General features: G+C 37.7%; 6 protein-coding genes across 7 annotated transcripts; 4 read left to right on the forward strand and 2 right to left on the reverse strand.

The window, feature by feature from the left end:
* The first annotated feature begins 4,275 nt into the window (after nucleotides 1–4,275).
* Nucleotides 4,276–7,030, forward strand: LOC128207193 (chaoptin-like). Its single transcript, XM_052909988.1, has one exon. The coding sequence runs from the start codon at nucleotides 4,323–4,325 to the stop codon at nucleotides 6,762–6,764; it is 2,442 nt and encodes an 813-aa protein (XP_052765948.1). The 5' UTR covers nucleotides 4,276–4,322; the 3' UTR covers nucleotides 6,765–7,030.
* A 5,699-nt stretch (nucleotides 7,031–12,729) lies between these two features.
* LOC128209481 (uncharacterized) lies at nucleotides 12,730–14,780 on the forward strand. Its single transcript, XM_052913528.1, has 2 exons — nucleotides 12,730–12,914; nucleotides 14,121–14,780. The coding sequence occupies exons 1-2, from the start codon at nucleotides 12,869–12,871 to the stop codon at nucleotides 14,318–14,320; spliced, it is 246 nt and encodes an 81-aa protein (XP_052769488.1). The 5' UTR covers nucleotides 12,730–12,868; the 3' UTR covers nucleotides 14,321–14,780.
* Nucleotides 14,781–25,503: 10,723 nt separating this feature from the next.
* LOC128208328 (uncharacterized) lies at nucleotides 25,504–29,132 on the forward strand. Its single transcript, XM_052911887.1, has 2 exons — nucleotides 25,504–25,549; nucleotides 28,603–29,132. Exons 1-2 carry the CDS (start codon nucleotides 25,504–25,506, stop codon nucleotides 29,130–29,132), a joined length of 576 nt encoding a protein of 191 aa, XP_052767847.1.
* A 15,376-nt stretch (nucleotides 29,133–44,508) lies between these two features.
* LOC128208252 (uncharacterized) lies at nucleotides 44,509–72,107 on the forward strand. 2 transcript variants are annotated; one of them, XM_052911737.1, is made up of 33 exons: nucleotides 44,509–44,695; nucleotides 45,091–45,207; nucleotides 45,619–45,751; nucleotides 47,902–48,028; nucleotides 49,070–49,198; nucleotides 50,504–50,642; nucleotides 51,073–51,180; nucleotides 52,461–53,864; nucleotides 54,049–54,141; nucleotides 54,617–56,104; nucleotides 56,300–56,401; nucleotides 56,514–57,849; nucleotides 58,582–58,655; nucleotides 58,844–58,945; nucleotides 59,186–60,355; nucleotides 60,491–60,629; nucleotides 61,636–61,802; nucleotides 62,489–62,817; nucleotides 62,997–63,215; nucleotides 63,355–63,662; nucleotides 64,057–64,177; nucleotides 64,369–64,560; nucleotides 64,703–65,402; nucleotides 65,585–65,802; nucleotides 66,128–66,295; nucleotides 66,594–66,864; nucleotides 67,049–67,209; nucleotides 67,379–67,479; nucleotides 67,870–68,016; nucleotides 68,226–68,395; nucleotides 68,596–68,786; nucleotides 68,977–69,187; nucleotides 69,368–72,107. In XM_052911737.1, the coding sequence occupies exons 1-33, from the start codon at nucleotides 44,620–44,622 to the stop codon at nucleotides 71,386–71,388; spliced, it is 12,432 nt and encodes a 4,143-aa protein (XP_052767697.1). In that variant the 5' UTR covers nucleotides 44,509–44,619; the 3' UTR covers nucleotides 71,389–72,107. The 2 variants fall into 2 exon arrangements, with proteins under 2 accessions (XP_052767697.1, XP_052767698.1); XM_052911738.1 differs by having other exon boundaries at nucleotides 55,487–56,104.
* A 316-nt stretch (nucleotides 72,108–72,423) lies between these two features.
* LOC128208329 (transcriptional regulator ATRX-like) lies at nucleotides 72,424–106,395 on the reverse strand. The gene is made up of 14 exons (XM_052911888.1): nucleotides 106,312–106,395; nucleotides 98,161–99,402; nucleotides 95,934–96,044; nucleotides 95,409–95,519; nucleotides 91,701–91,817; nucleotides 90,460–90,579; nucleotides 84,371–84,478; nucleotides 78,450–78,557; nucleotides 76,311–76,421; nucleotides 75,809–75,928; nucleotides 75,376–75,498; nucleotides 75,016–75,125; nucleotides 73,493–73,595; nucleotides 72,424–73,219 (listed from the first exon to the last, which is right to left on the reverse strand). Exons 1-14 carry the CDS (start codon nucleotides 106,393–106,395, stop codon nucleotides 72,929–72,931), a joined length of 2,859 nt encoding a protein of 952 aa, XP_052767848.1. The 3' UTR covers nucleotides 72,424–72,928.
* Nucleotides 106,089–114,459, reverse strand: LOC128209455 (calmodulin-like). The gene is made up of 6 exons (XM_052913483.1): nucleotides 114,235–114,459; nucleotides 114,008–114,035; nucleotides 113,551–113,694; nucleotides 113,013–113,158; nucleotides 111,582–111,678; nucleotides 106,089–106,721 (listed from the first exon to the last, which is right to left on the reverse strand). The coding sequence occupies exons 1-6, from the start codon at nucleotides 114,235–114,237 to the stop codon at nucleotides 106,690–106,692; spliced, it is 450 nt and encodes a 149-aa protein (XP_052769443.1). The 5' UTR covers nucleotides 114,238–114,459; the 3' UTR covers nucleotides 106,089–106,689.
* Nucleotides 114,460–144,179: the final 29,720 nt, after the last annotated feature.

Genomic DNA, 144,179 nt, shown 5'->3' on the forward strand with positions numbered 1-144,179 from the left:
CATAATCGATTTTTGAAAATGAAAGGCCAGTCGGGTCGCTGGAGAGACGCAAACGAAACTGCTGGTCGTATTCAAGCCATCCCAGGCCGGGATATTTTTTAGCCCCAAGCCGAATGTCCCTGTCGTACTTAAGTATCTCTTGGGTTCTATGTGGATGTGCGGCCAAAAAGATGGACGCATAACTAAAAAAAGCGTCCGTCCATGATGATATATCTTTAATTTTTGATCGAGATGATTTTGCTTTCATTAAAATTTCCCCGTTTGGACCAAGTGTTAGTTCTTGCTCGTTCGCAGTGTGCGTCTCTCCAAGCAGGGACGCAAACTCGACATAATACCCCGAGACGATCTTATCTCGTATAGACGGAGAGACAGAGTACCCTAACTGCGCGTGTATGCTAGGTAGCATAGCGGGCACATCGAAATCAAGACATAACTTGGGAGGGGTAATCATACCTTGCCCATGGTCTGGCTCAGCTATCGCATGCGTTTGAACGGCCGTTGGCGAAGCACTGGTTGTCGGCGGCTGACTCTGGCCGGAAGTTGCTGTAACGTGGTGGGGAGACTGCGTGGATACCTGGTCCCGGGGGGGGGGGGTCGTTGTTTCGGCAGCTTGATCCTCGTACTGGACTGGAACAACACGTGGGGGTCTGGTTGCGGGAGTTCAACCCTGGGAGCGTACGGTGGTGCAGGAGGATTCAGCCGGGCGCGCTTGGCGGACCGGATCTCCTCCACCATTCGAAACATTTCAGTAATCTCAACATGAAACACGAAATATAAACATTTAATATTCTTCAAATAAGTTAGCTTTGTTATAACTTAGAATTAGTATGGAGACGAGTCACTGCCAGTACGCGAAAATGACAGTAAGAAATTGGACGATAATTCGTAAAAATATTTAATTTCGGTGAATATAAACTAAACGTGCCACTATAAAACTAAATAATGTTTAACAGATGTTAGAGAACAACAACAACAAAAAAATAAATAAAAAATAAAAAAGTCATTAAATCAAAATAAATCAGAATTTAATATAAGAGCCACAGACTGACCTTTCTCTTACGATAGTCAGAGCAAAAGAGGCCTGAATAACCATGTGCTTTGTAGGGGGCGCGCACTGCGGCCAATCAGAACAGTGTACTAAGTTACGTCATGTAATTGCTGGCGATATGGTTGTAGAGCACTATTAATTAGATGTATTACCAAGATACCAATAACGAAAGCTATCCTTAAAGGGATAACTTGAAATATCTTTCCGAACAACTAATCCAGAACAACTAATCCAATATCTTCCCACATAACTAATCCAATATCTTCCGGAACAACATACCCAATACCCTCCCGAACTACTTATCCAGAACAACTAATCCAATATCTTCCCGAACAACTATCCCAATATCTTTCCGAACAACTTATAGAATATCTTCCTGAACAACAAATCTAATATCTTCCCGAACAACTAATCTAATATCTACTCGAACAACTAACCCAATATCTTCTCGAACAACTATTCCAATACCTTCCCGAACAACTAAGCCGATATATTCCCGCACGACTAATCCAATATCTTACGGAACAACTAAACCAATATCTTCCCGAACAGCTTATCTAATATCTTCCCGAACAACTAACCCGATATATTCCCGCACGACTTTAGAATCCAATATCTTACCGAACAACTAATCCAATATCTTCCCGAACAACTAACCCGATATATTACCGAACAACTAATCCAGTATGTACTCGGGCAACTAACCCAATATCTCCCCGAATACTTAATATCTTCCCGAACAACTAACCCAATACCTTCCTGAACAATTAATGTACTACCTTTCCGTACAACTAATCCAAAATCTTCCCGCACAACTAATCCAATATGTTCCCGTTCAACTAATCCAATATCTTCCCGAACAACATATCCAGAACAACTAACCCAACATCTTCCCGTTCAACTTATCCAATATCTGTCCGAACAACTAATCCGATATATTCCCGAAAAACTGATATGATATCTTCCCAAACAAAAAATTCAATATATTCCTGAACAACTTACCCAATATCTTCCCGCACAACGTACCCAACATCTTCCCGCACAACTCCCCGATTCTGAAGTTTATTTTGATGAACAAATCTTTAACACTGAAATTAAAACCAGTCGGAAGTGATGCAGCTAACAATTATGTAAAAACAAATGAAGATTGGACATGTTGAAGAATGGGTAAAATGTTATGAAGCAAATGATATTGATATGAATGAGACTCACAGTTAAAATATGACGGAACACTTCTGAACGGGCTTCCAGGAACATCTATAACGACACTACTGATTTTGGGCTACGTTTTCGCCCGTACCAATTACCCGCGTTTACTGTAAAGCCCGTGTTTAGCAAGTCCATTATTACAGATTTTCAAACATGGAATAGCTTGTGTTCAAATGAAACTTCAAATAAGAAAACAGTTTTCTTTTTCTCAAAAAGAAATTTACCAGCAATATTTAAACTGGACCAGGTTGCACCATATTTCTTCCAGCGGGGGATGTTGATGTTTTACCGCTCAACAAAATTTTTAATATTTCAACCCAAAAATAATGTCTTAATAGAGCAAAATGATCAGATTCAACGAAGATAGTAAGCAATCAAATATTTAGTTGTGATGATGGATTGTTTTTTAGATATTATTAAAGTAACAATTTTTTTTAAATTGGACGAAATATTGGTACAGTACACTATATTTTTCAATATATTTGAATACGGTTTTTCGGCAACCGAATTCCTTCTTAAGATAAGAATACATTATATATCTTATACTACTGATTTTTAGATCAGGAGCTTTTCACTCTGAATTTTTATTCGAAATATTTCAGTGTTTCTCGTGTCATTCAAGAACCTCTACCTCCTCCCCATTTCCGGGCGTAAATGGGACCCTAACCACTGCAGTTAATGGGCAATGAACACTTTATAAGCCTGCGTGTACATTACTTTTTAATTCCTGCCAAATAATTTAAAAAAGGTCCCCTGTAATCGACTCAGTATGCATTTTGAGATATTAACCTCCAAGTTTATATTGTATGGTCTAATTTTGAGCCATTGTTAACTTTTCGCAAAATTCATTGTTGCCCAATTTTATTCTACGCTTGATATATCAATGATATAAATAAAAGTGACCCCTTTGTGAGTATGCTGCTGAAAATACATACTTCAACAATGCAGTAGTTTACCAAGACCTCATGTAAGTGTCAAAATCCTAGCATACGACCCTTATAGATTGGTTTCGTAGATATTATATGCCAGCCAAATCAGATCAATTTCCAGCCATCATGATTTAGAGTCTACATGTTAGATTGTAGCGTTGTTAAAACTGAATAACATGTTAGTCAGCACAGGAGATAAACGTTCTCAGATTAAGTCGACTATTATAAGGCGATACAAGTAAAAGACATCACCTCTACGAAAAAAAATATTGCTTCAATTTAGACATTGTTATAAAAACAAAATGGAGATCTTTGTGAAATGAAGTTTATTATATCAATAAGGATTGTATATGTACTCTTTTCAATTGGCTGAGAGTATACATGAAATTAAATAAAAAAAAACTGAGGGTAAAATTGCATGAACACGACGTAGAGTTTCAAAATAGTTGAAGTGATATTATGCATGATTTTAACACATCAATGTTTCATTTACAAAACAAATTGTATTTACTTTTTCTTAAAATAAGTACAGCACGGAAGTCAAGTCAGCCCTTGTATTTTTGTAGCATACATAGCCAAATTAAGCGTTGTCGGTTAAGTGCATTTGGCATTTTCCTTTGATTTACGCTCTGAGGAGATAGACTTTATTGCGTTGCGATTTAAAAAAAAAATGAAATCGTTAGAAAACAGGAATTAAGTAATTCATTAAGGGACTCTCTTGACTCTAGACGACCAAGCCACTTCAGTTGAGAGGGCCTTTACCGCAAAATGTACCATCAAACACTGACGATACGGGACCACTTTAATTTTGCAATTGTTAGATAGAAATTGTTAATATTTTATTGAAATCAAATGCGAAGCTGGCACACCGAGTACATTTTATTCAAGTCATTTTCGAAACAGCAGACTTTGGGCTGACGATTTAAATAAATTATTGTGAGCATAATCAACAAAACTTATTTTTTTTTTCGCACACGATAGCAGTTTTACAGTAAAAGTTCTCCAATAAGTGAGCATTGAAGTACTGTCCCGAGTGTTTGATTCTTTTTATATTTTTTTCTGCTCCTGTTCCCATAACTATGTCCACGCTTTAAAAAAGCCTCCGTTTATATTAAGGCGGTTGGCTTCATAGTGAAATGATGGATATTGCTAGGATATTCACAGTGGTTGTTCTATTACTGACAGACGTTGCAATAGCAAACCTAGAGGCAGGCTGTATAGAAAACTCAACTCGTGAAAACTTTCTATCCATCCAGTGTTCACATGTTAGAAGTTTTCCCTCGTCTATCCCAAGAAATGCGAACGGGCTGTTTATTAACAACGCCGAGCTCACGAGCATTAACTCAACCTCATTGAAAGACCACCTTCTGCTGCTCGACCTGGCTGTTACCAATTCTGAACTCGCTTATATCGAGCCTGGAGCATTTGATCATATAATCATGCTCAAACGACTGAATCTGGGCGACAACAAGATAACCACGCTGCCAGCAGGATTGTTTTCGGCTCTCAAACATCTTCTCTACTTGAATCTGGGTGGAAACAAGTTATCAACCCTGAGTGGTGTGCTTCTCGGACTAACGTCTTTAGAAACATTGCGAATCGAAAACAACCTTATTCGAGCGCTACCGGCGCAGTATTTGCAGAATTTAGACGAGCTTAAGCATCTTAATATTAGAAACAATTCAATGGAATTTGGGGACTTCACAAACACAAGAAAACTAGAAACCTTGATACTGAACGACAACATGCTTGTATCGCTGGATAAATCGTTGGTAGGACTGTCTTCTTTGACTGAATTAGAGGTTGAAAACAACATGCTTTTCCTTTTCTCACAAGATGCCTATTCAACACTGACCTCTCTTAAACATTTGAAGCTAAGTTCAAACCATATTGCTACCTTGCTTCCGGGAACTTTTAGACACAATGCCAACCTGACATCGCTGCACCTTGCCCACAATCCCCTTACCACTGTTGACAACATTCTACCTCTAGACAGCACCCATTTTCGTGTGATGAACCTCTCCCACTGCAACCTGAGGTTCTTCCCGAGGTATCTTCCGGTCTCAACACAGTTAATTGAACTGTCACACAACAGGATCTCGACAATTAGACAATCTGATATGGCTGCTTATTCAAACAGTTTGAATGCATTGGTGCTGGAGGGAAACTTACTTGAAAGTGTGGAGTACGGGTCATTTTCCGGACTAAGCTCACTTAGCACTTTACTACTAGGCAACAACATCCTCGAAACCGTGCCTGGACCATTTCCGGTAGGAATAAAGTTGCTTCTGCTTGATCATAATAAAATCCAAATGTTTCCATCAGACGCTTTCAAGCCCGGTACTGACCTCAACAGCCTGTCGATTCGTGGAAACCATCTCAAATCCATTCATGCTTCAATGTTTCAAAATCTGAAAGGAATATCAGAGCTTCATGTGGAAAACAATGACATTCAAGTACTCAAAGACAACACATTCTTGTTAGTTGTTGAGCTGCAGTATCTGTCGCTTAACAGATTGAATTTATTATCAATATTTCCAGACTGTTTTCTTGGCTTGACCGATTTGGAAACATTAGAAATGTCCTTTGTGAAGATAAGCCATGATAAAATATATGGAAACTTTTTCAAGAATGTATTAAATGTTAAAAGCATTGCTCTTGAAGAAAGTCCGGATATAACTCATTACTTTTTGAAAAATGTTGGAATCATGGGAAAGCAGTTTAATAATCTTAAAACAGTGAATCTTAAGGAAAATTCGTTGACAAACCTAACAGATCTAACGGGTTTATTGCAAGCAGCACCGAATTTGGAATCCATCTCTTTAAATGGAAACGAATTCACTTGTGACATGCAAACATCATTAACGCTCTACAAACAAGGAAAGGAATCACTGGCTTTACAGGGACTGACCTGCCGACCGGGACGCCATCTGGGTGACATCACAATCAAGGATTTATTGAGTACCCCAGAAAACCCCTCCGCGGTGACGCAACTTCCTGACGATCTCACAACACCACAGTACGAATACTACAGCGAGTATTACCCCAACAATGAATACCAAGACACTTATGATGAAGATCATTACAGTTATTTTGATGTCGGTAAACATCATACCGAAGATGAGTTCTCCACAGAGCCATTCTCCACAGAGCCAACCACAACCGATGTAATATCAACACATACTATAACAGTGCCACAAACCGGCTTCACAAAGAAAACAAGTATGGATACACATCTAAATAAACCTCCTCGCAACAACACAAAGGTATCTTATGCTAAGTCTGTGGGAATCGCTATCGGAACATCTCTTGGCGTAATCTTAGTTATGTTGTTATTGGCGTTCGTATCTTTCAAGTATTGCAATAAAAGGAGAAAGATCCGTCAAGAGAAAGCACGACAAGACACAAATGGCCAGAGTTACGTTTTCATTGCCCCTAACACAAACACGTCAGCCGCAAAGGTCCACCGGAAGTTGAGCCGGGCGGAGCGGGGGTCGACGACATCGCGGGCAAGCGAGGATATCACCAACAAGACGGATAGTGGGATGAAAGTGTTCACGCTTGATGTAGACGCATAAGCATTTGACAGTGTGGGTTTATCTCTTCTTATTGAGCTAGTTTGTAATGCAGCATATATATTACGCTAGGTATTTCAATGTGAGCAAGCAAAACAAATGACGTCAATATTGATGAGCATTTTCACAAATAAATAATGTATCATGTAATATGTATTTCATTTTACATGTTTAGTCTTTTGCATCGATGAAAACCATTCATCTCGTTTGTATGATTTTCAGTAAAACCATTTGGTCTTATCATTTATGAAATAAAACTAAAAAAGATAGGTTTCACGCTTTTTATTCATTACATAGGTTTTGGATATCGTATCGATTCTAAAATGAGGTGCTGTTAAGGAATGAATTGCGGGGTTGATGTCATTATCGGGGTATGAACGCGATTGGGTTGGTCAATGTGTGTGGAGTCCGAAGGATTCCACGCGTACTTTGACCAACCCAATTGCGTTCATATCCTCGATAATGACATCAACCCCGCAATTCATACCTTATATTTACACCAATAGTTCTTTATTTCATTCAAGAATTGTTAAAAAAAATACTTCATTTCAGTTAAGAAAACCTTTTAGTAATCCGTTCTTACCCATTCTGTAAATAGAACGACCCGACAAACCGGAAACATTTTTTTCAAATGAAGTCACAATAACGCGGGAAAAGATCAACCACTTGAAATCACTTTAAAACGTTAATTTGAAACACTTCTGGTACCAATATATTAAAAAATATAATAAACTAACACTTTTAAAAATGTTGATCTAAATTTTTCGGGACCTGCAGACACAATACAACCAATAACAAGATCAATAGCTCTCATGTATATTGTTATGCAATGAATTACGATCCGAAAATATCCGAAGATGTTGCGTTCATCGATAAGTGACCATTTTAAAGAATGGAAAAGTTGTGTCCATAAAAGACCAGATTTGGCTTATCGACGTCTCATCTGCCTTCAATGGATATTCTAATATAAGTACTATTTCGAAATGTTGTATTTTTTTCCCCACAGATATCGTTTGGTGTAATAACCGTATACACCACTTACAGTTGTACGTACAAAAACGCGTTGGTTAAATCAGAATGGCATATTCAAATTCATAATTATTTGAATGTTAAACACGTCTGCAAAAATGAATGGACGCGGCAGTAATAGCAACCAAACTAAGAGTTTGGGGGTAAGGATTTACTTCATGATGTTTGAATAATATTAGAATTTCAATAATGTAATTCAATAAACCGTTGTAACCTTTTTTCCTACCCTTCTCTAGTTTTTACACTGTGTCTCCCGAACGTCACGCATTTTACAGTAAGCATCAATGAACTCAGTACTCTTCTATTCTCGTTATCCTGATTTCGGAACGTTTTTGCTATATTACACTCGTGTCACAAAATAACTCATATTACCTTTACTGTTGAATCAATATTAGGCCGCTTCAATGCTCTATTTTGACATTGTGGATTTTGGCGAATGTCTTCTCCTCTTGTTAACCTCAAAACTTCAGGAGCCTCGCTCGCACACACACATCCATCCCCCCACACACTCACTAGCGTTTAACAATAATGCTTGTTTTATTAATCATTGTGTTTCTTTAGCATTCACATGTATCATTTGTACTTGGATTCCAATTATTGTGATCCAAAGTTGTGATGTGCATATAATTCAGGCCAAGCGAACTCAACATTTCGATCATCATCTGACTAATCGCAGAGTCTCTATTTAGTCAAGTAGATCTAATTCGGACGGAACTAGTCGATTTTGACATTTTTGCATTTTGTGAAACTTGGCTAACGCATTCATCGATACGAGCGACCTACTCTTTCTGCTTTATCACTCTACCGAACTCAAAGATCGTCTCTTTGACAACCATGGCAGTGTTAACTTGTATGTTAAGGAAAATGTATCGTACATATATACGAGAAGGCAAGACCTCGAAGTCTTGGGTATCGAATGTATATGGATAAAACTAGCCCTAAAAAGCAACCTCAAAATGTTGGTTGGCCTATTTTATCGACCTCCAAACACAACTGCTCCCCAAGATCTTCGCATTTAGGAATCAATCGACATGGCTCTTAATACTGGTTTATCAAACGACGTACTGATTGGAGACTTTAAATCCCAAAAGTTGTATTGTGTCAATATTATGATCACACTCAAAGTATTGATGAGCCAACTAATTTTACAGAAAGATCATCGTCTATAAGTGACTTGGTATTGAAAAAAAGCACACTAGATGCTTACTTCTCAGTGAAGTTGGTGATCCCTTATTCGACCACCATGTCCGATTTCATTGCCCTATCTTACTGTTTTTTTTCAAATTTTGTAAACCTAGGTTTTTGTCTTATCCTCGCTTAGTATGGCACTTCGACCAAGTTGATTATGATAATCTCAGAATATATTTTGCAAATTTCAATTGGGATTGGTCACAAATGTTATTACTCTCGTAACACATCCTTGAAGATGCTAAAAGGTTCGTTCCAAACTAAACAGTAACTATTATACCTCAGGAACCAAGATGGATCACTTCAGATAAATAAATACGTATTCGTAAAAGAAAAGTGTTATACAGGGAAGCTAAACGACATAACCTACCATCTGTTTGGAATAAGTTCAAAGAATTAAGAAACAACACTAGAATTGCCAAAATAAGAGACGCTAAAGAGACACACATTGATACTATCTCTAAGTCACTTCTTGAAAAGAAAAAAAAGAAAAGGATTGGTGGTCTACTGTCAAACAATTTATGTGTCCGAACTCCGGTTTACGATCAATTCCTCCCCTACTTATCAATTCTGAAATGGTACATAACAATAAAGAAAATGCAAATGCACTTAACACTTTTTTCAAAAACCAAACATTTCTTGAGGAACCCAATACCCAACAAATCCACCAACATACAACAATTCCTTCATTCTCTCAAGGGCACAGTTTAACCACTCTGATATCGAATATGTTCTACATCGATATTATATATTACATCTAAGGGACCGAAACTCCTTCTACTTAAGGGACTGAGAGCCCTTCTACTTAAGGGACTGAGAGCCCTTGTACTCAACGGACTGAGAGCCCTTGTACTCAACGGACTGAGAGCCCTTTTACTCAACGGACTGAGAGTCCTTGTACTCAACGGACTGAGAGCCCTTGTACTCAACGGACTGAGAGTCCTTGTACTCAACGGACCGAGACTCCTTATACTTAACGGAATGAGAGTCCTTGTACTCAACGGACCGAGACTACTTGTACTTAACGGACTGAGAGCCCTTGTACTCAACGGACCGAGAGTCCTTGTACTCAACGGACTGAGAGCCCTTGTACTCAACGGACCGAGACTCCTTGTACTCAACGGACTGAGAGCCCTTGTACTCAACGGACCGAGAGTCCTTATACTCAACGGACTGAGAGTCCTTGTACTCAACGGACCGAGAGTCCTTATACTCAACGGACTGAGAGTCCTTGTACTCAACGGACTGAGAGTCCTTGTACTCAACGGACCGAGAGTCCTTATACTCAACGGACCGAAAGCCCTTGTACTCAACGGACTCAACGGACTGAGAGTCCTTATATTCAATGGACTGATAGTCCTTGTACTCAACAGACCGAGAGTCATTATATTCAACGGACTGATAGTCCTTGTACTCAACGGACCGAGGGTCCTTATACTCAACGGACTGAGAGCCATAATATTCAACGGACTGAGACCCCTTATACTCAACGGACTGAGAGTCCTTTTATTCAACGGACTGAGAGTCCTTGTACTCAACGGACTGAGAGCCCGTGTACTCAACGGACTGTAAGTATTCTTTTATTTCTTTTATTATTCACTTAATGTAAGTATTATTATGGTATTTCAATTGATGGTTTCCATTAAACATTTACTTTATAAAATATATCGCTTCAAAACAAAACAAAATAATCCTTTAAAGACATCATATTGAATGAACGTTTGTAGTGAATGAAACATACTAACTATTTAATGATTATGGAAATCGTCTTTCAATATATAATTATTCTTCCATAAAATGTATAGTAAAAGAAATAAAAAATAAAAAATTGCGTCAGATCGCGTGATTTATCTAGCATGTGGGTACCAGAGTTTTCCAGCAGGGCTTAATTCAACGGAAATGCATATCCGGTGCTAGAAAGTAATATTAGAGCCCCAGGCACGCTGCGTAGCGTGCCCTCGGGTCAGATTTTTCATTCTGGTCCGGAAGCACATGACATATATCATTTGTCCGTACAACGTCGAGGCCCCGACGTTAAGCCGAAGTTAAATTATGGTAAGCAACGATGTTGTCAAAGTCCAACGTTGTCTCGACGTCGTGTGTTTGCTAGGAACCTGCAGTCAAGGGTATTAAGCTCGGCTAAGTTGTTCATAGGTTATCTTTGTCAAAATTGCAAAAATAAATAAGTTTTATACAATTGTCTTCTGTCCTTAAATGATGATCTAGGCTTTGAACTAATGCGCATGAAACATTGTTTCTGCATTTTGTCTTGACTCGTTGAGCATTTGACCAACGTTTGAGGAAAATCTTTGAAAGGGTTTAGGAATTGTTTGGGGCAGACACACAATAATGTTGCCAAGAATGGTGACCATGTCCTTCAGTTGGCGAGGCTGAAAAATGAGATATGCGTGTTGCCCGGATGAGGTGAACATTTACCGAGAAGGGAACTAAAATCCGGTAATCATCTAAGAAACTATGAGTCACCACAAACGACAAACGGCACCGTCACTACACGTAACATAAAGAAAATGTCCATAAGTACATTGTGACCCTGTCGGTGAGCCATGGTTATGATGCTTGAACGCCACATATTGTCTTCATGTGGTTAACTCTTGTGGTTAGTTGTTTTATAAAGTTGTCCGTGCATCATGAAGGAATTGACCGGATATAAACTGCGACGGACAAACGGACGGAATCGAGCAATCCTATAGTCACTAAAGAAAAAGGATCGTATATGCATAGAGAACCATCATGATTTGCGTCAAACAGATATCAAGATGTTTAATGTTAAAGGATAACATGTTAATGAGCCCATGTGACCTTGACCTTTGACCAAGTAACCCCTTAAACTTTGTACTTCTACTATACTAATAAAGAATCAATGTCAAAATGTTATCAAGGTGTCAAGTGCTGAAGAATTCGATATTGTTTACTCCCTGTGACCTTCACTTTTGGTCCAATGACCAAAATTGTATCTGAGTCATTAACTAAATATGTTAGCATCCTGTATAACATAAGGGAAAAACGGACATAGCGAAAATATTATGACCCCTATTAATCCACGGAGGTTTATTTTCTATAATTTAAAAATGCTCTAAAGTGTACTTTCAATGGCCTAATATTGTCAGTATAACCACATCGCATGTCTGTTACCAAAAGTAGACTATTTTGATTATTTAAATTTTAAATCAATTGTTCAAAATGGGATTTTCAGTCCACTACAGTCGGTAACCTTGGTAATGTAAAGAGGTTAGGAAGTAAATATGATGGGATACATATTCATTTCCGCTCCACCTTATTCAATATTTCTATGAAAGATGGCGTCATTTTTTGTGAAGTTTCTTTTTCACAAGACTTTATTGGACATGCATCTCTTTACAAAAACTTAATTCTTGCAGAATGCAGAACCACATTGGAAATAAATCTGCCAGGTGTTTTTGGTGTTATTTCACCTTTCGTTTACATAATATTGGAGAGTTGAGGCTATTTTTTTTATCGTGTTTGAAGCATCTCCTTTTGCCAGGGTATTGACTTATGATAAAAAATATAAAGTACGTTAAATATCTGGACACATTTTACAGTGCGTCAATATATCAGCATGTTTTGCACATATTGGTACTGCACCTTCGGATCATTACTCAAGAAGCCGAACACGTTTGTGGAAAAGTTTCTGAATACAAATAGTTTGGCGTATAGATTAGGGTAATAACCGTCTATGCAATTGTATTGCGAAATATGACGCATCCGATAGGTGTGTATGCCTATATAATGTTTACCAAATATAATGTTTACCATTTAAGAAATTTAAAGCTAGATAACTATAAAGTACATTAAAATCATTGAAATAAAAGCGATAATTTCGACGTGGAAATTTCTCGGAATTTATAACAATGGGGAATAGCAGCAGCAGTACGAAAAAGAACAATGCCAATACAGGTAATATACATCTTGTATATACTCCTTAAAATAAGTTAAGAGCCACATATAGACACAAATATATCTCAATTCGTATATGAAGTTGTAACTGAGGATTAAGTTAAGTTATATCATAAAATGTTCTCCATAGCATTTGCAAACGATTTGAAATAATACAATAGTATTGAACATACTTAACAGCTGAGTGTTAAAAGGCCAATCAATAACATATGATATCAGGCATGTTGGTCGGGGTTAAAGTAAATTAGTGTATTGGAGAGCGACTCCCACACTACCCAAAACCTAGCAAAAGATATTTACATGAGAAAATGATTCACTTGGGTAGCTAAACGCCCATTTCACACACACCCGGGTTGCTGAATATACATGATTAAATGCTTACTGGGGGAAAAGGAGCCCAATCCCGTTTAATCATGAAGTTCTACCATATTTTAATTTAGAAATGAAATAAATTTAGTTTGGAAACTCTAAAACCAGTTGTCCTGCCATACAATAGCCATCTTTTGCGACAATCCTCCTACAAAACCAATTCTTATTCACGCATCGTATTTTTCTCAAGACTTAATTATTTTTCACTCCTCTATATGTGTTTTATTGCAACAGAGAAGAATGCGTCGTTCAGTTTCTACCAACAGTATGCATGCCTATAACGACACTACCGCCTTGTCATTCATTCGCTGTTAAAGCATTTAGAAACGATTCGCTTCCATGCGCTGCTAATTCATTTATTTTTTTGGTATTCATTATCTATCTCAATGTATCATTAAACTACATCTATACAGTGTTTATTTAAATAAATTTGATTGCCTTTGACACTATATAATATATACACACGACACAATGCGGTTGTTAAATAATAGACCTAAAAACCGAATAACCTTTACTATATTAGTATAACACCAATTCGTAAAATAGGACAATTTAACTACCAAACTACATACATTCACATATGCTTGAGGCATGTTAATGGCCGTTCTTGTTTTGTATTTTTTATTTCAACAAAAATTGCTAGCGCCTCGTGAAAGCCGATTCCGCAAAAGTCCACTCTTGTCGGATAGATCCTCCCGGATAAAAAAAACCCCTATTATATTGCTCATACCGTTGAACGTTCGTTGTTGTCATGGTTGCTTATAGAGATTCTAAAAAATATAAAAAAAACTCTTCAATTATGTAATCAGGATAAAAACTCTTGCAATTGATTTACAGGGCAAAAGAAGCGTTACGTTGGTGGAGCCCGGAAAGGAAGAGGGGTTGGGTACGGGACTGGCCATTATAGCGGAGGTCACGGCGGCGGTGGCGGCGGGGGTGATGGCGGTTGTGGCGGCGGCGGCGGTGGCTGTGGTAGTGGAGGCGGTGGTGGAGGATGTGGAGGTGGTGGTGGCGGCGGCGGATGTGGTGGATGCTAAACATCAAATTTCCAAGTTTAACTCGTTTTGCCTAGTTTTCTATTGTTCCCGACACTCTGCACCTAAAGCTCCTAACCTTATTCCAGTTTTTCGTCATTAAGAAAACTAATACAACGGCGAAAAGAGACAAAACAATGAAACAATCTGACAAGAAAATGTGGCTTATAAGCACGATTATATTGTCGTATGGAACAAAAGTGGTTAGCTCCTTGGTCAACGGTGTCACGTGTATACAAGAATCACGTTCTGCTTGTGTATGCCATTCTTTGCGCCCATCTCTCATTATAAATTGTTGAAATTTCGATCTGCGGTAGAAACTATATGCATTAAGTATTGATATGGTTTATTTATTTATGTTATTACACTTTCATACTAAATTGATGAATTAATTTGTTTTTTCAGTCCATATGTTTTGTTGTTAGCAATATGATACAAATGAAATGTAGCTTGAAATTCTAAATATTGTTTTTTATTTATATGTCCAAATATAACCATCGGGAAATACAATACATACATGTATTAACGTGTATAAAAGGGTCGCATACAAAACTCGCGTCGAGCGTGATTCAAAATCAGATTTTCGATCTCGTCAAAATCAAGCGAAAATATAAATATAAATAAAAGTATAGATTATTGATTTTCAAGGTACTGGAATATCTTTATGTAATGGACTATACACAAATTTGTTTGATTGTACTTATTCACCGAAACATGAAGCCTCACCCTCTTCAACAATGTCCTGTTCTCTCTGAATGAAATAATTCTTATTTTCGTTTCAATAGTGTTAGTTTGAAAATTGGTTTTTAAGGGGCTAAACTTACTATCTAAAAGTCAATAATGTCGCTTGGGCCGTTTTCGCACGATTCATTACGATTCCTGCAGTTTGCACATGAGCATATACATTGCAGGTTGCGTCAACGGATACAAATTATCATATACCATATCATATATAGAGTTCTTGTACTCAAGGGACTGAGAATCCATGTACTCAAGGGACTGATAGTTCATGGAGTCAAGGGACTGAGAGTCTTTATACTAAACGGACTGAGAGTCCTAATACTTAACGGACTGAGGATCCTAATACTCAACGACCTGAGACCTTATATTCAATGGACTGAGAGTCATTGTACTCAACGGACTGAGAGTCCTAATACTCAACGGACTGAGGATCCTAATACTAAACGACCTGAGACCTTATATTCAATGGACTGAGAGTCATTGTACTCAACGGACTGGGAGCCCTTATACTCAACGGACTGGGAGCCCTTATACTCAACGAACTTGGAGTCCTTATACTCAACGGACTGGGAGCCCTTATACTCAACGGACTGGGAGCCCTTATACTCAACGGACTCGGAGTCCTTATACTCAATGGACCGAGAGTCATTGTACTCAACGGACTGGGAGCCCTTATACTCAACGGACTGGGAGCCCTTATACTCAACGGACTGGGAGCCCTTATACTCAACGGACTGGGAGTCCTTATACTCAACGGAATTTGAGCCCTTATACTCAACGGACTGGGAGCCCTTATACTCAACGGACTGGGAGTCCTTATACTCATCGGACTGAGAGTCCTTATACTCAACGGAGTCCTTATACTCAACGGACTTGGAGTCCTTATACTCAACGGACTGGGAGCCCTTATACTCAACGGACTGGGAGCCCTTATACTCAACGGACTCGGAGTCATTATACTCAATTGACCGAGAGTCATTGTACTCAACGGACTGGGAGCCCTTATACTCAACGGACTGGGAGCCCTTATACTCAACGGACTGGGAGCCCTTATACTCAACGGACTGGGAGCCCTTATACTCAACGGACTGGGAGTCCTTAAACTCAACGGACTTTGAGCCCTTATACTCAACGGACTGGGAGCCCTTATACTCAACGGACTGGGAGTCCTTATACTCATCGGACTGAGAGTCCTTATACTCAACGGAGTCCTTATACTCAACGGACTTGGAGTCCTTATACTCAACGGACTGGGAGCCCTTATACTCAACGGACTGAGAGCCCTTAACCTCAACGGACTCGGAGTCCTTATACTCAACGGACTGGAAGTCCTTATACTCAACGGACTGGGAGTCCTTATACTCGACGGACTGGGAGTCCTTATACTCAACGGACTGGGAGCCCTTTTACTCAACGGTCTGGGAGCCCTTATTCTCAACGGACTGAGAGACCTTATACTCAACGGACTGGGAGCCCTTATACTCAACGGACTGTAAGCCCTTATACTCAACCAACGGACTAAGAGTCCTTGTACTCAACGGACTGAGAGTCCGTATACTCAACGGACTGAGAGTCCTTGTACTCAACGGACTGAGAGTCCTTATACTCAACGGACTGAGGGTCCTTGTAATCAACGGACTGAGTGTCCTTATAATCAACGGACTTAGGGTCCTTGTACTCAACGGACTGAGAGCCCGTGTACTCAACGGAATGAGGGTCCTTGTACTCATCGGACTGAAAATCTTTATATTCAACGGGCTGTGAGTCCTTGTATTCAACGGACTGAGAGCCCTTCTACTCAACGGTCTGAGAGCCCTTGTACTCAACGGACTTTGAGTCCTTGTACTCAACGGACTGAGAGCCCTTGTACTCAACGGTCTGAGAGCCCTTGTACTCAATGGACTGAGTGTCCTTGTACTCAACGGTCTGAGAGTCCTTGTACTCAACGGTCTGAGAGCCCTTGTACTCAACGGACTGAGAGCCCTTGTATTCAACGGACTGAGAGCCCTTGTACTCAACGGACTGAAAGCCCTTGTACTCAACGGACTGAGAGTCCTTGTACTCAACGGACTGAGAGTCCTTGTACTCAACGGTCTGAGAGCCCTTGTACTCAACGGACTGAGAGCCCTTGTACTCAACGGTCTGAGAGTCCTTGTACTCAACAGTCTGAGAGCCCTTGTACTCAACGGACTTTGAGTCCTTGTACTCAACGGACTGAGAGCCCTTGTACTCAACGGTCTGAGAGCCCTTGTACTCAACGGACTGAGTGTCCACGTACTCAACGGTCTGAGAGTCCTTGTACTCAACGGTGTGAGAGCCCTTGTACTCAACGGACTGAGAGCCCTTGTATTCAACGGACTGAGAGCCCTTGTACTCAACGGACTGAACGCCCTTGTACTCAACGGTCTGAGAGCCCTTGTACTCAACGGACTGAGAGTCCTTGTACTCAACGGTCTGAGAGCCCTTGTACTCAACGGACTGAGAGCCCTTGTATTCAACGGACTGAGAGCCGTTGTACTCAACGGACTGAAAGCCCTTGTACTCAACGAACTGAGAGTCCTTGTACTCAACGGTCTGAGAGCCCTTGTACTCAACGGTCTGAGAGCCCTTGTACTCAACGGACTGAGAGCCCTTGTACTCAACGAACTGAGAGCCCTTGTACTCAACGGTCTGAGAGCCCTTGTACTCAACGGACTGAGTGTCCTTGTACTCAACGGTCTGAGAGTCCTTGTACTCAACGGTCTGAGAGCCCTTGTACTCAACGGACTTTGAGTCCTTGTACTCAACGGACTGAGAGCCCTTGTACTCAACGGTCTGAGAGCCCTTGTACTCAACGGACTGAGTGTCCTTGTACTCAACGGTCTGAGAGTCCTTGTACTCAACGGTCTGAGAGCCCTTGTACTCAACGGACTGAGAGCCCTTGTATTCAACGGACGGAGAGCCCTTGTACTCAACGGACTGAAAGCCCTTGTACTCAACGGTCTGAGAGCCCTTGTACTCAACGGACTGAGAGTCCTTGTATTCAACGGTCTGAGAGCCCTTGTACTCAACGGACTGAGAGCCCTTGTATTCAACGGACTGAGAGCCCTTGTACTCAACGGACTGAAAGCCCTTGTACTCAACGAACTGAGAGTCCTTGTACTCAACGGTCTGAGAGCCCTTGTACTGAACGGTCTGAGAGCCCTTGTACTCATCAGACTGAGAGCCCTTGTACTCAACGAACTGAGAGTCCTTGTACTCAACGGACTGAGTGTCCTTGTACTCAACGGACTGAGAGCCCTTGTACTCAACGGACTGAGAGTCTTTGTACTCAACGGACTGAGAGTCCTTGTACTCAACGGACTGAGAGTCCTTGTACTCAACGTCCTTGTACTCAACGGACTGAGAGCCCTTATACTCAACGGACTGAGGGTCCTTGTACTCAATGGACTGAGAGTCCTTGTACTCAACGGACTGAGAGTCCTTGTACTCAACTGACTGAGAGTCCTTATTCTCAACGGACTGAGAGTCCTTCTACCCAACGGACTGATAGCCCAACTGACTGAGAGCCCTTATACTCAACGGACTGAGAGTCCTTGTACTCAACGGAATGAAATTCCTTATACTTAACGGACTGAGGGTCCTAATTTTTAACGTGCTGATACCTTATATTCAAGGGACTTAGAGTCCTTGTACTCAATGGACTGAGAGTCCTTATACTTAATGGACTGAGAGCCTTTATGCTCAAGGGACTGAAAGTCCTCTTACTCGAGGGACTGAAAGCTTTTACTAAAAGAACTGAGAGACCTTCTACTCAACGGACTGAAAGTCCTTATATTCATCCGACATAGAGCCCTTACACTCAAGGGACTGAGAGTCGTTATATTCAACGGACTGAGAGCCCTTTTAATCAACGGTATGAACGTCCTTATACTCAACGGACTGAGAGCACTTCTACCCAATGGACTGAAAGTTCTTATATTCAACGAACTGAGAGTCCTTATACTCAACTGACTAAGACTAAGAGCCCTTCTACTCAACGGCCTGAGATCCCTTATACTCAACGGACTGAGAGCCCTTATACACAACGGACTGAGAGTCCTTCTACTCAACGGACTGAGAGTCCTTATATTCAACGGACTGAGAGCCCTTCTACTCAACGGACTGAAAGTCCTTATACTTAACGGACTAAGAGCCGTTCTTCTCAACGACCTGAGAGTCCTTCTACTCAACGGACTGAGAGCCCTTATACTCAACGGACTGAGAGTCCTTCTACTCAACGGACTGAGAGTCCTTATATTCAACGGGCTGAGAGTCCTTATACTCAACGGACTGAGAGTCCTTATACTCAACGGACTGAGAGTCCTTATACTCAACGGACTGAGAGTCCTTATACTCAACGGACTGAGAGCCGTTCTTCTCAACGGCCTGAGAGCCCTTATATTCAACGGATTGAAAGTAACTGGTAAAATAAAAAAACAAAACATTGCGACGCACCGCGTGACTTATCTAGCATGGGGTTGCAAGAGTTTCCCAGCACGGCTGAATTCAACGGAAATGCATATCCGGTGCTAGAAAGAAATATCAGAGCCCCAGGCACGCTACGTAGCGTGCCCTCGGGTCAGATTTGTCAATCTGGTCCGGAAGCACATGACATATATTATTTGTCCGTACAACGTCGGGGCTCCGACGTTAAGCCGAAGTTAAATTATGGTAAGCAACGGTGTTGTCAAAGTCCAAGGTTGTCTCGACGTCGTGTGTCTGCTAGGAGCCTGCAGCCAAGGGTATTAAGCTCGGCTTAGTTGTTCATAGGTTATCTTTGTCAAAATTGCAAAAGAAAATAAGTTTATTGGATTACAGTTTTGATTGGGTAAACCAAATACTTAACCAGTTTTATACAATTGTCTTCTGTCCTTAAATGATGATCTAGGCTTTGAACTAATGCGCTTGAAACATTGTTTCTGCATTTTGTCTTGATTTGTTGAGCATTTGATCAAAGTTTGAGGAAAATCTTTCTAATGGTTTAGGAATTGTTTGGGGCAGACACACAATCATATTACAATGAATGGTGACCATGTCCTTCAGTCGGCGAGGCTGAAAAATGAGATATGCGTGTTGCCCGGATGAGGTGAACGTTTACCAAGAAGGGAACTAAAATCCGGTAATCATCTTAGAAATTAGTCAACACAAACGACGAACGGCACCATCACTACACGTAACATGAAGAAAATGTCCAAAAGTGCATTGTAACCCTGTCGGTGAGCCATGGTCATAGGTCTTGAACGCCACATATTGTCTCATGTGGTTAACTCTTGTGGTTAGTTGTTTTATAAATTGGTACGTACCTCATGAAGGAATTGACTGGATATGAACTGCGTCGGACAGAATGGCGGAATCGAGCAATCCTGTAGTCACTAAAGCAAAAATGATCGTATATACATAGAGAACCATCATGATTTGCGTCAAACAAATATCAAGATGTTTAATGTTAAATGATAACATGTTAATGATCCCACGTGACCTTGACATTTGACCATGACCAAGTAACCGCTTAGACATTGTAGTTTTTACTATACTAACAAATACAAAATTGCTGTAGGGGGCAGCAAAAAAAGCTCGCTCTAAATCGATTCATAGCAATGTACAGTTAGTGTTTTGTGAGGTGGTGAAATGGGCAGTTTCACTTCTGACACATGGAAATTTTAACCAAGACAGACATACATACATACAGACAGACATACATATATAGACAGACAGGCATACTTACAGGCACACACAGAGCCGCACGTACAGATGCACGTACAGACGCACATACATGCATACATACATACATACAGACAGACGCACAAACAGACGCACAGGCAGACATACTAAAATATATTTTATAATAGATTCAATATCTATATAACATAGCAATGCGTATTTAAATTTGGTCCGGTCCGGCCATTCTTTTTATACCAACACAAAATTAGGAAAATTCCGAACGATTTCCGTAACAGTTCGGAGATTTCCATTGGTCAGGATTTGGTCCGGTCCGGCCAGTCTTTTATACCCAACCATTCTTTGCGCATGCTCAAAAATTGAAAGGAATTATTGACCTCCGGGCCTTTGTTTATACGTCTCGAAATCGACAAATTACATTATTTCTTTACAAGGTGTTACCAATTAGCTAAAAGAAAAAACATTTTAACAAAAGATTAATCGAAATCACTCTAACAATAGTCAAAATAGTATCATTCTATAATTCTTAATTTTCCACAACACTTTTCTGTGCGTCCACTAACAATCGAAAGGCTTAAATCAATCATTTCCGTCTCCAGTACGATCTCATAAACCAATCGCTAAAAAAGGCTCGCTCTGTGGAGCGAGCCTAATGAAGCATCAGTGTCAAAACGTTATCAAAATATCAAGTGCTTAAGAATTTGATATTGTTTATCACACGAGACCTTGACTTTTGGTCCAATGACCCAAAATTTAACCTGGGTCATTTACTCAATATGTTTTAATATCCTGTATAATAGGAGGGCAAAAACGGACATAGTGAAATAAGTATGACCCCTGATCTATCTAAGTGGCATACACTTCTTTTCTGAACGTGTGAAGTAATCGTATGCACAATATTTCAACAGATAATTTCTATTTTTTGACATGTGACATATACCTTTTTTGCTTCTGCTTTTAGTGGGGTGGGGTTAGGGGGGGGGGGGGGGGGGTAGAGGTACACAACTGAATTTTCACATATGTGTGGCATATTCGCATGAATATGTCACACGTCATATGTGTAAAAGTTTCGGTTCAACAGCGCTTGAATTCATTAAGAACACGTCTGCAATATGACATCAACAATATATAGAGGAAGTTAATTATTACGTAGGCAAATAAGTGTTTTTAGTTTCTATATCACCGCCTTAATTTATTCCACGTTTTTTTTTTTTAAATTTGAAAATGCCCTATATTGTGCTTTCAGCTGCCTAATATTGTCAGTGTTTGTAACCACATCGCATGTCTGTTACCAAAAACAGTTTATTTTAATTATTAAAATTTTAAATCAATTGTTCAAAACGGAATTTTCAGTCCCCTTCTGTCGGTATCCTTGGTAATGTAAAGATTTCATGAAGCATATATGATGGAATACATATTTATTTTCGCTCCCCCTTCTTTATTTTTTTGAAAAATCGCGTCATTTTTTGTAAACTTTTTTTTACAATACTTTTTTCATTCGACATGCATCTCTATACAAAAACGACTTTTTGCAGAATACAGAACCTCATTGGAAATAAATCTCCCAGGTTTTTTTTGTGTTATATCATATTTCGTTTACATAACATTGGGTAGTTGGCGCTTTTTCTTTTATCATGTTGGAATGTTCTCCTTTGGCTAGAGTATTGACTTAAGATAAAATTTATAAAGTACCTTAGCTATCGGGAAATCTTTTAACAGTGCGTCAATATATCAGTATGTTTTGCACATATTGATACTGCAACTTCAGATCATTACTCAAAAGCCGGACACGTTTAGCGTATAGATTAGGGTAAAAACCCTCTATACAATTGTATATCACGCATCCGATAAGTGTGTACACGATGGACACCGTACACCGGATATAGTAGCCCTAGCGAGACGTAAACAACGCAATTTGGCAATATTTATATGTATAACAGGTAAAAGTTAACATGATATTTCAGCTAATTGTTATTTTGAAATGATAATAAATATTGATTGTCAGATGTTTTACCCAACCAATAAATATGCGATAAGGACAAAATTTGTTTTAAGCAGTACATTTCGTTTTAGAAACGTAACAGCTCGCCCAAAATATACACGTGTTCAATCTATCTCTGATTTTAAGTTGAACTGTACAATAACATAAACTTCTGAACTGTACGAATTATTCATATTCTCAAAAGTTAGTTTTATGCCAAATTTTGTCCGTGAACAGTCGCTCCTAATTAAGATACAGCCTTAATATGTTCACATTATATGGACGGGGTATAGTATGTTTGTGTACTGGTTATAGCCGTATACTAGAACATAGTGTACTGTGGATAGAAATATAATGATTGCGCCATATTCGTAGTAATTAATGTTTGTAAAAGCATTGAAATATTAAACGATAATCTAATTTTAGGAACTAAAGGCCTGTTAAAATTAAACGTCACTTAACGATTCATGAAATATATGTTTTCTTTAAATATCAAGTATTTTATGCCTAAAATGAAAGCAAATATGGATTACTTTGTTGTTTTTAGGCTGTTAACCGCCGACCTACACACTTTAGTACCGCAAATAGAAATCAGGCATCGGCAGATCTACTTTTGGACATGACAAGTTAAAAAATTATCCCGCCGGGGATAAAAAATTGGACGTATAGTGTTATGCGGTTTTAAATAGTGCAAACTTAAAGACCACTTTATCCAAATACGTTCATAAGATTGCAATGTATATGTTGATATGAAAGCACGCCAAATATTCTTATATAAATATTAGCGATGAACCGAGGGGAATAAGAAATTATAAATAAATACGCAGAAAATGGAAATGTGTTGACTAAAAGACGCTGCCTCTCTTAACGTATTTCAAAAAGAAAAAAAGTACTCATCCGATATCGGGTTACACTTAATTTACTTAACACTAACAAAACACTCGCGAAATGAAAGTAATGTTCATATATCCTAGTACATCATTTAGCTAATTGTAATTTTTATTTTAAATTACATCACTTTTTCTGAGGTAATGACAGGCACATATCGGTTGTAACCATACAGTTTGGGACAACTCCACATATTATTTAATTCTAATTTCATTTTCTGTGAACAGAATTGTAAAACACAAAATCACTCTTGTCGCAACTTTAGCCCTTCAATGCTTTCATGGCTTTCATTTTGGTTGTGTTGGGGTTTAACGCCCTGTCGACAGCTCTGGTCATTTAGAGGCATTGTCAGTTCATACAGGATCTACATAGACTCCATACCCAGTGCATTCCTCGGTTTCACTGCAATCGACTGACAGTTTTTCCACTTAAATCATAAGTATATTATAATGCATTGTCCATCTAATCGCCTGTTTGTCCGCTCTTTCGCTAGACTTTGTTTCATGTATAACACTAACTACTTTTGCTCGGATGCAAATCAAGTGCATTGCAGGTCATCAGATTAAAGGCCAAACCACAGTTTGGGAGTATATGTCAATTATTCACCTTTTTATCTTCTTCGAAACGTGTGATATATGCAAGTGTCACCTCATACATAGATTACTTTGTTTTCGTAATATTGATTAATAAACCAACTGTGCCAAAAGTTTGCTTTTCATTTATTTATTTCATTTAAAATTAGTTAGTGTTCTTTCTTACAGCAACGAAATCCAACATATCAGAGAATACACACTCTTGATAACCATGTGCCCTAGTAATTATAACAGGTATTATCGCATCTGTAGACGACGTAAAATCTTTATACAGCTTATTTTGAAAACATCGGCACAATGACGGTGCACATGGAACCTTAATCTCGTGCCTAGATAGTGGGGGAATCATATGCATTTGGCGTAGTTTAAAATCCTCTATTTTTAAATAATGTTTTTATAGGTGTATATTTGTCATGTATCATCCAATCAGGGCAAATGGTGGCGAGCATGGACAGTAAAGTGAAGCCGTACTTCTATTTTAGACGTAGAGTATATGCAGGGCTATCAATTCCACATTGTAAGCGTGATGATTGTGTCACAATACTTTTCTGCTTAATACTTTATGACGGAAAAAAGACACTGTAAATAAGGAAAAAAAATGAACTCACAACAATAGGAGAATATACTTTCTGTAACTTGTAATTTTTAAATAAGAACGCCAAATATCAACACATTAATTAGAATAGTTGTAGGGCGCAAGCCAATGCCACAACTATCCCCAGCACATATAAAGGCTATTCCATACAGTATCTGCGTAAACATATCTATACTCAGCACACTACCTCTACGAAATTAATGGAGAAATTCTAAGGTATATTCGACGTTCTTGAAATGCTTAAACAGAGAAGTTTGACTAACAAAAAACACACCCTCGATTCAGATGTTATTTGCCGTTTACAAGCCAAATTATTAAGATTATTTGTTAAAGCCCTGCCTTTGCCCGTGAGCAATCTACTTTACCACCAGTTTACTAACGTTTTAAAGTTGTATTGATGTCTGTAAACCTGGACATGTCTATATTCGATACTGATGCTTCATTGTGTCAAACTTCGTTCATTTATTACAAAAATAAGTCCAGCCCTTACCATCCTGGTGAAAACAGCCTAGTTTACGTCTCACTTGGGCTACTATATCCCGTGTACGATGATCAACTGTGATGTATGTTTATATAATGTTTAAAAAAAAAACTTAAGAAATTTAAAGCTGAAGTTCTATAGAGTACATTAAAACCATTCAAATAAAAGTGATTAGATCGACGTGGAAATTTCTCTGAATTTAAAACAATGGGGACTAGCAGCAGCAGAAAGAAGAAGCACAATGTCAATACAGGTAAGATACATCTTATGTGTATTCCTCAAAATAAGTTAAGTGCCACATACATAAACAAATTTACCTCACTTGGTATATTAAGTTGTTCCTCAGGTTTAAGTAAAGTTGTAACATAAAATGTTCGTCATAGCATTTGCAAACGATTTAAATGAAACACAATAATATTGAACCCACTTACCAACCGAATGTTGAGGCCAATCAATACCAAACAAAACCTAAGCACATGATATTTCCATGTGGAAATGATTCTCTCGGGTAGCAATACGCCAATTCCAAACACACACCGGATGCTGAATATACATGTTTAAATGTTTACTAGTAGGAAGGCACCCAATCCCCAACAAAAGCAATTACGTAGCCAGTGTGTGTAAAATACCACGTGTCCAAACATGTTGCAGGTTTAACAAGAATGCAAGATATATCCGCATTTGATCCCCCTGGACCTTTCAAATACTTAGTAACGCTTAATTAAGCTTGACTTGCCATATTTGGTCAAGCTTTTTTAGCCAACAACACACAATTAAAGCCAGTACAACTTTTCAAAAGGCGCAAAAGGCATGTTCTGTCTTTATATCGGTAACTAAGTCAAGTCATACCTCGGTCCCTACCTCACAGTTGTCTAAATAACCAGCACCATAATGTTAACGCTGTTAAAAATGCTCACTTAAATCATGAAAGACTACCATATTTCCATTTAGAAATGAAATGAATTCAGTTAGCAAACTCTAAAACCTGTTGCTTAGCCAAAGAATAGCCATCTTCTGCGATTCTTCTTCTTCTTCAAAACCAATTCTTAGTCACACATTGTCATTTTCTCATATCTTAAATATGTTTCAGTCCTCTATGTGTTTTGTTGTAACGGAGTAGAATGCATCGTTTAGTTTCTATTAGCATTATGCATGCCTACAACACTACCAGGGGCGTAGCTAGTCCTCTATTCACGGTGATTCATAATTGTGCTAGGGGGGTTCGGGGGCATGCCCCATCGAAAACCATGGTGCAATCTTTTGCATTCTGTGCTTTCTGAGGGGCTTTATTTAGTACTGGAAAATGGGCAGTTTTAGGAACATTTAGTCAACTATGTATACTGCAACTTTGGCTGATTTTTTTGTCAGTATCATGTGGATTCAGCCGCGCTCTCGCGTATAGGCAGCTACGCACCTGACTACCTCCTTGTTATTCATTAAATGTTAACGCTATGAGTATAAAACACACACACTATCAACTACCGCAAAAACACACATTTAGAACGAATGCTTTTAGTTTCAGTGGACATTTTGAAAATGACTTGTACCCTTCCATAGTATTTGAAATCATTGAATTTTGATAATTACATGTGTTCGCTCTCATACGCTGTTAATTTTGTTTTCCTGTAATCATTATCTTTTTAAATGTAACAATACACTCCATCTGTACATTGTTTTATTGACACGTATTTGATTGCCTAAGACACTATATAAGAAATGCACATTACAATTTGTGGTCTTTAGATTATAGACCAAAAAACCCCAATAACCTATACTATATTAAGATATTTTCAAACACCAATTAGTATAATATGACAAATTCAGTACTACAGTCCTCTTTTTTCGAAAACTATACACATATATACACATTTTCTTGAGGCATGTTCATGGTCATTCTTGTTTTGTATTTATTTAGTTTTTTATAAAAAATGCAAGCGCCTCGTGAAGTCCGCTTCCGCAAAAACTACTCGTGTCGAATACATCCTCCCGGATCAAAACCCAGAACTTACAATAACCCTATTATATTGCTCATAATGTTAAATGTCCGTGTTTCCTTGGTTGCTAAGCAATTCAAAAAAAAAAATGAAATGGCCGAAAATATATTATGGGTGTAGTTATTGCATTATACGCCAAACTCCTTCAAAGTATCGCTCCTTTTCATCATTGAAATCGTTTCAGCTGGTGTCATTCCCATTCCGACACAAAATTTAATGACGCTCCGTAATTTAACGTCTCCAGTTGACGTCATGACGCAGGTTTGGTTTCCTTGACTGTTCTAACAAACAAGCTGCTATTTTCAAATCGGATGTAGTAAACAACGATGAATTTTACGGAAATATCGCAATGACATTGACATTGAACATGCAAGATTTGCGCGGATTTTTGACGATTAGTGTATAAATTGCATTACTTAAGGTGAATGAATGATAACAAGTATACACATTTCGGCGTGCGCCGACTAGGGCCTGATGCGTTGCCAAGGATACCGTTATAGTTAGCCGATTATTATTTCACCTCATATTTTTATCTCTAAATAGATTGATCTTGTGGATAATACAGTTTCAGATTTATTGGAATAAAAATAAAAATGTTATGAACATTTTACACGAACTTCGCGATCACTCCTCGTATGTTTGTTATCTTAATTTCAACTAAAATTAATCACGAAATTACAATTTTTGAAAGGGTGTACTATTTTGGGATAAAAATCCCCGTTCAAATGATAACAAAACATATTTTGACCTTAAAGTAACTCGCGGTTTGTAAAATGCACTTTTTAATAACGAAAATAAAGTGTGGCAAATCATAAGGAGTGTTAAAACAAAAATACCGTAAGCTGGGTTCCTTCAGCATATGTTGATATTTGCTCAAATATCGTCGTTGAAGACCACAATTTTCATTAGCATAATAACGCGATTGACAATTAATTACGGCTGTGTTGTTGCGTGATTGGTTGATTGAAATTATCACGATGTTATCAATATATCCTTGACAGGTCAACATATTCACCAGTTTGGTTGACTTTACCGGCGTTGGTTCGAATCCCACTACAACCAAAATTCTTTTTTATGCTATAACTGTATTATTTTCTGCAATTTCGATATCATAGAGTAAAATAATGATAAAATAAGTGTTTTTATATGCATTACCGGGAAAACTAATTTTTGATCCAAAATCATGAGCGAGTCACTTTAATAGGTGTTATCCAAAATTCATAAAATTATCGTATCTTAAAAAAGTTGCATATACAGTTAACAACTTTTCATTTATTTAATCAGTATACTTACTCTTGCAATTGTTCAACAGGGCAAAAGAAGCGTTTCGTTGGTGGCAGTGGAGCCCTAAAAGGAAGAGGCGTTGGATACGGGACCGGCCATTATGGCGGAGGTTACCGCAGCGAAGACGGCGGAGGATACAGCGGCGGTGGCGGCGGAAGTAACAGCGGCGGTAGTGGCGGAGGTAACAGCGGCGGTGGCGGCGGTGGCGGCGATGGCGGCGATGGCGGCTGTGGCGGCGGCGGCGGAGGTAACAGCGGCGGTAGTGGTGGAATTAACAGCGGCAGTAGTGGCGGAGGTTACAGCAGCGGAAGTGGCGGAGGTTACAGCGGCGGTAGTGGCGGAGGTTACAGTGGCGGTAGTGGCGGAGGTTACAGCGGCGGTAGTGGCAAAGGTTACAGCGGCGGTTGCGGCGAAGGTTACAGCGGCGGTGGCAGCGGAGGTAACAGCGGCGGTGGAGGCGGGGGTGGTGGTTGTGTTATTGGTGGCGGTGGAGGTGGCTGTGGAGGTGGTGGTGGTGGAGGTTGTAGCGGTGGAGGCGGCGGGTGTGGAGGTTATTGATGCTCAACATCAATTTTTTTGCATAGTTTTCTATTGTTCCCGCAGTCTACACCTAAAGCTCCTAATCTCATTTCAGCTTTTCGTTATCAAGAAAATAAATACAACGGCCAAAAGAGACAAAACAATGAAACCATCTGACAAGAACAATGTGGCTTATAAGCACATTTATATTGTCGTATGGAACAAAAATGGTAAACTCCCTGATCACCAGTGTCACGTGTATACGAGAATCACGTTCTGCTTGTGTATGCCATTCTTTGCGTCCATGTATCATTGTAAATTGTTGGAGTTCCGATCTTTTTTTTCCAGATTTAACGCACGTTTTGATGTTTAATGTATCCTGTTAAAATATGCGGTAGAAACTATATGCATTTAGTATTGATATGATTTATTAATTTATGTTATAAGACCTTTGTTCTGAATTGACGAATAAATTTGTCTTTCTAGTCGAGATTTTTTGTTATTAACAATATGACATAACTTAAAGGTAGCTTGAATTCTAAATCTTAGTTTTTCTTTATATATCCACACACCCGCACGCACACACGCACGCACACGAACACGCACACACACACACACACACACACACACACACACACACACAATAACGCACGCACGCACGCACGCACGCACGCACGCACGCACACATACAATCAAGCGAAATAATAAATATAAATAAAATGCCGAACATTCGTATATTCTTTCGAAAATAAATTATTATTGACTTCCAAGGTACTGGAATATCCTTATGAAATGTACTGATTGAAATGTGGTTTCAAAGGGGCAAAACGTACTATCAAAAAGTCAATAATGTCTTTGGGGCGTTTTTCGCTTCCTGTCTTATGAGACATTGGACATTATCGTAGTAGCGTAACGTAGAATAATACAAGATTTCATGAACCGTGCAGGTTGCGTCAATGGATACACAAAATCATATACCTTGCAGGTAGCGTCAACGCATACAAGTAACCATATACCTTGCAGGTAGCGTTAGCGCATACAAGAAACCATTTACCTTACAGGCAGCGTCAACGTAGACAAGTAATGATATACCTTGTAGGTAGCGTCAGTGTATACAAGTAACAATATACCTTGTAGGTAGCGTCAGCGTATACAAGTAACAATATACCTTGTAAGTAGCGTCAGCGTATACAAGTAATCATATACCTTGTAGGTAGCGTCAACGTATACAAGTAATCATATACCTTGCAGGTAGCGTCAGCGTATACAAGTAACCATATACCTTGTAGGTAGCGTCAGCGTATACAAGTAATCATATACCTTGTAGGTAGCGTCAGCGTATACAAGTAACAATATACCTTGTAGGTAGCGTCAACGTATACAAGCAATCATATACCTTGTAGGTAGCGTCAACGTATACAAGTAACAATATACCTTGTAGGTAGCATCAGCGTGTACAAGTAACCATATACCTTGCAGGAAGCGTCAGCGTATACAAGTAACCATATACCTTGTAGGTAGCGTCAACGTATACAAGTAACAATATACCTTGCAGGTAGCGTCAGCGTATACAAGTAACCATATACCTTGTAGGTAGCGTCAGCGTATACAAGTAATCATATACCTTGCAGGTAGCGTCAGCGTATACAAGTAACAATATACCTTGTAGGTAGCGTCAACGTATACAAGCAATCATATACCTTGTAGGTAGCGTCAACGCATACAAGTAACAATATACCTTGTAGGTAGCGTCAGCGTATACAAGTAACAATATACCTTGTAGGTAGCGTCAACGTATACAAGTAATCATATACCTTGTAGGTAGCGTCAACGTATACAAGTAACAATATACCTTGTAGGTAGCGTCAGTATACAAGTAACAATATACCTTGTAGGTAGCGTCAACGTATACAAGTAATCATATACCTTGTAGGTAGCGTCAACGTATACAAGTAACAATATACCTTGTAGGTAGCGTCAACGTATGCAAGTAATCATATACCTTGTAGGTAGCGTCAACGTATACAAGTAATCATATACCTTGTAGGTAGCGTCAGTATACAAGTAACAATATACCTTGTAGGTAGCGTCAACGTATACAAGCAATCATATACCTTGTAGGTAGCGTCAACGTATACAAGTAACAATATACCTTGTAGGTAGCGTCAGCGTATACAAGTAACAATATACCTTGTAGGTAGCGTCAACGTATACAAGTAACAATATACCTTATACAAGTAATCATATACCTTGCAGGTAGCGTCAGCGTATACAAGTAACAATATACCTTGTAGGTAGCGTCAGCGTTTACAAGTAATCATATACCTTGTAGGTAGCGTCAGCGTATACAAGTAACCATATACCTTGCAGGTAGCGTCAGCGTATACAAGTAACCATATACCTTGCAGGTAGCGTCAGCGTATACAAGTAACCATATACCTTGCAGGTAGCGTCAGCGTATACAAGTAACCATATACCTTGCAGGTAGCGTCAGCGTATACAAGTAACCATATACCTTGCAGGTAGCGTCAGCGTATTTAAGCAACCATAAACCTTGCAGGTAGCGATAGCGTATACAAGTAACAATATACCTTGCAGGTAGCGTCAACGTATACAAGTAACCATATACCTTGCAGGTAGCGTCAACGAATACAAGTAACCATATACCTTGCAGGTAGCGTCAGCGTATACAAGTAACCATATACCTTGCAGGTAGCGTCAGCGTATACAAGTAACCATATACCTTGCAGGTAGCGTCAGCGTATACAAGTAACCATATAACTTGCAGGTAGCGTCAACGTATACAAGTAACCATATACCTTGCAGGTAGCGTCAACGTATACAAGTAACCATATACCTTGCAGGTAGCGTCAACGTATACAAGTAACCATATACCTTGCAGGTAGCGTCAGCTTATACAAGTAACCATATACCTTGCAGGTAGCGTCAGCGTATACAAGTAACCAATTACCTTGCAGGTAGCGTCAGCGTATACAAGTAACCATATACCTTGCAGGTAGCGTCAGCGTATACAAGTAACAATATACCTTGCAGGTTGAGTCAATGTATACAAGTAATCATATACTTTGCAGGTAACGTCAGTGTATACAAGTAACCATTTACCTTGCAGGTAGCTTCAGCGTATACAAGTAATCATATTCCTTGCAGATAGCGTCAGTGTATAAAAGTAACAATATACATTGTAGGTAGCGTCAACGTATACAAGTAAGCATATTCCTTGCAGGTAGCGTCAGCGTATACAAGTAACCATATACCTTGTAGGTAGCGTCAGCGTATACAAGTAACAATATTCCTTGTAGGTAGCGTCAACGTATACAAGTAATCATATCTTGCAGGTAGAGTCAATGTATACAAGTAATCATATACCTTGCAGGTAACGTCAGCGTATACAAGTAACAATATACCTTGCAGGTAACGTCAGCGTATACAAGTAACAATATTCCTTGCAGGTAGCGTCAACGTATACAAGTAATCATATTCCTTGTAGGTAGCGTCAACGCATTCAAGTATTCATATTCCTTGAAAGATTAAAAGTAAACGGTCGTTTTCTTTATTGTGCATTCTCCCTATGTCGTAATATATCCCACTATGGCTGTAATTTAACCGTGGAGAAATTGTCCGTATAAAACCATGCTACGATCAGAACGTAGTGCATTCGGCAATATTTGTACTTAATTGTAATAGAGAATCCGCCAGGAATTCAATGGAAGGCCAAGAACGCGTTAACGTAAGATGTAATCATCATATCGCTGTGGCTTCTACTTACTGCAGGTTGCATTAGGATTTCAAACTATTTATGGTCCTTCACGAACTAAAAGGACGCACGATCCGTCTCGATTCTTAATGTTTCAAGTTGAAGTTGTCTACGTATGTGGTTACGATTTACTACGCTAATCATTTTTTAAACCGAGGGCTATCGTCACTATGGCGAAATTTGCTACGAAATTTGTCCCCAACTTAAAAATCGTGGAGTAACGCAGTAAATATTCAGCATGTACGTTGCCCCAGGAAGGATCGGAATACATCATTGTCTTTATAAATCGGGAAGGGCAACGAATGCTTTTAACTGTTTGAAACTGTCGTGGCGCGAAAACGATGGATACTTCGATTTTCAAAACTCAATATTTGTATACAGAAATATTTCCTCCATAATATTATGAAGATCAACACAAGCAATGCTTTAGAAATAGTAACTAGTGATATAAAGAATATTACCAATTACAGGGCCAGGTGGCTGGTGTTATACTTTCATACATACTATGACATTGCACTAACTCTTAGAATATACTATTTATCTAATGCATAGCAAATTACATATTACATCAATGTCCAGTTCACGAACAGTCAACCGCTTTATATATGCTAGCAAGTTTTGTACGACTCAGCAGTCTAAGGGACAGTACTGCAGTTATGTAGATTTAAAAGTCTATGACATGTTAGACAATTAAAAGCACGCCGGTCTCAAAGAAATAAAACGCACATGGTCCAGTGGAGTAACGGAATCGGTAAAAAGTTAGAAAAATATTTCCGCATTTAATGCTGCCAAGCAAACATGCTATAAGGGAAAGCATGCAGATATCTTTTAGAAAATCGTCTGACGATACATATGTGGAAACCAATAGGAAATAGTTACAAGGAGATAAACATATCGTGGTACCGTCTGCGGGTATATCTCGGAGGACACATGCTTCTTCCACCTAATTAGATCCAAAATCAATATAACCGTGCTAGAAATTCTTATCTTGCCCACGGTCAAAGATAAAACAAGTACCCCTATGGAACTCCTTTTTAATGATCATCACATTGTAATTACCTCCCTTGTTGAAGACTGTCGTCTTTAGCATCATAAAAACCTTGTCTTGTGACAATATTTAGAATGTTAATTAATTTCTTGCTTCAAATGTCACCATAAAAAGGTTTCAAGCACCTTTCAAGATATAATGCTTCACTCTCCTCATAACTATTTAAAGACCGATTTGACTATTAACATAATCTGAATCACTGCGGGCATATCCATGACAACCACGAATTATCACATATCCATACGCATTTATTTTCACTACGCACAACAGAGTTCAAGCAAAAAAATACATTTTTACTTAATCTTATTTAACTGAGGTGGGAGAAAAAGCATTTACCATAGCCGCTCGTGTAAGAAGACTCGGGAAACCTCGTTTCCACAAAACACCCTACGCTCGGGTTGGGATGAACCTATCTTACACTCTCAGCCATGGAAGATACTTAAAATCTACAGCAATGGCGTATGTGACGTCTGCTGGTCGATCTCGGAGAACACGTGTTTCTACAGCAATGGCGTATGTGCTGTCTGTGGGTACATCTCGGAGAACACTTGTATCTACTCAAATGACGTATGTGACGCCTGCGAGTATGTCTCGGAGGACACTAGTATCAACAGAAATAGCATTTGCGACGTCTGCGGGTATATCTCGGAGGACATGTGTATCCCCAGCAATGGCGTTTGTATTGTCTGCAGGTACTGGCCGAAGAACACGTGTATCTATATATAGTCTGTATGTTAAGTCTGCGGGTAAATATCGGAGGACACGTGTTTAAATAGAAATGGCATATGTGCCATCTGCGGGTAGGTGTCGAAGAACACGTGTATCTACAGCAATGGCGTAAGTGCCGTCTGCGGATATATCTTGGAGGACACATGTATCCTCAGCAATTGCGTGTGTATCGTCTGCGGGTAAATCTCGGAGGACACGTGTATCTACAGCAATGGTATATGTGCCGTCTGCAGGTAGATGCGGGTTTCCGAGGAAACCATATTATCGCCAAGCGTTTAGACATCACTGGCGTTCATTACATCTCCTAGGACACGACATTATCATTAAGTGTGTGAATATCAGTGGCGTTCATAATATCTCCGAGGACACCATATAATCATCAAGCGTGTAGACAGCACTGACCTACATAACGTCTCCGAGGACACCATATAATCATCAAGCGTGTAGACAGCACTGGCCTTCATACCGTCTCCGAGGACACCATATAATCATCAAGCGTGTAGACAGCACTGGCCTACATAACGTCTCCGAGGACACCATATAATCATCAAGCGTGAAGACAGTACTGGCCTTTATAACGTCTCCGAGGACAACATATAATCATCAAGCGTGTAGACAGCACTGGCCTACATAACGTCTCCGAGGACACCATATAATCATCAAGCGTGTAGACAGCATTGGCCTACATAACATCTCCGAGGACACCATATAATCATCAAGCGTGTAGACAGCACTGGCCTACATAACGTCTCCGAGGACAACATATAATCATCAAGCGTGTAGACAGCACTGGCCTACATAACGTCTCCGAGGACACCATATAATCATCAAGCGTGTAGACAGCACTGGCCTTCATAACGTCTCTGAGGACACCATATAATCATCAAGCGTGTAGACAGCACTGGCCTACATAACGTCTCCGAGGACACCATATAATCATCAAGCGTGTAGACAGCACTGGCCTACATAACGTCTCCGAGGACACCATATAATCATCAAGCGTGTAGACAGCACTGGCCTACATAACGTCTCCGAGGACACCATATAATCATCAAGCGTGTAGACAGCACTGGCCTGGCCTTCATAACGTCTCCGAGGACACCATATAATCATCAAGCGTGTAGACAGCACTGGCCTACATAACGTCTCCGAGGACACCATATAATCATCAAGCGTGTAGACAGCACTGGCCTACATAACGTCTCCGAGGACAACATATAATCATCAAGCGTGAAGACAGCACTGGCCTACATAACGTCTCCGAGGACACCATATTATCATCAAGCGTGTAGACAGCACTGGCCTTCATAACGTCTCCGAGGACAACATATAATCATCAAGCGTGTAGACAGTACTGGCCTTTATAACGTCTTTGAGGACACCATATAATCATCAAGCGTGTAGACAGCACTGGCCTACATAACATCTCCGAGGACACCATATAATCATCAAGCGTGTAGACAGCACTGGCCTTTATAACGTCTCCGAGGACACCATATAATCATCAAGCGTGTAGACAGCACTGGCCTTTATAACGTCTCCGAGGACACCATATAATCATCAAGCGTGTAGACAGCACTGGCCTACATAACGTCTCCGAGGACACCATATAATCATCAAGCGTGTAGACAGCACTGGCCTTTATAACGTCTCCGAGGACACCATATAATCATCAAGCGTGTAGACAGCACTGGCCTACATAACGTCTCCGAGGACAACATATACTCATCAAGCGTGTAGACAGCACTGGCCTACATAAGGTCTCCGAGGACACCATATAATCATCAAGCGTGTAGACAGCACTGGCCTACATAACGTCTCCGAGGACAACATATAATCATCAAGCGTGTAGACAGCACTGGCCTACATAACGTCTCCGAGGACAACATATAATCATCAAGCGTGAAGACAGCACTGACCTTCATAACGTCTCTGAGGACACCTTTAATCATCAAGCGTGTAGACAGCACTGGCCTTCATAACGTTTCTGAGGACACCATATAATCATCAAGCGTGTAGACAGCACTGGCCTTCATAACGTCTCCGAGGACACCATATAATCATCAAGCGTGTAGACAGCACTGGCCTACATAACGTCTCCGAGGTCACCATATAATCATCAAGCGTGTAGACAGCACTGGCCTTCATAACGTCTCCGAGGACACCATATAATCATCAAGCGTGCAGACAGCACTGGCCTACATAACGTCTCCGAGGACACCATATAATCATCAAGCGTGTAGACAGCACTGGCCTTCATAACGTCTCCGAGGACAACATATAATCATCAAGCGTGAAGACAGCACTGGCCTTTATAACGTCTCCGAGGACAACATATAATCATCAAGCGTGTAGACAGCACTGGCCTACATAACGTCTCCGAGGACACCATATAATCATCAAGCGTGTAGACAGCACTGGCCTACATAACGTCTCCGAGGACACCATATAATCATCAAGCGTGTAGACAGCACTGGCCTTTATAACGTCTCCGAGGACACCATATAATCATCAAGCGTGAAGACAGCACTGGCCTACATAACGTCTCCGAGGCCACCATATAATCATCAAGCGTGTAGACAGCACTGGCCTTTATAACGTCTCCGAGGACACCATATAATCATCAAGCGTGTAGACAGCACTGGCCTTCATAACGTCTCCGAGGACACCATATAATCATCAAGCGTGTAGACAGTACTGGCCTTCATAACGTCTCCGAGGACAACATATAATCATCAAGCGTGTAGACAGCACTGGCCTTCATAACGTCTCCGAGGACAACATATAATCATCAAGCGTGTAGACAGTACTGGCCTTCATAACGTCTCCGAGGACAACATATAATCATCAAGCGTGTAGACAGCACTGGCCTTTATAACGTCTCCGAGGACACCATATAATCATCAAGCGTGTGGACAGTACTGGCCTTTATAACGTCTCCGAGGACACCATATAATCATCAAGCGTGTAGACAGAACTGGCCTTTATAATGTCTCCGAGGACACCATATAATCATCAAGCGTGTAGACAGTACTGGCCTTTATAACGTCTCCGAGGACAACATATAATCATCAAGCGTGTAGACAGCACTGGCCTACATAACGTCTCCGAGGACAACATATAATCATCAAGCGTGTAGACAGCACTGGCCTACATAACGTCTCCGAGGACACCATATAATCATCAAGCGTGTAGACAGCACTGGCCTACATAACGTCTCCGAGGACACCATATAATCATCAAGCGTGTAGACAGCACTGGCCTACATAACGTCTCCGAGGACACCATATAATCATCAAGCGTGTAGACAGCACTGGCCTACATAACGTCTCCGAGGACAACATATAATCATCAAGCGTGTAGACAGCACTGGCCTACATAACGTCTCCGAGGACAACATATAATCATCAAGCGTGTGGACAGCATTGGCCTACATAACGTCTCCGAGGACACCATATAATCATCAAGCGTGTAGACAGCACTGGCCTTCATAACGTCTCCGAGGACACCATATAATCATCAAGCGTGTAGACAGCACTGGCCTACATAACGTCTCCGAGGACAACATATAATCATCAAGCGTGTAGACAGCACTGGCCTACATAACGTCTCCGAGGACAACATATAATCATCAAGCGTGTAGACAGCACTGGCCTACATAACGTCTCCGAGGACACCATATAATCATCAAGCGTGTAGACAGCACTGGCCTACATAACGTCTCCGAGGACAACATATAATCATCAAGCGTGTAGACAGCACTGGCCTACATAACGTCTCCGAGGACACCATATAATCATCAAGCGTGTAGACAGCACTGGCCTTCATAACGTCTCCGAGGACACCATTTATTCATCAAGCGTGTAGACAGCACTGGCCTACATAACGTCTCCGAGGACACCATATAATCATCAAGCGTGTAGACAGTACTGGCCTTTATAACGTCTCCGAGGACACCATATAATCATCAAGCGTGTAGACAGCACTGGCCTACATAACGTCTCCGAGGACACCATATAATCATCAAGCGTGTAGACAGTACTGGCCTTTATAACGTCTCCGTGGACACCATATAATCATCAAGCGTGTAGACAGTACTGGCCTTTATAACGTCTCCGAGGACAACATATAATCATCAAGCGTGTAGACAGTACTGGCCTTTATAACGTCTCCGAGGACAACATATAATCATCAAGCGTGTAGACAGTACTGGCCTTTATAACGTCTCCGAGGACACCATATAATCATCAAGCGTGGAGACAGTACTGGCCTTTATAACGTCTCCGAGGACACCATATAATCATCAAGCGTGTAGACAGCACTGGCCTTCATAACGTCTCCGAGGACACCATATAATCATCAAGCGTGTAGACAGTACTGGCCTTTATAACGTCTCCGAGGACACCATATAATCATCAAGCGTGTAGACAGCACTGGCCTTCATAACGTCTCCGAGGACACCATATAATCATCAAGCGTGTAGACAGCACTGGCCTTTATAACGTCTCCGAGGACACCATATAATCATCAAGCGTGTAGACAGCACTGGCCTACATAACGTCTCCGAGGACACCATATAATCATCAATCGTGTAGACAGCATTGGCCTACATAACATCTCCGAGGACACCATTTATTCATCAAGTGTGTGGAGAACAGTGGCGTTTATCATATCTCCGAGGACACCATATAATCATCAAGCGTGTAGACAGCACTGACCTACATAACGTTTCCGAGGACACCATTTAATCATCACGTGTGTGGAGAACAGTTGCGTTTATAATATCTCCGAGGACACCATATAATCATCAAGCGTGTAGACAGCACTGACCTACATAACGTCTCCGAGGACACCATATAATCATCAAGCGTGTAGACAGCACTGGCCTTTATAACGTCTCCGAGGACAACATATAATCATCAAGCGTGTAGACAGCACTGGCCTACATAACGTCTCCGAGGACACCATTTATTCATCAAGCGTGTAGACAGCACTGGCCTACATAACGTCTCCGAGGACACCATATAATCATCAAGCGTGTAGACAGCACTGGCCTACATAACGTCTCCGAGGACACCATATAATCATCAAGCGTGTAGACAGCACTGGCCTTCATAACATCTCCGAGGACACCATTTATTCATCAAGTGTGTGGAGAACAGTGGCGTTTATCATATCTCCGAGGACACCATATAATCATCAAGCGTGTAGACAGCACTGACCTACATAACGTTTCCGAGGACACCATTTAATCATCACGTGTGTGGAGAACAGTTGCGTTTATAATATCTCCGAGGACACCATATAATCATCAAGCGTGTAGACAGCACTGGCCTACATAACGTCTCCGAGGACACCATATAATCATCAAGCGTGTAGACAGCACTGGCCTTCATAACATCTCTGAGGACACCTTTAATCATCAAGCGTGTAGACAACCTTGGCGTTTATAATATCTACGTGGACACCACCAAGCGAATGGAAATCGTTTGTGTTTATAGGCTCTCTGAGGACACTACATTTTCGTATATCTTGTGGACAGCACTTCTGTTTAGAGGATCTCTGAGAACACCACATTATCGCCAAACGTGTGGACAACACTTCTGTTTAGAGGATCTCTGAGAACACCACATTATCGTCAAGCGTGTGGACAGCATTTGTGTTTAGAGGATCTCTGAGAACACCATATTATCGTCAAGCGTGTGAACAGCACTTCAGTTTAGAAGATCTCTGAGAACAACACATTATCGTCAAGCGTGTGGACAGCACTTCTGTTTATAGGATCTCTGAGGACACCACATTATCGTCAAGCGTGTGGACAGCACTTCTGTTTAGAGAATCTCTGACAACACCACATTATCGTCAAGCGTGTGGACAGCATTTGTGTTTAGAGGATCTCTGACAACACCACATTATCGTCAAGCGTGTGGACAGCATTTGTGTTTAGAGGATCTCTGAGAACACCACATTATCGTCAAGCGTGTGGACAGCACTTGTGTTTACTGACAACACCACATTATCGTCAAGCGTGTGGACAGCATTTGTGTTTAGAGGATCTCTGACAACACCACATTATCGTCAAGCGTGTGGACAGCACTTCTGTTTAGAGGATCTCTGAGGACACCACATTATCGTCAAGCGTGTGGACAGCACTTCTGTTTTAGAGGATCTCTGACAACACCACATTATCGTCAAGCGAGTGGACAGCACTTCTGTTTATAGGATCTCTGAGGACACCACATTATCGTCAAGCGTGTGGACAGCACTTCTGTTTAGAGGATCTCTGAGAACACCACATTATCGTCAAGCGTGTCGACAGCACTTCTGTTTAGAGGATCTCTGAGGACACCACATTATCGTCAAGCGTGTGGACAGCATTTGTGTTTGTAAGGTCACCGAGGTACAACAGCATTATTGACCGTTAAAACAGATCTGCAAAATATAAGATATTCGAGGGAGCCTCTGCAACGTCTCCCAAATGTCCACTTTATTGTTTCAATGTTGTTGTTTTTGAACATGTATGTCGAAAAACTATGAATAACTGCATATAGTACTTCATATAAATTAAATGGCCAAGAAGTGCATTCAAACTAGTTATACATGCCATTTTTCAAATTATATATTTTCTATCCATTAGGTTGCGGGCGTGCGTGTGTTGTGCGTGTGCGTGCGTGTATGCGTGTGTGTATGTGTGTGTGTTTGAGTGCGTGCGTTCGTGCTCGCGCGCGTGGGGTAGTGTGTGCCTGTTAGCGTTCGTGCGTGCGTGCGTGGTTGTGTGTGTGTATATGTGTGTGTGTGTGTGTGCGTGCGTGCGTGCGTGCGTGCGTGCGTGCGTGAGTGTTTCACTAGTTAAAACTAGTTTGCTTCGTAGTCACCGAGCCCAACCAGTGGGTTTTCTCGCACGAACGCACACAGCAACACACGCAGGCATATTCTATTTTTATTAACTTTATACTTGCTATAAAAATATTGTTTTGATACAAGGCATCAGAAAGTACTTTAGCGCACAAGGAAATATCGCCCACTATTAATTTGGCTTAGCATTGAGCACTATATCTTAATATATATCTATAAACTAGTATCCTTGTGATTAGCATTCCATTAAAAGGGGATATTTCTTTGCAACCCTAGAATGCCTCTGGTCACAATTCAATTTGCGATATTCATAAACTATCCTTCATACTTTGTAACACTTCAATATCAAGGCATAATGCGTCCATGTTTCAGGATTGTTGTACATATTGGTACTGCACATTTGAGGTCAGATGTGAACGCTTTCATACACATTTATTGTATAAACATTTCATTTCGTAAACCTTGATCATTTATTCAGTAACAAACTCTCTCTGCTCATCGATATCGGTAATGACCCTACATTCTTCGTCGCGCCTTTTGAACATCAGTGAGAATATGTAAACCTTACCAGACCGTAAATTATGTGTATTTATATTTGAGTGCTTACAATATACGATTTTGTATTAAAGTGATTAAAAGCAACAGGACATATGATATATTATTATATTCAGTAATTAGCATTGGTTAAAATCATTTTGAGGGTTTAAAAAATGGGGAATAGCGGCAGCAGCAGCAAAAAGAAACCGGCCACTGGTAATACATACGCTGTACTGATATATCATTATATTTATTATCGAATGACATAGATATTAAGTGATATGTATATATCTAAAATTTATATTTAAACTACATCAAATGTAATTTAATATAATAAAATCATCCCGCCAAATTATCAAAACACTTCATCAAATGTATGGGATGTATAAAATAGTCAAGCTATTGGTGAGTCAATATGCGAACATAAACGCTGATTGTAATATTTTGATGTCATAAAATCTTTAGAAATGATACCAAAGCAAAATATATCTTATACAGATTAAGATTCTGTTGATTACATATCTTTAATGATGTGTTCAATATTTTTACTCTATGCTATTTTGTTTCAAGGGCAAAATAAGCGTTACGGTGGCGGCGGTGGCGGTCGGAAAGGTGGAGGGGGTGGTTACGGGGGCGGAGGTTACAGCGGTGATGACGGCGGAGGTGATAGTGGTTGTGGCTTTGAAGGCGGTGACAGTGGCGGCCATGGTGATGGTGGCTTTGGCGGAGGTGACAGTGGCGGCGGTGGTGGTGGTGGCGGAGGTGGAGGGGGAGGCGGTGGTGATGGGGGAGGTGGCGGTGGATGTGGGGGTGGAGGTGGTGACTGATATACTCTTGCTTGTACCATTTGTGACTTGCTGTACTCCTGAGGAGAGTCTACCTCCAGTTATTTATATATTGTTTTATTTGCTGTTGCTACTGGTTATTGGGAACTCTACAATGATCGATCATCGTTTGGACAAAAGTGAAAAAAGAAACACAGCAATAGAAATAATAAACAGCACATTTAAACGTGCTCAACCTAGCAAATGCATAATGTCGAGTTGAACAGGCTTCACCCTGCTCATCCGTGTCACATATGTGGAGCAAGTTTTGCTTCCATGTACCATGAGCCAAGCTTTAATCGAATATAAAGAACAACTACAACATTATAACCCTTTACAACAGTGTACGCATGCGCGCGCGCGCGCGCGCGTGTGTGTGTGTGTGTGTGTGTGTGCGGGTCGATTGCAACGTGCTTTAATTATTATAAATATATCACAGACATTATAATATAATATTTCTATGATGTTACACAGTTTAAATAAATTGTTGAAACCGTTTCATTGTTCCTGTTTACATTTTTGTCTTCACGACAATATTGTACAAACCCAATGTAGTTTGAATAATCAAAATGTTAGATATGTTATTGTTACTTATTCCCTTACCCTAGTTACATCGTCGGCAACCACGGTACTGTATGATAATAACCTGTTTGAGGAATTTCTAAGAGAGATAGGGCAGATTTGTGGTTGAGTCTGAGTCGTTTTACCTTAAGCCATATCTTAAGTAAATCCACTTATATGTCCACGATTTGGAATGAAGTTTCACCGGTTCTCATATCTAAGGCATGTTTTCATTGCCAAAACTTGCAAAATCGACAAGAAAGGCCAAACAATACACCTTTTGAAACTGAATTTTTATTCAGTTTTTCGGTACTATTTTTCGCAATGGTAATTAAAAACATATATCCTTTGCTTCATGTTTGGTATGCTTTATAGGAGTTGTGCAAATTTTACGACGGAGCATTTTATCAGATTTTAAAACGTTTCAATACTTGTTTTCATCACATTCACATTTCGAATTTATATTAAAGGGGGACTCGGTTCTGGTTTGACACCAAATATAATTTTCCCGGCAATGCATCGGGAAACATTTATTTTATAATTATTTTACTCTTTGATACCACATTGCAGACAAAAAAGTTTTAGTGGGGAGCGAACCCACGCCAGTACAGTCAAGAAAAAAATAAAATACCGATACTTTATCCACTCGGCCACATGGACTCATACGAATCTGACGTAAATTTAAACCTTTATATAAAACATTGCTTGAACTACTTGATAATGTCAATCAACTAATCACGCTTCAGCCTTTATTTGAATGGTGTTAGCAACGCATTTAAAAAAAAAATGGCTTCAAAGACAATATTTGAACATATATCAACATTTGTCGAAAGGTTCCAGCCGTCTTAGTTTTAACACTTCTTTTGATTTGCCAGACTTTATTACGGAGTAACAATAATCCGTAAAAAGTGCATTTTTCAAACTGCGAACGAGTCCATTTAATAATTGAAATGTTCACAATATTTCATTTAAGTTTCAATATCGACAAGGTCATCCGTCATGACTATATTTACTTTTAAACAAGATTAACCAGGCGTGCAAAACCAATTGAGCCAAATCTACAAAATTTAACCAAGTTAAATCGTGGTTTTCCAATTCATGAAACGGATAGGAGATCCGGTGTTAATTTGCGAGTTTAATAATACAATCATACTGTAATATAAACTATGTCTGCTTTAAAGATCTGCTGAAGTCTAAATGGCGAGAAATTCGTTATTAAATGTTTTCATCGTTTTGTGTTTACTCAAAGTTTTTCTCACGGATTCTCAAACAGGTAATATTCTATAATATTTGTTAGTTTATAAAGAGACTGTTAATATCGCCGTGCTTCAGTGGTCACTTTGAACATAACGCTTCGGTTTATAATGAGACCAATAATCAATATAATCATGCAGATAAGCTGTTTAAGAATAATTTGGCATAAGTGTATCCTTCTTATATTGTCTATAACCATGTCCGATGGAATTCTTAATGTAGCACATTGATTGTGTTCTAAAACATGCTTGAGACATCTACCGTCACGATTCTCATGGTAAAAGCTATGGTCCATTAATAAATATAAGACAAATAACGAGATTATATGAACTAATTTTTATATTAGTAACATTCTTCATAATTGTTAAAATACAAATACATAGGTCCTGCGCAACTGTTTATATCTGATTCCAGTGACGCCAGGTTCATGCAACGCCCCTCTGACGTCATCGTTACGTGATGACCAGTTTACGGCGTCCTCTCATTACTCCGACGGCAAACACAATGCTACCGCCGCCAGATTTAACAGCGGTAAGTCACATTCGACTTAAAAGTTAATTGCATGTAAGAAGTCATCTCGTCGCATAGCGAGTCAAAAAAATTGATGCATCTACAAATATTGTACAATGCATTTTTAAAGTCATGGTCAGTATGGTACTGTTTTTTCTTTATTTCTCTCCATGTGTTCTTGGCCTGTGGAAGCGTTTAGGAGTATCTCATTACAAAAAATCATTTATATTTGCATCAACAATGGACCGATGCTTCCATGATTATGTCGGATACTTAATTGCTTTTTATATTTATGGTTTATACACAAGCTGCAGAGATACTCTACTGTTGAGACGCGCTTTTTAAACTAATATTATTCAAAGCTATCTTCACCTGTGGCGTTTCTTTCCACTTCGTAAAAAGTACGGATGTAAACCATATGTTTCACTACAGTTGGTTGGATAGCGTCCAGTAGTGCGACCCAGCAACCCTACGAGTACTTGCAGGTGGACTTTGACGTCACAATGCAGCTGACGTCCCTGAACTTCACAGGCGCCAATAATGGATGGTACCCACGTGCTATCAGGCGAGTGTTTATTTTTTTAAATAAAAATGGAAACTATAATTAAAAAAAAAAGATAAAATATCTTTCAAACACTAAGCATCTATTTTGAATCACCGCGGAAAGGTTGTTACACTCTGTGTATGCCCTTCATAAATAGTACACACAGTGACATAGAATGGCACCGATCTAAACCAACATAATGATAAGCCATTGTTGACCTTTATCCTGAGTTGATGAGAGTAGTAGGAAATTGAGGGGAGCAGTTATCACTTGGTGATGTTTTACTCATATAGAATTGAGGGGAGCAGTTATCACTTTATGATGTTTTACTCCTAAACGAGATTTTGTCCTTGGAAAGGCCCTTGGGAGGGGGCTAGACTCGTATTGTATACTGTGATGGTCCTTTACGATATAAGTAAACGAATTGACAATAATGCGAGTGTGTATAAGTAAACGTGAATGAAAATTGTTGTAGAACGATATTGTTCTTTATAGTATAAGGGAAACAACTGCTACACTACACGAGGTGGAAATACGGAGAAGCGTTATTCTTCTTGATCACAGTCGATGGGTTGTGAGAGTACTTTAAATTAGTACTTGCTGTTGCTAATTCCAGATCGTTTGTTTATATTTAAAAGCGAGGATTATAAAGACCCTTTGTATAGCTAAATGCTGTTTCAATGTTTGATTTTAAGCTTGAACCTCGCAAGTATTTTTAATGTTACCACTAAGTAAGTTAATTTCATCTTGAAAACAAGGTACAGTAATGTACGGACTTTATCTAGGACATCGTAAAAATAATATGTTGTGAGAATAGCTATGCAGGTAAATACAGGTACATACCATAAACTAACACAGTATTAAAATTAAATCTAAGACAAATATCGTGAACGCTTTGAAAACCCTTTAAACGGTGTGTATTGTTCAATAGGACACAACGAAAAGTTATCGGATTATGGTGAGGGTTATTGGTCACATTTTTACAGTCTGTACATGCAGATTTGTATGAATTACTAATTACTCTCACCAGTAAACATCGGCTTAAGACGCCTTACATAGCACGATGATATGTATAATTGAGGTAAGTCGTTGTTATTTTGGTTTTAAAAGTCATTGCTAAAATGTTTGATGAAAATGCTAGCGCGTTAAAATAATGCGGCTAAAGTTGTAGTTTGTATCACGCATCAATACTGACATTGGGAAGCAACTTTTCTTTTATATATGTATGCTTTGTTTTAAATAGTTAGTTCTCTTTTGAACAGCTGGACCCATCGAGCTATTTTGTTGCAAGATAAGCTTCAGTTTTTATAGTAGGAGGAATTTGTAATAGTAACACATATTTTTGTAAGTACGCATTAGTCTGGAATTAGCAACAGCAAGTACTAATTTAAAGTACTCTCACAACCCATCGACTGTGATCAAGAAGAATAACGCTTCTCCGTATTTCCACCTCGTGTAGTGTAGCAGTTGTTTCCCTTATACTATAAAGAACAATATCGTTCTACAACAATTTTCATTCACGTTTACTTATACACACTCGCATTATTGTCAATTCGTTTACTTATATCGTAAAGGACCATCACAGTATACAATACGAGTCTAGCCCCCTCCCAAGGGCCTTTCCAAGGACAAAATCTCGTTTAGGAGTAAAACATCATAAAGTGATAACTGCTCCCCTCAATTTCCTACTACTGATGAGATGTGCATGAACCCAGGGCGAAGGTTTTAAAAAGAATATGGACACGGACTTGAGTTTTCATTAATCGACACAAAAGCTCTTGGGTTGGTACGCACTAACGTTTGAGTTTCATACTCATGCGCAGGAAACTGAATTCTTAAATGTTTAAAAATATCTACCATATAACGATTTTTGACAGCTCAAATGTGTCTGATTGTTGAGCAGATTATGTGTAACACATACATCAGCTTTTACATCTTTGCTCATAAGCACTTTTACAAAACAATTAAAATCAAGCTGTCCTGAGTCTGAATCTCGAGTTCAGAAAGAAGGTGAATACGTGCCCTGGATCTGTATGCGTTAGGAGCTCTATGTGGCGTTTTAAAACGTACCATGATAAGACGCTAGATTCTCATAAAATCTGTTTTGACAAAAGTAATGGAAACAAACTTCAAAGCAAGTACTTAATTCAAAGTAAACGTTCGTATAATAGGTTGTCGTACAGCGACGATGGAATATTCTGGCGACCTTACACAGGGCGGCTGTCCACGGACAGTCTCGGGCAGCTCCTACCTCGGACCGCGGCTGTCACATTCGTCAACCTTGACCCGCCCATACTGGTAATAACAGCTATTGTTTTTTACTCATTTATTTTTAACACAGAGTACAAATCAATACAAATACATTAGGACAGTGATGGCATTATGACAATTCTATGTGCCTTTTATTTCTTTTTGCACACTCGCAACTACCTCCCCTCGCCCTACCACACGCACGCATGCACACAAACACACACGCATCCACTTACACGTACACAATCTTCCAAAATTTCAAGGCTTAAAGGCCAAATACTGGACGTTATGATGAGTCATTCATCACTGAATAAACGTTATGTTAGAGCGCCGATTTTACTGTGAATATTATCTAAAGGTCGAGGTTTAAAACTTGCAATTTCTTCTCGAGGGATCTATATTTATCATCTAACTATTGTTATTATATTCAAACCATTGTTTTGTCGGTTATACTTTTTTTGCGCCATGTACGAAAATTTGTTATGGTTATGCCAACCCCCGTATAATTTTATCATAATCATGCCGAATAAAATGGTCAATTACGTGTAGGATCTTATAACTGAAAATATATAAAACGGTTCAATATCGTATTGCTTTATCTTATCAAAATCATTTTAAATAGCATAGTTCACAATTGTATGGTATTCTATAATTTAGTTTTACCTATTTACACATTATTACTCTACTTACAGCATGCATTTACACATCAATTCTAGCATAAAATGCTTTTCTTATGACACTAAGGAAAATTAACTAAAAATGTGAAATGATATTTAATATGTTATTATTTCTTTTCGATGCTTTGCATAGGCTATTTATTTTAATGTTAGAATTAATTAATAAGCACTTGAATATGCATGAATGCAAAATCATGTACTAAATAATAAAGTCATATCTTCGTGTCAAAAGTACCACGTACGATAACTGATAACAGTTACGAAATGTACAAGTGAATGGCAAGGTGATTTCAAAATTTAATCACTCCCAATTATCGTAGAAAAACAAATGACGCAAAAGTGACTAAGAAAAAGGGAAAGAAATCCCCTTGAGTTCAGTTGGTAACACCAACATCCTGCTTTATGATAACAGGCTCGGCGATTGGCTGTTAACGTGGTGGAGAGATCAGGCTACTCTTCGCTGCGCATGGAGTTGTTCGGTTGTCAGGCAACAAGTCAAGTCCCGTTCCGCGCCGGTACAGTCGTCAACCAGGATATCCAGGTAGCCCTGGGCGACTTATGATACACATACATAATATATAATTGCATGTTTACAAAGTTGGTTTCTCAATATCTGATACTGTATAAATTATCATAAACATACCAAAAAGTAATAGTGCGTAACCGTAATAGTTATATATATCATGTGTTTCCGTTCCGGGCCGAGGGTACGCACGTAAGCTGGTATTATATATATAGAGGCTTGCCGAGTTACCGGCCACGCAGCGTGCCCTGTGGATTGGTTCAATCATGTATGTTTACTGTAATCCTTTATTGGCATCACAAGTTTGAATATGTATGCAAGTGTGTCCTGAACAAATTCTGATCGCGTTTTCCTCTTAAAGGTTTTCTCAATCTCCAACATGCATTTTCTACTAACATTTTATTGTTTGTTCAGTGGCCGTATTCATAAAGCATGTTAAGTCATTACCTACCTTAAGTCGATTTCTTAAAATTTTCATAGTCAAATTAAAAGAAATGTATTAATGATTTTAATATTAAAGTATGTTTTCTCAATAAGGTTTGATAAAATAATGAATTATGAAATCTTTAAGCTTTTATTTCATTTGGCTATAGAGGTACTTAAATTAGGAAAGTGTCTTTAGTTATGAAATGAATTACGAAGTGTTATGAAACCCGCCCCAGACTCGTGCCTCAATCAATAAGATCGCCATACAGATTGAAATTGAATCGTTTAGGGAAGCTCTGACAGTCATATGCTGATTACAATCCCAAATGTCCATTTCGTCACTAATGGATCAAATAAGAAGTTATGTAAAAGTCGCACCAGCGACTCTGCCTAGTATAGAGACATTTTGCATTAAACACGTTCGCGTTTATTTTGGGCTTCTATACAAAAAAGTCGGCAACGGGCTGCACCCGAACTACCTACTTAATTGTTTAAAAGACCAAAAATAAACACTATCCATAATTTAGCAATTTTTTTTATATTCCAGGTTTTTAGGTTTTTTTAGCGCTTTTATGAAGATTGTTACCTTTTTTTTTTAAATCTTTGAATTTACTAAAGACCCAAGATCAAAAAAGTTTGGTCTCATAAACAAAATGGAAAATGTTCAAGGACAATATACAGAAATCCTTGATCCTGTAACAGGAGACTAAAGATTGATCGCGAAATTTGTATCCGGCTAAATGTTCAAGCAGAATGTTTATCAAACGCTTCGACTGAAAAATTGTATTCAATGTACTCCCTAGTTACTAAAATATGAACATAGAAATAATACAGCGTAAGTGGTACTTACAATTTTTCTTTCTATAGCTTTCAACATATATGTATTGACTATGCAAGGTTGACACGACATGGATTCCAAACCAGAACCCATTCATAATTGACCGACACCTGATCGTCCGACCAGGCGTCACTTTAACGCTCCAAGCTGGCGTCAACGTCGTCTTCAAATCTGCAGAGGTCGGCATTGACGTCTTCGGTAAGACGTACATAGTGACTTCAAAAGCATAAAAACTTCAGCGTTATTTGTTTGAGATAGTCTTATGAGACATACACTTAAATTATTAATCAAACAATAAATACCATTCATTATAACATAATAAGTAATAGGCTTTAAAATGGAACATACGCTATAATAATATGAACTGATGATATACCTTTTAGACGGCTTATGCATTTAGTGCAAGGATATTACCATTTTTAACAATTTTCTTAAAGAAACAACTTATACAGAAGATGTATTTTAATACAAATATTTTCATATATAAACTGTTTCTCTTTACTTCGCTTTCCTCAATATATAAACTGTTTCTCTTTACTTAGCTTTCCTCCATAAATAAACTTGTTGAGTTCTTACATTGCAACACATCTTTTCTTGCATTTCTGTTTAACACAAAAGCATCTTTCAGGTACGCTTGTTACAGAGGGGCTGACGGGTTTGCGAACGGTGTTTTCCTCTACCTTCCCCGTTATTGCGCGGCCTTCAATGTGGCCTGGGATGTCACAAGGAGCAGGGGGTACGTCTTCATTTGGATGCTAAAAAGATATAGATTGTTTGATAATATCGATAGCAGTAACATAAATATTCATTTGATTGTATATATAATTGCTCTTATGCTTTATTATGTCAATCACCAACATCTTTATCGTCATCATCCTCATCATCCTCGCGGTCGTCGTCGACTTCTCATCATCATCATCTTCATCATCATCATCATCATCATCATCATCATCATCATCATCATCATCATCATCATCGTCATCATCATCACCACCACCACCACCACCACCATCGTCGTCGTCGTCGTCATCATCATCATCATCATCATCATCATCATCATCATCGTCATCATCATCATCATTATCATCATCATCATCAGCAGCAGCAGCTGCAGCAGCAGCAACAACAACAGCATCATCATCATCATCATCATCATAATCATCATCCATATCATTATCATCATCATTTTCATAAGCAGTAGCAGCAGCAGCTGTAGCACTATTTGGATTGTTTGTTTTAACATTATGTAATGATTTTATCAACATTAAAATAATTTTATGGATCTCTTGAGTAACGTTATAAAAATATTGATGAAATATCTGAAAAATGCATACAAGACAATACACTGTATTCGAAATTACTCCTATTGAACATGAAGAAAAGTTTAGTCGAGCGTGAAGAAATACGCGTAAAATCGTGCCAACGAGAGTGATTAATATAATGTTGTAATAACTTGTTTCACAATCGTTGTAAAGTAAATATGTTTAAACTAAACTAAAGAAATACGAGTGCAGTGGCTACCTAACCTTTTTTTTTTCTTGATAATACCTATTTTTGATCAAATATATTGTTCAAACGTTATCTTCGAAGTTAAGGTCCCAATCATATAAATTTAATAGACTATAACAGTTTGCAACGTGGTTCATAACTTCCCAGGTCCCATTCTGTGCTGTAGAAGTCGGGTTTGTTCATAAAGGCCGTTGGAGTTGCAGATTATTCGTCGCATGTCTTTTTGTGTTCGAAGAAAACATGTCACTAAACTTCCATAGCGTTTGGTGACATTGTCGCCGTCGGCGGTGGTAGAGTAGCACTAAAACGTTCGCATTTTAACTTAGAACGACTTTAAGATAATGACATGGAACTTAAGTACACGTATTACAAATATGAAGTGTAACAATCACACATGTAGCGTTTTCTATCATAATGAATCCATTGGACCCCTCTACGGAGAATATGGACGAGAGTTGATAATTGTCGGTTTAATTTCGTGAGTAAGAATTTCTCTTTTTAATTTAGGAAATATAACTCTACGCTATTCGTTGGTCCGGCAGGCTGTACATGGTATAAGCGGCAACGGCAGCCACATCCGGCTGATGAATACTGAAGTGCATTCATGTACGGCTGGTATTAGACTGGCTGGTGGTGTCGGTGAATCACATGCACAACCGATTTTGTTCGACATCAGTGTCCACACTAACGAATACGGCATACAGCTACATGGCAACGTAGAAGCACCCACTGTCTACATTGAAAACTCGAACGTTGACCGCAATAGCCGCAGCGGAATAACAGTCTCAAACTGGGCTTCAGTGGACCCTTCGATGATAAGTACCAATTTTATAATGTCAAACTCCAGTGCTAACAATAACTCCGACTATGGCCTACAAGAAACACTAAAACTTCCAATCAATATAAGCGTTCATGAATCGTCCTTTATCGGGAACGACGATGGTGGTATTTACTTTTACCATTACTATCCATACACATACACAGACGCATATAAGGTAGTACTTAATGTGACTTCTTCCGTGTTTACCGACTCGGGGTTTGGCATATACTCCTACTGCTATCGATGCTACTTATATAAGTATGCCCTAAAGAACAACTCCTTCTCAAGGCTACAGCAGTCAGTCTACATGTATGCTGTTGACCTCGACGGGCAGCACAGAGAAACTGCGACCATAGCTAACAATGTCTTTACATTGAACACAAAAGACTTGCATATCGACAATTGGAAAGGCAACGTGTCGGTAACTCGTAACTCATTTGAAGGATCATACGAGACTGTAAGAATTCAAGATTCTTCCGGATTGGACACGTCCGCAGTTGCGGTGGTTAGTGGAAACACATTTAAACAACTGACATGGTCACGGTCAACATTCGGTATCTACATTCAAAATGTCCGAGGAAAATTGTTGAACAACACATTCCTTAACTGTTCTTCGAGCACCCTTGTAAATCTTGCAAACAGGTATGACCATGAAGTGAGGTTCAACAGGTTTATCAACACTTCCAGTGTGTCGTGTTTCCTGCACACAGACGAGAAATACAATCACAGCAAAATGCTTATTGCAGACCAGAATTACTGGGACACTGCAGATATAACGCGGGTGAAATCAAAAGTCTGTGACTTCTTTCTGAACTCGGAGAAATCGATCATTTCCATAAACTCAATTTATAACGGCGCAGATCTGACGACTCTTGTTCACACCCCAAATCTGGACAGTTTTATATACACTTGGGATTTAGGCATGAATGCCTTTGTTGTTGGCGGTGTGATATCTACTGTTGCTAGCATTCCAACGCTTACAGACATAGACGTGGTTGTAAATAGAAGTGTTATTGTTCTGCCTGGCGCTCAAATCACCATGACAGGAGTAGCAGTCAACTTCACAGACGACCGAGGAGTGATCGTAAGAGGTACTAGAAATACTTATTTAGTTTTGGATTTAATATAATTATTGAATAAAATTGAAAGGAATTGTATACTTTTGTGAATAAATTTCACCGAAAACCATTGCTATAATTTTGTTGTATGAAACACGTGTTGCATATTGCAACACCTGAACTAGGCCCTTCTAAAAGATGTTATTTGTAATTTTAGGCAACATGAAGATTGAATCCAGCTCAAATAGGATATCGATATTCAGGAGACATTTAAAGAACGATTGGAACGGGATCAAGCTCTTTGATACCGGTTAGAATATATTTTCCGTGAACAGTGGCCTTGTATTAGTAAAGTGGTTTATACAAATCATGAATACAGGCCTTAACAGCAGCAACAATTAATCGGTAGTAAACATTTCAATTGCAACCCGATGCACCAAATGCGCCGATTGTTCAGAACTTTTATGATGTGCTCACATATATGAATAAAACAAGTAGGGCTAAAACAGCTGTCTCAAATATTGTACAAACACTGCACATCACAAGTGTATCCATTATACTTCCAGTGAAGATATTAAAATTAACAACGTTAATTAATTAAACATCGTTGTATTAACTTTAAAAAAGTTCTGAATAATCGGCTACTGTCTGTTATGTTGGATTATGCTAACTATTTCAATTATTCATATGTAGAGGCTGCACCAGACTGCACTAAGTACATTTATTGTCATTGCCATGAGCGAATATTATATGCAAGTAACCGCAATTTAACAAATGTATTTCAGATTTCATTGCAATCAACACAGAATTCTCAGGCGCGGTCTCGGCCATATCTATTGAAGGAAATGTTAGCTTTATTTGTACCAATTGCTCTACTGGCGTAGCACAGATTACCAGATTCATCTATGCATATGAGCATTACGGCTATGCCAATGTGTCTCTTGTACAGTGCAACTTGTCTGCCAACAGTCAGATTGTTCAAATGTCCACTGGGGCATTTTCTTCCATTAAAATTTATGTAATTGATAGCATTCTGCAAAGTAGTCAGAATGTGGTAGATTTACAAGAAAGATCGTCGGATTCGAAAGCTCATGCTGTTGAAGTAGCTATACAGAAAAGCAATTTGTTCTCAAGCGGATATGATGTTATTAATATACGGGGATGTGCATATGTTTTAAACTTTACATTGAAACAGTCTGTCGTTTCATCTACCCGCTACAGGAATATAATATACTTAAATGTGCCCTCAATTGATCTTGAAGCAAGCGGAAATAATTTTGTTGATTTCTCCAATGCCATATACATCTATTTCTGTAAAGCACTTTCAGACAAGGACATTCCTTTAAATTCAACAATCAACAACTTGATAAATATTGAAGCAAATACATTCAACAGCACAAATCCGGGTAGCGACATTTACCTTTACAGCTATTACGGATATGAAAGAAACCATACCATTGAGATAAGAAAAAACGTTGTAAATCCAACAGTCCCTGTTCAGAGAAAATTCTTACAGACGTTTCTACAGTACCAGTACGCCCATACACTTTTGCTTTCATCAAACACAATCTCTAAGCTACTGGACACTGTTTTGGATATTAGCACCAGATTTATTGAAGTTAACATTACAAATAATACCTTTTCGAACAATTTAGTGTGCATTCTATATCGAGGAACACCATGGAGATATTTCAAAGGCCTTAACATTTTAAATAACAATTACATTAACAATTCTGCTGCTGATGGGATTGTTCAGATACAAGCGGAAAATTTTTGGGATTCCCGTGTTGAACTGTCTTACAATAATTTTGAAAACAACACGGAAACCGTGATAACTATACAGACAGTAAACATAAGCATGGCCTTTAATTTCTTCGAAAATCCGAATGCAAAATTTAACCTGAAAGCAAACGCTATTGCAAGTTACGCAGCAAAGAACGTTATTGTGAATGCATCCCTCAACTTTTGGGGAAGCGATGATCCAAAAGAAATAGAGAAGACACTATTTGATGCTGACTATGATGACACGTTGTTGGATGTAATATACCGACCATATCTGGGATCAAAAAATATATCGGATATCCAGAACAGAGAAATCAGTTTCATTTCTGGGAATCGAATAGGAGGACTGGTAGAGGGGAATGTGACATTAGTGTTAACCGGAAGTCCATACACTGTCGTTTCTAACATTGAAGTTGGCACTAATGATACATTGGAAATCGAGGCAGGAGTTGTCCTACGATTCAAATCTGATATCGGCATTATTGTATATGGTGAGAGCTGGTTATATTTGCCATTTGCTTGTAACGAGTAAAATGATACTTTTTGAATAAAAATAAACCAAAGTTAACAAAATATACACGAGTCGCACATCGTAAACAAAAACACAACACCGCCATAAACGTTAATATTTATCTATTATATAATTGTCGATACGTTAATAATAATTTTTGTTTTTCACATATAAGGCCAAATGGATGTTCTTGGTTCTCCGGAAGCTTTCATAGTCATGGACATGGATGCATTCGAATCACCATGGAGGGGAATTGACTTCTCGGCTTCTGAGAAAGGTATGTTTCATCCTTTTCTGCCTCAGATTTACGTGTATGATTGATTTATTATTGTTTTGTTATATTTTGTTTTGATAATGTTTTAATTTATGGCATTGCTTCGTACTTTCAGAGTCACGCGTACAATATTTAATAGTTAATAATACGAAGGAAGGAATAAAAACAACATCTTTCACTTTCCTGAAAAACGTGACGTCTTTGAACTCGGATTCTTCTGGAATTCAGATATCCTTAACGGATTCTTTGAGCTCAACATTATCAACAACAGCTTCGGAGTTGACGGCCGTTAATTGCTCTAGAGGAATTGTCATAGTAGGTCAACCTACAAACATGTCTTCACTCACAATAACCTCTTGTATGGTGTTAAATAATTCCTTATACGGCATTGAAGTAGAGACAAGCGGAAATGTTACTTTAAACAGTTGCATTATAAAAAACAACACAATGTCAGGATTAAAACTTAATATGCAGAAATACGGCAGACTGAGTCTCCACAAGTGTGACGTAAAGAACAATTCGAAACGAGCCATAGAGGGCACTGTTACTGGTGGCCTTAGTATTGATAAGTGTAACATTTCCGACCACATCATTGGATATTACAACTATTGGCGAAATTGGGTTACTGACAAGTTCATTGACATCCTTGTCAACTGTCAATTGGGTGAAAGTTTTGTTTTTATAACAAATTCTCTTTTCTTGAACAACATCGCCGACGGTATACAGTTGAAGACCAGTTATTATAATTATGCAAACGTGTTAGTGATTGTAAATGATAACACATTTTCAAAGGGAAATAAGACATTCCGGTATCAAAACGAAAACTACTATCGAAAACGAACTTGGAACACCATCAGGTTTATGAATAATGTTATCGAAGAAAATGTGATACCGTTAAGCAATAGCAATAATGACGTTTTGAACGAGTTCATCCTCGTTGACCAAGACGAACTCTTTATTGATAAAAACACGTTTGTAAGAAATCGTGGAAGATCAGCCTTTGCAATAAATACCGTTTATTTGGGTCATATTATTAATATGACCTTTACTGGCAATACGTTTTTTGACAATGATTTCACTTTTACAACGGTTGATGTTAGGTCACAGGCCATAGCAAACATCCACAGGAATGTTTTTGAACATTTCGGGCAACAGATCTGTACATTGCGAGCTCCGGCGTTTGATATAAACTACAAGATGAACGCCACACACAATTTCTGGGGAACTGACAACTTTACAAACATATCTGAATCTGTCTGCGGTTACGAGAAAGACATGGGATTGAGTTTTGTGTCTTACATTCCCTTCTACACCGATGGTCGACTGAAAACATTAAGCACGCCAGATAATTTCAACTCCGTGGTTAATGGTGGCGAAATAACGACAACGGTTACTTTATCTACAAGGGACCACCCCAAACCGATTCTTATTTCTCGTTCAATACTGATCAGGTAAAATATGTATACATTATAATTCATGTTGCGAAAGCTATCTTCCCTGTCCGCACAAGATACACCATCAATTGACCCAACAGAGCATACGTGTTTTAATTGTCTGGAAACTAGTTTTCTAAAATGTATATTCATATCAGTGACAAACTAATCACTATCATCGCAAAAGACAAGACGAATATCAGTGTATACTAGTTTATAGCAAAGAAGTACACATTATGTATACGATATTTCGTTTTTTAAAGAACCAGATGCATCAATGCAATATTATATTAAAATCACAAGATACCTAAATTGACTATTTCGTAGTATTTTCACAATCAATATCATTTGGTCTTATCATCAATTCCGCCAAAAAGCTCTAACGATAACGTCCGGTTGTTATGTTAACGCAAGGAATTGTGTCATTAATTTCAATCATTTTCGCACAACTGATTCAATGTGAGTACATAAGATCGGCAATTAAATGGCACAAATTGTCAGTCGGTGACCACATACTCCGTTTTGCAGCGATAGAAATATTGTTTTGTTTATCTGAAAGAAAATTACAAGCGAATATGATATGACGTCATAAGCGAGGACGTAGGTATAGAGTATTCGGTTCGAGCAAGCCGGTTAAAACATAGAACAATACGATATTATTAAACCGCCATAACGCCGGTTAAAATTTCTTTTACACATATTTTGTTTTGTTTCCTTGGCGCAATACTATTTTGTTCTTTTTTATTTCAGACCTATGGGATCATTGTTTATTGAGGAAGGTGTTACTTTACGGTTTGAAGAAAAGCGAGGAATATACGTTCAAGGTATGGCAAGTGTTTAATAAGTCTCGTTTAGTTTAAAAAGTGTTATTGGCGACACCAATGGAATGCATTTTCATTTTGCGCTGTATATGTTGTCGTTTAAGTATATATATTCATGTTTTATATAGATGGATATTTGCTTGTTTAAAACAGTGGTTTATCTGTTATAATATAAAACTCATTTGTTTTAGGTTCTTTGAAATGCTCAGGAACCACTTTACCCGTAAGACTGGAGAGCAGCAGTTATAGATATGCATGGGTTGGACTGTTCGTTAACTCAACGTCCATACTTGGTATGTGCAGCGCAATAGCTATTTCATGGTGGAATTTGATAACAAATGATATCATATTTACTTAACAAGCTATATGATGATATTATCAGACGACGCTGTAAATTCATTCTTTAATTTTGGTAAACAAGACAGAAATCGGCTAAGAAGACTTTACAAAGTATATAATTAGTATTTATATATTCAATATTAGCTTCATTATGATTGGATTGGATTTGATCTTTAAATTGTTTATTTTTATAGAGCAAGACAGAACCCGATTAATACACACTATAATAAAAGACACTCAAAATGGAATCGTTGCATACACACAAAATCTTGAATTTACAAAGGGAACTATTTCTAATTCTGCTACCAACTGCTTATTGCTGTATCCATCTATTACGCGCCTTACTATATATGACTTTGAGGGAGCAATACTTGAAAATTGCACACAGAAAGCAGTGTTTGTAAATGGAATTGGTAAAACGGCTTTGATGAATGTAAACATAAAGAATTCGAAGACAGGCATATATGTAGCTGGAGCGGAGGGTTCGATTGATGTAAGGTCTTCCAATATATCGCTGATACATGACGTCGGAGTTGAAATACAGTTTACATCAAGGTACGCTGCTGGGAATGTAACATTCGAAAACAACATGATATCTAAGGCATTTAGAGGACTAGTTATAAACGTTAAAAATGACAGAACGGTCAACACAATCACGGTATCACGAAACTCTATTGATGATGCCCACAAGGATGCTCTCTATATACGATTTCCAACATATCGTTCATATTATGTTTACGATGGCCAAAGATCAGTTGAAATAGCACTAAATACGTTTCACAATTCGTGTGGGATTTCGATCGAAACATGGAACAATGCTAACCTGACTTTCAACAACAACATTATTAGAGATGCTGTAAGTGTAGATAGCGAATGTCTTTTCAAAGGCCTTGCTCTTGGAGACGGACGGCACACTGGAACAAGAAGATTTGATATATCAACCAATGCTTTTGAAAATATAACCGCAAAATGTATTGTTTATCTCGAAGACGATGACAATGCGAATTTGAAAGGGGAATTTCTGTATAATCAGATAACTGAGACACATACAGCTGAAACCACAGTGTTAACCAGAGCTTACTTTATAAACATATCTCAGAATATATTTGATAATCCATTATCAGCATTCGATGTAAAGACCACGCTTGAGGGATCACGCATACTAAATGCTACAGAAAACTGGTGGGGTAGTTCTGACGCAGCAATAGCTTACAATCGCATATATGATCAACGTCGTGACCCAGGACTGGTTTTCTTTGATGTTGATCCAGTCGTTACTACACTCACGTTAGATTGCAGCAATGTGAATAACTGCTCCCAGAAAGGTGAATGTGTGCGTCACCAAACATGCAGATGTTCTTCAGGTGAGAATTTCAAATGGTTTTTGAATCCTTTTCTTAGAGTAAATAATGTATTTACAGTAATTTTCTAAAACGACCTCAAATGCACAATAAAGTATAAAATGCTGTTTATAAGAATTTGAAATCGTTACTTAACAGGCTGGACTGGTCCGTCTTGCACGGAATATGACTGCGTTGGTGTCAATAACTGCTATGGAAACGGTAAATGCGTTGGTCCAAACGTTTGCGAGTGTAATGAGGGATGGAGCGGATCACTTTGTATATTTGCATCATGCAAGTACGTGTAGTTGATTCTTGTTGTTTGTACTGTGTGCATGATTCGTGTGAGCTTAAGTAGCTGCATTTCTTTGGTATATGCTCATTGTATTTTGAAACTCATCTTCAATGCTCTGCTAAATATCGGGCGTCAATAAGCATTTCATTTGAATACGATACATACGACAATGTTTTGGCTAATGAGCACATATACACCCGAACAAAAACCCGACATGGCGTCGCTCGACGTGGGATTCTGGTCATGACGTGGATGACCAAAATTGACTTAAATTTTACGTAGAGGAGACATGGAAACCCTAATGTCAATGCGAAGTCGATTTACAACGTGGTTTCGACTTGGGATTCTCACCTGACGCTTGTCTAAATTAAATTTATATTCGACATACGTGGTTTCCATGTAATGGAATCACACTTAATACCTACCTTCCTAAGTTAACAATGCAAAATACATTTAGATTTCCATAACCTATATGAAACACTGTAACAATCGTGTCACCGTCGGCATCTTATTTTGGCGCATATTCGAACTAGGGATCAGGACAATGCTGAATATTTGAGCCAATCGGAAAAAATAGAGGTCCAATATCGGACTAAATATATTTATTACCCCACCCTCTTGATCTTAATTAATTGACTTGATTTTACGTTCATTTGATTGAAATGTCCATTTTTAATATCTCGAATATTATCATATAAAGTAATTGATGAAAACAAATATCAAAACTGTGTATAAGTTGCTTTTATAAAAACTCATGTAGATATTCAATAATTTAGAGTCCTTAAGTTTAGGCTTGTGTCCACGTCTGTGAATTTGACACAGCGCGTCAAAGTTTAATGTGGTTACAAATAAGAGAAGTGTGTTACAGTATTTTATGTTGCTAAAAAGAGATGAAATATATCTAAATATAACATTTAATATAACTAATATAGATTGTAATTCAATGTTTATTTACCTACTCGTGGTATACAATTCATGTACAGTTAACTATTACTGGAATTTGCTTCAGAAATGTACTCGACTGTAGCGGGAGAGGGTTTTGCACCCAACCAGATATCTGCTCATGCTCGCAGGCTTTCACTGGTGTCGACTGTGGTTCCTGTGTGCCGCTTCATTGGGGTCCCGACTGCAGACCTTGTCCGGCTTGTGTACATGGTTCATGCAATCTTAACTCAGGTACATTCAAGAAGTAATATATAAATATTGACTGCATTGAGGGTGACAGTACATATTGTCAACCTGAGGTAAATACTGTCGACCGAGGCATTATACCGAACAAAAACTGTAGTATTTTAAAGACTAAAAATACCATTTTCACTGACAGCTGCGAATCTTGCTGCCATTTTGGCAAGAATTGTCGGCTGGTAAACAAAGACTGGTGATACAGACTTTAAGCAAAATACTATCAGTAAATCCCGTATTCGTACCGTATTGCCAATTTCATATGTTCTATAGAAGTGAGGTCTTATAATTAATGCATTTTAAGGTTGCAATGCCAGTCTTATATTAATCATAATTTTTCACATACAAATCCAACATGGCGGCGTATTTGTAGTGTATTTTCAATTTCATGACGTCAGAGAGTGACAGTGCGGCAGAGGGTGATAGTGCGGGGTGATAGTCGAAAATATTGCCCTGGCGTTTTTACTATATGTTCTATAGAAGTGAGGTATAATAACAATAAATGTCTAAAGTAGATGTTTTTAATTTTATTATCACTGTCTTTTTTTAATTTGCTCATATTAATAGTGTATTTATACCATAGTACTGGGGTTAGGCTAAGCCCAACACTAACCAGTGCACTGGTATATATTGTGCGAAACAAAAAATAACACAAATAACACAATTGGTCTTTCCAATAGGACATTGCGACTGTGAGGACGACAACTGGAGCGGATACCTCTGTGACAGGTGCAGTGAAGCATTCTACGGTCCAGATTGCCTTCCTTTAATTAAAGTACTTGATATTGTGCCAAACCAAGGCCTTGACAAGGGCGGGAACTCGGTACATGTTTGGGGTCACAATTTTCCAGAAACAGCAAATCACATCTACTATTGTAAATTTGGAATTACTATTGCTAATGGAACATGGATTGCATGGAATCACGTTGTTTGCGTTTCTCCACAAAATACAGAGGGATCAGTAATGCTTGAGATTTCACCGAACGGATCTAAATATACACATGACAAGGTATGTTTATTTTTCTGCAAATATTTCTAAATGCACATTTGCATGTACGAAGCAAGTTTTTTTTTATCACAAATCCTTTAAAAGATAGAATTCGTTGTCCGAAATGGGTTTGTATCAAGAGAAAACTCTTCGTAGTCATACATTTGTATGTTACAGTTTATCGCACGCTTTTTTTTCAGTTAACATTTAACTACTACGCCACATGTCCACCGGGATCCTGCGGCCGTGACCTTGAACCTTCACATGGGCAGTGTTTGTTCGGTGGCTGCACATGCTTCCTGCCATGGGTTGGTGACACATGTTCGAAAGAACTGTTGTCGCCCACCATTTTTGACCAAGACCATCAACAAACAGTCGAGGAGAGCATGAAATACTTTTTGCAGCTCAATTTGATGAAGGTATAAAATTATAATGCATTCATTTATTTAACGAACTGTTGAGCAAACAGTGTACTCTAGAAATACCTCTTTATGAATATTTAACAAAGCAAGACAGGTCACATTCGACAGTTTTCTTATAATGTCTCTACCTCTTCAGGGCGACCCGCCAGTTCGATGGTCATTGTTAGAGGGACCACAGGGCATGACAATTGATGAACGAACCGGAATGATATCCTGGTTGACGCCCCTTGCACGCTCTCAGTCGTACCGAATTCGCGCACGGGCTACAAATACAATCGGAAGCGATACAAAATCATGGGAGTTAGCTGTTCCGTTCTCTTATACAGCAGAAGTTGAGACTTCCGAACCTTCAGGAACTCTTGCGAGTCCGCGACCAGTGCAGATACAGGGTCGAGTATTATTTTCAAGAGAGGACAACCACCGGATGGTACCAGTTGATTTAGAGTACGGGACTATTCATTTCAACATTTTACACTCCAATCCAAAATGCATTTTTCTATAACAAGATAAATTCATAAATGAATAAGTAATAATATAAATAGGTGCGATTGGTAGCAACGTTGCTTATATCAAAATTAGCAGATACAAAATTGATTAATAACGTGAAGCCGTTTCATCAAAACGTGGGAGCAACTTTGAGAGTGCAGTACCAATCAAGAAAATCTCAGAACGAATTTGTAATGAAACGGTCCCCATGTCCATCAACCATTTATACATAAGTCTTTCTTTCTTTTACTTACGCAATATTATGCGCCGAATGCTTATCATAGAAAGGCCGCGAACAAAATGTAATATTGTAACTTATGTCTCATAACTACAACCATTCTTCAATTTACAGAGTAACCGAGGTGCAGACGGGTCGAAAAGTTGTTATTCACGAATGGTCCAACCCGTTTTCCCCGCAATTCTTTTTAGCAACACACTTTCCACGAGCTGACGACGCTGGACAGTATGTTGCAGTAAGTGTGGTGTTATTTTCTATTAATTATATCGTTTATTGCTCATCCATACCTGTACAATGAATCCGTTTGAAATTTCGGTTTTTAAAAATATGGTGTTCTTATCACTACATGGGCGAGCCCAGTATCAAAAGTCTAAATTTAGTCTTGCACAAGTGTATACATGTCATCACATACCTATATATTCACAGGTAGCGCGTCATCCCGGCGCCAGCCGAAACCCCAACGCCAGTGTACACTGGTCTGTTTTGGGCATTAGATGTGAGCCGGCTTCTGTCATTGTTGATGAAAAAATTCTAAATGAAGACGGATCAGTAGTTGTTCAGAACGTTTCAAGACTTGTGAATATAGGAAACTATCCTATCACCAACATATCATCTATGGTAAGTAATTCTAGTCAGTGCCAACCAGCTGAGTCCATGTCCAATTAACCACTTTGTAATACGACTATATAATGGAGTGTCCGTTCAATTTTCGAAGTAATCCAATGCTTACATATTTGGATAGGTGTTATATTTTTTACAGGTTGACGGCATGCCAAATGCATTTGTGCGTCGATATACTAACTCTTCCTCAAACCTGAATATTGAAACTCTTCAACCTGGCGAGAGACTATCGTTCGATCTAGTTGTCAAAGATGCTCGTCCGCTTTATGGAACGATATTTGTTAAATTCAGCACGCCGGAGCGAACAAGTACAAGACTACGATTGTCTATTCGTCTGACTATTCTTAAACCATTACTCACATTTTTGCCAAATTCTTTAAATGAAAACATCGTACAAGGTACCCAAAAGATATTTGATGTTAGAATCACCAACGAAGGAGAGGTAACAGCATCTAATGTTGTTTTAAGTCTCCCAAACGATGCAAGGATATCGATTGTCTCTTTTGCAAATATAAATGCAACAACAGACGGTGTCGAAGGGGAATCGTTGACAATAAGTCCTGGGCATTCTGCACAACTCACTCTCTCTGTTATCATTGGAGGAAATGAAGCTCTTGGTGAAATGTCTGGTGTCATCTATCTGAACTCAGACCTGACTTCAACACCACTGCGGTATAGATTCTACATAACATCAATCCAGCAGTTTAACTTAACATTTACAGTAAAGGATGAATACACGTATTTCGCGGCAGATTCACCCTTGGTGAGTAACGGAAAGGTCACGCTTGTCAACCCACGCCGAGGTTATTTTGAAACTCGATACACCACAAATGAAACTGGTAGTTCTTTTATTTAATATTAAGAAAAATGTTTTTCCACAATATATGGAATTCTTATGCTCTTTTAGAAATGAAATGATAAATAAACGTTTTTGATTGTAAATTTTATATAAAGTGGATTTCAAATTCTATACAAAATAAGTTAGATTTAATAAGCCTTTTAAATAATCCAACTTGTACAGGTTTCGTCGTCTTTGAGAACATATACGAAGATGTGTACACCCTTCGGGCCGAAGCGGAGGGTCATGCCTACTACAGTGAAGTTATTCTTGCCAGCGCCGACCAAACCCAGTTAGACATCTTCCTTCAACGAATCGCCGTCAAATATACGTGGTCAGTTGAGCCCACCACCGTACAAGACGTATATATCATTCAACTGGAGTCTACGTTTGAAACTAACGTAATACCATTTGTTTCATTAATAAGACATGGACTAGAGTAATTTTGAATTTTTGCTTTCAAAACTTGGAAACCTTTCTTTCCTATGATGCCTCGAGTTAGTCACGAATAAATAACGCCAATGCCTCATTTATAGCATTCTGGACTCTATTTTAAAACTAAGGGATTGAGTAGACAGTATTTCCGGACTCTGTTGTATGCATTCGTTTGTGTAGTATGAAATCACGTTAATTGCAAACATTTAAGACGGCGCACTCGTGCCTTTTATAATGGTACCAATACTTTTAAAGGACGAGTTTTAATACATAAAGAAGTTATTTCCTCAGGTGCCGATGCCAGTAGTAACTATCGAACCAGCTAAAGTCAACACCATTCCGTACGAGCTGGAAGAACAGGAAATAATAAATTTCAACATTACAAACCACGGACTTATAAGAGCGGATAATGTGAGGTTTACTGTGCCACAGAACCACCCTTATCTGGACTTTGAACTGGTAAGATTCTTCTTTCTTTATTTCTCTTTACCCAAGTCAACTTAGCTACAAGGCGATTAAAATATTTTATTGCATGTGTAGTCCGACTTTGTGACATTAGGCCTCTATAAGCAGGATTTTCGTGAAATATTTGACTATATGTCTTGTCCCTGTAGTTTCCTCTATATTATTAGTATGGAACTAGACGCTCGCAAATCGAATTTGTCATTTTGTATATAAGAGGTCCAGTCAACCTTTGGTATTCGTAAAAAATGGTCTCATATAAAATTGCAAATACAAAATGCTCTTTTCAAAACAGACTGTTGACGATATAGGAAGTGTCGCGGCAAATACATCGATTATTGTTCCTGTACGAGCCACATTAAAGAAAAGAGTAAAGCGTAATTTTGTAGCGGACTTTGTGTGTGGACTGGCAGTATTGTATGACTATATCTGCGGTGGAACTCAGACCCGTGGTTTGGATGTGACGTTGACGAGGGAATACCCAGGACGCCCACCGCTGCCTTGTGGACTTGGAGGTGGAGGTGGAAGTGGAGGTGGCGGTGGCGGTGGCGGAGGTGGTGTGTCGTGTAAGCAAAGCCATAATGAGTGCTGAATGCAAATGTTCTTAAAGTGCTTTAGAAGCAAATTTCAGTATCAGTCGGTTGATTGCATGTCGCAAATATTTGCTTAATTTGTACATTGTTAATTTATTCACGCACAGTATTTTTTAACATGATTTCCGTTTGTTTAAACCTTTTTTTGTTATTTCAGACTCTGGAGGTAGTTCAGGAACAGGAAGCGGGTCCGCCGTTTCATACAACCCCACAACTCCCCTGTCATGTAACTGCGCGAAAACACTTATTAAAAGCTGTGCCCTGGCGTTCCATCCTATTGCTGGCTGTGCTCTGGCGATTTCCGATCTAGCTTCCGCCGTAAGTGCATTAATTACTTTCGATGCATTTCAACGATATGATTTTTTAATAAAAATAATGATGTAATCAGACACATTGCGTTATTACATTTGGTTGTGTTATAACTTCTGCTTCATGATAAAACTCGTTAGATGTTTTGTTCGCTTTTATATTAATTTACACTTTACAGGACAGCATCCTTGATGGTATTGTTCCTGCTTTCGACACGACAATGGCTTGCGTTTCCCCGTTCATCTGCCCACTGTGTGGTCCCATATATACCGCCGTAAGGTAGCGTAATATGTGTTTTCCTACTTAATAATAATTAAGGCATTGAACGGATGGGCATGTCTGTCTATTATCATTTCTTCATCGTAGCGCGATGTGTATTTTAGCGTTTGAATGAAGCTATTATGAAGAGGAAAAAGAAACTTGAGGTACCTTTTTGTTGGCTTAAAGTGCACGATTTTAGGTTGTAGAATAAAAGGTGAAAATGTCAAAATGCCTGTAACATGAGCTTGAACATGACGAGGTATAATAAAATTATAAATAAAAGGGTAAATGAAATGGTGTTTGGTGTATTGTAAGTCAAGACTGAAGTGAACCTCATTCCTTCCTATTTAAATTTTGCATCAGCAATCCATGTCATACCTTTATTGAAGCAAAACATTGGCATTACAGATGTCTCATTGATGTTGTCCGCGATTGTAACAGCGCAAGACGTCGCCGCGAAATAAGTTCTTCCATTGTGGACAACTTGATGGAAACGGCGAAACCAGTCGACAATTTTTTCAACATAATAGCTGAAGTTCTCGGAGACGATGCAATGTAATACATTTAATTTGAATTTTCACTTGATTGTATGCTTATTTATTCTTTATTTATAAATGAGTGTTAAGTAATTAAAAACAATGTTTGTAATGTACATTAATTTGTCAGTATGACTCTTGAATATGTTTTCTGCATAGCGGCACTGCTCACCGGACCCCTATTTTAGCTTAAACTATAATTACTTGTCAAAACATTTTCGTTTATAGGTATGATTTGAACACAACCTGGTACCAGACGTTCAAGCAGACTTTGTCAGACGACAGTGATCTGGGTATTGGTTTGTCCAGTCCTGAGTTTGCCTCAATCTTGAATAAAATCACAGAGGAAGCTTCGAAGGCCATTTTGACGCGGTTTTTACACCGTTGGAATAATACAGGTGCTTAGCATTATTTCCATCGCTTTCTTCCTACGATTAAGTCGTCCTTCTCCGTTTGTGAATGACACCTTATGATCTAGTCATCCTGTGCGTTGCATCTTATTCTGCCCAAATCCAGACATGAACATTTTTTATTAAACATATAGAGTAAATCTTAGACTAGTTACGGAGTTAACAGGCAATACATGATATTTCTGAAGCTGCTGCCTGGGTGAACGGAACGCTGTCGGAGTTGTCGGACACGAGCACCGTAATCAACCTATCTCGCCTGCAGCCCCACTTTGAACAGTACAGACTCGATTTGGGGGCGGCCAAAAGCAAGGGATTCAACTCCATATTCGATGACTTTGACTATGCATCCAATGCATACAGGACAGCTGAAAAACAAGAGGTTTCAAATACATTTCTCATTTAATTTAGTGATATCAGATAACATTGTCTTTCTGTTTTATTCTCAATACTTGAAATTTAATTTCAACGTTTAAGTAATTTGAATGTAAATTTATTTATTAGATTTTAACATGTTTTTGCGTCTTCAGTGGTCAGAGAAATATTGTTAACAATACACACTGCTTTTATAGAGTCAAACAAGCGGAGGGGAGAAGAACGATGGCGTATGTGCACGTGTACGAGTCCGGATCATTCAGGAGCTTGTCCTAACGAGAGACGCTTTCAACGCTCGTCTCGAAATTGAGAACGGGGAAAGTTCGGACTTGGAACGTATACACGTCGAGATTGAGATACGACAGACATACGGAACTGGAGAGCTGCTGATTGACAACTTTTCTATTGGTATTTTATCTTACATCTTTATAAATATAACTGTTTAATTGTGTGACTAACATATTTAGTACAATCTAACCTAGACGTCTACTTTTTCATTAATTATAAAGACTTACACTCATTACATTGTTCAATTTGTTCAAAATAATTGTCCTTAGAATAATAACACTTCTCCTATCGAAATTTTAGGCTCGCCGACGTTGGTCGGTATCACAGATGTGGACGGAACAGGCCGGCTGTCCAAAGACATGTCGGGGTCCGCGGAATGGCTCATCATCCCTTACTCTAGCGCCGCCCCTGAGGACGATATACAGTACGACATTGGGGGAAGACTCTCGTACAGCGTCGGCGGCTCGGATTTTTCTGTTCCGCTTCTCCCGGACACAATAACGGTGAAGCCGAATCCCAGTCTGATTGTTCACTATTTCCACGAGAAGTACGTAAGGGGCGATGACCCCCTTACTCCGGAGACTGAACCCATTGTACCATTTAGTCTAGCTGTGATGGTCATGAACAATGGCTTTGGCGTAGCAAGAGCGTTGAAAATAACGTCAGGTCAACCAGAGATAATAGAAAATGAGAAGGGATTGCTGATAACGTTTAAAATCATTGGAGCGCAGTTAGGTGACAAGTCAATTACATCATCGTTGACAGTTGACTTTGGTGACATTTCGTCGATGACAACTAAAACAGCCAGATGGCTACTTACAACCACCCTAATGGGAACGTTTTACAACTTTACTGCAACATTCGAAAACATCAACCCCCTCGGAGACCCGCAGTTGTCCCTGATGGACGAACTCGGGTATCATGAACTGATTCATTTGGTGCGGATTGAGAATGTTCATAAGGATGATGGCCTGGATGACTTTTTGGTCAATGACCTTGCAGATGAGGATGGTATACCTGACCGCCTATACAACAGTAATGACGGGGAAGATGTGGCTGAAGTGGAAAAGGCGAATGCTACTGACTACAGTGTTAAAGAGTTTGTACGGTCTGGGACAAAAATATACCGAAATTTAACATTTAGCGTTCAAGCAAATGCGTCGGTTTATTTTTATTTGAGATTTGAAAACACGTTCTCAGACAGCCCATTATTGTATGCAGAAATCAGTAAAGAAAAACGAGCGCTTTTAGTAGACAAAAATGTATGGCTCACATCACATATACTTGACATGGAATTGATTCATTTATTAGATATTGTAGAAATCAACACAACAGATGTGGTGTCTTCTAATTATACATTGACGTTCGGTCCCCGTAATATGTATGCACCACGTTTCAACAGTTCTGTTTATTCGACAACTATATCTAGACGACTCTCAAAGGGAACCGCAATTGTAACTATTCATGCTTATGATATTGACAAAGATGACTTTGATATGTATATTGACACATACAACGTCAGTAGTTTTGTGATTGAAAAAATAAGTCAGACAAGCTATGAACTAAAAATAGCAGATGAACTGGTTACAGGGTTTTATACTATCCCAGTAGTTGTGCGTGACCATGGCATACCCGCCTTGGTATCGGCGATGAATGCATCGATCGAGGTGAACGACGCTGATGTGACGGGAACTACACATGTGCGTTCTAGTACCACTACGTTATCCTCTGACCTCACGAAATCTACGTCATTCACCAGTAACACGCCTGAAATGACATCAAACGTTTTAAATCAGTCTTCAACGACGGCAGCACCAATGACAGTTTCTACAACCGCAAATTCAAACACAACAGGTTCGACGATTGAAACAACAGCTGTGCAATCTATGTCAACGGCAAATCATTCAGCTGTTGCAAACGTTACATCAGCGACAACTTCGTCGACGAATTCACAGATGACAGTTTCTTCTACCCCAAGTACACACACAACAGGTTCGACATTAAAAACATCAGCTGTACAATCTACATCAACGGACAATCATTCATCTTTCACAAACGTAACCTCAGCGATAACTTCGTCTAGTGTCACATCAACTGTTTCCGATTCCTCCAAAGGATCAATTTCACCAACAATAAAGATCATCACTTCACCCGTTACCAAGACAACCGAAGAAACGGACGTGGGAGAGTCGGAAGAACTTGCCACGTGGGTTATCCCCACAGCTATTGGTGGAGCTGTTTTTGTTGTAATTGTTCTATTCATAATCGTGTTTGCTTATACCCTTAGAAAGAAATCTGATCATGGAGACTACAGAATGTAAAAATAAAGGAAGAACATGTGAGCCCATAAGTCGAAATTTGTATTTACCATTTGTAAGGAAAGAACATACGTACTATTAACTTCATTTTTGTATCCATCCTTCGTCAAGGAAAGAACATGCGTACTATTAACTTCATCTTTGTATTCATCCTTCGTAAAGGAAAGAACATGCGTACTATTAACTTCATCTTTGTATTCATCCTTCGTCAAGGAAAGAACATGCGTACTATTAACTTCATCTTTGTATTCATCCTTCGTAAAGGAAAGAACATGCGTACTATTAACTTCATCTTTGTATTCATCCTTCGTCAAGGAAAGAACATGCGTACTATTAACTTCATCTTTGTATCCATCCTTCGTAAAGGAAAGAACATGCGTACTATTAACTTCATCTTTGTATTCATCCTTCGTAAAGGAAAGAACATGCGTACTATTAACTTCATCTTTGTATTCATCCTTCGTAAAGGAAAGAACATGCGTACGATTAACTTCATCTTTGTATTCATCCTACGTGCCATTAGGTCCACGTTTTGATTTCATTCTTGGACTCGTGAACACGAACGTGAGAGTTACCAGCTCCTTGTTTGTATTCGTCCCTCGTGAAAGTGTTTGTAAATAAATGCTGTGTTTATTACTTATGATACAGTTTTAAAAAACACAATGTGGAATTTATTTTTAAAGTATTAAACAGAAACATATTAAATAGTTGTTTTTCTTCACTCCAAGAATAAATAATCTAAATTACATGGTCAGTAGATAGTGACCCTCATTTGAAGAATGCTTTTCAAATGCTTTTTTATAAAGGTGCATATTCTCCTATATGCCAGTTTTACTCCTTAACTATGTGTACTGTACTCTACACATGCAAGTAAAAATAAAGATGTTTCGTATGTGTACGAACACATGGATGATTACACCGTCAGCTTATGAAAATAAGATTGATGTCAGATACTATGAAAATAAATATATAAATATTATTCGATAAAAAAATCTCCAACCAGAAGCATTTTATTATTCACATTTTTGAATAATTATTTCTTAATTGTATATTCAATTAATCTTGCAAGGTTTCCGATTAATGATACTAAATTATTCTTTTAAATGAGTTTATTCATTTGATACAGGTATTCTTGAATTTATGATGGACATACTACACTTTTCATGTCTTCAGTTTACGAAGTAAATGCAATGAAGTCAATTTTATATGATATGCTACAATCATATGGAACTTCCGTTGAAACGAAAATGGAAAATCCTTGAACACGAAATATATGAACGGATCCTTTCTGTGAAAATGTTTTCCTTCAAACCTTTCTTCTAACAAAATTAGTTCCAATATAGTATCAACCTCGTCACAGAAATGTTTAAGCACAGAATACTTTCCAACACAGTTTGACAGAAACTGCAACATTAATCTGCTAAAACAGAAGTCTTCTCTTTGTGACTCATCACAAAGTACATATCAAATTATAGCCTATCATTGTATATCACAGAAACACGAAATGTCCCTTTAGATCAAGTCTACACATTGTAGTTCAAGGTCAATAATATGTTCGCGTAGAGCGCTGGTTGGTGTTCCGGATGCCTGAGCGCTTGACGGACTTTGAGAAGTCGGTCCACATTTCTGCCACTTCCTGTCGGTTGCGAGAGAACATATCGCCCTCCTGGCTACCAGGGGTTATCACGTGGGTGGGAGTCATCTCCCATGTATCGAAAAACTGGCGGTCGATCTTTTCTGGCTTCGGCTTCTTCGGCGGCCTCCACCGCTTTACTTCCTTCTTCTCTGGCTCAGCCTCCTTCCATCGTGGCGTTAAATCGCCCTTCCGCTTTTCCTGTAAGAATGATATCAACGGTAATAATGTTACATTCAAATGATACAAATGAAGTGCCAGAATTAAATGAAAGGATGATAACAACCCTTCGACGGTTACATGCAACCATAATCTTCTATACGCGCTGAAGGCATTCACTTGTCGACATCTCGGTTAAGTTTTCGGGGCTTATAGTTCAAAATGCATCAGGTAAACTCCAGCAGAGTTATTGTCAATTTTAGCTTGATAAAGGAAAACTGATTAATTCAAGCAACAGGCATACTCAACAATGACCTTAGATTCTCTGAATTCATTGAAGTTTTCCTTGTCCATCACGGCGGCTCCCTGGACCGCACGCGCCCGCTCGAGTCTATCCTTGTAACCATGCGGCCGCTCACTGCTGATGGAGAGCATTACTTATAAACCATGATAAACAAATGGATATATATTTCTCCCACCTCAGATAAGTAGATCCAATATTTTAACCGTGCTAGAAATTCTTATCTTGCCCACGGGCGAAGATAATATGCCCGTATGGAACTGCTTTTGAATGGCCGCCACATTGTAATTACCTCCCTTGTTGAATACTGTCGTCTGTAGCATCATGGAAACCTTGTCGTGTGGCAATATTTAGAGCCCTAATGAATTATTTCTTGCTTCAAATGTCACCATAAAACAGTTTTCTCGCATCTTCATCACTCTCCTCAGAACTATTTTAAGACCGATTTGACTATTAACATAATCTAAATCTCTGCGCACATATCATTGACAACTACAAATTATCGCATGTCTATACGCAATTATTTTCACTAAAGAGTTCTAGCAAAAAATACATTTTGAATTAATTTTGTTTATCTGAGGTGGGAGAAAAAGCATCTACCATAGCCGCTTGCAAAACACTCTACGCTCGGGTCTGAATGAACCTATCTTACACTCTCGGCCACGGAAGATACTTATATTCTTAAATACATCTAAAAAGTCTCGAGCCTAATGAAAATATTAAATGGTTAAAGTGCTGCAGCCAATATTGAAAATTGTTAAAACACATATATAGACATATTAGAGACAAGACCAATGGATATCTAGGATAATACCAAGTAGATATCTAGGTTAATGCCCAGTGCATATCTAGGTTAATATCAAGTGAATATCTAGGTGAATGCCCAGTGAATGTCTAGGTTAATACCCAGTGCATATCTAGGTTAATGCCAAGTGCATATCTATGTAAATGCCCAGGTTGATATCTAGGTTATTGCCAATTGGATATCTAAGTTAATGTCCAATGCATATCTATGTTAATGCCATGTGGGTATCTAGGTTAATGCCCAGTGGATATCTATGATAATTCCTAGTGGATATCTAGGTTAATACCCAGTGCATATCTAGGTTTATGCCCAGTGGATATCTAGGTTAATGCCAGTGGATATCTTGGTTAATGCCCAGTGGATATCTTGGTTACTGCCCATTGGATATATAGGTTACTGTCCAGTGGATATCTAGGTGATTGTCCAGTGGATATCTAGGATAATGCCCAGTGGATATCTAGGTTAATGCCCAGTGGATATCTAGATTAATGCCTAGTGGATGTCTAGGTGAATGTCCAGTCGATATCTCGATTAATGCCCAATGGATATCTAGGTTAATGTCCAGTAGATATCTAGGTTAATGCCCTGTGGTTAGCTAGGTTAATGCCCAGTTGATATCTAGGTTAACGCCCAGTTTATATCTAGGTTAATGCAAATGGTTTTGCCATTAAGGTCTAAAATGAAGGTTACTCATAGAAACATTAAAATGTGTTTAATGCATTTAGTGCCTACGTTTTCTTGACGTTAATCACGACTATTGGACCCTTCTGTTTGAGCTCCACTAATGACGTGTCTCGTGGGGACAGCTGCTTGTTGTAGTAAGGGTCGAAAAAACGGCTTTGCTGTAATATAAAAGAATGTAGAATAAAAAATAAAGACTTGTATTTTTCTTATTGGAAATTCAAGCTAAAAGTTATGGTTAAATAACATATTCAGGAAACATTTTTTTATAATAAAACGAAACATTTTCTCCTAGTTATCATGTTAAACAACACAACGACGGATGCTTCAGCAATTTTGCGCATGTTGTTCTCCAACGCCTTTTAAAAGGTTCGCTGCCACAAGTGAAAGGTAAACTGCAAGGGTTTATACCACGTGTTGCAATGCTTTAGGCGGCCGGGCCTTGAAGTCTGTGTTCATGGCCTGGGCTTCCTGCTCGTCTCTGGGGATCGACGTACGCTTCTTCAGGTAGCGGGGGTCATTGACACGGGACTCCTGGAGATGATGTATCATTGATAAACAGGTATGTCCTGTATATTTAATATGGACAAAAGTCAATTTTGTTTTGAAATGAACAAGTGATTAACTTTATCACGCAAACTTTTTATACGATCGTTAATGCTCGCGTTTTTTGTAACAATTCAGACGTTTTAAAAAACAAAACCTCCGTTCAATGGTAAATCACGTTTTTCATGTTTGCAGTAAAGTTACATTGTGAAATCATGATCAAAGTAACACTGAGAAACATTCACAAACAGCAACATCGTGACATTCAAGTTAGGAGTGTTTTCGTAACGTTCCTTACCACGTGTGAGAGGTGGTTTGGGAGACGGGCCTTGAACTCGTGCTGCGCATCCTCATCCACGTCCTGTGACATGTCCGCCGTCTTTGGCGTGTAGTACGCCGGGTCAAGTATGCGGCTACTCTATGAAAGTTATAGAGGCGTTGATCAGTTTAAGAACATCCGGTAGTATTACACGTGTAAGGATTTCTCACTTTCGACTCCCCCCCCCCCCCTTCAAATTAAACCGATCGAAAATAAAATGTCGATTGCTTAAGAATAAATCACCTTAATGGATCAGAAGAAAACCTTAGCAGTAAAACATTTATTAAGCAAACAGTTGCGATTACTTGGACAAAGGCGGCCACACAATTTCACACACTATTCATGTTACAACAGTTACAGTCGGAAGTTTGTTAAACCCATATGAAGGTAATCATTAACCCCGACTCAAGACATTCAAAGAGCAACTACTGAAAACATTTTGACCGCTTTTAAAAACATTGAAAAAAGGTATGATACGTACAACATGCTCTAGGTTTTTGGGCGGTTTTGATCGGAAAGTCGGTAAGGGCGAGGTAGAATCCTCTTCCGGTGGTGGAGGCTTCTGTTTGCGAGGCTCCAGGATCCGGCTTTGCTACATCATATATTGATAATTGAATTATGAGCTATTACGCAACAATTCAAAGAACACGATATATTAACAGTTATAAAAACATATAGATTATGAATCTGCATAACAGCGTTAAAATGTAAACTACCCCGTCTCGGTCATTGCAGGGCAATAGTAACTAGTATCGAACATAAGTTGATGACTGTATAAACACTTATGAAATCAAATTTATACATCGCTTTGAAACCAAGAGAACAAGTGAATCGTTCATTTTAAACTAGTTTAATATTAACCACGTGTTTTAGTGTCTTGGGTGGCGGTAGCGACACCTAGTTTATTCCCTCTTAGGCCACTACTTTTATATAAATTGGTTTACAAAACCGGCGCGTCTAATTTTCCGAAAAGTACAAAAAAAATAAAAAATGAATTTTACTTTTTTTTTTCTTTTTTTTTTCCAGACCGTATTGATTTTGGTGCGAAACGAAAGAAAAACCAACAGATATGAGTACGAATGCAATAAATCTCGACTGGTTTGTTGTTCTGTAGCCGTATTCGCCAATTTATAGTGATAGCATGTGGGCCATACAACTGGTATAGCAGCGCCGTTGGCAATGGCGGAATTGACGATAGCAGTCAATCTTTGTATGAAATAATTAATTAAAATATGCAGTGTTGTTAAAATAACAATAGCAATAAACATTGCCAAATTTAACAGCCGACACAAACAATAACTGTCACGTGATTGTTGTTTTTCCCCGCCAATTTAGGTCATGAAAATATTGTTGTTTATAGATAAAAAATAAAAATGTCAGCGGCTGCCATCGAATTAGTAGACAAAAATATCTGTAAATTATGTGTGAGAAAAACATTTTATAACATTTTATGTTTAAATATCAAATAACAGTGCACTAAGTGTGAGTGGTGAAATTGAAAGTAAAATTTCTAAGTTGACACTGGTGACCTAGTTTCGCAAGTTCGGTCGGTGGTGTTTATAGATTTTAAATCATAGAATGGTTTGGAAATACTTGTCATTGAGTCAATGTTAAGCTTGTGTTTATTCTAAATTACATTTTTATTCATGAGTGGGTTAAAGGTAGAGTAAAAACAATGAAAGCGTTGAACACATGTGTCAATGACATTTACTAATGCCGGGAGTTGTGTGCAAAACATTTAGATAAAACAACACAGAAAACCATTTTGAATAAGTCCATTTCAATTTGTAATTAACTTGATATATCACTATAAATGAGTTGTGTTGTCGTAACCAATGAATACTCTTTAAAATGAAAAATAAACAAGCATGAAGTATAGATGCCCCGTGAATGCATGTATACACAAAATGGCGGAGTTGGGAGAAGATGAAAACATCCGATACATAATAATGGATTTCTCTGTCAGTTTACTATCATTGGTACATAAAGTTAAGTCACATGCTAGATTTAGTATTTTGCTATGTGATTTTTATATACTGATGTGGTAATTTGCTGCAAGATTTGAATTTGAAATGGATTTGGTGAACATCCCATGGTAAATATCCCAGTCCAAAAATATCCGGACTTAGTATGGATCGGGTAACACACAACTAGGACCCCGCATGGTAATGGTTATTAAAACTAAAATCTAGGTCTAGTTTGGTTTTAGTTTTTCAGGAATTGTTTTCACAATATTAAAGCTCAAATGTCTTCATAAAATGTTACTTCCTTATTTACAAAATTGGTAATTATTTCACTTTATTGACATTTTCCAATATTGAAATAACTGAAACAATGCTTAGAAAATGTAATGTATTGTTTTAATACAGTGCAATATTTGTGTATTTTAATGCGTAAAATTCGCCTTCTCATTTTTTTTCAATTTAATATTGGTCAGTTTTTAAGTGTTCTGCATTCACTTTTGCTTAAGCATACCCTTAAAGCTAAACAAATGTCTTGCTAAGTGATATTCAATGTATCTTTGATAAAAAGTGTAGTTTAAAAAAGGAGTGGCCTTATTTTCCTGCCTCGGTTGACCATTAGCAAAAATTGATATTACAAATTGTATTTAGAAACTCACAACATGCTCTAGTTTCTTTGGCGGGCGGGAGCGGAACTCGGTTTCTATCTTTTCTTCTTCCGGTTTAGGTTTCTCCTGGAAATACTTCGGGTCCATGATCCGGCTTTGCTGTAATGGGGAAAACTTGTCATGTACATCGTATTGGTATGTAGTTAAATTGGATTAACGTATCAGTAACCATGCATACAAACCCAAACATGTCAATCAATACTTATCGAATTAATACAACTAATCGCAATGCCAAGAAAGTTTTTTAATTAATCCCATAATGTTATTTTCCATTCTAAATAAGGCTATTTAGCCAGTCCAAGCGCCCCCAACGTTAACATTCAACCCACCAAAGCTAAACTTAACTGAGATCAAACCTTTAGCCCAAACGAGTTTTCCCCTTGACATAACTGAGATCAAACATTTAACCCACCCGAGTTTCCCCTTAACGTAACTAAGATCAGACATTTAACAAACCCAAGTTTTCCACCAACGTTACTGTGATCAAACATTTAACCCACCTTAGTTTCCCCAAAGCTTAACTGAGATCAAACATTTAACCCACCAAAGTTTCCCGTAAGCTTAACTGAGATCAAACATTTAATCCACCCAAGTTTCCCCTTAACGTAACTGAGATCAAACATTTAACCCACCTAAGTTTTCCCCAAACGTAACTGTGATCAAACATTTAACCCACCAAGTTTCCCCTAAGCTTAACTGAGATCAAACATTTAACCCACCAAGTTTCCCCTAAGCTTAACGGTGATCAAACATTTAACCCACCCAAGTTTCCCCTAAGCTTAACTGAGATCAAACATTTAACCCACCCAAGTTTCCCCTAAGCTTAACTGAGATCAAACATTTAACCCACCCAAGTTTCCCCTAAGCTTAACTGAGATCAAACATTTAACCCATCAAAGTTTCCCCTTAGCTGAACTGAGATCAAATATTTAACCCACTCAAGTTTTCCCCAAACGTAACTTTGATTAAACATTTAACCCAAACACGATTGTGAAGTTCCTCCTATATGAAGTACTTTTTGTTTCCAAGAATACCTATTATTCATCTTATTATAAATGGAACAACATCATGTTTATAAGGTAGAGGTATTTTTCAAGCATGAAAGTAAACTAACGTGTGAGCACGCGGGCTAGACAACAGCATCATGTTTATAAGGTAGAAGTATTTTTCAAGCATGAAAGTAAACTAACGTGTGAGCACGCGGGCTAGACAACAACATCATGTTTATAAGGTAGAGGTATTTTTCAAGCATGAAAGTAAACTAACGTGTGAGCTCGCGGGCTAGACAACAACATCATGTTTATAAGGTAGAGGTATTTTTCAAGCATGAAAGTAAACTAACGTGTGAGCACGCGGGCTAGACAACAACATCATGTTTATAAGGTAGAGGTATTTTTCAAGCATGAAAGTAAACTAACGTGTGAGCACGCGGGCTAGACAACAGCATCATGTTTATAAGGTAGAGGTATTTTTCAAGCATGAAAGTAAACTAACGTGTGAGCACGCGGGCTAGACAACAACATCATGTTTATAAGGTAGAGGTATTTTTCAAGCATGAAAGTAAACTAACGTGTGAGCTCGCGGGCTAGACAACAACATCATGTTTATAAGGTAGAGGTATTCTTCAAGCATGAAAGTAAACTAACGTGTGAGCAGGCGGGCTAGACAACAACATCATGTTTATAAGGTAGAGGTATTTTTCAAGCATGAAAGTAAACTAACGTGTGAGCACGCGGGCTAGACAACAACATCATGTTTATAAGGTAGAGGTATTTTTCAAGCATGAAAGTAAACTAACGTGTGAGCACGCGGGCTAGACAACAGCATCATGTTTATAAGGTAGAGGTATTCTTCAAGCATGAAAGTAAACTAACGTGTGAGCAGGCGGGCTAGACAACAGCATCATGTTTATAAGGTAGAGGTATTCTTCAAGCATGAAAGTAAACTAACATGTGAGCACGCGGGCTAGACAACAGCATCATGTTTATAAGGTAGAAGTATTTTTCAAGCATGAAAGTAAACTAACATGTGAGCACGCAGGCTAGACAACAACATCATGTTTATAAGGTAGAGGTATTTTTCAAGCATGAAAGTAAACTAACGTGTGAGCACGCGGGCTAGACAACAACATCATGTTTATAAGGTAGAGGTATTTTTCAAGGATGAAAGTAAACTAACGTGTGAGCACGCGGGCTAGACAACAGCATCATGTTTATAAGGTAGAGGTATTTTTCAAGCATGAAAGTAAACTAACGTGTGAGCACGCGGGCTAGACAACAACATCATGTTTATAAGGTAGAAGTATTTTTCAAGCATGAAAGTAAACTAACATGTGAGCACGCGGGCTAGACAACAACATCATGTTTATAAGGTAGAGGTATTTTTCAAGCATGAAAGTAAACTAACGTGTGAGCACGCGGGCTAGACAACAACATCATGTTTATAAGGTAGAAGTATTTTTCAAGCATGAAAGTAAACTAACGTGTGAGCACGCGGGCTAGACAACAGCATCATGTTTATAAGGTAGAGGTATTTTTCAAGGATGAAAGTAAACTAACGTGTGAGCACGCGGGCTAGACAACAGCATCATGTTTATAAGGTAGAGGTATTTTTCAAGCATGAAAGTAAACTAACGTGTGAGCACGCGGGCTAGACAACAACATCATGTTTATAAGGTAGAAGTATTTTTCAAGGATGAAAGTAAACTAACGTGTGAGCACGCGGGCTAGACAACAACATCATGTTTATAAGGTAGAGGTATTTTTCAAGCATGAAAGTAAACTAACGTGTGAGCTCGCGGGCTAGACAACAGCATCATGTTTATAAGGTAGAGGTATTTTTCAAGCATGAAAGTAAACTAACGTGTGAGCTCGCGGGCTAGACAACAGCATCATGTTTATAAGGTAGAAGTATTTTTCAAGCATGAAAGTAAACTAACGTGTGAGCACGCGGGCTAGACAACAACATCATGTTTATAAGGTAGAGGTATTCTTCAAGCATGAAAGTAAACTAACGTGTGAGCTCGCGGGCTAGACAACAACATCATGTTTATAAGGTAGAGGTATTTTTCAAGCATGAAAGTAAACTAACGTGTGAGCACGCGGGCTAGACAACAACATCATGTTTATAAGGTAGAGGTATTCTTCAAGCATGAAAGTAAACTAACATGTGAGCACGCGGGCTAGACAACAACATCATGTTTATAAGGTAGAGGTATTCTTCAAGCATGAAAGTAAACTAACATGTGAGCACGCGGGCTAGACAACAACATCATGTTTATAAGGTAGAGGTATTCTTCAAGCATGAAAGTAAACTAACGTGTGAGCACGCGGGCTAGACAACAACATCATGTTTATAAGGTAGAGGTATTTTTCAAGCATGAAAGTAAACTAACGTGTGAGCACGCGGGCTAGACAACAACATCATGTTTATAAGGTAGAGGTATTTTTCAAGCATGAAAGTAAACTAACGTGTGAGCACGCGGGCTAGACAACAACATCATGTTTATAAGGTAGAGGTATTCTTCAAGCATGAAAGTAAACTAACATGTGAGCACGCGGGCTAGACAACAGCATCATGTTTATAAGGTAGAGGTATTCTTCAAGCATGAAAGTAAACTAACATGTGAGCACGCGGGCTAGACAACAACATCATGTTTATAAGGTAGAGGTATTTTTCAAGCATGAAAGTAAACTAACGTGTGAGCACGCGGGCTAGACAACAGCATCATGTTTATAAGGTAGAAGTATTTTTCAAGCATGAAAGTAAACTAACGTGTGAGCACGCGGGCTAGACAACAACATCATGTTTATAAGGTAGAGGTATTTTTCAAGCATGAAAGTAAACTAACATGTGAGCACGCGGGCTAGACAACAGCATCATGTTTATAAGGTAGAGGTATTTTTCAAGCATGAAAGTAAACTAACGTGTGAGCTCGCGGGCTAGACAACAGCATCATGTTTATAAGGTAGAGGTATTTTTCAAGCATGAAAGTAAACTAACGTGTGAGCTCGCGGGCTAGACAACAACATCATGTTTATAAGGTAGAGGTATTTTTCAGGCATGGAAATAAACTAACGTGTGAGCACGCGGGCTAGACAACAACATCATGTTTATAAGGTAGAGGTATTCTTCAAGCATGAAAGTAAACTAACATGTGAGCACGCGGGCTAGACAACAGCATCATGTTTATAAGGTAGAGGTATTCTTCAAGCATGAAAGTAAACTAACATGTGAGCACGCGGGCTAGACAACAGCATCATGTTTATAAGGTAGAGGTATTCTTCAAGCATGAAAGTAAACTAACATGTGAGCACGCGGGCTAGACAACAACATCATGTTTATAAGGTAGAGGTATTTTTCAAGCATGAAAGTAAACTAACGTGTGAGCACGCGGGCTAGACAACAACATCATGTTTATAAGGTAGAAGTATTTTTCAAGCATGAAAGTAAACTAACGTGTGAGCTCGCGGGCTAGACAACAGCATCATGTTTATAAGGTAGAAGTATTTTTCAAGCATGAAAGTAAACTAACGTGTGAGCACGCGGGCTAGACAACAACATCATGTTTATAAGGTAGAGGTATTTTTCAAGCATGAAAGTAAACTAACATGTGAGCACGCGGGCTAGACAACAGCATCATGTTTATAAGGTAGAGGTATTTTTCAAGCATGAAAGTAAACTAACGTGTGAGCTCGCGGGCTAGACAACAGCATCATGTTTATAAGGTAGAGGTATTTTTCAAGCATGAAAGTAAACTAACGTGTGAGCACGCGGGCTAGACAACAGCATCATGTTTATAAGGTAGAGGTATTTTTCAAGCATGAAAGTAAACTAACGTGTGAGCACGCGGGCTAGACAACAGCATCATGTTTATAAGGTAGAGGTATTTTTCAAGCATGAAAGTAAACTAACGTGTGAGCTCGCGGGCTAGACAACAACATCATGTTTATAAGGTAGAGGTATTTTTCAAGCATGAAAGTAAACTAACGTGTGAGCACGCGGGCTAGACAACAACATCATGTTTATAAGGTAGAGGTATTTTTCAAGCATGAAAGTAAACTAACATGTGAGCACGCGGGCTAGACAACAGCATCATGTTTATAAGGTAGAAGTATTTTTCAAGGATGAAAGTAAACTAACGTGTGAGCACGCGGGCTAGACAACAACATCATGTTTATAAGGTAGAAGTATTTTTCAAGCATGAAAGTAAACTAACGTGTGAGCACGCGGGCTAGACAACAACATCATGTTTATAAGGTAGAGGTATTTTTCAAGGATGAAAGTAAACTAACGTGTGAGCACGCGGGCTAGACAACAGCATCATGTTTATAAGGTAGAGGTATTTTTCAAGGATGAAAGTAAACTAACGTGTGAGCACGCGGGCTAGACAACAGCATCATGTTTATAAGGTAGAGGTATTTTTCAAGGATGAAAGTAAACTAACGTGTGAGCACGCGGGCTAGACAACAGCATCATGTTTATAAGGTAGAGGTATTTTTCAAGCATGAAAGTAAACTAACGTGTGAGCACGCGGGCTAGACAACAACATCATGTTTATAAGGTAGAAGTATTTTTCAAGCATGAAAGTAAACTAACGTGTGAGCTCGCGGGCTAGACAACAACATCATGTTTATAAGGTAGAGGTATTTTTCAAGCATGAAAGTAAACTAACGTGTGAGCACGCGGGCTAGACAACAACATCATGTTTATAAGGTAGAGGTATTTTTCAGGGATGAAAGTAAACTAACGTGTGAGCTCGCGGGCTAGACAACAACATCATGTTTATAAGGTAGAGGTATTTTTCAAGGATGAAAGTAAACTAACGTGTGAGCTCGCGGGCTAGACAACAACATCGATCAATGTAGACTAGCGACAAATGGTTCTAAAAGAGAAAGCCATTTCCGACTTACCACATTTTCCAGTCGTTTCGGCGGCCTTGACCTGAATTCTGGTCGTACGACTTCCTCCTCCTCCTGTTGCCTCTCCTGGTAGTACCGGGCGTCGTAGATCTTCGGTTGCTACAGGACAGAGAACAAGCACAGATATGAAACAGATATTTCTACCTTCACAATACATATGTTTGATACAAGTTGGATTCGAATAAACAATGCTATTGAATAAAGCGTGCCTACTTTTTGACGTATCTAATGTATAATGTGATTCTGGATGCATGGTGGCCTCATATTATGTTGACATCATTCTTAACGAGTAAATTAAGAATATGTGAAAAGTATTCCGAACAAAATTTTACAAACACTATTTTCGGGCTTGAGAGGCTGCCAGCTCCGATCAGTTCAAATAAATCCGAAATTACAAATTGCAATTGCTTAATCTGTCACCTACATTGCATGTAGCAGTACCTTGACAAATACTAACATAAATTTAAATGGACCACCAGACATCAATATTTAAACATAATTGTTTAAATCATGATTAAGAATGCGTGCAAATTGCATGTGTGTCTTGTTCTAAAACATGATAACTAAAGAGTGCACAATGCGTGTCTGTCTTGTTCTAAAACATGATAACTAAAGAGTGCACAATGCGTGTCTCTCTTGTTCTAAAACATGATAACTAAAGAGTGCACAATGCGTGTCTGTCTTATTTTGAAGAGAGATAACTGAAGAGTGCACAATGCGTGTCTGTCTTATTCTGAAGAGTGATAACTAAAGCGTGCACAATGCGTGTCTGTCTTAATCTGAAGAGTGATAACTAAAGCGTTCACAATGCGTGTCTGTCTTATTCTGAAGAGTGATAACTAAAGCGTGCACAATGCATGTCTGTCTTATTCTGAAGAGTGATAACTAAAGCGTACACAATGCGTGTCAGTCTTATTCTGAAGAGAGATAACTTAAGCGTGCACAATGCGTGTCTGTCTTATTCTGAAGAGTGATAACTAAAGCGTTCACAATGCGTGTCTGTCTTATTCTGAAGAGTGATAACTAAAGCGTTCACAATGCGTCTCTGTCTTATTCTGAAGAATGATAACTAAAGAGTGCACAATGCGTGTCTGTCTTATTCTGAAGAGAGATAACTTAAGCGTGCACAATGCGTGTCTGTCTTATTCTGAAGAGTGATAATTTAAGCGTGCACAATGCGTGTCTTTCTTATTCTGAAGAGTGATAACAAAAGCGTACACAATACGTGTCTGTCTTATTCTGAAGAGTGATAACTTAAGCGTAAATAATGCGTGTCTGTCTTATTATGAAGAGAGATAACTAAAGCGTGCACAATGCGTGTCTGTCTTATTCTGAAGAGTGATAACTAAAGCGTGCACAATGCGTGTCTGTCTTATTCTGAAGAGTGAAAACTAAAGCGTGCACAATGCGAGTCTGTCTTATTCTGAAGAGTGATAACTAAAGCGTGCACAATGCGTGTCTGTCTTATTCTGAAGAGTGATAACTAAAGCGTAAACAATGCGTGTCTGTCTTATTCTGAAGAGAGATAACTAAAGCGTGCACAATGCGTGTCTGTCTTATTCTGAAGAGTGATAACTAAAGCGTGCACAATGCGTGTCTGTCTTATTCTGAAGAGAGATAACTTAAGCGTGCACAATGCGTGTCTTTCTTATTCTGAAGAGTGATAACTAAAGCGTAAACAATGCGTGTCTGTCTTATTCTGAAGAGAGATAACTAAAGCGTGCACTTTGCGTGTCTATCTTATTCTGAAGAGTGATAACAAAAGCGTGCAGAATGCGTGTCTGTCTTATTCTGAATAGAGATAACATAAGCGTACAGAATGCTTGTCTGTCTTATTCTGAAGAGTGATAACAAAAGCGTGCAGAATGCGTGTCTGTCTTATTCTGAAGAGAGATAACATAAGCGTACAGAATGCGTGTCTGTTTTATTCTGAAGAGAGATAACATAAGCGTACAGAATGCTTGTCTGTCTTATTCTGAAGAGAGATAACTAAAGCGTACAAAATGCATGTCTATCTTATTCTTAAGAGAGATAACATAAGCGTGCAGAATGCTTGTCTGTCTTATTCTGAAGAGTGATAACTAAAGCGTTCACAATGCGTGTCTGTCTTATTCTGAAGAGTGATAACTAAAGCGTGCACAATGCGTGTCTGTCTTATTCTGAAGAGAGATAACTAAAGTGTGCACAATGCGTGTCTGTCTTATTCTGAAGAGTGATAACTAAAGCGTGCACAATGCGTGTCTTTCTTATTCTGAAGAAAGATAACTAAAGCGTGCACAATGCGTGTCTGTCTTATTCTGAAGACTGATAACTAAATCGTACACAATGGGTGTCTGTCTTATTCTGAAGAGAGATAACTAAAGCGTGCACAATGCGTGTTAGTCTTATTCTGAAGAGTGATAACTAAAGCGTACACAATGCGTGTCTGTCTTATTCTGAAGAGAGATAACATAAGCGTGCAGAATGCTTGTCTGTCTTATTCTGAAGAGTGATAACTAAAGCGTTCACAATGCGTGTCTGTCTTATTCTGAAGAGTGATAACTAAAGCGTTCACAATGAGTGTCTTTCTTATTCTGAAGAGTGATAACTAAAGCGTTCACAATGCGAGTCTGTCTTGTTCTAAAACATGATAACTAAAGAGTGTACAATGCGTGTCTGTCTTGTTCTAAAACATAATAACTAAAGAGTGCACAGTGCGTGTCTGTCTTATTCTGAAGAGTAATAACTAAAGCGTAAACAATGCGTGTCTGTCTTATTCTGAGGAGTGATAATTAAAGCGTGCACAATGCGTGTCTGTCTTATTCTGAAGAGTGATAACTAAAGCGTAAACAATGCGTGTCTGTCTTATTCTGAAGAGAGATAACTTAAGCGTGTACAATGCGTGTCTTTCTTATTCTGAAGAGTGATAACTAAAGTGTTCACAATGCGTGTCTGTCTTATTCTGAAGAGTGATAACTAAAGCGTTCACAATGCGTGTCTGTCTTATTCTGAAGAATGATGACTAAAGAGTGCACAATGCGTGTCTGTCTTGTTCTAAAACTTGATAACTAAAGAGTGCACAATGCGTGTCTGTCTTGTTCTAAAACATGATAACTAAAGAGTGCACAATGCGTTTCTGTCTTATTCTGAAGAGTGATAACTAAAGCGTACACAATGCGTGTCTGTCTTATTCTGAAGAGAGATAACTGAAGAGTGCACAATGCGTGTCTGTCTTATTCTGAAGAGTGATAACTAAAGCGTTCACAATGCGTCTCTGTCTTGTTCTAATACTTGATAACTTAAGCGTGCACAATGCGTGTCTGTCTTATTCTGAAGAGAGATAACTTAAGCGTGCACAATGCGTGTCTGTCTTATTCTGAAGAGTGATAATTTAAGCGTGCACAATGCGTGTCTGTCTTATTCTGAAGAGTGATAACAAAAGCGTACACAATACGTGTCTGTCTTATTCGGAAGAGTGATAACTAAAGCGTGCACAATGCGTGTCTGTCTTATTCTGAAGAGAGATAACTAAAGCGTACACAATGCGTGTCTGTCTTATTCTGAAGTGTGATAACTAAAGCGTACACAATGCGTGTCTGTCTTATTCTGAAGAGTGATAACTAAAGCGTGCACAATGCGTGTCTGTCTTATTCTGAAGAGTGATAACTAAAGCGTTCACAATGCGTGTCTGTCTTATTCTGAAGAGTGATAACAAAAGCGTACACAATACGTGTCTGTCTTTTTCTGAAGAGTGATAACTAAAGCGTGCACAATGCGTGTTTGTCTTATTCTGAAGAGTGATAACTAAAGCGTGCACAATGCGTGTCTGTCTTATTCTGAAGTGTGCTAATGTCTTGTTCTAAAACATGATAACTAAAGCGTACACAATGCATGTTTGTCTTATTCTGAAGAGTGATAACTAAAGAGTGCACAATGCGTGTCTGTCTTTTTCTGAAGAGTGATAACTAAAGCGTGCAGAATGCGTGTCTGTCTTATTCTGACGAGTGATAACTAAAGAGTGCACAATGTGTGTCTGTCTTATTTTAAAAGAGTGATAACTAAAGCGTGCAGAATGCGTGTCTGTCTTATTCTGATGAGTGATAACTAAAGCGTGCAGAATGCGTGTCTGTCTTATTCTGAAGAGTGATAACTAAAGCATGCACAATACGTGTCTGTCTTATTCTTAAGAATGATAACTAAAGTGTGCACAATGCGTGTCTGTCTTATTCTAAAAGAGTGATAACTAAGGCGTGCACAATGCGTATCTGACTTATTCTGAGGAGTGATAACTAAAGCGTGCACAATTTCTAAAGAGTGATAAGTAAAGCGTGCAAAATACATGTCCGCCTTAATTTTAAGTATGAGTATTAAAGCGTACATTATGAATGTCTGTATGTGTTGCCGGGCCACCCAATGCCATCTGATGAGGCTTATAGTTTTGATAAATGATGGAATTAGTTGAGTTTAAGCCGAAGCAAACTCGTGGATCAGTTAGCTCGAGCTTCAGTGTCGTTTGTGCCATTATCGTGTGCCTCTAGATTTATATGATTTGTTTCTCTACTGGGCTTGTATTGATGTTAAGACATGTATACTTAAGTGTACAGTATGTGTGTCCGTCATATTTGAGCAAGAGTAATAAATCGCACTTTATGTATGTCTGTCTAATTCTAAGACATGATATATAAGGTGTATATTTTATTTATAAGGATTCAAGATAGAATGAAACTGACATTAAGATGTTTATACTGAAAACAAGAGGGGGTAAAACCGGTCAAAATATCTCATAATATCGGATCGCAATAAATGTTACAGCTAGTTTTTATAAGTATTTTACTACTCGTATTTTACGCGTAAATCATGACCACTAAGCATTGCATTTGGCAGAACTTTTACCAATATTTTTCAAAATAAACAACTCTTAATGCCTATTAAACACTATCGACGTTTGTGCCAACAATCCACTTCAAGTCTAGGAATTACGGCTTATCTAGATTGCTAACAATGCATTGTATAATTTTTAAAGCAAATCTTCATTATGATTATCGTAAACATAATTTAATACAATTGGCAATGTGTCCCAAGAGAACTTTTAATTTATACACACAATTTAGAAACCACCTTAAAACCTTAAATGGATGGACTTAAGTTATCATTTCCAGTATTGCAGCCATATTAGGATTTTGTCTGGATTGTTTTAGAATGTACTAGTATTTTCTATTTATTCCATGTATTGAACTTTTAGAACAAAAAAGATTCATATAGAGTTTCAGAGAATGTTCTTGAGGAGCATTCTTATTTAGGTTGTCCGGTTAGCGCACTCGCTTCTCATCTAGGCGAACCTGGTTCGATTCCCGGCCTAGGCGCATGTGAATTAGGTTTGTTCCGGACAGGTGGGTTTCCTCCGGGTACAACGGTTTCCCCCAAAACACAAGACTTCACTCTCGAGTAATATCGTGCCAATAATTTGATACATATAATGTCGTAATAACTTGTTTCACAACCGTTGTAAAAAAAGTTTAAACTGACATTCTAATTTGGTATATCAGCAGTACTGCCTAAACGCGAGTACGCGGCTGAATCCACATGATTCTGACAAAAAAAATCAGCCGCAGTCGCAGTATGCGCACTTGAGTACATGATCCTAAAATACCCGATTTTTCAGTACTAAATAAAGCACCTCAGAACGCCCAGAATGCACCTGATTGCACCATGGTTTTCAAAATTCTCCGAGGGGCATGCCATACACCAGCGCTAGAACTTTTCTGTTATTTTTTTATTTAATTAAATTATTGAGTGAGGACTACATTTCAACCTTTTTGTGGGCATAATGTTTTTTGGTTTATATAGGTTTCATAGAATATGCTTAATATTCCATGTGGATTAAACTCTGCGGATATTTACGAATACCAGGATCAGTGAAGATGGCATGCCTGTGGACGTTATTCTATTTGAAAGGTTTTTAACTTAAGCATTGGAAATGTAAGTAAATCAAATTTGTTGTTGCTTATGTTGGTCACTGGTTGCTTTTTCTCTATCGTGTTCGGTGGTCGTAACATCGGGCATATAGCATTGCGAGTCTTTTGCTTAAGGAAAGTACATACCACGTGCCCAAGATGCTGAGGGAGGCGAGCGTGGAAGGTGGCAGCGGCCCGATCCTCGGTGGAGGAGTCCGGAGCAGGTTCCTTCTTCTTCTGATATTCTGGGTTTAATATTCGACTTTGCTGGAAAAGAAAAAGATAGGTGTTCTTTTGAAGCATGAGATATCTGGTAATCACAAACAATTTCTATCTAACAAATGCAGTAATACCAAATCATTTAAATTATGTTCGAGTGGAAAACGGCTTTCATTGAAATAATGAAAAGAACTAAGCCGTCGACACTGTTATGAGAATCTTAATCCATGTTTCTTAATTATTTTAGTCAGTGAATTAACTATATTATATATTATAAGGTAATATTTGGAGTGCAGTGTAGACTGGACATACTTGACATTCAAAATATACAATGTAGGTTCAAACGACTTTCAGGACATTCTTATATTTCATGCTTTGAGTAACATTTACAACGTTTACAACAGTCGTAACATTCGAACCATTCGCGACATTAACAGCAATCGCGTCATTAGCAACATACGCGACATTCATAACATTTGCGACTTTCACTATATTAAAGCAACTGTGCACCAGATTATCAAATTGCAAGAAAAGAAGAAAATACCACATTGTTTACAATTAATTTAAGATTAGCAGTTATTTCGTAGTTTTTCATTAAAAAAGATTACTGGGTATGTCTACCTAGTAGAATTCATTCCTTATGAGTGATTGGCTAGTCGATGTTATCACGTGATATTACCAAGTTAGGTATATAGCTTAAATATACCACTCGTTCAAAGTAAGCCTTCGTAGCACAGTGGACAGCGTAGTACAACACTTGACTACACTTTTGGCGACACGGGTTCGAAACCGGTCTCCGACACAATTTTTTTTTACATTTTGTTACTTTTTTTACAATTATGATATCAAAGCGTAACACATTCTATTAAATAATTGTCCTGAGATTCGTTACAGAAAAAAAATTTGTTTGGTGCCAATCTGGTGTACAGTCCCTTTAACAGCACCTACGACTTCTGAACTATTTTTAGCATTTGCGACCTTTACAACATCCACTACATATAACAGTATTAGCAACATTCACATCATTTTCGATACTTAAAGCATTCGGGACATTCGGGACATTCGTGACATTCGCAACATTCAAATATATTAGGACATTCGCAACTTTCACGCTGTAGCGCGTCCTATTTAAGCCATCTTCACTCATCTCGTAATAAATATGTTCCTACCACATGTTCTAGTTCCTTGGGCGGTTTTGACCTGAACTGTGCAGCTTCTGGGTCCTCCGTCTCCAGGACATACTCCCCTCGGGGTTCGTAGTAGCTCGGGTCATTGAACTTGCTTTTCTGCAAGAAAGACACGTGGGCATTAACTGTAGTCAATATGGGCAGTTGTTTTCATGGAAATACAATGTTATCAAAAATATTATTCAAATCGAACATTTTGCGTTCATATAGACACAAACATAAAGGGACAGAATAGGTGATATAATATTGTTTATTTTTCTAAATCTTAATCCGCCAAACTTTCAGATTTTTTAAATGATTCAAGGTATCCAATGCACATATCAAGTTTCGATCTGTCGTCGTAACCTTGGCCGTAATGCGCCTTAAAGTTCCATGACCGTAATGCGCTCTATGGTTACTTGGCCGTAACGCGCACTATCGTACCTTGGCCGTAGTGCGCTCTAGTGTACCTTGACCGTAACGCACTCTATCGTACCTTTGCCGTAACGCGCTCTATCGTACATTGACCGTAATGTGCTCTATCGTACCTTGGCCGTAGTGCGCCCTATTGTACCTTGACCGTATCGCACTGTATCGTACCTTGATCGTAATGCACTCTATCGTACCTTTTCCGTAATGCGCTCTATCATACCTTGACCGTAATGCGCTCTATCGTACCTTGATCGTAATGCGCTCTATCGTACATTGACCGCAATGCGCTCTATCGTACCTTGACCGCAATGCGCTCTATCGTACCTTGACCGTAATACGATCTATCGTACCTTGGTCGTTTTGCGCACTACTGTTCTTTAACTGTAAGGCGCTCTATCGTACCTTGGCCGTAATGCGCTCTATCGAATCTTGACCGTTATGCGCTCAATTGCACCTTGACCGCAATGTGCTCAATTATACCTTGATCTAAATGCGCTCTATCGTACCTTGGTCGTTATGCGCTCTACCGTACCTTGACTGCAATGCGCTCTACCGTATCCTGACCGGAATGCGCCCTACCGTACCTTGACCGTAATGCACTCTATCGTACCTTGGCCGTAATGCACTGTATCGTACCTTGACCGTAATGCACTATATCGTACCTTGGCCGTAATGCACTCTATCGTACCTTGGCCATAATGCGCTCTATCGTACATTGGCAGTAAGCACTCTATCGTACCTTGTCAGTAATGCACTCTATCGTACCTTGGCCATAATGCACTCTATCGTACATTGGTCGTAATGCACTCTACCGTACCTTGATCATTATGCCCTCTACCGTACCTTTTCCATAATGCGCTCTATCATACCTTGACCGTAATGCGATCTATCGTAACTTGATCGTAATGCGCTCTATCGTACCTTTTCCGTAATGCGCTCTATCATACCTTTACCGTAATGCGCTCTAGCGTACCTTGATCGTAATGCACTCTATCGTACCTTGACCGCAATGCGCTCTATCGTACCTTGACCGCAATGCGCTCTATCGTACCTTGACCGCAATGCGCTCTAGCGTACCTTGACCGTAATGCGATCTATCGTACCTTGGCCGTAGTGCGCTCTAGTGTACCTTGACCGTAACGCACTGTATCGTACCTTGATCGTAATGCGCTCTATCGTATCTTCTCCGTAATGTGCTCTATCATACCTTGACCGTAATGCGCTCTGTCGTACCTTGATCGTAATGCGCTCTATCGTACCTTGACCGAAATGCGCTCTATCGTACCTTGACCGCAATGCGCTCTAGCGTTCCTTGACCGTAATGCGATCTATCGTACCTTGGCCGTAGTGCGCTCTAGTGTACCTTGACCGTAACGCACTGTATCGTACCTTGATCGTAATGCGCTCTATCGTACCTTTTCCGTAATGTGCTCTATCATACCTTGACCGTAATGCGCTCTATCGTACCTTGATCGTAATGCACTCTATCGTACCTTGACCGCAATGCGCTCTATCGTACCTTGACTGCAATGCGCTCTAGCGTACCTTGACCGTAATGTGATCTATCGTACCTTGGCCATAATGCGCTATATCGTACATTGGCCGTAATGCCCTGTACCGTACCTTTTCCATAATGCGCTCTATCGTACCTTTACCTTAATGTGCTCCAACGTACCTTGGCCGTAATGCGCTCTATCGTACCATAGCCGAAATGCGCTCTAACGAACCTTGGCCGTTATGAGCTGAATCTTACCTTGGCCGTAATCTTGTAATGCACATATACGAGATTAGCTCTATTGTGCCCTGGCCGTAGTATTAGTTTGTGATGCCAAATGATCACTCAATATAATTTTAGTATTATTTAAAGGCTACTTCTCATCGAATACTAAGTCTGATAATGTAAAATATTTGACCAAAACATCATAATTGCAATTATGTGTGTTTTTGTTTTTAGTTTAACTGAAAGTGAACGTGAAATGACCAAGTTTGCAGTCTTTCAAGGCCTTCTCAAACTTATTTATTCTTTTCAAGGGACCTTTCTTGTGGGGCCATCATAGTATTGGTCAACAGGCCTCCGAAATTCACATAATTGAACTGCTCATACCTCCAGAACAGAGTGATCGGCGTATCAAATATTTGTTTCAATTAACAACATGTACTTTGCACTGGCACCGGATTCTCATGAGAAGATATAGACAGTACAAACTGCATATTAATGAGAAAAAAATATATATTTCATTAATTATTCAATTTTTTTGCATCGTAATTTTTAGTTTGGAATTATACGATTTTGTTTTATATAAAGAAAAATAATGTGAGTTTGAAAATCCGATGCCAGAGGTACTTCGAGATAATAGCTCTGTTGCGGCCTAAGAGGATTTATAACCATACTTGATCAAATAGCAAATACAATATCAAGTGCTTTAAAGTACAGCCTAGCATCGAACTGTTTACATTTGCATGATCATTTGATAATGTTAAATAATCTTTCCTTTAATATTGTCTTTACCCCTCGGTACGTACTGATTAATTCAAATTTATTGACAATTAGTGTGCGTATTTCAAACAGTTTAAAATTTCAAACGGGATGGTAAATTTAAGTTTTTTAATAATTTTTTTCTTCAGTTGTATTCAGCAGATTTTCCTCTAAAAGGACATCATGTGTCCATCTTGTTCACGTATCTACATTTTGTCACATTTTGCGACTTCATACTATAGATTGGCAATTAGTCAATGTCAAAGTTAACATTTGTCATTAGATTTTGACAGTTCTTTTTATAGAAATGGGAATCGATACCTATTATGAAACCTCACCCATTATGATTAAGATTTGTTAAAATGACACAGATAAACGGTCGTGTGTCATTGACATATTACTACGATATAAACTTTAAAGCACGCCTCCACAGTCAGACGCTCATTTAAAATTGTAAGAAATAAGTTATCTCATTGTTAGTTAGCTAAAATTATATCAAGTGAAACAATGTAGCTATTTAAACAAGACACATGGTGGTCCATGCTTTATTAAGTAAACCACCTTCTAAATGGGCCAGCCACTGTTTATATCTATCACTTTACCTGTTTTAAATCAAAAACGGCTGACTGCTGATATACTGGAAATCATGAGAAATTTAAATTGTTGACCACATATAAAACGCACGGCAGTTTGACTTTCCTCCACAAAACAGTACTTACTCCTGGCCAGCCATTTCAGACACACAGCATTTATGACTTTTCAAATCTCTCATTCATATAATAATATCATTTCTCCCCACTTACAACGTGTCCCAAGTTTTTGGGAGGCCGAGACTTGAAGTCCCTGTAGTAAACAGTTTCCGGTCTAGTGGGCAAGCTTCTGCGATCCCGGTAGTTGGGGTCATACAGACGCTCCTGGAATAAAATCACCCGTCATGGTTTGGAGAAAAAATCGAGGTAAAAAATAAGCACGATTGTTAAACACATGTACCCGCATCGAAACAAGTATTTAAGATTGTGAACATGCAGATCGGTCAGGGTTTGCAACAGTGTTGTTAATCCTTTTGTTCGAACGAGTAATATTAGTAAATAAATAAGAGTTTTAATAAGTTAATGGCATTTAAATGTCAGAGATCGATGTTCAATTACTTCGTATGGACGTATTCAATATCTGACCAATGTAACGGACGTATTAATATGTTATATATATTTATTAAACTTTGTAATACAAATAATTAATTAAAAGGCATTAAAACTGAAGATACTTGATTTTACTGGATTTCCAGCATTTATTTATATATTAGATACTTCATAAGCATCAAGACTTACATAGACGGGTTTCCTGCCCGGGTAGCTCTGCCATGACGTCTGATCCTGCTGTTTCCGCTTCCGGTTATCGTCTATAGGCGGCAGCCGCCCCGACCCGTGCTGCCCTTCGTCCTGAAGTAAATAGAAATCAACGTCAGATGCTTCGAATTAATTATACTTGATATGTTGCTTAGTTAAAATGCAACTAATGAAATGCTTATCAACAGAAATATCGTTGTATATTGGTATTAAAACACTATGTGTGTATTTCCATTTCCATTTAACAAAGAACGGATATTTACCAACCAGAAAACGCTTTCACTGATTGAAGTTTAATTTGATTACATTCGCTTATCAGTTGGATCAATTTATATTAATTGAAAATAATCTTTGTTTGAAAGGCAAATATGTAGATATGTAGAGGCGGCTGCACGAACCCAGTCGGCAGAAAACCCCCGAACGTGATCGTCCTTCGCGTGGCCTCCCCTCGAAGTCATTACGTCGATACAAGCGTCCAAAATACAAGATCAACGTTTGCAAAAGGCATGCCTGTTATGAAATTAATAAGCGACAACAGAGAATGAATTCTCTGGGAACCTCACTGCCGCAGCCAGGAAACTCAAAAGCAAGCTTCAAAATCAATGTCCACCGGGTATTGATTGCATTAGAAGACCGGAGTCTTCAATAATAAGGAATTGTTGCCTTCCATTACAAATGTTGAAAGTATGAATATAAGTATCCCCGAACACCAATTATGTAGAATTATCCATTTAACAATTATTCAAAGTCGGAATTAAGAACATAATTAAAGGTATTCCGGTTATGTACACATCAGCTTACTTTAATTCTTTAAAACAATACTTTCACTTCATAAATTAGTCTTTACACTGACACTAAATTTGGCTAGAGAATAACTTGGCACCGGGGAAAATTGTATTTTCGTTCTAATCATATGACAAAACGAAACGATCCCAATAAGTTGACAATAGTATAGTTATGTCCGTCCAATTAACAACTGTTTTAAATTCCGAACTGTCTTATAATATTCCACCGTGGTATGTCTCTATCCACTCCAGTGAGCACCAGCCTATATCTACAGTAAGACAAGATTATTGTGAGCCCCAGTTCGCTCCATGACAGCCGAGCGTCAGGGCTCGACAAGTGGTCCTCAAACATTCACATCAAACTTGACACTTGCCCACCATCGCAACTTGTACTGAAATATCGTCGTTTATTTTCTTTGAGACGCTTTTTCAAGATAAAACACTGCAGGTTTTGAATGAATGTGCAAAATGCAGTACTTAGTTTGTAAACACAGATTGCGGGTAATAACTTCAGTTTATGGAACTTAAGTTTGCTTGAAGTGTTTTGAAGCCTCTCAACAACACAGGACCACATAAAATACATTTTGACAACCAGTGTCTTCGTCAAATTCAAGTGGTTGATCTTTACTGTTTATGTAGTAACATTGTTTAAATACTGGTTAACGAATAGGCGTACCATATAGTGGCACTGTGTACACTAATGAGCGAGCATATTTGTTCGGCCATAATTTGTATTTCTCGATTTATTGTAGATCCAATTTTCTTTATCCATAAATTTGCTTGTCAATAGAACAATATCTTAAGCAAATAGCTGTGTTTCATTAAATAAGCATTAGACAAAACTTTAGGGAGATTAAACCTGATCAAGGATGGGAAAACACTTTAAACAAATGCACCTGATATTTAATGATAAGATTTAGATATCACAGGTTCAAAGTAAAATGCTTACAATGCTTATTATGACGAATATGATTATGATTATGACGATATTGACGATGATATGATTATGATAGTGATGTTGGTGATGATCGCGAATATGATTGTGGATGTAATGTTGCTGCTATTAATACTGTTTTTGTTGCTGCTAAAGCTGATAATGAGGATCACAAAAACATTTTCCGAAATATGCGTGTATATAGTTAAATGTGACCTATCATGGACAACACATGTTAGCCTGTTGATAAATTATGTCCGATCTGTTAATTAAACGTTTGAACTAATTTGATTCAGCTCGATTGTAAAGACAGCTATCAGCTGAAATGAATCACATAATTCCGTAACCTGGGCAGAACCAGTAGGGGTGATTTTCATTTTGATAGGCCAAAATTCCTACCCCTTGTGAGGCTCGAACATCTAAGGTGAGAGTCGGACATCTTTACCACTAGATTAATTATTCAGGCTACAATCAACATATTACTACTCACATAATTGTCATATTCCTCTTCCCTGTTGTCTTCCTGGTCGTCCTGTACGCCGTACCCCTGCTGGTCGTCATAGTAACCTTCCTCCTCGTATCCCCGGACCGCCCGGCCCCCGTCCTCATAGAGGTCCTCGTCTCGACGCGCGGTGTCGCCCATCTCTTCTAGGCTTTCATGTATTGGAGCCTCGTACCCCGGTTGGTAGGGGGTTGGTCTTGGTCCTTGATGCGTTTGTTGTCTGGTATAATATTCTTCAGTTACTTCATTTTCTGTGTGTTTGGTATCTCTACTTTCACGATGAGCTTCTTCAGAACGTTCTACATATGTCTGGTTAGGGTCACTGTTTCCTGTAGAAGTTCTGTCTGGCAGTGTATTCCTACTTGGCACCGTATTCCTACTTTGTAAATCCCTCGACGTCTGGCTATTCCTTGAATTATTATTTGAATCGATTAACTTTTTTCTATTGTATGATTCTTCGGCTAATTTCTGCTGCTTCAGATTGTTAACAATATATTCTGCAGCTCTAATATCTCTTTTCTTTTTCTTGTATTCCTGTGGCGGGTGATTGCTTACCTCTGTATCATTGTGTACCCCTTTCTTTTTTACAGAGTTTCTGTTCAATAAGTCTGCGATTTGTTTTTCTAAATTTTCTTGCTCCTCGATTCTTCGTTGGACCCTCTCTTCCTCGTTCTCCGAAAGTCCGGCCTTTTCTAACCTGGCTTGTGTCCGCCGTTCACGTAATGTTAGCTCAGAAGTTCTCCGGGACGATGGGGTATCTCTTGAAGATGAAGATAATCCTGTGTTCCCTCCAGTGGTCTTATTCCTTGGACTTACACCACCAGAATCTCCATAAAAGTCGTTGGATGAAGACTGATTAGAGCGTCCAAGTTCCTTTCTTTCACGAAGAGACAGACCAGGTTTCTTAATTATCTTAGCCTTTTCACCGATGACTCTTTTCCTACCACTATATTCCTTAGTCGCACTTTCCCCTGAAGTATACCCAGATGTTTCAATGTCCGATCTCCTCCTATGTGTGGCCCCTGTCCCCGGGACCTTTACAACTTTGGGCTTATCAGGCGGTCTGGCGAGAGAGAGACTACTGAACCTGTCCCTCTTTCGCTGTTCCCTACGATGAGCCTTCTTCCCGGGAACCTTGACAACCAAAGGCTTGTCTCCTGGCTTGGGTGGTTGTGTCTTATATTTTGTCTGCTTCGATTCTTTTGTATTTTTTAATTCTTTAATAGCAGTCTGAAATATTATGGAAAATTATCATAATATCATTTTATCATTTAACATTTCAAATACTGTAACGATTTTATGAATTATTATATTTTGTTAATAAAAGATCGAGTTAAGCTTATCAGCATTTAAATCAAAGCCCATAGTGTATTCAAAATATTCATAAAAGAAACCTCCCAAATTGTGGGATATAAATATTTTCTGTATGGCCTTGTAACCAACACACTGAATATCTCAGTAAGCGGACAGTTGAATGAATGAGAGTACTTACAGTTTGCTATACTTGCAACGTTTTATTCAAAAGAGCTCCGTTTTTAGATAAACTTTCTTAACCTTTTAAAATAGAGTCCATATCACCCGCTATTGTTTTTAAATCTCATTTAAAGTGTATATGTCTCCATTATTTTCCATTCAGCATGTTTTGTTGTGGCTAAGGCGACTCCCAGATTGCATATTTATAACGAAGTCTTTACTTTTATTCTAAAGCATACAGCTTTAGGGGATTATAAGCGACAACGAACGAAAATAATGTTCTAAATTTTCTTTGGTCTTTGGGTATATTTCATTCATTGTGTTTCAAATTATAATCCGAATTCCAATAATAGCAATCGAACCATGAACCGTAAAAAGATAGATTAAAAAGAAATATAAGTTAAATGATTATGGAGAAAATAGTTGTGATTAGTACAGATTTAGAGATACAGTTGAAAAGTCCGTCATAATTGGTCATACATGACATTGTTACAATGCTAGCATTACTCATACGCGAGTCAACATAGGCATGCCTTCGGAAATACCGTACATGCGTTGATATTAAGTTTCAGAAAGAAATGCCAAACAGAAATTAAACAATCGTGGCATGGCCCAAAAATTAAAGTAAGGAACGGTGAAATTGAAGGAATTTGGCAGATAGTACTGAACTATTACGTATTTCGTCAGTAAACAATAAATGTACTACTAAAGTCGATAGGGTCAAGGTAAGTGAAATGACTTGTGTACATACCTGGAATATATTTACGTGCTTTTCACATCCGCGTGCAATAGTCAAAGATAATTAGACATTTTGGCAACTTTTGTAGAAAAGCGTTTTTTTTGTTGATGCACATGCGGCGTACATATATATTCGAAACTGCGGTGAACAATACGTTGCACACACATTATCACGCTTACACGGCAGGATTAACCAGTTGAGAGTGGTAAACAGTGATTACCACTGTCTACATTAATTTGCATTTGAAAACAAAGCGCTTGAATACGTATTATAATACTTTAAGTGGCAGTCTCAGTCGGAGATGGGGATCTTTTGTTGATATCAACATATAACATAATCGTATAGAAAATCTGGAGGACCATTTCCGCCACTTGTCGAATAAACCTGAACGTATTTACGTATAGAACAAAAACAAATGATTATAAATCCTTCACTTTGCATTGTTTTTATTATGTACCTCAATATTTTCATATTGTACATGAACTCGAGAGAATGAACGCGTTGAATTGACTTGACTTTAAGGGATTGAATCAAAAACTCTTTTGAGATGAACGTCTTTATGCTATTAAATGGTTTCGAGATATCGAACGTTTTATCAATATTGTTTGAGAAGCAGTTAATGGGATCCAATGATAATGATGGAAAACACCTGGTAAAATTGCTTCTATCGTGCAAAATACATCAACTGTACTAACTAACCTTAGTAACTGAAATGTATTTGCGTCACTAAAGAAGAAAAGATGTACATTCGTACTTAAATATTGTCCAGTATTATATGGGATGCCAAACAGAGGCTCCAGGTATTTTAGAAGCTGTATATGAAAAGAGCTAATAACACTTCCGAGCTAGAGCAAAAGAATGGGCATCATTATAACAAGAGGGCCAAGATGGCCCTATATCGCTCACCAGATTAGACACAGGGTTTTAATATACTGGACGCCGCCCACCCAATCGCTCACCCGTTTAAAGCTGTCAAATATGAATCTATTTAAAAAAAGTTACAAAGGGCCATAACTCTTACAATATATAAGTTGGATTGATATACCGTGCCACAAAACTTGTGATAAAAAGCACATTGTTACTAAGAATAATTTTATTAAGTTTGAATTTAATATCTTTAATGATTGTACAACATTAATATAAATATATATAAAAAAATAAAAACAGGAAAGAAAGATAAAAAGGTCATCATAGGAACACTACTGTGAAAATATTCTAAAATCGGGACAATAATTTCTGAAGAGAAGATTTTCAAAGTTTTCCATATTGACATATGGTGGTAACTAGCCCCTCCCCCCGTCAACCATGTTTTTTTGTGAAGGAATTTGACAGAGGGCCACCTTAGGAACAAAATTGTGACATAATTTTGAAATCGGGCCAATAGTTTCTGAAAGGAAGATTTTCAAAGTGTTCCGTATTGACCCAATACAATGAATTGTTTTGGAATTTGAATGGTAAAAAACAGGTCAAGAAACAGTAGCCATGTAATTATATAGAATTTGTAAAAGGACTATTTAGCCCAATCGACATTTCTGAGATTGCCGCGCACATTATCAAATGAATTGCATTAAATCCTCATAAATGTATTAATATTTTAAAGAACACAACAATCTCTTAATGCTAGTTTTATATACAGAACTTTAAGTATTCCTAATATAATGAGTAGAGCGCATTATTATACAGATACAGCGCCTGGCTTCTGGTTTCAGCTCAACCCAGAACAAGAATATAAACATGCTTATTCCGGTAAACAGGTGGTCTTATTCATTTCCGACAAAAAAAAGCTCTCGATAATACTGTTTTAATCTTAAATGTAGGCTTCTTTAGTGAAATTAAGCTGGAAATTGATGATGTTTTTTTTTACTTTTGTAAACATGCATTTTTGGCGGGAGAATCGTTCTTATTACTAGAAAAACAGTATACAGTTTACAAAAAACAAAACAAAAACATTTAATGATCTAATGGTAGTGCACTTCCCGATTTCTGAAATAAGCCATCATTAGCGTTATATTAGGTAAAATAACAAGTCGTACCTACTTTTTATATATTCAGCCCCTAAAAGACCCGGAGCCAGTGTTTCGCAGCCATGTATTATCGACTGAAAGAAACCTTTAATTCTTGTTGCTCATACAGTTACAAAAGGTTTTTCCATCAAGAACGCAGCTGTTAAGCGCAAATACTTATTTGAGTGCATTTGCTGGCACGTTTTAAGGAATTATACGCCGTGGACGGCATTTTAATGTCGTTTTGTTTCATCATTAGTGGATCGTTGAACTAATTTAAAACAATTAAAATTATGTTTACGATGTTCGCGAAAGTGTTTATTCATCTGAGCCCTTCGAGCCCATCGAGTCTAGCATACGTTTTATTTTATTACTTGATCTATTAAGTTTAGTGGGCAAGGGTTTCATATTGCCCTATCGACCCTCTGGTTAATATGTATAGCTCTATTAGCTGTGTGAAGTTAGCTAAACATACGACATTGGACATTGGACATTCAAGATCGAATGTTGTGCTGGCACGACATTGGACATTCAAAATTGAAAGTCGTGCTGGCACGACATTGGACATTGGACATTGGGATTTCAAAAATAAATGTCTTGCTTGCACGACATTGGACATTCAAAATCGAATGTTGTGCTGGCACGACATTGGACATTCGACATTCAAAATCGAATGTTGTGCTGGCACGACATTGGACATTCAAAAGTGAAAGTCGTGCTAGCACGACATTGGACATTGGAATTTAAAAAATGAATGTCGTGCTAGCACGACATTGGACCTTGGACATTCAAAATCGAATGTTGTGTTGGCACGACATTGGACATTGAAAAGTGAAAGTCGTGCTAGCACGACATTGGACATTGGACATTCAAAAATGAATGTCGTGCCAGCACGACTTAGGACATTGGACATTGGGATTTCAAAAATGAATGTCGTGCTAGCACGACATTGTTGGACATTCAAAATCGAATGTTGTGCTGGCACGACATTGGACATTCAAAAGTGAAAGTCGTGCTAGCACGACATTGGACATTCAAAAATGAATGTCGTGCCAGCACGACTTTGGACATTGGAATTTCAAAAATGAATGTCGTGCTAGCACGACATTGGACATTCAAAATCGAATGTTGTGCTGGCACGACATTGGACATTCAAAATCGAATGTTGTGCTGGCACGAGATTGGATATTGGACATTCAAAAGTGAAAGTCGTGCTAGTACGACATTGGACATTGGACATTCAAAAATGAATGTCGTGCCAGCACGAACATTGGACATTGGACATTGGGATTTCAAAAATAAATGTCGTGCTAGCACGACATTGGACATTGGAAATTCAAAATCAAATGTTGTGCTGTCACGACATTGGACATTGGACATTCAAAATCGAATGTTGTGCTGGCACGACATTGGACATTGGACATTCAAAAGTGAATGTCGTGCTAGCACGACATTGGACATTGGGCATTCAAAAGTGAATGTCGTGCCAGCACGACATTGGACATTGGGATTTCAAAAATGAATGTCGTGCCAGCACGACATTGGACATTGGACATTCAAAATGGAATGTTGTGGTGGCACGACATTTGACATTGGACATTCAAAAGTGAAAGTCGTGCTAGCACGACATTGGACATTGGACATTCAAAATCGAATGTTGTGCTGTCACGACATTGGACATTCAAAAGTGAAAGTCGTGCCAGCACGACATTGGACATTGGGATTTCAAAAATGAATGTCGTGCTAGCACGACATTGGAGATTGGACATTCAGAATCGAATGTTGTGCTGGCACGACATTGGACATTCAAAATCGACATACATTTTTTAAATTCCAATATCCAATGTCCAATGTCGTGCTGGCACGACATTCATTTTTGAATGTCCAATGTGCAATGTCGTGCTAGCACGACTTTCACTTTTGAAATAACAATGTCCAATGTCGTGCTGGCACGACATTCGATTTTGAATGTCCAATGTCGTGCTAGCACGACTTTCACTTTTGAATGTCCAATGTCGTGACAGCACAACATTCGATTTTGAATGTCCAATGTCCAATGTCGTGCTAGCACGACATTCATTTTTGAAATCCCAATGTCCAATGTCGTGCTGGCACGACATTCATTTTTGAATGGCCAATGTCCAATGTCGTGCCAGCAAGACTTTTAATTTTGAATGTCCAATGTACAATGTCGTGCCAGCACAACATTCGATTTTGAATGTCCAATGTCCAATGTCGTGCCAGCACAACATTCGATCTTGAATGTCCAATGTCCAATGTCGTATGTTTAGCTAACTTCACACAGCTATATCTATTTTATAAAAGAACACTACCAGACCTTTAAACGGGCGATAATCCTCTACATACAACAAAGCTAAAACCGGTAGTTATTATCTCCCTTATCAAAAGGTTCATGTTTGTTTTACATAAGTCAACTGATGTGTGGTGTTCTTGGTCTATCAATGATTTTCAAGCCTTTTTATAATATTTCTATATATAGCTGTACGCGATAGTTTTTATTGTGATATAAACATGGTATTTGTTCAATATGTCGGATCCGACTTAGCTAAAAAAGATTCGACAATTTTCAGAGATTTTGTTTTAGGGAGCAAGTACATACAAAATGAAGACTATAATCAATTGCTGTTATGTACAAGATGCGTTCAATGTATACAAAACTTTCGATAGTGTTTAAATAATACTGAAACAGTGGCATTTGTGCATATATTGCATAAGATGATTGTGTCTATATTGTATGATCATACAATTGCTGTTAGTTTGCCATAAATATTGTGTTTGACTTGAACCCATTGTATACATGTATGTATTACTCTCATGCTACTTCTTGCATGAATTAACTTTTTCTACTGACATATTTAAACATGCTTATATATATTACATTGTGTTCTAATCTCCCACGCGGAGGATATATTGAAATAAATGAACTCGCTATATCTATTGGCAAGCAACCGAGTTGTACATGTGCCATAACCGAGTTGTACATATGCCATAACCGAGTTGTACATGTGCCATAACCGAGTTGTACATGTGCCATAACCGAGTTGTACATGTGCCATAACCGAGTTGTACATATGCCATAACCGAGTTGTACATGTTCCATAACCGAGTTGTACATGTGCCATAACCGAGTTGTACATGTGCCATAGCCGAGTTGTACATGTGCCATAACCGAGTTGTACATGTGCCATAACCGAGTTGTACATGTGCCATAACCGAGTTGTACATATGCCATAACCGAGTTGTACATATGCCATAACCGAGTTGTACATGTGCCATAACCGAGTTGTACATGTGCCATAACCGAGTTGTACATGTGCCATAACCGAGTTGTACATGTGCCATAACCGAGTTGTACATGTGCCATAACCGATTAGTACATGTGCCATAACCGAGTTGTACATGTGCCATAACCGAGTTGTACATGTGCCATAACCGAGTTGTACATATGCCATAACCGAGTTGTACATGTGCCATAACCGAGTTGTACATGTGCCATAACGTTCGAACTAACACATGTAAAATGTTGTGCTTTCCCTCAAGGAAGCCTTATTATTTCATGACTAAAGCATCATTGTTAAATACAAAGTTAAACAAGGACTGAATAGTTTGACTGAGTTTGGTAGATATGTTTCAAATCAAGCTCAGAATGTTAATTTGGGAACAAAACAATCAGCAACCTGTCAGTGATGTTAGTTTTATTTAACAAATACATAAACATAACAACTCATGTAATAGTGGTTTTAAACACAACTATGATATGATGATATTGTACGGTATTATGAAATAAAAACAATAACATCAATCTTAACAGTCATAAAACAAATCATTTCGTTTTAACAAAACACGTGGTGCAAAAAGATAAAACGGTGAGGAAGTTAGCGCTATAATATCAGGGACATCTACCTTGGCCTCAACACTGAAGTGGATATCCTCCTTAGCGCCATCGAACATTTCCATAATTCCTGCAGAACACCGGCACGTGGTCATGATAACAGTAACAGTTCACTTACTAATCCTTTGACTTGTTGAGGCGCATGTAGGGGCTGAGGTTTTGCTAGTATTATGTGAACGTTTAGCTCAGTTTTCGTACCTAATAGCTATGAACACTGAAGTAGCATGTTGCTAGGTCGAATCCATCGTCAATTAATTCGTATTGAATTTCAAAAGTAATCGAGAAATAAACTTTATTTAAAAATGCGCCAACAAGTCAAAAGCAATACAACATACAAGAAAACACACGCATAAACATAACCAATATTGAACCCTCGGGGAAGACCGCAGTTAAAAGTTGTTGGTCATCATGCTCATGAAATCTGAAAACAGCAAGAAAATTAATGAAGTGAATTTCATTAACGTGTCTACCATAAGATAAAAGATAAACCCTCTCTATGAGTGAAGCATAAGACAATCCTAACCCTAACCCACGAGTATAAATGCTTACCATAACGCACGAGTCTGATATAAGATATATATGCTAACCCTAACCCACGAGTCTACCATACGATAAATGATAACCCTAACCCACTAGTCTACCATACGATAAATGCTAACCCTAACCCACGAGTCTACCATACAATAAATGCTAACCCTTACCCACGAGTCTACCATACAATAAATGCTAACCCTAACCCACGAGTCTATCATACGATAAATGCTAACCCTTACCAACGAGTCTACCATACAATAAATGCTAACCCTAACCCACGAGTCTACCATACAATAAATGCTAACCCTAACCCACGAGTCTACCATACGATAAATGCTAACCCTAACCCACTAGTCTACCATACAATAAATGCTAACCCTAACCCACGAGTCTACCATACAATAAATGCTAACCCTAACCCACGAGTCTACCATACAATAAATATTAACCCTTACCCACGAGTCTACCATACTATAAATGCTAACCCTAACCCACGAGTCTACCATACAATAAATGCTAACCCTAACCCACGAGTCTACCATACAATAAATGCTAACCCTAACCCACTAGTCTACCATACAATAAATGCTAACCCTAACCCACGAGTCTACCATACAATAAATGCTAACCCTAACCCACGAGTCTACCATACAATAAATGCTCACCCTAACCCACGAGTCTACCATACGATAAATGCTAACCCTAACCCACGAGTCTACCATACGATAAATGCTAACTCTAACCCAAGAGTCTACCATAATGTAAATGCTAACCCTAACCGACGAGTCTACCATACAATAAATGCTAACCCTAACCCACGAGTCTACCATAAAATAAATGCTAACCCTAACCCACGAGTCTACCATACAATAAATGCTAATGCTAACCCACGAGTCTACCATACAATAAATACTAACCCTTACCCACGAGTCTACCATACTATAAATGCTAACCCTAACCCACGAGTCTACCAAACAATAAATGCTAACCCTAACCGACGAGTCTACCATACAATAAATGCTAACCCTAACCCACGAGTCTACCATACGATCAATGCTAACCCTTACCCACGAGTCTACCATACAATAAATGCTAACCCTAACCCACGAGTCTACCATACAATAAATGCTAACCCTAACCCACGAGTCTACCATACAATAAATGCTAACCCTAACCCACTAGTCTACCATACGATAAATGCTAACTCTAACCCACGAGTCTACCATAATGTAAATGCTAAACCTAACCCACGAGTCTACCATACGATAAATGCTAACTCTAACCCACTAGTCTACCATACGATAAATGCTAACTCTAACCCACTAGTCTACCATACAATAAATGCTAACTCTAACCCACGAGTCTACCATAATGTAAATGATAACCCTAACCCACGAGTCTATCATACGATAAATGCTAACTCTAACCCACTAGTCTACCATACGATAAATGCTAACTCTAACCCACGAGTCTACCATAATATAAATGATTACCCTAATCCACGAGTCTACCATAATGTAAATCCTAACCCTAATCCACGAGTCTACCATAATATAAATGCTAACCCTAACCCACGAGTCTACAATACGATAAATGCTAACCCTAATACACGATTCTACCGTAATATAACTGCTAACCCTAAGCCACGAGTCTACAATACGATAAATACTGACTCTAACCCACGGGTCTACCATACGATAAATGCTAACCCTAACCCAAAAGTCTACCATAATATAAATGCTAACCCTAATCCACGAGTCTTCCATAATATAAATGCTAACCCTTACCCACGAGTCTACCATAATTTAAATGCTAACCCTATCCCACGAGTCTAACAAAATATAAATGTTAAACCTAACCCACGAGTCTACCATAATATAAATGCTAACCCTAACCCACGAGTCTACCATACGATAAATGCTAACTCTAACCCATGAGTGTACCATACAATAAATGCTAACCCTAACCCACTAGTCTACCATACGATAAATGCTAACCCTAACCCACGAGTCTACCATTCAATAAATGCTAACCCTAATCCACGAGTCTACCATACGATAAATGCTAACTCTAACCCACTAGTCTACCATACAATAAATGCTAACCCTAACCCACGAGTCTACCATAATATAAATGATTACCCTAATCCACGAGTCTACCATAATGTAAATCCTAACCCTAATCCACGAGTCTACCATAATATAAATGCTAACCCTAACCCACGAGTCTACAATACGATAAATGCTAACCCTAATACACGAGTCTACCGTAATATAACTGCTAACCCTAAGCCACGAGTCTACAATACGATAAATACTTACTCTAACCCACGGGTCTACCATACGATAAATGCTAACCCTAACCCGAAAGTCTACCATAATATAAATGCTAACCCTAATCCACGAGTCTACCATACGATAAATGCTAACCCTAATCCACGAGTCTACCATAATATAAATGCTAACCCTTACCCACGAGTCTACCATAATTTAAATGCTAACCCTAACCCACGAATCTAACAAAATATAAATGCTAATCCTAACCCACGAGTCTACCATAATATAAATGCTAACCCTAACCCACGAGTCTACCATACGATAAATGCTAACCCTAACCCACGAGTCTACCATACAATAAATGCTTACCCTAACCCACTAGTCTACCATACGATAAATGCTAACCCTAACCCACGAGTCTTCCATACAATAAATGCTAACCCTAACCCACGAGTCTACCATACAATAAATGCTAACCCTAACCCACGAGTCTACCATACAATAAATGCTAACCCTAACCCACTAGTCTACCATACAATAAATGCTAACCCTAACCCACGAGTCTACCATACAATAAATGCTAACCCTTACCCACGAGTCTACCATACAATAAATGCTAACCCTAACCCACTTGTCTACCATACAATAAATGCTAACCCTAACCCACGAGTCTACCATACAATAAATGCTAACCATTACCCACGAGTCTACCATACAATAAATGCTAACCCTAATCCACTAGTCTACCATACAATAAATGCTAACCCTAACCCACTAGTCTACCATACGATAAATGCTAACCCTAACCCACTAGTCTACCATACGATAAATGCTAACCCTAACCCACGAGTCTACCATACAATAAATGCTAACCCTTACCCACGAGTCTACCATACAATAAATGCTAACCCTAATCCACGAGTCTACCATACAATAAATGCTAACCCTAACCCACGAGTCTACCATACAATAAATGCTAACCCTTACCCACTAGTCTACCATACGATAAATGCTAACCCTAACCCATGAGTCTACCATACAATAAATGCTAACCCTAACCCACGAGTCTACCATACAATAAATGCTAACCATAACCCACGAGTCTACCATACAATAAATGCTAACCCTAACCCACGAGTCTACCATACAATAAATGCTAACCCTTACCCACTAGTCTACCATACGATAAATGCTAACCCTAACCCACTAGTCTACCATACGATAAATGCTAACCCTAACCCACGAGTCTACCATACAATAAATGCTAACCCTAACCCACGAGTCTACCATACAATAAATGCTAACCCTTACCCACGAGTCTACCATACAATAAATGCTATCCCTAACCCATGAGTCTACCATAATATAAATACTAACCGTAACCCTAACCCACGAGTCAACCATAATATAAATGCTGACCCTAATACACGAGAATACCATACGATAAATGCTAACCCTAACCCGCAAGTCTACCAAAATATAAATGCTAACCCTTACTCACGAGTTTACCATGATATAAATACTATCCCTAACCCATGAGTCTACCATAATATAAATGCTAAACCTTACCCGCGAGACGACCATAAAATAAGTGCTAGCCCTACCCACGAGTTTACTGTAAGATAAATGCTAAAATTAGACACCACACTTATTAAGAAATACCTATAAAATAAGCTACGACAAATAAGCAATGTGATATAGTTTTTTTTCTTCTGAGAAACAGTAGTTTTATTGATACTATCTCAGCAAAACTGGTTGTTTAACGGCTCTGATCAATATTTCCAAGAAGAAAGTTGAACCAATATTGTATTTTAGTGCAATATTTTATCACTATAGGGTTATTAATACTTATATACCTAATACTGTTACCCATAAATACTGATAATGACAGTATTGCTCATGATCCGTAGGCGACCCATCTGTGACGCTCATCTGTCCCCATCGTATTTTCTATACTTAAACGTACCCTGATAGCTCGTCACCTTAAATAGTCCCCAGAGCTCCCATCGTTGTCTGTGAAACTAAGCCACCCCCTTTCACCCCCTCCCCCCTTGACATTGACCTATACGTACCCTGGTAAACAGTTTGATCGTCCACTGAAATGTCCACCTCTGTGATCATGTCGGGAAAGTTGTCTTCCGTAAAGTCTGGCTTAATTGTGTTGCCTATTACGCTATTGACCTGTAACCTTTATCCTACCCCATTTTGCCGTTTACCAGGAAGTACCCTGGAAGCTGACGCATGTTCTTACATTCCCATATTATACAATAACTTCACGTCTCACTCATCCGTCTCCTGACCACAACCATTACGTAACCTGGTAGCTAATGCATCTGTGTCGGGAATTGTCTGTCTCGGTGATCATAAGCCGAATATCGGCGCCAGTAAGCAAGCGCTCTTGATACCTAGTTACACTCCAGATTAAGTTCGCGCCCCTCCCTAATCGTATTTGAGTTTTAACCTATACCTACCCTGGTAACTAACGCGGCCGTCCCCGGCAGTGTCCGCCTCTGTGATCATGTCACGTAGATCGTCGTCAGTGAAGCCCAGCTCCATCTCGTGTACCACCTGCCGAGGAGACGGTGTGATATGATTTAATGGTTAACCAAACGTAATTAAGTAAACTGGTAGGTTTTTAAGTGGTTTGTTATAAACTATAAATAGTGAATATATTTTAAGTAAAATACTGGACGTCTGGACAGGACGAAATTAAACTTAACAATGACAAGATTAGATTAACACATACACGACTATTGGTGTCTGCGCATATAGGTAGTTCCCTTTAATTATAACATTTTAGGCTAAAATGTAGTAATTTGAAATAAAAAAAATATAGGACGTCATTATTGGAATACATATATAATGCTGAATTAGAAAAAATAAAGCATTCGTCTCTTGTACAATATTATAAAGTAATGTATCCTGATACTAGGAAAGTATACATGTTGTTCAACAAATGTTTATATGTGATCTACAAAAAAACAGGTCTGTATTATTTGACCTCAAAATGATGAAATTTTACTTAATGGCACTCGATTGGGTTTGTATTTTATTGCCACTGATATATCCTGATATATATTCCCATATGGTATATGCCATCATTTTCTCTTTAAGATGTTGACCCAGATAATTGTTCGATTAATTGGCTTGATTTCCCAAAAAATAGAAGTGTCTGTATCGTGTAGACTGTCAAGTAAAAAAAGAAGCTGAAATATAATTCCCTTCAAATTCGGCCTTCGAAAAATCTTGGATAACATCTAAATCGGTCAATATATCAAAGGTAAACTTCTTCTGGTGGAGATTTAGCAAGTTCATTACAATTATGGCGTTACCTCGAGGTGTGCGGCGTATCGTAGAGAAGGCATTATGAATAATGGGCATAACTTTGTTGTTTTATCAGTTATAATGTATTTTGCCAAAACAATATGAGTTATGAAAAACACAGCAATCCATGTTGCATGTTCCTATAGATTAACAGGGTGGATGGGGCAAGTATTAGTTTTCATTATAAATGCTAAAACTAGATAGGTGATTATTTCTAGCATAGAGTAAACGTGTTGGTGACATGACTTCATGCTACTCTCATACCTCACCTGCTGCTATGTCATACACCATCCCTGTGTTGCTCTATGACAATATAATTTATAAAACAGTCGAACACCGTTGGCTCGAGCTCGCTTGGCTCGACCTCTCTTCGTTGGCTCTTACTGGATGTGAAGGACCGATTGTTTCCTACTGAATGTAAGCATTTCCGCATGGCTCGATTTACCCGAAACTCGAGGTATTTTCGCCAGTTCGAGCCAACGGGGTTCGACTGTATATGGTCTATACGCATGAGTAACATCTCCGTTATATTTTATGATGGTATATACGCATGCGTAATATGACATTACGGTACTTACATGTCTCAGCTGCTGATATGTGATGAACCCATCCCCGTGTTGGTCAATGACGTCAAATGCACTTCTGATGAGTTCCTCGGGCTCGATGTTACGGAGATTCTTGTCCATCAACTGCAGAAACTCGCTGAACTCTATTTTGCCGTTTCCTAAAATTTGAAATCGGAACAAAACGATTGCTCTTAAAAAGTACAAATTCACAGTGATTGAACTTGCTTCTTGAGTGTGAATTTCTCAAGTTCAAAGTAAGGTAACGATGGTAAATAATTCTTCTATTTGCGGTAGAAACACGAATAGCTTGTTCAAAGCCGCACAATTACGTTCATACAATAAGGAAAAAGGCTTAGTTTTCAGCTGAGTATAGCATTTTAATTTCTAATATGGAAACAATTTCACAGAAAACTGTTTATAACAATGGTTATATTATCACGACACCTGGTACCCAAGGCATTCTGTTTCTACTGTTATATTTGGTTTATTGTTTGGTTTAACAATATGCGGAATGTGCAATTTATTAGCCATAGTTCTGAGAAATTCATACCGTTCGTATCGACCTCTTTGACCATCTGCTGAAGCTCGTTAGCGGAAGGATTTTGCCCCAAGGACCGCATCACCGTCTGCAGCTCCGCCGTGGAAATGGTCCCGTCTCCGTCATTGTCAAACAGACTGAACGCTTCGCGATACTCTGAAAAATGGGTGTTTACAGGTGTGATTCAAACAGTTTCATTTTGGGACGATCTTGGTATGCATCATTACATAAAAAATAAACACAATCTAGCTTGATCAATTCTTCACCATGAGCGAATCTCATTTTCTGGAATATCAGCGTATATTTTGTTCTTTTCAAATAAAGTTAAACGTTAAATTATTCGATATCATACTTAATGACATGAAAACACTATAATCGTATCGATATGGTTAAACTTTAGATAACGAAGTCATTCTTTTCTGCTTTTCCGAACACTATATTGTTGTCTGTCATACAAAACCATACTCACGTTGAATTTGTTCCTCCGTAAAGTCCGTCTGTTAATGGAAAACAAGGATAACCAATGCATTAATACAGTATTTGAATGGTATTTTAAATGAAAATGAAATACCCTACATAATTATTTAAACAAAACACTAAATTTTACTAAATCTGAACCCATGTAGTTGTAACGATAGATTATGTCATTGATATTGTTATAACGAAACTACAAATATCAACGTATGTTATACATACCATGTTTGTTATATTCCACAAAATTGAGATATTTAAAAGAAGTGAGACATCCCTAACATTTACTTAAATCATGTCCACTGTGTCGTTGAAGTAAATGTAATCTTGACACTGTTTATTTTGCAGGAGTCTTTAGATAACTTTTGAAGTATGATTCCGACCGAATTTCAAATCAAATACCAATCTCAAATTATCGACAAACGGGTAAGATTTAAGTACATACATTAATGGGCAAGTAGAGGATTAATTCTCAATGAAAGGCAATATCATACCAATAATGGGCTCCTTTATGAAAGTGTAACTTCATTCATTCAAACTGTTGATTGCCAATACATGCACATGTGCTTCTTATAGAGTGACTATGTTCGTTGTGAAAATGTTTATCGGTTTCTGATTTTTAGGATGTTCAGTACATAATGATTCACACTCGATATTAGGCTAATCCAGCATGTATTTTTGGGGATTTGTGGTAAGGCCGCCTGACATTAAGAACGATCAATGAATCTGTTAACGCCATGTTTATAATTGCCAAATATCAAGTTTATAAGGTTAACAGCCAGGAGAAAATTGGAGAGCTGCTTTAGCAATATTTTGCCATCGTAATGTTGCTGCTTGTCATAACAAGTTCCAGTGCGAGGTTATGTCATAAAGGGATTAAAGCGATATACAATAGCATGATAGGATAAGACAATCATTGCATATAAACAAACTATGGTTACCTTGAAAGGACACTCGAGTGTCCTTAAAATGGGATAAATATGAATAAAATAAACCACACAAACACGTTAAGTTTATTATCTTATCTGTTGTTTTTTCTTATAATGGTATCACAGTTGTGTTGTTTTACAGTATGCCGTCTGATTATGAAATAACAGAAAGGTTTTGAAAGCGTTATAAATAAGACAATGCTCTATGCTGTAACAATATCTTTTAGGTAAAAATGTTTTTCGAACGCATCACAAAACTAAGCTTGAGAAAATAGACCATGTCGACTTAATACAGAAAATGCGATATGTACGTACAACAGCATGGTATGTGGAAATAATCTCGATCACTCGGACATGTTCGTGTCAATTAAGTATTTCAACTAACACAATTCAATTCAAACAACAAAAACAATAATCACTAATAATCATTTGTTTATCTCGCCATTCAATATGTCCCGATATTTATTTAACTAAAAGGCATTGCAAAATCATATTTTTCCGATTTTGCTTAAAATTGTACTATTGGGCACCGAACGTTCTGCTTCACACCAAACGACAGACAAATGCGTTTCTAAGGAGTAAATGAGTGCACAATTATTTTTCATTTCTGACTTTTACTATCCTCTGTGTGCTAGCATGATTTGTAGGTATCAAGCAATCAATAGACACTACTACTACTACTACTACTACTACTACTACTACTACTACTACTACTACTACTACTACTACTACTACTACTACTACTACTACTACTACTACTACTACTACTACTACTACTACTACTACTACTCCTACTACTCCTACTACTACTACTACTACTACTCCTACTACTACTACTACTACTACTACTACTACTACTACTACTACTACTACTACTACTACTACTACTCCTACTACTCTACGTCTACTACTACTACTACTACTACTACTACTACTACTACTACTACTACTACTACTACTACTACTACTACTACTACTACTACTACTACTACTACTACTACTACTACTACTAATACTACTCTACTACTACTACTACTACTACTACTACTACTACTCTACGTCTACTACTACTACTACTACTACTACTACTACTACTACTACTACTACTACTACTACTACTACTACTACTACTACTACTACTACTACTACTACTACTACTACTACTACTACTACTACTACTACTACTACTACTACTACTACTACTACTACTACTCCTACTACTACTACTACTACTACTACTACTACTACTACTCCTACTACTACTACTACTACTACTACTACTACTACTACTACTACTACTCTACGTCTACTACTACTACTACTACTACTACTACTACTACTACTACTACTACTACTACTACTACTACTACTACTACTCCTACTACTACTACTACTACTACTACTACTACTACTACTACTACTACTACTACTACTACTACTCCTACTACTCTACGTCTACTACTACTACTACTTCTACTACTACTACTACTACTACTACTACTACTACTACTACTACTACTACTACTACTACTACTACTACTACTACTACTACTACTACTACTACTACTACTACTACTACTACTACTACTACTACTACTACTACTACTACTACTACTACTACTACTACTACTACTACTACTACTACTACTACTACTACTACTACTACTACTACTACTACTACTACTACTACTACTACTACTACTACTACTACTACTACTACTACTACTACTACTACTACTACTACTACTACTACTACTACTACTACTACTACTACTACTACTACTACTACTACTACTACTACTACTACTACTACTACTACTACTACTACTACTACTACTACTACTACTACTACTACTACTACTACTACTACTACTACTACTACTACTACTACTACTACTACTACTACTACTACTACTACTACTACTACTACTACTACTACTACTACTACTACTACTACTACTACTACTACTACTACTACTACTACTACTACTACTACTACTACTACTACTACTACTACTACTACTACTACTACTACTACTACTACTACTACTACTACTACTACTACTACTACTACTACTACTACTACTACTACTACTACTACTACTACTACTACTACTACTACTACTACTACTACTACTACTACTACTACTACTACTACTACTACTACTACTACTACTACTACTACTACTACTACTACTACTACTACTACTACTACTACTACTACTACTACTACTACTACTACTACTACTACTACTACTACTACTACTACTACTACTACTACTACTACTACTACTACTACTACTACTACTACTACTACTACTACTACTACTACTACTACTACTACTACTAGTCCTGCTGCTAATGTTTATGCTGCTAATAATGAGGTTAAAGCTGCTACTAATTATAATGTTAATTCTTCTGCTACTAGAAAAAGTAATACTGCAAATTTTGCGTTTACTACTGCTGCTCTGCTGCTACTGATGCTTATTCCGATACTATCACTGCTACTCTTACTTTACTATTAGTCCAACAACTCTTCTACATAACGATAGTGTATTTTTGAACGTCCAGCTGAAATGAAATAATCAAAGCACTGAAAGTGCTGATGGACGGTGACATTGTTCGGTCTGCTGCAAGTATAGAACTAAGTCCTTTCTCTTATAAACACAGAAAATCATCGGAACCTAATCTTGAATATAGAAGCATAATTTGAACACTCTTAGGTGAGTACAATTAGACAATGCTTCAAACCAAATATCTAAGCTTGATATTTATTTTCCAAACATAATTATTCATCTTAATGCTGTAGCTTTGAAAAGTTGATGAAAAGGTCACCTGGCAATATCATCGTTAATGTTTGTTTGCAGAACTACTTCATAGTCAAAATTTCATTCCAGTTGCATAACAAATACGCCAAAAGGACACAATCAAGATAACTGAAGCATAACATTAACAGATGTTTTTAAAAACAGTATACATGGTCCAAAGTTCAATGTTGTACTCAAAATTAAAAACGTAGGCCTTAGCTGAAGCAACTGTGCACAAGATGATCAATCTGCAAGAAAAACAATTGTCGAAAACTGACATAAACTTGGTATTAATGTGTACAATGCATTGAATCTTACTAACTGAAGTACCACATAGTTTACAATTTATTTTAGCTGTATTTTTCCATTAAAAATATTACTGGGTATGTCTACGAAGGTATATAGCTTAAAAATACCACCCGTTTGGAGTAAGCCTTTGTAGCACAGCGGATACAACACTGGACTGCTATTTTTTACATTTTGGTCCTTTCTCTATAATTATGATTCAAAGCTTAACACATTCTATTAAATAATTGTCCTGAGTTGAGTTACAGGAAAAAAAAATAGTGCCAATCTGGTGTACAGTCCCTTTAAAGTAACCCGAGAACAACAATGATGAATTGTTGTCCAAACATAGCAACATTTTATTGCAGAGGCCACAAAAATAAAAAAAGTAAGTGAAAATGTCACAATCATGGTTAGCCAAACACAACATTCATAATTATTCTTAAAGCAGTACATTTTATGAAAGAGGGTCAAAAGGTCACAGTAAAGAAGATCTGAGGACAACATTGATAATTGTTTTGCAAAACTTACTGAACTTTCGTTGCAGTACCTTAGAATAGAAAAGATGGTCAAACGGTAATTATCAAGGTTATCCAAGTACAAAATTGATATTTGTTTTAAAAGTTATACACATGGTCTAAAAATTTTTGCTGTTGCTTCAAAAATAGAATGTATGTAAAAAATCATATTCTATGTCATCAAAGCACAACATTGCTTTTTGTTTTGAAAACTGTACTAAAAAACTTTCATTGAATTAGCTTAAAAATAGGAAAGTATGTCGAAAGGACAACGTTATCAAAGCACAATTTTGATTTTTGAGTTCGAATCAATGGTCTTAATTTCATGGCTGAAGCTTCAAATTTTAATATGTGTCAAAAGGCCACAATCTAGGTCATCAAAAGACAACATTAAATATTGTTTTAAAATGCTATAGCTCTAAAAAATAATTAGGTCAAAAAGGTCCCAGTCAGGGTCATCCGAGAACGACATATATAAATATATGTTTGTTTTCAAAACAGTACTGATGTCAAGTTTTCATTGATGAAGCTTTAAAAAACATATTTAACAACTTCAGGAAATGTGTAAATAACTTGGCCTTTGTCGATCTTACTAACATATTTCCTTGACGAGTTGTATAATACAGTCTATTATATGATGACGAGTTTTAGTATCTTTTTATCAAAATATTCTTTAAGTAAAGACAACAAAAACAACTTACCTGTTTTACTTCTCTAGTAAACAAGAGCTGTCACAGAGACTGCGCGCTCGACTATTACGCCGCTGTTCAGTGTAAGGATTAAAAAGTTTTGGCGAAACATGGATCACTGTAAAATTAGATTAGATTTCAATGCAATACATTATGTATTTGTTGAGATATTAACATGAATGTGGTTACATGGAAAATTTTAAGTCCAATACTTGAAACTTAAACAGTATTTCTAAGTTGCATAATAAAGGGGCAAAAATGATAAAATATAAAAGATAGAGTTTTCTTTCCTGATTATTAAAGAAGGTTGAATAGTTGGGAGCCTGTGTATAAAATTTCAATGCAATACATGATGTATTTGAATTTATATGTCAAATAATAAAGCAAAACCTTAACCAGAATTTTTAAGTTGAATAATAAAGGGTCATTATTTGCATTAAATGCAAACTAGAGTTATCTTATTTGGTTAATTAGGAAGGTTGGATGGTTGAGTACTATTGTATAAAATCTTAATGCAATACATCAAGTAGTTGCTGAGATATCAACCTATGTGTGCTTACATGCAAAACCTTAACCAGAATTTCAAAGTCAAATAATAAAGGCCCATTTTTTGCATTAAATTCAAATAAGTGTTATCTAACTTCATTAATTTAGTAGGTTAGATAGTTGGGAATACATATCTAAAGTTTCAATGCAATACATGATGTATTTACTGAGATAATGACTTAAAGGTGCTTACATGCAAAACCTTAACCAAGGTGTGACGCCGACGCTTGGGTGAGTAGTATAGCTCTCCATATTCTTCGAATAGTCGAGATAAAAACAGGATACATGTACCATTAAAGCGATGCTATTCTCTGGACTACAAGCATGCATTGCAAACATTTGTATTAGGAAAAATTTCAAACCAAAGAATCATGCAATCATTCTCACACTGTTTGTAAGAAGAATACATATAAAGGTGATATCAAGTACAGCAGAAAGGAATAACAACAAAAAACTAAACTCTTTTTAATTGTGACATCATAATGGTCACCGGTAAGATGAAGTCATAGATTACTATGTGTTCATGACGTCATTTCCTATTTAAACCAATATATAGTACCCCATTCAGTACCCAACATGATTGAAAAAATTTATCAGGAGATAAGATAAATATCACATTTTCCTCTTAAGAATTGGTTGGAAATTTAATTTTACATTTTTTTCATCACAATGAATACAAAATGACAAATTGTCATTTGAAAAAAAAACATTCTTGTCTATGAATTTGTTTAAAAACATGTGGAAGGATACTATAAGTTCCATGGTCAGTAGGTAACCCGCGATATGGGATATTCAATGTAAAGGAAACCATATTGCGGTGGAGTGAAGCTCGAACCTAAATATGGATTATTGCCCCCCCCATATTTCCAATACTTTGTCACCTACTAACCCCGTAATGTAAGTATAACGTTGACAACCTGTTCTCCTGTTTAAATGTTTTATTTATTCATTGAAATATTCATCAAATCCGAATAAAGACGCCATTTTGTTGTAATTTAAATTTGGAAAATGGAAAAATGTGGTGTCACCGCGTGACCTGTCCTTGACCAACAGCGGTGTTTCATAAATGTTGGGAGTCGGGACATTTTTTTGACCAATAGAAATAGATCAATGTTATATTGATATCCCCATGTGTATTTAGGAGAGAAAAAATGTGTGATGGCTGTATTTAACTGGATATAAAATATACAAGTAAATAAAAAACACGAAAAAAATTAAAATCATTATGAATAAACATTATTCAGAATGGGTGGAGTAATTGATGATAATGAGCCCTTCTTAATCATTAAGCTAGTTACTTTAGGTCATTTAATTGACTTCGAAAACAACCTCATTGTCTAATTCATTGTCGACGTAAAATCTTATGCAGGGATTGTGCATCAGGTATGTGACAGTAGGCTGAGGAAAAACCCAACTTGAAGAATGAAATAGTTAATGATTAAGGATAGCACTTCATTAATACCTATCTGAAATTTCATTTGCTTAATTGTAGGTTTGTTCTATTTTTGTTGTTAAAGCTGCACTCACACAGATTGAAAGTATTGACAACTTCTTTATTTTTTGTTTCCCAACGAGCCATTTTTTTGCGAAAATCCATGGAAACCAGTAATATAAGACTGCTGACAAAAAATCAGATCATAGATTCTTATACTTAAGTTCAAAAATTGATGTTTTATGCATTTTTTCTTTAACCGTTAGTATCAGTTTAAGCCATTAAGCATCAATTTTTGAACATAAATATGAAAATCTAAGATCTGATATTTTATCAGATATCTTATTATTGGTTTGCACATATATATTTACGCAATAATTTGCTCTTTCCAAAACAAAAAATAAAAGAAGCTGTTAAAATAGTCAATCTGTGGGAGTGCAGCTTTAAGGGCTCATTATTTCTTAGTCTAAACAAGTTGATGTTCAAATTAAGAGTCTTCTTATCCATAAACATCTATTAAAACAAGTTTTTAAAAAAGAGGGTGTTTTGAAAATATCAAAATTGAATTAAGGAAAAGAATTTCATATTTATCAGGTTTGAACTGACATTTCCAAATGCTTTACCCTTTGGAACAAGCCATGTGGTAACTAAGAAATATGTCAAGTCCATGATATACGCATTAGCACAAAATTAATCAAGCACAATTTTGATCACAATTCACACACTGTGCAAGCATGTCAAAACATGGCCATGTTAAAATTGCAAAATTTCCTTCTGATTGAAAAAAAAATCACAGACTGTCAGACTAAATTACTGACACTCCTTTTCTATAAAAGTTCATGCTGTCTTCAGAAATAAATTGAAATAACGAATAAGGGTAATGTAACATTCTGCCAAAGGGGGAAGTGCATTCATAGTATGTGGATGTCCTGGATTAAATATGCAAATTAACATACCAGGTCTCTGTTTGGAGGGAGAATATATATGTAGATAAAAGGGTTATGCATGATTTTCTCTGAAGGGATCTGTTGGCCTTGAACATTTCAGTAATATGGCTTGTTTTTATTGATCTTTTTTAGACATACATGTTTGATGCTTGATAGGCATACCAATGAGAATGATTTGCCCAAAATTGCAACAGAACAATTTCAGGGGCGTAGCCAGCGTTACACACTTACGCACATGCGTAACATCAATTTGAAAAATGAAAAAAAAATGGTCAAACATGGCATCAAAGTCGAGGGTTATGTTTTGACATCAGAATAAAACCTTAAAGGGTAGATCAGCTATAGAAAGCATTGTTTCTCTGTGCTAGATAGCTAACACAGCCTTAAAAATCACTTAAAAAAAAATCCGTGGGGAGCAGCCCCCCCCCCCCCCCAACCTCCTACGGTTACAGGGATTCCCCATCCCATAGCCTCTCACATTTAGTACAGCCTGGCTACACCCTTGAATTTAATTAATTGCCAAAAAATGTCAAAATCCTGTCTACATTCTAGTATTTTGATTTATTTTTTTCATTGAGTAAGACCCTTTTGAGTTATTTAAACACTGTAAATATCCGTAAAGCTATATGCATGTATACAATATCGATATCCCCAGCATGCACAATTAAGTTATGCATTATCTTTTACCATTGTTAATTTTAACATACAAAAGATACTGTATTTTACACTTACCTAAAAATGTGTAGACAATGATAGAGAATAATAAGTGGCAGATTTCAAATCAAGGCATTTAAGGCTCACCAGGGGCTTAGCACCATCCAGATAATACAGACAGGCTAGCTCCATGTCCTAATGCCAGGATCATTTATAGTAACTTTATCTTGTTGAAAAGTTTAATACTTGACTAGTCCAAATAAACAGCAACTTCAGAGTCTTGGACAAGTTTTGTTTTGGCGAGTCTTCATGTCCACATCCAACTTTTTCTCCTAGCTAAGAATGACATTTCAAGCACTAAGTTTATTTAGTTCAAATAACTGTACATTGAATGATTTTTTACCATTTTTGATATGGCACGTCACATAGTGAACACATCTATAATTTTCGACTTGATGTATATTGAGCTTCAAGATGACGCGCATCAGCTAGATAGGTCCAAAATGGCAATGCTATGTTGACAGAAGCTGATCGGAATTTAAGTGTTTAATGAAACACTTGTGTAATTATACACACTTGTGTGATTAAACAATGATATTGGCTCAAGATAAATTATGTGAAACTTTTGTGTTCCTATTTTGCAATGCAATGTTAAATATAGAAGTGTTGTTACAGTTGAAGAAAATATTTTACTATGGTAGGAATCAGATCAACATGGCATAAAGGGAACCAAATTATGCACTGGTCAGTCAATTGTAACCACGCCCCCCCACCCCCAGATCTTGGGAATAGCGGGGACTTGGACTTTCAGTACAGCCAACACCGGCTAGATTCCATGCCATGCAGAGACGAACAGTTGGTAAAATCCCCACCAAAGTCCCTACACCCCGGGGACTCTAGGCAATGCCAATTACCCGCTGTATTTAAAACATACAAAACCACCGCATTCACCTGGCAATGTGTAGTTGGACTAGGCAATGTGGGGCCACCTGACAAGCATAAACACGACCCATTTCACCCGCTATTCCCCGTATATCTTGGCCGTGGTTACAATTGACTGGTGCATTAATATCACAATTTTAAAGAAAATCTGAAGTACCTACTGTACTGTAATGTATGTTTTATGCAGAAAGATGACAACTATGACGCAGATGCAGGTTGTTTCGAGTTATTTATATTATCATTATTTTTCACATCAATATTTGCAACAATTATTGGCACGAAGAAAAACGACGTCATTGTTTTTTGGATTTTCACTAAGTTTGTATTTCCGTGTTTTACTGCAACTTATCAGTCATTAATTGTATTGCGTTAAATTCAGCCAATTTGACCACAAGGTGATGATGCTATTCAATTAATTATTTTTAATTCTCCTTTTTAGCACTAACAATCCATTGTAAAACTCGAGTGTGATGCCTTAAATCCGATTTGACATCGGAAATTCCACGGACATGTGTTGATTCATCCGCCATCTTGGATAAACCGGGTCATTTTGGGTCATGCCATTAACACATCATATTTTGATGATTCTACTTAAAGAGTCTACTGTACAGTATGATATATATTTCAAAATATTTCGATAGTTCAAAGTATTGAATTAATTATGTTTAGCAACAATGTACTTCAGTATTCAGTTCGAAACATTAATTACGGATTTATTTTTATCGATACAGTAAAATGGCCGAGGAGTTCCGAATGCATTTTTGTAGTAATGTAGTGGAACTATTTCCATGTAGTAGACAATATTGGCGAAATGATTTATCAATATAAAAATTTGATTTCAGTACCAATTGTCAATAAATTATACATGACCCACTTCTCTCACTATTCGCCCAGACATTTTAGAAAAAAACTATGTAACAGCCACTTTAAATCAGCTGTGTATTCAAAACAATGATGAGAACTATTTACTGAGCGCACTGGCGTTCTTTGGCTTGTAGGTTGCTCGGCTGATGTGCCTACTTAGGACGGGCCCTGAGGGGCACCGTCCAAAAACGATATGACTAACACTGATCTACATAAACCATCCCTGGTCAATCTTTAGTGTACACCATTGTGCTGCCAGATTGACCAATTTTGATGTAGATTACGTGCAGCCTTGATATTGTCTCAGAGGGGGTATGGTATTTATGAAGAATGATTGCGCTGTCCATCAATGGCTAACGATGAACGATAACTGGTATACATAAATGATTCCTAATCTAATATTATTTGTTTTTATATGATTTGTAAGGCGCCTAATACAGCCGCCTCATATGGGTTAATGATACACCAAACCCGAATAACAAAACCAGCAGAGACAACCATAATTGCCATTCAGTACAAAACTCCATTCATCATGCGCTTGATGTGGTTATTTATATTCGGTACTTTCCTTGTACCAAAACATATTGATCATACTAAATGTACCAGGTTAAGTGGTTACAGAGACCAAAACTTCATGCCATATTATATGTCAGGTAAGCGCCGTGGGGGCTCTCACCACGGCGTTCCGGGTTCGATTTCAGGCCGGGGAATATGCTAGTTTGGTTTGGGATCACCAAGCCGTACAAGTGGACTTTCTCCGAGGATGTCGGTTTCCCCTGCAACGCGAGATCACATTCTCGCGCAACATCATGCCAACGAGAGTGCTTTAGCACGATCATCACAATCGTTGCTACACAAATTAAGTTGAAACTAATGTCATGTTGATGATAATGAGCGACAGAAATGCCATGTATCATGTAGGTTAAATCTTTTATTATATGCCTATCAAATTCCTTTTCCATATCCAACAGTCAAAATACAGCACGGCGTATTGAAAAATCCGTATCATGATACCGTCGTTTTCTGATTCCGTATCATGAGAGTACCGTGTGTAATTTCGGAACTTCTTTCGTGTTGCTTAAATAAGCATAACAAAAAAACCTGGTAAAACCTGTCACCTTTTAAAAACATTAAACAATTTAACTTTTATCACGCTCCAGAAGCATGTAAATATTAAGGAACATGGTTTTCATGTTCTTCAATATCAGCTCGCCAATATAAAGAAGAAGGCGAATTCGCGTCAACGATAGAAGTAGCGATTGACTCACGAACTTCCCTCAATTCTGTATTTTATTATCGTCAAAAAAACCCACGAATATATACTGTTTTAACAGTGGCCGCGTTACGTCTACAGGAAATGACTATTAGTGTATACTCGTAAAATAACTACCGCTTTTTGACGTTTTTTTGTGCTGTGACATATATAATAATATAATAATTGTTTTCGTATTAGCAATTTGTTTATTTTGCTAAAATATAAACTATTTTGTTTTTATTTTGCTCAATAAAGTGAATACTTTAACTTCTGACTTCGTTTGGCTGTAGTAGCCTCCCTTGACTTCATTACACAAACTACGTTAACACATTCGAATTCATACGCGCATTTGACAGATGCCGGTAAAATCAAATCATATTAAAACCAAAAAATAAAGGGAATATTACGATAAAACGATTTTCTGGTGACCTGCACCACTCGTATGGTGAGTAAACATGTATCCGTCTCGACATTCGGTCTCGACGGATACGTGTTAACACACCGAACTCGATGTGATACAGGTCACCAGAAAAGCGTCCTATCATAATATCCCCTATATATATATATATATATATTGTGCTTCCTAAACAGTTTTATGAGGAGAATAACAGTAACTTTACTTCTGCGTATTTTCTATCCTTAGGAATATCGAGCTGTTGACATCAACTATTCTACTGATTTTTGTCCAACCACAGAAAACCATTTTTCTCGACGCTTCACGTCACTGAGTGTTTTACACTCATATACACTTAAAAACAACTTGAAACTGAAATTGAAAATTGCGAACAGTTTTTATATCCCCATCATTGCTAAAATGCATCCATCAAACAGGCAGACGAGAAACTAAAACATATAACAGACGGATAAGCAATTACATTTTCTGGAAAAGCTATTGGATTAATAATATCAACAAATCCCTACGAGAACGTAATACAATTACAACATATTAGCCCTTATTACCAGGAAACAGGCATATTGTGGCTCTCCCTTATATAAATAGCAAATCTAATTGTGTGGACAGTTATTATCTAGAGTTAAGAACATGAAAAGCCATATTTTTACAGTAGAGTGAGATAACCGGACCATCACCCAGCCTTCCATTCTTGGCCAACCACTTTCAAATACTTTACATACCTGCACTTCGTTTAATCTGCGGAACACAATCTTTCACCCAAGTATCGGTTTGCAGGCATATATATGTATTTGCATACTATATAATGTGTGATATGTTATTTATATAAGTCATCCCTTAACTCAAATTGACAACGTGCGTGACAGTCAACCACCTTCAAGGTTTTCAACGAATCGCATTAACTACACATAATAAAATGCAACTAAGGAAAAACGTAGGTGAACTTGTATGGAATCAAAATCCATAAGACAGAGAAAACACATTTATAAATTGGACCGAATTGTTGTTAACGACTACGTAGAGGCAGTGAGACTGTACATTGAATCGGGGTTCCTAGCGCTTAATAATCGCATACGTTACCCAGGGATAATACGAAAGAACAATTGTCCGTGCGTCAACATAAGTCTGTTGTTGAAGGGATCTTGTGGTTTGTTTATAAGTCACGTTTGAGACATTCGTCGCATTTGTAGACGTATTGATATCAAGCAATCAGCGTGATTGTTGTACGTAATAGCCTGGTCATCTACTGAGATGGATACACGTATGCAGGTCGTTCATAATCACGTGGTTGTCAACGGAAGGTCAACATCAAGTGGTTGTCCCCCACGCCCCCATTATAAGTAGAAGCACGGCTTAATCGTACCGCGCATTTTGAAGTAAGTATCCTGTAATAGAAAATGACTCGTGTTATATATGGTCGGACATTCCTGTTAGCACGAATGACTCGTGTATTATATTGTCGGACATTCCTGTAAGCACGAATGTCTCGTGTAATACATTGTCGGACATTCCTGTAAGCACGAATGACTCGTGTATTATATTGTCGGACATTCCTGTAAGCACGAATGACTCGTGTAATACATTGTCGGACATTCCTGATAGGGCGAACGACTCCTGTAATATATGGTCGGATATTCTTGTAACCACGAATGACTCGTGTAATATATAGTCGGACATTCCTGTAAACACGAATGACTCGGTTAATATATGGTCGGACATTTCCAGTAGCACGAATGAATCGTTTAATATATGGTCGGACATTTCCAATAACACGAATATCTCGTGTAATTCATGGTCGGACATTCATGTAGGTACGAATGATTTGTGTAATATACGGTCAAACATTCCAGTAAATTCGGTTGACCCGTGCATTATATGGTCGGACATTCCTGAAATATATGATCGGACATTACTGTTAGCAAGGATGACTTGTTTAGTTTATGCTCGGACATTCCAATAAGCGCAAATGACTCGTGTAATATAGGGTCGGACATTCCTGTAAGATCAATGACTCATGCAATGTATGATCGGACTTTCCTGTAAGCGAGAATGACTTGTGCAATATATGGTCGGACATTCATGCAAGCACGAATGACTCGTGCAATATATGGTCGGACATTCCTTTAAGCACGAATGAATCGTGCAATATATTGTCGGATATTCCTGTTAGCACGAATGGCTCGTGCAATATATGGTCGGACATTCCTTTAAGCACGAATGAATCGTGCAGTATATTGTCGGATATTCCTGTTGGCACGAATGGCTCGTGCAATATATGGTCGGACATTCCTGTGCAATATATGGTCGGACATTTATGCAAGCATGAATGACTCGTGTAATATTTGGTCGGACATTCCTGTGTTATATATTGTCGGATATTCCTGTAAGCACAAATGACTCAAATATATGGTCGGACATTCATGTTAGCACAGATGACTCGTGTAATATATGGTCGGACATTCCTGTAAGCACGAATGACTAGTGCAATATACGGTCGGTCATTCTTGTAAGCACGAATGACTCGTGTAAAGTATTGTCGGACATACAAAGTAGTATTACGTAATAACCAAAAGTTTTTATGTCACCAAAACCTAACGTTTGGTATTTAATGACAAAGTTGTTTGTTCTTACTATCCTTATTCGGAGTAAGTCTTTCTTCGATGGCATGTCAACTGTTTATCAAAAATGGAGGCAAAACACGACAATATACTACATTTGCGATTCCCTCTCACATGCATTCTGCTTTTTGAATGCAAAGTAAGGAAGATATTACAAAGTGCTTTATATTGTATATGTGTAAATGTCTTAGCTGCAACTAGCTTAGAAGTAAGTAACCGCTTTGCCTGTTATCTCCTTATCTGGTGTATAACTTCTAATAGAATAGTGGTTAAGGCGTCGGTTTTCTTTCTTTTTTCTTGACTTTACCGGCGTGGGTTCCCATCAAACTAAATTCAAAAAATTTGTATAGACTTAAATTGTATTTTTTAATGCAATTTCGATATCATAGAGTAAGAAATGATAAAACAAGTGTTTTCAGATGCATTATCGGAAAAACCTTTTTTTGGTCCAAAGACATGAGCGAGTCTCTTTAAGAAACGGTATCGAAATCGGTCTGAAAAAGTATAAGACGTAAGTGGGTCCGGTAACATGATAACCTCAATGACCTCATTTTCTCGGAAACACGCCGGACATCCTTTGTTTCCAACATTATTTGTTAAGTAAATGTATCGTTATCTGTCTAATATCTCTGAACATGAGCAGACTCAAAGTGGCCTCGTTCCATATTTTATGATTCGTCTGACAAACGTCCACATCATCGACATTATTAACTCTTGTATATCTCTTAAAAACAGCGGCGAACCGGAAGTAATCGGTAGATGCAGAGGTTGCATGTGTACACACGCTTTTATTTGATATATTCCTGCCAACCATGAGAAACTTTTGATACTTCGGGCTGTCTTAAGAGACATAAAACATTCTAATAACACACTGGAAATTACAGGGACAAGCCAAAAAGCCTAAAATGTTAACCAAGAGACTACTTAGAGGAACAATGATCAGACACCAAAGGGGAGATACACAACGTCACAAGACAATAAACATTCTACAAATATCGTCATTGGTAAATTTTGATCAAAACGGCTTAGCAGGCTCGGAGAAAAGTACGAACCCTGGTTGGGCGATTTATTTAAAGATTTTTTTTTGAACTTATTTGGGCTTATGTAATTTCAATTACAATAATACTGAAATGATGATAATGATACTACTGACAAATATAATATATGAGTTGTTGTGTTTGACTCCAGATTTAAAGAAAATAGCTTAAGGACACATGTTCGTGCATACTGGTATCACCAGAAATATCTTTTGCTTTCAGAGGTATGGTATACATAAAGAGTTATTGGGCTTTCCTTAAAAAGCAAAGATGAACGATTGTCCATCCGCTACATTTGTTAGAGTTCATGATACCATATCTAATATGTGCTCGACTTTTAAAGGGTTAGTAAAGCTAAACATATTAGCGACACTCGTGCATAGCGGTAGTTCAATGTCCTGTTGACGCCCAGACGAACGTTCAACCTTAGCCCTAAAAGAGTACTTAACACCAGCCATTGGGAAAGGTAATACATTCTTCTTGGACAGACACCATCCAAAGTTCAAATAAAGCCGCTAATGAGAACTTAGCGTCTGCTGTAGTGAAATGATATACATTATTGATGGACAAACAACACCCAAAGTTCGAACAAAGTCACTACCTGAACTGACTGTCTGCTGTAATGGAAGGTAATGCATGCTGACACACTGCATCCAAAGTTCAACCATAGCCGCTACTGAGAACTAAACGCCTGCTTAAGTGAATGGTAATACACATTATTCTTTGACAAACAACATCCAAAGTTCGAGTAAAGCCGCTAATTAGAACTTAACGTCTACTTAGTGAAAGGTAAAACATATTTAAAAACTCTATGTCATAATTTCGGTTTTCAGACTCCAGGGTCATGAATAAACAAAAGGAAAACCTTTAAATAAAACTATCGTGGGAAAATAACATATACGTATTTTTATTCCCAAATATACATATAAACATATCTAAAATGTCGATATATAACACGTCGTATGTCTATTTTACGCATTTAAACATCATTCGCCCTCAACCCTTTGTTCCGTGGACGCTGACATTTTGTTATCGTTACTATGCCATTAATCGACGTCATCGACCTATCATCCTCCAAAAATAAAATAGAAGAAAATATCATGGGCTAGACAAATTTATTGGATCGTATTTCTAGGAACCGGTTATTTAGTTTATATTTTTTTTACAGAAAATAAATACTATATACACCTGAAACTATTTTTGGAATAGACGCAAAAGTGACTACGTATCAAACTAGTCAAATATAATAAAAAAAATAATAATAATCAGGCATCATGTCATCAGGTGGTTACAGTTTCAATTCGTTCATAGTGATGTAGCTCTCAAACGGACTTAACTGACACGTAGGCATAATTGTATATGAAGTGCTTAGCAATCTCACCTAAAACATAGAATGTGACAAGCTAGTTCAAACAAATGAAATAAACAATGAAATATATAAACAATCATTGGTCGGGCATTTCGAATAAAGGTATTGTAGAAGATGACTCGTGTATGATCAACCAAGTAATTTTCGAAGAAAGAGCGACATTTATGTTACCAAGAGCTACTGTCATACTGCATTTCACTAGCAATACATATCTAATGATGAATGTCAAAATAACTATCTGACACTGGGTGATTTGATTCTGTCAGTCAACTTCCCAATGCATGTAATCTATTATCGATTTCGTCGCAAGGCCAAAGCCGTATTTGTTGTAATTCCTTTAAGTGTGCTTGATACTGTTTCATGTAAACTTCACTTGCCAACGCTTTGTTCAAACAAACGACGAAGAATTAACAATGTTTCCCATCAACTTAAATGCAAAACAGATGATGATTGTCACCTTAATTCCTAGTGAATGAAAACGGTGATTTATATACAAATGTACCAACATTATGGCAAACAGGTACGCGATTGCTATGAAAGCAGTTGAAGTCAAATTGAAAACAACAGCAAATTTGCAAACACTAAATATGTGCACACATAAATCTCCTTTAATCCGATTTAAAAAGCTCCAATTGCAGTAATGAACTCCGAGTTTTCTTATTTCAAACATAGTTAGTATACATATATCGCTATCTGGCAAATAATATAGGATTTGCCTGACGAGCAAACGTACTCATTTATCGACTGACGTATTATCTATCTTTATAAATGTTCTTAAAAACACTTTATACCTTCCGCAAATTCCGTACATGATAGGCGTGTTAAATGAGTCAAATATGGTGAGTTCTTATCGTAATACTCACAATGAAGTAGACTAATCAAAAGAGCTAAGCGTTATCAGATCGCTTCATTTAAGTCATACTACTTGAACAATACATGTATTATAAAATCTTTAAAGGAGACAGAAAACAGCTTGAAGGCGAGTCGTGACCACATGCCATTCAGAAAAGTGTTTTTGAAGTTTGTCCAAGGCTTTGAGTATTCGGCATCTACAAAAGCGTCACCCATTGATACTTGACATGATTATGTTTGGTGATCGTTATATAACAGTGAACATGCAAGCGAAGTTGGAAAGAATGGCCCTAAGAAATTACGCGATGTCACTTCAAATAAATATCTGATTCTTCGAAGGAGATGGTTGTCAAAAAACTTCCAGTGGTTATTAAATATCTGCCGGGAATACGTGTTAATTTATATATCATATTTTAACACTATATAAAGTTACTATTACCACTACGGTTATCACCGACCACTGCCACTACGACTTCCAAAACTTCTACAACTACTAGGAGTAGTAGTAAAATTCAAACGCTTCACAATTGTCAACAAAGAGTCATTAGTAAATGTTGGTTAAAGCGCCAAGGCAGGGACAGTCAAAACTCAGCAAACAAACTAATAAACATAATTTATAAGATTACTTGTATCAGAGGATTTCAGTAAGTATTTATCGCGGAATAGACCAATGCATTAACATAGTTCTATAACTAGAAGTAAGTGACTTAGTAAATCTCACGACGAATAGCAAAATAACTTGATCACACGTATTGCAGTTATTCTGTGGCAGTTCTCCTTCATGTGCTTGCCAACTATTATTTACTTTGTCATGAGGCAACAGCCGATGAATAACGAGAATCTAAATATAATTGTCAGCCTTTAATTACCATAACGAGCACAGTATGCTGCTAGCCGAGGTAAAATGAATCTAGCAATATTTAGTAAACGCCGCGTATCCTTATTTCAAACAGTATTAGACGCGGTCACGTCTATCATAAGAGATAAATGTTTGCAATTTTCAATGAGAACGTGTCTATGAATAAATCTAGTTTTACCAGAAAAACAAGTCACATTAAACTTTACTTAAAAGTTGTGATCAAGAACCGTGTTGATGCGTGTAAAAGATCCTAAACGGCATATAACGTGAATTAGACGATCTGTTAAAACGAGATATTTGAAATTGTTATTGGCTGTTTTATTATAATAATTTAAGCTGGTCGCCGGTCAAACGAGTTGAAGATTTTGGAACTATTCTCTAGCTGTGATAACGATTTATATACGCGTTGTGTTGGTTAATACGCATGTGAGCATGCAATGGCACATTGTGAATAGTAGTTGAAGCATTTGATAATAAGTTAAAGTGCCCAATACGAAACTAATTTAAAGTTAAGTTATATCAAATAAAAGTTCAAAGCTTAATTCACACGATTTTAGGCAAACAAATAGAAGTGCCAAACACGAAACTAATTGACCAAAGTTAAAATTAACTGATTTATGTATTGCAAGTTTCATGTTTAATTCACACAATTTAACAAATTCATGATAAAACGGTAGGCCTTAAAAGACCATGCCGAAACAATAAATGGGCCGAATCGACCCGACACTTCTGAAATTTATCAATGATAACACATGTAACAAGTCTAGTTAGTCGTTTCCGTAATTACGCATGTTGGATATGGCTGAGTAACAACGATTAAGATGTTAAGGAAAATATTTTCCGCACCAATAACGTATCGCTATTTTGTCATGTGATGAATCCTTCATATATTTCTGGGTTTATTCAAAATGTTTACAATATAATACATAAACCGTCTGGTTCAGCTTGTTTAGTACCCTTATGTAAACAAAAATACATGTACATTAATTTTCAATTAAACCCAATTGGCCGCATCTTCCAATCTTTGCATCAACATTCATCTTCTTAGTATATTGTTAAATATCAAATGTTGCTCAATACGAACAGACCTGAAATGGTCTATCACCGTATTTTACGATCTGCCTGAGAACATATAACCGGTCTGGGCTTCATTCTAAGAAGTTTATTGAATACGGCCCCTGGAAAGGCCGGCGGAAGTTTGAAAGGTTTCTTGAGCACAAAAGCGAGATTTATTGTAATATTATACAAGCCTGTTTAATGTTTCTTTCGATCGTAATGACTGGTGCGTGAGAAACGACATGCATAATTGTAAGAAATGTTATTATCCAAAGTATAATTTCACGAAACTCTCAAAGTCAAAACGCGATGATTTTTCAAAGAATGTGTTTATGTTCAAAGGATACCATCGCATAGAACAAACGCTTGTAATGATTTTTAAATAACTGTTAAATGGTAGCCCTCTTCAACAAAGCGGCGATGTTAAACTAGCTTTGAAAAAATCCAACATTTAATTCAAGCAAATTTCCATTAGCCTAGTTGATTGGGCTATACCGAGTAGAAAATCCGATTTACGGAAGAGTTTGAAATATAATATCAATCGAATGGGCTTTTCGGAAGATGTAGGCATTAAATATTTTAGCCATTAACTTTTAATCAATGTTAGAATTTGTCTTGTTCGATGAGGATGACGCAACATAGCATAACATAACATAACATATTACGTTTTATTAGCATTAATGTTGTGACAACATCATAGCCATACAAAAAAATAACATACAAAGAAATACAGTGGTACAAATACGCTAAAACACAAATTTTTACAAGGAGGAAGAGTAAACATTAAAATTCCATTTCTGTTGAAAAATGCAAAGTAGACAAACTTTGATAAAATTATATTTAATTTTGGCGATTTAGTTATCATAGGGTTTTCGAATTTTGTTAATTTTGGCCATTTGCAGTAAAAATTGCTTAAATACTTTTTTTCTTTTTTTGCAATTTTCTGTGCTTAGGGCAAACTAGAAGAAAATGGTAATAAATGAAGTTCAAGTTTGATTCAAGCAATTCTAAATTTATTTTCAGTGATATCACTAAGGTTCGTTTCCTGGTTAAAATCATGTTTAAATAATGAATATGAGCAAGGTTTAGGTAGGTTGTTTATTCGTCCATACCATATCTCTTTATAACTATCGATTATTCTTTGCCTTATTGGTATTATATCAATAGATAACGTATCTTGATTGACCCAAATGTTAGTCATCTCAAGGTGATTCAATACGGTTTGTATAGGATAAGCCCAGTTATTACCGTTTTACGTAGTATCATTGTTAATGTCATCGCGTAGCATATTATATACTAGTTTGATCAGGCTATTATTCGGAGAGTAAATAATTTATATCCAGTATCTGATCATTATAATCGTTCTATTAATTTTCATTGGGACCCTTCCTTCTTCACCATACAAGCATTCTTAATTTGTTGTTTGTTTAACACATATAATTTTCTGCCAAATTTAGTATGTATCATTTCAACATCTTTGGCGCCGTGAAAACCCCATACGTTAGCCGCATAGTTAAGTATTGGTGTCACTAGACTATCAAATAATTAATTTGTTTCTTTTATAGGTAGGTGCAGTTGATTGAATACAATAAACAAATTGTGCATATAATATGAGGCGTGCAGTACTAATCACTTTTGTGTTCTGTTCCAGTTATTGTTTTTATATAAGTTTGTTCCAAGATATTTAAAGGAAGTAACTATTTCTACCTTGGTGTCGTAAAGATTAAGTTGGTAGGTTGTGTGACGGCCCGTTTCAAAAATCATAGCTTTCATTTTTGATATTTTTAACACCCAGCTGTTGCAATATTCTTGGAGATCATTTAAAATGCATTGTAGAGAGTTTGGGTTATTTGAAAATAAAGCTGCGTCATCCGCAATCATTAGGAGAAATACCTTAATGTCGTTTACTGTAAATACTCCTTCCCGATTTCTGTCTATATTAGAATTGACATCATTAACGAAGAATAAAAATAATAAACTTGAACTCGGGCAGCCCTGTTTCAGGCCAGTGCCAGATTCGAACCAGTCTGTTCTCGACTGTTTGTATCTAACACAACATTTGGCAGCAGAATACATTGCTTTAAGTGAAAGTACTATTTTAGAGCTAACATATTCTTGTATGAGCTTTGTTCAGAGCTTAATTCTATCAATTTTGTCATATGCCTTTTCACAATCAACAAAATTGCAAAACATTTTTACCATTATTTAGGATTTAAACAATAATAGAAAATAGTACGAATATACAATCAATAGTTGATTTTCCTTTCTGAAAGCCAAATTGTGAATCGTTTATTCTTTTCATTGTTAATTGCCCATTTAGTCAGTCTATTTAATAGTATCTGAGAATACACCATATAAACAAATCTCGTTCTCTAACAAAATATTGGATATTTATGCATGTGTGATAAATAATATATGTTAAAACTTGCAGACGATGCGATGACACTTTATTATGGAAAAGCACAATTTCGGACCGATTCGGAACCTACTTTTTGATACTAAATATATAAAACACGCTGGTCAATGTCCAGAATCTAGTATCGAAATGAAATATATCTGTGTATTAAATATTTTCAACTAAATGTAGTATTTTACAAATAAAAAAAATGACAAGTTTTGCTTATGAGTGGTGATCGGATGCTGTATTGTGTTTTGATATTCTATCTTTTTATTACTTTTATTATTATGTAAAAACACATTTTATTTTAATTCAGAAGCATTTTTGGCATGTTTTAGCGAATTATTTATTCTTTTCAAGATTAATTCGTCTGATAAATTTGGTTGTAATCAAAAGAAAAAAAAAACACTATTGTTTAAATGATTGTATTGAACTAGAATATTAAAATGCTTACAAGCTATTTACCATTTCCGAAAACGCATTTTCACGAGAATATCTAGTTTTACGAAACAGTTGTAACATGAAACACTTTCATAATTAACTTCTTGTTTCATTTGAAAGTTGCCCAAATAACAAAGCAGTGTTTTGTAATGTGATATTTACATCTCATTGTATATTAATACGTGTTTCATTAAAACATGCTATCCGCGGTATCCCATTCGCAGACATACCAATCCAAAAAGAAGGAAATGATACCTTGAGTACGAGAAGAAAAACAATTTAGAGGATCTAGAAAAGTTCAAACGAAGAAATCAAAAGCACATTAGAAGAAAAGGAAAACAAGTGTTGAAGTCAATATGTGGGAGAAAGTATAGGTCTTCAACACGCTATTACGATCAAGAAGAAAGTGCGAGCCGAATTCACAGAAAAAGATAGCAAAGAGAGAAAAATAAAGAGCCATAAAGCAGAGCACGGAAATTACTCAATATCTTTTCAATAATGACAAAAGCAGAAACTGTATAACAACGTCAAGGGGGATATTATAACAGCAAAGTGCAAAGAGACAAAAAATGTTGATCAACAATGAAAGGAATATAAATGGGTATTTAATTACGTTCTTTGGAAATGTAATTGCGTTCATAACATAAACAAATTCCTACGGGAAACTTTTTAAAATAACGGAACATTAACACGTATTACCATGACACAGTTATGATGCTTGTCGCATTTCTATGAATAATTTATTTCATTTTGTGGACAGAAATTATAAAGCAAAGCCTTATCTAAATTCAGAGTAATTTCCCCTGGCCATTACCGAGCTTCGATGACATCAACATGGTAATAAGTTTTTTGTCCAATCAATATGACAAACGCTTAATATTATCAAAAAATCAAATGATTAAATTTGATTTATGCTGTTTTTTGACATTTTTTGTTTTTTGGATAATATATCTTGATCAAAATTAAATGAGCAAATCAAATTAATTGATTATCTGTTATCGGGTGGCTGTATGCAAGTGACAGGATAAAACTAATTTTCCGCTCTTAGACCTGTACTCGTAGTTTCAATTCTTTCATAAATTTGTAGCTCTCTAAAGGATTGTCTTAATTAAGACCTAGGCATACATGTACAGTGCTTAGCAATCTCATCTTAAACAAAGAATGTACAGTACGTATAATGAATTGAAAAAATACAAACAAACCTTGAAAGGGCATTTCGAATTAAATAATTATAGAAGTAGGCTCGTGTATGATCAAACAACGTATTATCTCGGAATCAGGGCGCTATTTTATGTTAACAAATGCTTCGACTGTACTGGATTTCATTGACAATAACTATCTAATGGTGAATGACAAAATAACTTTCTTCGAAACGTGAATTGATTCTGTCAGCCAACGTCAAAATGCATGTAATCTATAATCACATTAGCCACGAGACCAAAACCCTTTTTTTGTTGATTTCTTCAAGTGTGCTTGAGTATTTTCAATATTTATGCGAAAAGCTACAGAAACAAGCTTAGTAGCAAAACGTTTAAACATAAACCCGGTTTAATGGCACTGGGTAAACGCCAAAGACATAGAACATAAAATCACAAACAAGAAACATGGAAGAACTGCACAAAACTCCACAAGAAGCACAGGGCATACATACTTTATATAAAAAACTAGATATGTTTATCAAGGATTGTTAAGTACCGCCTTGGAACGGTCAGTAAAATGTAAATTTATAGGGGTTTAAACCAGTTTAAGTGCACAAACCTAACTCTTATCCCAACAATCCTAAATAAAGATAAAACGCAATAAGTAAATCTTATCAAAGTATTATTATCAAGGTTACGTTAACTTGCCAACTCTTTGTCAAAGAAACAGTAGAATAAATTACTAAAGTTTCCGATCAACCTTAATGCAAAACTGATGATGCAACCTTAATTCTTCGCCTTAATGAAAAGGTTTTTTTTTACCAACCTTATGGTAAACATGTACACGATTGAAAGCAGTTTAAATCAAATGGAAAGCAAAATAAAATTTCCAAACACTGAAGTTTTACACACGAAACTCTCTTTTTAGTAGGTACTGAACTTGAATAACTATAGTTTAATACAGTATGACAATAATTATTCTACCCACAAATATAAAACTAGATTTGTTGTTTTTGTCTCCAGATTTTAAGAAAAATGCTAATGAACATATGTTCGTGCATACTAGTATCAACAGAGAAGTGTTTGCAGACTGGATATAATTCATCTCATTTGTTGGGCACAATAACCGATCAAAAACAAAGAAAGAGAATAAATGGGTGTTTAATTACATTCTCTGAAAATGTCATTGCGTTCATAAAATAAAGAAAATCTTCGGGCAACGAAAAAAACATAACGGAACATTAACCCTTATTACCATGGCACAGCTATGTTGCTTCTCTCATTTCTATAAATACATAATTCATTTTGTAGACAGAAGTTATAAAACGAGTCCTTGACGTCAGTGTAATGTCTCCTGGACATTACTGAGCTTAAATGACATTAACATGGTAATAGGGTTTTGTTCCACAATTTTGACGAACCCTTTACAATATCAAAGGTTGAACTGATTAAAATATGAATTGATTTTACAATACTCCAATGGAAACTACATGAACAAACTGAGTTGTCAGACTTTAAACTTAAAACCATGAATAGAGGCACACGGCGAGAAGACATAGAGACACCGATCGAGGGATGCACAACACAAAAAAACCACAGACAGACACCCCATGCCACAAAATAGCTATGACAATATATGTTAGAGTTACCTCCCGGTTTGCAAAACAGAGCAACTGCAGCATGTTTACGTTCTTATTGCAAAGGTTCCATTGCGAATATCCAGCAGAGTTTTGTTTGCCTTCAGTTGTTCCTTCATGTTAGGAGTAAGCAATACTTAGATATTAACAGGTTGATTCCGTGGACGGTTTATATTGCAAGGCTCGCCCGTCAACATTCGCAGCCGAGCCTGAGTAACATTACTCATCCAAGGCACTAAAATGTTGTTCTAATTATCCGGATACACAATTTATTTCAGATCAAATACTTCATTTCAACCAAACAAATGCTTAAAAGGTACTTTCCCTTGTAACTGAACACTTCAAAGTACATGCAGGAAATAGTTCGGCAAATTTGACAAACAAATTTCAGAATTGTCGTAGAACTATTTACCATACATTACGTGCTTTGAAATCGTTATATGTTTGACATTGTTAAGCAGAAATCAATCAATTCACAGTTAAATATATTTAAAAACTCTACGTCATAACTTTGGTTTTCAGGCTTAGGCCAGGGTCATGAATAAACAAAGGGAAAACCTTTAAATAAAATTACCGTGGGAAAATAACATAGACGTATTATTTATACCCAAACATACATATAAACTGATCTAAAATGACGATATATAACACGTCGTATGTCTATTTTACGCATTTAAACACCATTTGCCTTCGTATACAAACAAACCTTGATAGGGCATTTCGAATAAAAGTATTGTAGAAGTTGACTCGTGTATGATCAAACAAGTTATTATCGTGGAAAGAGCGACATTTATGTTACGAAGCTACTGTCGTCCTGGATTTCACCTGTAATATATATTTGTTCTAAAAAAAGGCGAAGAATTAACGATGTTTCCCATTAACTTTAATTCAAAAGAGATGATAATTGTCATCTTAATTCTTCGCAAATGAAAATGGTTGATTTATATACCAACATTATGGCAAATATTTACACGATTGCTGTGAAAGCAGTTGAAATCAAACTGAAAACAACAGCAAATTTGCAAACACTAAATATGTGTACACACAAATCTCCTATAATCCGATTGATAAAACTCCATTTGCCGTAATGAACTCCGAGTTTTCTGATTTCAAACAGTTAGTACACATATATCATTATCTGGCAAATAATGCAGGATTTGCCTAATGAGAAAACGAACTCATTTATCGACTGATGTATTGTTAATCTGTTTAAAACTATAAATTGTTCTTAAAAAACACTTTTTACCTTCCGCTAATTCCGTACAGTTTAGGCGTTTTATATGTGTTTAATATGGTGAGTTCTTATCCTAATTCTCACAATTTAGTAGACTGTTCTTGAATAAATTGTAACATCTCTAAAGGTGAAAGAAAACAGCTTGAAGGCGAGTCCTGACCACATGCAATTCAAAAAAAGAAGTATTTTTAAGTTTTTCCATACGTCTGATAAGGCTTTGAGTACTCGGCATCTTAAAAAAACATCACCTATTGAAATTTAAGAATCTATGATTATGTTTCGTGATCGCTATATAACAGTGAAAATGCAAGCAATGTTAGAAAGAATGGCTTCTGTGTTGGGAAGTGCTCTAAGAAACTACGCGATGTCACTTCGAATAATTATTTTCTTCTTCGAAAGAGATGGTCGTCAAAAATCCACTTATAGTTCAGTCAAATATTTGTCGGAAAAAGTGTTTATTGATTATTACATTTTGACAAGATATAGATTTACTACTACCACTACCGTTGCCACCAACAACAGCCACTACGACGTCCATAACCTCTACGACTACTAGCAGTGCAATTCAAACGGTTCACAATTATCAACAAATAGTCATAAATGGTAAATGTTGGTTAAAACACAAAGTCATGGTCAGTCAAATCTAAGCAAACATACAAATAAACATAATTCAGAAGATTACTTGTATCAGAGGATTTCAGTAAGTGTTTATGGCGGAATAGACCGATGCATTTTGATAGTTCTAAAACTAGAAGTCGCTGACTAAGTAGATCTAATGACGAATAGCAAAATAACTTGATCACACGTATTGCACTTATTTCTGTGGTAGTTCTTATTCAAAGGCATGCATGCCAAGTATTTACTACTTTGTCATGAGGCTACTGCCGTTGAATAACAAGAATCTAATACCTTTGTCAGCCATGTACATTCCTTTCAATACCATACCGAGCACCGTATAAATGCTGCTAACCGAGGTAAAATTAATATAGAAATATTTGGTCAACTCTGCGTAACCTAATTTCATTAAGTATTGGACGCGGTCATGTCTATAGGGACACATGTTTGCAATTTTCAATGAGAAATCGTCTTTGTATAAATTTTGGTTTTGTATAGAAAACAGCTCTCATTCAACTTTACTTAAGTTGTGGTCAAGAACCGTTATGATGCGTGTATAAGATTCTAAACGGCATATAACAGAAATTAGACAAACGGTAAAAAACGAGATATCTGAAATTGTTATTGGGTGTTTTATTTTTTTAAGCTGGTCACTGATCATACGCGTTCAAGATGTTGGAAATATTCTTTTGCTATGATAACGATTTATCTACACGTTGCGCTAGTAAGTCCACATGTTGGCAAGTACGGGCATATTGTGAATACGAGTTTATGTATTTGATAAAAAGTTAAAGTGCCTAAACACGATATAATTACCATAAGTTAAGTGATATCAAATAAAAGTGCAAATCTTACTTCACACGCTTAAAAGGAAACAAATAGATGTGCCTAGCACGAAATTAATTGACACCAGATTTAAATTTAACTGATATACAATGAAAGCTCCAAGTTTAATTCACACAATTTAACAAGCATGAATGATAAAATAATAGGCCTTTAATGACCAGGCCGAATCGACTCGACACTACTGAATTTTATCGATGATAACATATGGTACCAGTCTAGTCGTTTCCGTAATTACGCATGCTGGTGATGGCTGAGTAACTACGATTAATAAGGTTAAAAAATATTGTCCGCAACAAAAACGTGTCGTTATTTTGTCATGCTAACCCTAATATATGTCTGGGTTTATTCAGAATGTTTACAAAAAATGTATAAACAATCAGGTGCAACTGGTGAATACCTCCACGTTATCAACAATGAATACGTCTTAATGGTCAATAAAACCCATTCAGCCACATCTTCCAAGCCTTGCATCAACATTCATCTTCTGTATATATTGTTATATATCAAATGTCGCTCGATATAAACAGACTTGGAAAGGTCTCTCTCCATATTTAAGATCTGCCTGCGTACATCAAACCGTCTTGAGAGACTGGCAGAAGTTTGGAAGGTTTCTTAAGCACAAAGGCAAGATTTATTGTAATGCTATACAAGCCTGTTTTTTTTTTGCGAACGTAATGACTGGTGCGTGATGAACGAGATACATAATTGCAGGAAATGTTTTTGTCCAAGGTATAATTTCACGAAACTATCAAAGTAAAAATGCGATGTTACTTCACAGAATGTTCAAAGGAGAAAATCGCCTAGAAAAAAAGCTCTTGCAAGGATTTTTAAAGATCTGAGAAATCTAAGATAAAGGTAGCCTTGCGAACCAAACGGCAATTTTGAACTTTCTTTGGGAAAAATGCAACATTTAATTCAAGCAGATTTTTGTTAGCTTTGTTGATTCGGCTCTACCGAGAAGAGAATCCGGTTTATGGAAGAGTTTGGAATGAAATATCAATGGAATAGGCTTTTCGGAACATGTAGACATTATATGTTGTCCCCTTGACTATACATTAATGTTTGCATTTGTTCGATGATGATAACGCAAAATTATGCCTCATAATCAAATCCAATACTGTTATAAAATATTGGTATTATATGTATGTGTGATAAATAATATCGGATATAACGTGATAACGATGCAATGACACGTATTTTGGAAGAGCACAATTTCGGCCAAAATCCTTAATTGACAGGACAGTTTCATCCAAAATCTACAAATATCGAAATGAAATATAACTGTGTGATTGATATTTTCAACTAAACGAAGTATAATACAAATAAAAAAGAGTTGACAAGTTTTGCTTCTATATGTTGATTGTATACAGAATTGTGTTTCTTCATGTTCTTTTGGTATTTTACCTTTTTATCAATGCATTTAAAAACACCTAATTAAAAAGGCAAATCTAAAAACGTGTGTTTTGGCCAGTTATTTATTCTTTGAAGATTAATTGGTTTGATAAATTGGGATAAATCCAAAAAACTATGGTACAGTGGGTTTTGTTTTCTGTCACGAAAGCTTAACATGGAAACGGTTTACAGATTCTGTCATGAAAGCTTGACATGGATATGGTTTACAGATTCTGTCATGCAAGCTTAACATGGATATGGTTTATAGGTCTGCTGTTTAATGAGTCATATTGTTACAATTCAGACAAGTCACTCTGTCGTATGCTGAACGCCAACAGCCGTACCACATGCGTAGAGATGCTGATCCAACAAAAAAACAGGGATACCTTCAGTAAAA

This window comes from Mya arenaria, chromosome 11, assembly GCF_026914265.1.
Source record: "Mya arenaria isolate MELC-2E11 chromosome 11, ASM2691426v1".
Lineage (NCBI taxonomy): Eukaryota > Metazoa > Mollusca > Bivalvia > Myida > Myidae > Mya > Mya arenaria.

Coding starts and splice junctions, on each gene's coding strand:
- LOC128207193 (XM_052909988.1), top strand. CDS start 4,323: ATGATGGATATTGCTAGGATATTCACAGTGGTTGTTCTATTACTGACA.
- LOC128209481 (XM_052913528.1), top strand. CDS start 12,869: ATGGGGAATAGCAGCAGCAGTACGAAAAAGAACAATGCCAATACAG. Junction 12,915..14,120: donor AAAGAACAATGCCAATACAG/GTAATATACATC, acceptor ATTGATTTACAG/GGCAAAAGAAGCGTTACGTT.
- LOC128208328 (XM_052911887.1), top strand. CDS start 25,504: ATGGGGACTAGCAGCAGCAGAAAGAAGAAGCACAATGTCAATACAG. Junction 25,550..28,602: donor GAAGCACAATGTCAATACAG/GTAAGATACATC, acceptor ATTGTTCAACAG/GGCAAAAGAAGCGTTTCGTT.
- LOC128208252 (XM_052911737.1), top strand. CDS start 44,620: ATGGCGAGAAATTCGTTATTAAATGTTTTCATCGTTTTGTGTTTACTC. Junction 62,818..62,996: donor CTAAATATACACATGACAAG/GTATGTTTATTT, acceptor CTTTTTTTTCAG/TTAACATTTAACTACTACGC. Junction 66,296..66,593: donor CTTATCTGGACTTTGAACTG/GTAAGATTCTTC, acceptor TTTTCAAAACAG/ACTGTTGACGATATAGGAAG.
- LOC128208329 (XM_052911888.1), bottom strand. CDS start 106,395: ATGACCACGTGCCGGTGTTCTGCAGGAATTATGGAAATGTTCGATGGC. Junction 84,479..90,459: donor CTCAGCATCTTGGGCACGTG/GTATGTACTTTC, acceptor TCTGTCCTGTAG/CAACCGAAGATCTACGACGC. Junction 75,126..75,375: donor CTAAAGCATTGCAACACGTG/GTATAAACCCTT, acceptor TTTATATTACAG/CAAAGCCGTTTTTTCGACCC.
- LOC128209455 (XM_052913483.1), bottom strand. Junction 113,159..113,550: donor CAAAGAGGTCGATACGAACG/GTATGAATTTCT, acceptor TTCAAATTTTAG/GAAACGGCAAAATAGAGTTC. Junction 111,679..113,012: donor CATATCAGCAGCTGAGACAT/GTAAGTACCGTA, acceptor TCTCCTCGGCAG/GTGGTACACGAGATGGAGCT.